This window comes from Onychomys torridus, chromosome 11 (assembly GCF_903995425.1).
Source record: "Onychomys torridus chromosome 11, mOncTor1.1, whole genome shotgun sequence".
In the NCBI taxonomy this organism is placed as follows: Eukaryota; Metazoa; Chordata; class Mammalia; order Rodentia; family Cricetidae; genus Onychomys; species Onychomys torridus.
This window is the reverse complement of record NC_050453.1, coordinates 53,637,477-53,765,495: the sequence shown is the minus strand read 5'-3', so window position 1 is coordinate 53,765,495 and position 128,019 is coordinate 53,637,477. Positions and strand designations below refer to the sequence as shown.

At 36.7% G+C, this 128,019-nt stretch overlaps 1 protein-coding gene and 1 pseudogene across 1 annotated transcript; both read right to left on the bottom strand.

The window, feature by feature from the left end:
* Positions 1 to 12,847: 12,847 nt before the first annotated feature.
* On the bottom strand, positions 12,848 to 78,797 carry LOC118593187 (annotated as a pseudogene).
* Positions 78,798 to 89,161: 10,364 nt separating this feature from the next.
* On the bottom strand, positions 89,162 to 105,610 carry LOC118592876 (complement factor H-related protein 1-like). Its single transcript, XM_036201967.1, has 7 exons — positions 105,538 to 105,610; positions 104,132 to 104,326; positions 103,179 to 103,355; positions 100,463 to 100,639; positions 93,407 to 93,412; positions 91,696 to 91,878; positions 89,162 to 89,382 (listed from the first exon to the last, which is right to left on the bottom strand). Exons 1-7 carry the CDS (start codon positions 105,608 to 105,610, stop codon positions 89,162 to 89,164), a joined length of 1,032 nt encoding a protein of 343 aa, XP_036057860.1.
* Between the last annotated feature and the right edge of the window lie 22,409 nt (positions 105,611 to 128,019).

Sequence of the window (128,019 nt, the reverse complement as noted above, 5' to 3'; positions counted from 1 at the left end):
TTGCCCTGTCAAATCATTTGTACCCTGCTATTCATCTTTCTGGTGCTCAACCACCCTACGACCTTGGCAGTGGTCGGTATTTACTGTTCTGGTTCTTGCAGTTGTTCTAGTATGTGGTCTCACCTGTGAAGGTTTAGAACTCAGAGTTTACAACAGGAGAGGACATGTGAAGTTTGTATTTCTGGGTCTGGATTACCTCACTCAATATGATATTTTTCTAGTTCACCATTTACATGAAAGTTTCATGATTTCACTTTTCCTCACAGCTAAATGGTATTACATGGTGTATATGTCAGGTGTTTTTATGATCCATTTATCAGTTGAAGGACATTTAGGTTGTTTCCATTCACTAACCATTGCAAAGAGGGTAGTAATAAACATGATTGAGCAAAAATATATAGGTTGGGATGCCAAGTGTTTTGGCATATGCCAAGGCATTTGTTTTGCTACATCATGAAGTAGATTTATTTTTTTATCATCAAGTTGGAACAGGGACTAAGTGGGAAAGCAATGAAAGAGATACCATGATAGAGAGAGAAATTGTGGGGATAAGGAGAAACTTCATGCTAGGGAAGTTTCCAGGAATCCCCAAGGATGACCTCAGCTTAGATTACTAGCAATAATGGAGAGGGTGCTTGATTTGGCTTACTGCAGTAATCAGATTGCTGAATACTCTGTCATCATAGAGCCTTCATCCAGTAACTGATGGAAGCAGATGCAGAGATTCACAGCCAAGCACCAGGTCAAGCTGCAGGAGTCCAGAAGAAGAGAAAGAAGAGGGATTCTATGAGCAAGGGACTCTACAGAGACAATCAAACCAAGCTAGTGGGAACTCATGAACTTTAGACCAACAGCTGTGGAGCCTCCATGAGACTTGACTAGGCCCTCTGCATAATCAAGACAGTTGTATATCTTGGTCTGTTTGAGGGGCTCCTGTCAGTGGGATCAGGATCTATCCCTGGTGCATGAGTTGGCTTTTTGGAGCCTGTTACCTATGGTGGGACACCTTGCTCAGCCTTGATGTATAAGGAGGGGCTTGGACCTGCCTCAACTGAATGTATCAGCCTTTGCTGGATCCCCATGGAAGGCCTTACCTTTTTGGAGCAGTGTATGATGAATGGGTTAAAAGGGGGGAAGGCTGTTGGTGGAGCAAGAGGAAGGATGAGAGGAAGATCTATGATAGGTATGTAAAATGAATAAAAAGATTCTTAATAAAGAAAAAGAAGGCTAGAGTGTCATGCAAAAGACCACTTGCCTAGCACACATGAAGACCTAAGTTGAGTCCCCAGAACTTAAACAAATGAACATAAAAAGTTTATAGTAGAATTATTTATAGTTGTCTCAAGACAGAAACAACTCAATCTTGCATTTACATAAAATGCTGAGAACAAGCAAGTCATAGAGATCAAAGGCAAATCAGTAGCAGTTCAAGGCTAGGTATGAGTGTAAGATTAACTATTTTCAAGAACTATATAAATTAGATAATGGTGAAAATGTCTAAAACCTAATTAAGATATGGTTGTACAGGTCTATCTAGTTATTAAAAAAATAATCAAATGGAAGCTGGAGAAATGGCTCAGCAGTTAAGAGCATTGATTGTTCTTCCAAAGGACCCAGGTTCAATTCCCAGCACCACATGGCAGCTCACAACTGTCTGTAACTCCAGTTCCAGGGGACTTGATGCCCCCACACAGACATACATGCAGACAAAACACCAATGCACATAAAATAAAAATAAATTAAAAATAAAAATGAAAGTCATAAAAAATTTATTCATTTTACATACCAACCACAGATCCCACTTTTATCTCTCCTCCCACTCCCCCCCCCAGGTTTCCTCTCCTGACCCACCCCCCATCCCCTCCTTCAAAAGGACTGTGGCTCCCATGGGAAATCAGCAAAGCCTGGTACATTCTGTTGAGGCAGGATTTAGCCCTGCCCCCCTGCATCAAGGCTGAGCAAGGCCATCATAGACCACCCTAGGTAATGGGCTCCAAAAAGCCAGTTCATGTACCAGGGATAGATCTTGATCCTACTGCTAGGGGCCCCTTAAGCAGATCAAGCTACACAACTGTCTTGATTATGTAGAGGGTCTAGTCTGGTCCCATGGAGGCTCCACAGTTGTTGGTCTAAAGTTCATGAGTTCCCACTCGTTTGGTTTGTTTGTCTCTGTAGGTTTCCCCATCATGATCTTCATGTCCCTTGCTCATAGAATCCCTCTTCTTCCTCTTCTACTGGCCTCCTGGAGCTTGGCCTGGTGCGTGGCTGTGGATCTCTGCATCTGCTTCAATCAGTTACTGCATGAAGGCTCTATGATTACAGTTAGGGTATTTGCCGATCTGATTACTGGGGTAAGCCAGTTCAGGCACTCTCTCCACTATTGCTAGTAGTCTAAGCTGGGGTCATGCTGTGGACTCCTGGGAACTTCCCTAGCATGCAGTTTCTCCCTATCCCCACGATGTCTCCCTCTATCATAGTGTCTCTCCCACTTAGTCCCTTTCCAGATCGACCATTCATTCCATTCCCTTTTCTTCTTAATCCCCATCTCCCACCCTCTATTCCCCACTCACCCTCAGTTTACTCATGACGATCTCACCTATTTCCCCTTCCCAATGATATCCATTCATCCCTCTTAGGGTCCTCCTTGTTAGCTAGCTTCTCTGTAGCTGTGGGTTGTAGTCTGTTATCGTTGCTTTACATCCTCTCCAACATAAGGTGTCATCAGTGTTTTTGACAGGTGTAAGATGGTATCTCAGAGTTATTTTGGTTTGCATTTCCCTGATGACTAAGGATGTTGAATGTCTTTCAGCCATTTGAGATTCTTCTGTTGAGAATTCTCTGTTTAGCTCTATAGCCCATTTTTAATTGGATTGTTTGTTATTTTGATGTCTAGGTTCTTGAGTTCTTCATATATTTTGGAGATCAGCCCTGTGTCACATATGGGGTAGGTGAAGATCTTTTCTCATTCTATAGGCTGTTGTTTTGTCTTATTTACCATGTTCGTTGCCTTACAGAAGCTTCTCAGTTTCAGGAGGTCCCATTTATTAATTGTTTCTCTTGGTGTCTGTGCTAGTGGTGTTATATTTAGGAAGTGGTCTCCTGTGCCAATGCAGTCAAGACTAGTTCCTACTTTCTCTTCTATCAGGTTCAGTGTAGCTACATTTATGTTGAGGTCATTGATCCACATGGACTTGAGTTTTATGCATGGCAATAGATATGAATCCTTTTGCAATCTTCTACTTGTTGACATCCAGTTATGCCAGCACCATTAGTTGGAGGTGCTTTTTTTGAGAAAATAGTTTGTTTTATTTTATTTTATTTTATTTTATTTTTTTACTTCTTTCTCCTTTTTTATTTATTATATTTGTGTTTTGCACAAATTTACATTTCAGCCATTGGTTCCCCTGTCCTCTCCCCTCCTACTCCCACCCCTAACTTCCCCCAGCCCCTCCCCTCCATTCCCATCTCCTCCAGGGCCAAGACTCCCCTGGGGATTCAATTCAACCTGGTGGATTCAGTACAGACAGGTCCAGTCCCCTCCTTCCAGGCAGAGCAAAGTGTCCCTGTGTAAGCCCCAGGTTCCAAACAGCCAGCTCATGTACTAAGGACAGGTCTGGGTCCCACTGCCTGGGTGCCTCCCAAATAGTTCAAGCTATTCAATTGTTTCACTTATCCAGAGGGCCTGCTCCAGCTGGGGGCTCCACAGCTTTTGGTTCATAATTCATGTGTTTCATTCATTTTGCTATTTGTCCCTGTGCTTTTCCAGTCTTGATCTCAACAATTCACAGTCTTACAGTCCCTCATCTTTCTTGACAACTGGACTCCTGGAGCTGCATCTACTTCCATCAGTTATTGATTGAGAGTTCCAGCATGACAGTTAGGGTGTTTGGCCATCTGATCACCAGGCTAGGTCTGTTCAGGCTTTCTTTCGACCATTGCCAACAGTCTACAGAGGATGTATCATTGTGGATTTCTGGGGACCTCTCCAGTACTCTGCCTATTCCTGTTCTCATGTGGTCATCATTTATCATGGTCTGTTATTCCTTGTTTTCCCTTTCTGTTCTTGATCTAGCAGGGATCTCCTGCTCCCCTAAGCTCTCTTTCCCTTGAACCTTGCCCTTCATTACTCCCACTCTCGTCCAGATTGTTCATGTAGATCTCATCCATTTCTCTGTCATTGGGTGATCCCTTTATCTTTCCTAGGGTCCTGTTTTTTAGGTAGCCTCCCTGGAGTTATGTAGCAGTCTAGTCATCTTCGTTTTACATCTAGTATCCTTCTATGAATGAGTACATACCATGTTTATCTTTCTGAGTCTGGGTTACCTCACTCAGGATAATTTTTTTCTAGATCCATCCATTTGCCTGCAATCCACATGATGTCATTGTTTTTCTCTGCTGAGTAGTACTCCATTGTGTATATGTACCATATTACTTTATCAATTCTTCAGTTGAAGGACATCTATGTTGTTTTCAGGTTCTGGCTATTACAAACAATGCTGATATGAACATAGCAGAGCAAATGCCCTTGTGGTATGATTGAGCATTCCTTGGGTATATGCCTAAGAGTGCTACAGCTGGGTCTTGGGGGAGATGGATTCCCAATTTTCTAAGTAAGAGCCATATTGATTTCCAAAATGGCTGTACAAGCTTGCATTCTCACCTACAGTGGAGGAGAGTTCCCCTTGCTGCACATCCTCTCCAGCATAAGCTGTCTTTGTGTTTTTGATCTTAGCCATTCTGACAGGTGTAAGATGGTTTCTCAGTGTCGTTTTGATTTGCATTTCCCTGATAATTAGGGATGTTGGGCAATTCCTTAAATGTCTTTCAGCCATTTGAGCTTCCTCTGTTGAGAATTTCCATTTCTTAATTGGACTTTTTTTTTTTTTACAGTTTTTGCTTCTTTGTGCAAAATCTGATGTTATTCCATTGGTCCACATGTCAGTTTTTATGCCAATACCAAGCTGTTTTTATTACTAAAGCTCTATAGTAGAACTTGAGGTCAGGGATGGTGATAATATACATAAGTGATTCAATAAAGAGGTTGCTTTATTGTACAGGGTTGTTTTAGCTATCCTGGGTCTTTTCTTTTTTCATATGAAGTTGAGTATTGTTCTTTCCAGGTCTGTGAAGAATTATGTTGGGATTTTGATGGGGATACTATTGAATCTGTAGATTGCTTTTGGTAAGACTGACATTTTTACTATGTTAATGCTACCTATCCATGATTATTGGAGATATTTGTGTTTTCTGATATCTTCTTCAATTTCTTTCTTCAGAGACTCAAAAGTTCTTATCATACTAGTCTTCCATTTGCTTAGTTACAGTTACCCCAAGATATTTTATATTATTTATGGCTGTTGTAAATGGTGATATTTCTCTGATTTCTTTCTCAGACTGTTTATCATTTATATATAGGAGAGCTACTTTTTTTGTTTTTGTTTTTTTAGTTAATCTTGTATTTTGCCATATTACTGAAGGTGTTTATCAGCTTTAGTAATTCCCTGGTAGAATTTTTGGAATCACTTATGTATACTATCATATCATCTTCCTATAGTGAAAGTTAAACTTCTTTTCCAATTTGTGTCCCCTTGATCTCCTTTTATTGTCTTATTAGTCTAGCTAGGACTTTGAGTACTATATTGAATTGATATGGGGAGAATGGAAAGCCTTGTCTTGTTCCTGATTTTAGTGGAATCACTTTGAACTTCTCTCTATTTAATGTGATGTTGGCTGTCAGCTTGCTGTAAATGGCCTTTATTATGTTATGTATGTTCCTTGTATTCCTGATCTCTCCAATACCTTTATCATGAAAGGGTTTTGAATTTTGTCAAAGTCTTTTTCAGCATCTAATGATATGATCATGCATTTTTTTATTTCAGTTTATTTATATGGTGTATTATTTTGATATATTTTTGTATGTTGTACCATCCCTGAATCACTGGAATGAAGCCTACTTGGACATAGTGGACAATTTCTTTGATGTGTTCATGGATTATTTTTCACAGCATTTTATTGGGTATTTTTGCATCAAAGTACATGAGGGATACTGGTCTGTAATTCTTCTTTGTTGCATGTTTGTGTGGTTCGGGTATCAGGATAAATGTAGCCTCGTAGAAAGAGTTTGACAGTGTTCCTTCTGTTTCCATTGTGTGGAATAATTTGACGAGTATTGGTATTAGCTCTTCTTTGTAATTCTGGTAGAATTCTGTGGTAAAACCATCTGGTCCTGGGCTTTTTGTTTCTTTTCTTTTTCTGTTTTTGTTGTTGTTGAGAGACTTTCATTGACTGCTTCTATTTCCTTAGTATTTATAGACCTATTTAAATTGTTTACCTGGAGATTAAGAGCACTAACTGCTCTTCCAGAGATCCTGAGTTCAATTCCCAGCAACCACGTGGTAGCTTACAACCATCTGTAATGAGATCTGGTGCCCTCTTCTGGCCTGCAGGCATACATGCAAACAGAACACTGTGTACATAATAAATAAATAAATCTTTTTAAAAAAGGTATTAAAAAATAAATTGTTTGCCTGGTCTTGATATAATTTCGGTATGTAGTACCTATCTAAAAAATTATACATTTCTTATAGATTTTCCAATTTTGTGGAGTACAGGTTTTTGAAGTATGACCAGATGATTCTCTGGATTTCCTCATTGTCTGTTTTGTCTCCCTTTTCATTACCGATTTTGTTAATTTGGGTGCTCTCTCTCTACCTTTTGGTTAGTTTCCATAAGAGTTTGTCTATCTTGTTGATTTTTCTCAAAGAAGCAACTCTTTATTTCATTAATTCTTTGTATTGTTCTCTTTGTATCTATTTTATTGATTTCAGCCCTCAATTTGATTATTTCCTGGCATTTATGCCTTTTGGGTGAGAGTGCTTCTTCTTGTTCTAGAGCTTTCAGATGTGCTGTTAAATCTCTTAGTATGATATTTCTCTGACTTCTTTATGTGGGCACTTAGTGCTATAAGTTTTCCTCTTAGTACTGCTTTCATAGTGTCCCATAAGCTTGGGCATGTTGTGTAGATGAATTTCTAAATGGCCTTATTAAATAAATAAACACGGAGCCAAATATAGGGGTGAAAGCCTTAGAGAGATCAGGGAAATAGGAAAAACAACCAGCCAACCTTACCTCACCAACTCTGCAGCTTCCAAATGAAAGTTACTTCCTGTCTACCCATGTCTCTATTCCTTGCTGTTCTGCCAACTCATTTGCTCTCTGTTCAGCTGCATCACTTCCTATTCCTACACAGAACTGTCACTTCCTGTTTGTCTGTCCAGAACTCCAGACCTCCATGGTTAACTAGTTTTGGAATTTAAGGCATGTGCCACCACACCTGGCTCTGTTTCCAGTGTGGCTTTGAACACACAGAGATCCTGCTGGCCAAGTGATAGGATTAAGAGCATGTTCTACTGCTGCCTGACTTCTTTGTTTAGTAATGGCTGGCCTTTTTCCTCTGATCTCCAGGAAAGCTTTATTTATTAAAGCGCAAGTAAAATATCATCAGAGTATAATAATTTTCATTGAATTGTAGGAAGTCTTTAATTTCTTTCTTTCTTTATTCCTTGACCCATTGATGATTCTGTTGAGCTTTATTTGGTTTCCATGAGATTGTAGACTTTTTGTATTTTTTGTTGTTGTTGAAATCTAATTTTAAGCCATGGTGCTCTGATAAAATGCAGGAAGTTATTCAAACTCTTTTATATCTGATGAGATTTGCTTTGTGACCGAGTATTGGTCAATTTTAGATAAGGTTCCATGGGGTGCTGAGAAGAAGGTACATTCTTTTGTGTTAGCGTGTAATGTTCTGTAGATGTCTATTAAGTCCATTGAGTCATAACATCTATTAGATCTCTTATTTCTCTGTTAAGTGTCTGTCTGGCAGATCTGTCCATTGGTGAGAATGGGGTGTTCAAGTCTCCTGCTACTAGTTTGTGGGTTTTGATGTATGATTTAAGGTTTAGTAATGTTTCTTTATATATGTGGGTGCCCTTGTATTTGGGGCATAAATGTTCAGAATTGAGGCTTCATCTTGGTGGATTTTTCCTGTGATGAATATGCCATGTCCTTCCTAATCTCTTTTGATTATTTTGGTTTAAAATTTATCTTGTTAGATATGAGGATAGCCATACCAGCTTGCTTCTTAAGTCCGTTTAATTGGAAATTCTTTTCCCAGACTTTTTCTCTGAGGTAGTGTCTATCTTTGAAGTTGAAATGTGTTTCTTGTATGCAGCAGAAAGGTGGATTCTGTTTTCATATCCATTCTGTTAGCCTTTGTCATTTTATAGGCAAATTGAGTCCATTGATATTAAGGGATATTAATGACTGTTATCTTTTGCTGGTAATATGTGTATATTTCCCATTTTTGAGATTTGCTGCCATGGGGTTATCTATTGCCTGTGTTTTTGTGGGTTGGAGTTTTCATTCTAGTGTTTTCTGTATGGCTGGATTTGTGGATAGGTATTGTTTAAATCTGGTTTTGTCTGGAATGTTTTGTCCACTTCGTCTATGATGATTGAAAGTTTTGCTGGTTATTGTAGTCTTGACTGACCTCCATGGTCTCCTAGTGTCTGCCTTACATCTGATCAGGACCTGCTTGATTTCAGAGACTCTGTTGAGAAGTCACGTATGATTCTGATGCAGCTACCTTTATAGGTCACTTGGCCTTTTTCCTTTGCTGTTCTTAATATTCTTTATTTTTCTGTATGTTTAGTTGTTTGATTATTATGTGGCAAGGGGACTTTTTTGGAGGGTCTAGTCTATTTGGTGTTATATAAGCTTCTTCTATCTTCATAGGTATTTACTTCTTTAAGTTGGGAAAGTTTTCTTCTATGATTTTGTTGAATACATTTTCTGTACCTTTGGTTGGTATTCTTCTCCTTCTTCTATCCCTATTATTCTTAGATCTGGCTATTTCATGGTATCCCAGACTTCCTGGACATTTTGTGTTGTGACTGTTTTGGCTTTAGTGTTTTCTTTGACTGACTAATCTGTTTCCTCTATTGTATCCTTCATTGTGACGGCCGGTTTCCCGAAACTCCATCCGCCATCACAAGATGGCGCTGACTTCCTCCCAGGGCGGAGCCCTGGGTTGTTTACCACGTCGGCTCTCCCGTTCAACTCCGCCCAGTAACAGCAATGCACCAATCCCAATCCGCCTAGTGTATCAGGCCAGCAGAGCACGCCCACATCCTGCATAAAAGCCCGTCAACTGCCGTGGTCGGGGCCCCTCACCTCCAGCTCTCCCTCAACCAAGCAGCGCTTCAATAAACCGTGATTGGAGAAGAATCCCTGTGTCGTGGCTTTCTTCCCCGCTGGCCGGGGCTCGCCGCACTTCATGCCAGAGATTCTTTCTTCCATCTCTTGCATTCTGTTGGTTATGCTTACATCTGTACTTCCTGTTAACTTACTCATATTTTCTACTTCCAGAATTCCCCCAGTTTGTGTCTTCATCATTGTTTCTATTTCAATTTTCAGATCTTAAACTGTTCTTTCTTTTTTCTTTTTTCTTTATCTTGATTTTCTAGGCCTCTTTTGTGGGATTTATTGATTTCTTTCAATTTTTTATTTGTCTTTTCCTCAATTTCTTTAAGGGAATTTTTTAGTTCCTCTTTAAAAGCCTCTATTATCTTCATAAAGTTATTTTAAGGACACTTTCTTCTACTTCTACTGCATTGTGATGGTCAGGTCTTGCTGTTGTAGAACTGCTAGCATCTGCCCATCTCTTCCTCTAACAGGTGCAAGAGGTGTCTGTGTCTAAGGAAGTTGTTCTTGTTCCAATCTATGATTGTTGTGTTTGTGTCTCTGGGGCCACTCTTGGTCCAGTCATAGCTCTTGGTCTAATTGGAGCTGGCAGATTCTGTGTCTCAGGGAGATACTCTTGGTCCAATCAGAGCTGGTGGATTCTGTGTCTCAGGAAGCAGCTGAGGTTGCAGAAGGATGGGTTGGTCTGGGGTAGGGAGTGGGTCTTGTGGCTTGCAAGGTCAGATGGGGGATTTTGGTTGGGAAGCCTGCTCAGAGGAGTCTTTCCTGCTGGTCTGCAACTGGGGCAGCCCACATTATGGTTTTATGGGATTTATTTTTGTGTATATGTGTATGTATGTATGTATGTATGTATGTATGTATGTATGTATGTTTCTTGTATGTTTTCTTTTTTCTGTTTTGTGTATTTGATTTTTCCCTCTTTGTTTGTTGTTTGTCCGCTTTCTAAATGCAAAGAAATAGAAGTTGCATGGAGTTAGGTGGGTAGCACTGTGTTAGGATCTGGTAGGAGTTAGGGTAGAGAAAATCATAATCAGGATAGATTTTATGAAAATACATTTTCAATTAAAATAAAATAAGGTCTCACTAAAGTTACTGAGATGCTAAGGTTGGGAGGTGAAAGAAAAAAGGAGGTGTGAGTGAGTGGGTACCCAGACTGTCAGCCAGCACAGGACTTCAGATGACATTGTTAGTGTCTCAGTAGTTAAGGGAGGGTAAGCAGAGTGCTTCTTATAGTGTACCAGGAACTTAGATGCAAGTTCTCATGCAGTCAGGGATGGAGGAGCCAGGGCTGTGAAATGCGCATATGCATGCTGATCATCATATGACAGGGGTTTGGGATTGTGAAAAGGTAGGAATGAAAATCTAATTATTTTCAAAGATGAGTTTCATTGTGTAGCATATGATCCATCCTGGAGAATGTTTTGTATACCTTTGGAAAGGGTGTGCATACCAGTCTTGTTAGGTAGTGTGCTATGCATATGTCTGACAGGTTTGATTACTTAAGTTCATTAGGAATATGATGTGTATCAGCTTGGTTTTACATGTTGGTGAAGTCATACAATTCTGAAGATCAAGACAATGTGTCTAACATGTCATTCAAGTCTAATGTTGTTGTTCTGTGTTTCTGTCTATCTGATCAATCCACAGTTAAAATAGCAGTATGAAGACCAGAGGGGTTTCTATCCCTATGTTCATTTCTTCGGTCATGCCTATATATATGTTTTTATATCAAGTTGGTTCAACACATATCCAGTTTATATTTATATATATTTAGAGAATTGGTTTTATCATTACACAATGACCTTCATTTTCCTTTATTATCTTCTTTAGTTTTAAGTTCTAATTTGTCTGCTGTTAGTCACAATCTCCTTTGCTTCCCATAGCCATGGACTGCATTTCTCATTCCTCTCTGTAGTCTTAATGTGGGTTCTCCACAACACTTACATGTGTCTTCTGTGTTGCCTTCATGATGATGAAGATAATGGTTTTACTGGAGATTGCATTAGGAGATTTTTTCCTGACTCTCAGAATTACTTCCATTACAAAGAAACCAAAGACTGTTTCCTTGCCAAGATGCCGTCAGTCCGAAGAACTCAGGAAAGAGAAGGCAATGTCAGATGCCAAATCTCATGCCATCATCTTAGATATGTCGTCCACTGGCTTCTAAAGTTTAGAACTTCATGACATGAGTGTGTTTTAAGCTGACACACGTAGTTTATGGTAAATTGTTATAGTGGTACTGACAGACAACTGTCTTCACTAGTGTTACAGTTAAACACAATGTCTCTTGTTTATTATTTTTATTAGTTTCATTTCCTTGATGTTTGAATTATTGATCTGGCAACTATCCAATTTCATATAATAGAAGGTTATAAATATTTGTTCAATTTTGACCATGTTATTTATATGTATATTTTCTTCTTAAAGATTCCATATGTGAAAAGTTAAAAATGTCTTTAGACATCCTTTTCTTAAAACAACTTGTTTTTATGGTTCAAAACCTATTATGTTCCTGGTAGAGGTACTAAAATATAAACCTAAAGATTAATACTCCTCAGTTTACACTTAATTACATCCTGGTGGCCTAGATACACTGAAAACACCCAGTTTAGATCCATTTTAAATACCCAATGTTCTATTAAGCAGAGTAAACAAATATGAGGCTTGAAATGTTGCCTGGTTACCTTGGCCAAATAGGAACTATGATGAGTTACTGCTACTTTTTCACAGTATCATATTACATATAGAAAGCCCAGAATAAAGATAAAATCTTAGCAGTATTTGCTAAATAATTATTACTTTTTCACTATCATCAAGTTAATAAGTCATGCCCATCCACTGTAAACTAGAATCTGTTTTTAATGATATTAAATAGCAACTCTTAACACTAATCCCTTTTTTATAAATTTGATTGCATTTATTGTTATTTTCCTTTATTAATTTGTGCACAAATATATGTGCTTTGCCTGTTTATCAGTTATAGTGAGTATTTCTAGGTTTATATCAGTGGCAAAGTCCTATACTGAGTTAAGTTTTAGTTGCTTTGTATAATTGCTTTAACATTTCAACGTGCCAAATTAACATATTCAGAAGTTCATCACAAAAAGTTACTTACATTTGTTTATTAACACAAAAATAGTATTTGGCAATTACTAATATTCAGTAGTAATGTTAAGCATGACAGCTTGATTATTATGTATTTGTGAGATAATACTAATTTGAAGATGAAACCATATGACTTCTGTTCACCAGGAATCAGAACCTTAGATCAAAATGTATTGAGGAAGACTGGAGAGATTTTGAAAAGTGATGGGTAGAAAAAGACACTGTGGAAGTTATATCTATTTTATTACCATTGGCTAATGTGCTAGCGCACAGCCCAATCTGCTTTAAGAGTTTTGAATGCGCTGCTTTGCATTTGTAGCAGTGGTCTCTTAGGTTCCAAATTAATCACCATGTACTACCACAAGTTTATACTTATGAGAAGAAATTAGTTAAACAATACTTCAAACTTATACTGAAACTATCATAGTAATGTGCATGCATATTTCCAAACAAAGGTTCATTCATCCTTTGAACCAATAACCTATTTTGAGGAAGTGGGATAATCAATGTGACCATCAATGCAAGTTGTACGTAATGGAGAACTTGTATTTGTCAGACTATATCCAGATTTACACTGAAATTCAGCATAGTCTCCTGATTGGATATATAGCTTTGGCTTTTCTATCCATCTGAGAACTATGTTATGTCTTTCCATAATTTCTTCTGATATTACACATGGATCTGAAAGAAAAAATACCAAAAGTTTATTAATATGTAAACATACAGCGATTCAGTTTTCAAGCATTATTTCTTAAAGTTTTTAAAAACCTGTCTGTATTAAACCTGCATATAGAATTAATTTGTATTGAATAGCAAATGCTGTCAAAAATGTTTTTAATGTGATAATTATATTTCAACAACAAGGATTCCTAAAGTCAATGAAATCAGACACTTGGATTTCAGGACATTCATGCTTATTTTCATTGATTCAGGTATTGGGCAAATGTAAAAAATTTGAACCTTGATATGAATATAATATTCAGATCTAATGTTCATTGCCATGAGTGTAATGAAAAATAATGCTCTTAGAAAGCCAAATCATAACCACCTTCATAAGATCATCATTTACTCACAAGGTTGTAACTATGGATAGTGATTAGTATACTATGAATTTGATTTTCATAGTTTTAAAAACAAATCTATCAAATTACCACACTAGATAAGTGACTAACCTGCTTGGGAAGCTGCATCTGCAACTACTGCACTGTCCCCTGTCCTTCTTTACATTGCTAGAAAACCAAGAGGACCTAATGTCCAAGTTCATGCTGTCTCCAACCAATTTTTTTGGTGCTGCCATCCTGCCCCACAACACATCTGATTATACATTGCTATAAAGGTTGGGACAAAGTGCTACAGAGTGGGGACCAAATTCGCATAACCATTTCCCATTGCAGCATCTGGTGTCATGCTACTGTCTAGTCAGAGGAGAATCCTACTGACCTCCCTCTGCTGAGGGTTCCTGGAAAAATACCCCTTGCAAGTAGCAGATCTGCCAATCACAGTTTCTGAGAAAACTTGCATCATCTTCCATGAGCTACCACACCCACTGTAGGAGTTTTGACACAACAAGCACCCTGCACCCGGAGCTGTCTCCACACCCGACCTGAATTGATAAGTGTCACAGTTTCAGTATAATTCACAGAAACAGTGGTTCACATTGTGCCCAAAGGGGTTAATTACAGGCAAATAACCATAAGTAGTACACAGAAATAACTCCTGTACTGTAGTCCAAGATACATCACCAGTAGAGAGCTTCCTACTAAGAAAGTCTCCATGTATATAGTATAGAAAAAATTCATCCAGCAGATGTGCAAAAAAGTGCAAGAAATATGTAAAAAATGGAGGGCAACAAAACTCCTCCATAGTTCCATTACTCCAATAATAAAAGACTCCAAATGTACTGAATGAATAAACAAGTCAGTTGAAAAAAATTTTAAAAACTTTTAAAAACACAATTATTTCCAAGGGAAAATAGAAAAATAATTAAAGAAGTAAAAAAAAAAATACAATGAGGAATATGGCTGAAAAAATTATGGACAGGATACAGTTTGAGACAGATTCACATCAAATATTTGGAAATTGACAGCTGTGTAAGTTAATTAAAATAGGTAAAAAATGTCATTAGGAAAAAAATCCTGACCATTCCAAATGGCAATTCTAACTGTTGAGAAGTTCATTGAGATGTATCAACTTGGAGTCAAATAACCAACCCAACCAAACAACCAATGAAAAATAAAGCCTGACAAATGAAAAACTGAATGAATGCATATCTAACAAAGCTAACTAACTAAATGTGCTCTAGAGAGAGCAACACTCAAAAATGAAATATATCTACCAACATCATATATTAAATACATATGAATCCCACTAAAATAGAAGATACAAAAAATAAGTATACAGAAGAGTCAAATAAAGGTGCAAAACTTCTCTTAAAAGTTTGTTTTAATGCCTTTAATTCTAGATTTCAGGAGGCAGAGGCTGGCATATCTCTGTGAGTACCAGGCCAATATGGTCTACAGAGTGAGTTCTAGGACAGCCAGGTCTACTCAGAGAAACCCTGTCCGGAAAACAAAACAGAACAAAGCAAAATTTGCTTCAGCTATTTCAGAATTAATGTTTTGCAAATAGATATAATATAAAAATTAATCTGCAGTTTTAATGAAAATTCTAATGTTATATTTTATAGGTTTAGAAAAAAATATTTTCTCAGCTATGTTCATATCAGCATTGTTTGTAATAGCCATAACCTGGAAACAACATAGATGCCCTTCAACTGAAGAATGGATAGAGGAAATATGGTACATATACACAACGGAGTACTACTAAGCAGAGAAAAACAATGACATCATGAGGTTTGCAGGCAAATGGATGGATCTAGAAAAAATCATCCCAGACTCAGAAGGACAAACATGGTATGTACTCACTCATAGGAGGATACTAGATGTAAAACAAAGATGACTAGACTGCTACACAACTCCAGGGAGGCTACCTAGAAAACGGGACGCTAGGAAAGACAGGGATCACCCAATGACAGAGAAATGGATGAGATCTACATGAACAACCTGGACGAGAGTGGGAGTAATGAAGGGCAAGGTTTAAGGGAAAGAAAGCTTAGGGGAGCAGGAGATCCCAGCTGGATCAAGAACAAAAAAGGGAGAACAAGGAGTAACAGACCATGATAAATGATGACCACATGAGAACAGGAATAGGCAGAGTGCTGGAGAGGTCCCCAGAAATCCACAATGATACATCCTCTGTAGACTGCTGGCAATGGTCGAGAGAAAGCGTGATCTGACCTAGCCTGGTGATCAGATGGCCAAACACCCTAACTGTCATGCTGGAACTCTCATCCAATAACTGATGGAAGTGGATGCAGCTCCAAGAGTCCAATTGTAGAGAAAGAGGAGGGACTGTAAGAGTGTGAATTGTTGAGACCAAGATTGGAAAAGCACAGGGACAAATAGCCAAACGAATGGAAGCACATGAATTATGAACCAAAGGCTTTGGAGCCCCCAGCTGGATCAGTCCCGCTGGATAAGTAAGACAATTGAATAGCTTGAACTGTTTGGGAGGCATCCAGGCTGTGGGACCCAGACCTGTCCTTAGTGCATGAGCTGGCTGTTTGGAACCTTGGGTTTACACAGGGACACATGCTCAGCCTGGAAGGAGGGGACTGGACCTGCCTGTACTGAATCCTTCAGGTTTAAATGAATCCCCAGGGGAGTCTTGGCCCTGGAGGAGATGGGAATGGAGGGGAGGGGCTGGTGGAAAGGTGGGGGTAGGAGCAGGAGGGGGGAAGGACAGGGGAACCCATGGCTGATGTATAAAATTAAAACACAAATATAAAAAATAAAATAAAATAAAATTTGAAATTTCTAAAAAAAATAGAAATCCTATATAATGACAAAAGGATAAAAACCAATGCAAAGGAGAGATCCCAATATCAGAACTCAATTTACAACCTAGATCTATAGAGATAAAGACACTGTCAATAGCATAGATATACAAAGGACAGGAATAGAAGACCAGCTATAACTACCAATTTTGGAGAAAGAATGCAAAAACATGCACAAGAAAGAGAGCCCATTGACAAATGTTGCTGGAAAAAAATGGATTTCTAATCATAAAAGAATGAAATCAGACTCATCTTTCATCTTGTATGAAAATCCATTCAGATTGAAGCAGACACCTTACATAATACATGAATCACTGAAACATTAAGAAAAAAATAGGGCATCCAATTCAAGACCCCAGGATAGACAACTCTTTGAATAGAATTCCAGAAGTATAGAAACTAACACCAATTAGTTAATTGGAACTACTTCAAAATACAGTTTCTATACAGCAAAAGAAACACTCAGCAGAGCAAATCCAGACTACAGAGTAGAAGAAAATCTTAACCACCTACACTTCAGACAAGGGACTAATACCTAGAATTTATAAAGATGTAGACAACTTTAAAACCAAGGAAATAAGACCATCACTCAACAAATGGCCAGATGAACTGTACAGGCAATTTATTTTCAAGTTTCTTACAGTTTATTTAAATTTCTAAAAATGTTTCTGTGGGAATATTTAAAGATGGTCCACCAGAATCAACTTTATGGCCTCCGAGGAAAGTAAGGATAATTCAACCCATAGATATTAATAATGTACTGCATTACATCAAAGGAATGAATGATGAGTTAAGTGATCATTCAATAGATACAGAGAAAGCACGTGATAAAACTATATGTATCTTTAGGATAAAAATGACTGAACAATTTAAGCATTAAAAAGTTGCCACAAAAGGTATGTACACGTGACACACCCAGTTCTATCTCCTTGCTGGATGTAAAAATACCCTAAAGAAATGACTATATGCATCATCAGATTGGCTTTCTCCAGCAGCAGATAGGAAAGGTGCAGAGACCCACAGCCATAGGTTATGAAGAGAAAGAATCTACATTGCAGGTCTCCATCAAATCCCTCCCCTTGGAGTTCAGCAAACAGCATAGAAAAGGCTTTGGAAAGATTGTAAGAGTCAGAGGATATGGAAGACACCAGGAGAACAAGATTCTGAGAATCAGCTAAGTAAGTCCCAAATGAGTTCACAAAGACTAAATCAGCGAGCACTGGGCCTAAACGGGTCTAAACTAGGTCCTCTGCACATATACTATACCTATTAGCTTAATGTTTTTACAGAACTCATGACTATAAGAACAAGTGGGTCTCTGATTCTTTTGCCTGCTCTTGGAACACTTTTCCTCTGGTTGGGTTGCCATGTCCAGTATCTATACAAAGTTTTTGCCTCATCTTATTTTATTTTGTCATGCTTGATTTTTTATCTCCTAGAAGCCTCTTCTTTTCTAATGAGAGACAGAAAGGGAGTAGATCTGGAGAGGAGGGAAGATAGGGAGATAATTGGGAGGAATAGAGGAATGGCAATCTCTAATCAGGATATATTGTATGGAAAGACTATCTGTTTTCAATAAATGAAAAAATGACTATAATATTAGCAATAAGTATCAGGTGTCCATTCTCTCCAATCTTTTTTACTGCAGTATCAGAATTTGAAATATAATAATTAGGAAGATAAAATATACAATTAGTGAGGATAAAGTCAAATCATTTTATTCTTATACATGGTAAATCCCAAAGACTCACCCAAAATATAAGAACTGAAAACAAAACTGATTAAGGAGTGATATGCAGTATCATTATACAAAAATCAGTTCATTGTTTCCTGAGAATTAATAGTAATCTTGTTATCAGTAACATCAAAAAATTTGGTTGGGGATTTAGCTCAGTGGTAGAGCGCTTGCCTGGCAAGCACAAGGCCCTGGGTTCAATCCTCAGCTCAAAAAAAAAAAATCAAAAAATTAATCTAGCAATAAAGTCACAGACTTCATTCATAACAATCAGTTAACCGCTGATAGAATCTGAAAAGGTAAAAATGGAGAAAATTTTTTTGAAGGCATTTTTTTTTTTTAGATTTATTTATTTATTATGTATACAATACTCTGCCTGTATGTGTCCCTGCAGGCCAGAAGAGGGCACCAGATCTTATTATAAGTGTTTGTGAGCCAGGTTGCTGGGAATTGAACTCAGAACCTCTGGAAGAGCAGGTGTTGCTCTTAACCACTGAGCCATCTCTCCAGCCCCCTCCCCCCCCATGGAGAAATTTGTATATTAATTTGTTGTAAGAATTAGTATTAATTTTTAAAAGTCCATGTTTTCCATGGCAATTAACATACTCAGTGAAATCCTAATAACATTTTTCATGCCAATATGTGGATTTACAGAATCAAACAAGATAGTGGAGTGTGCTTGTAAGCCAAAATCTTTCTGAGATTTTGTAGTAGAAGTCAGGCATTCATTCCTGACTTAGGCTGAAAAATCTGGATCCACTTCATGGGGGCAAAAGGTCACATTGTTTTAAAAGCCAGCGAGTCTTTTCCTTCTCACCAGAAGGCTGGTGCCAACATGTGTGATTCGGTTGACAGCCTGTCAGCTAATAAAGCTAAGGGATGAGCTACCTCTGCTGCATTTCTCTGTTTATATGTTCCTTCCTTGTACTCCGTCCGTCCTGCCTGGGGACCTTTGGGTATTTGAACTGATAAATGCCTGCCTGCCTTCAATCTGACCTGTGTATACAAACTAGGTGTATTTTGCTTGCTCCTTTATCTTCAAACTATATATAAACTAGCCTGATACCCCAATAAACAAGCTGCCCCAGATGCACATTTCCACGTTGTTCCTTGCACTTGTCTATTCACAGCTCTCTGACCCCCAACCTACGTTCTCCCCTGGGTCCCAAGACTGCCCAGAGTGCGTGGAGACTTGGAGCAAGGGGATGGATAACAGTACAAAGGAGGATCTAAAGATTGGTGGAAGTACAATAGAGTGAGTAAACAAATGGACCTGAACAAAAAGAATAAAGTCTGGAGACATCATAATACTGTATTTAATATACACCAGGAGCCCCACCGTAACCAGAACACCATGACACTGGGTCCAATGAATGAGAAAAGAGATTTGAAAATTGATGTATGCATCTACAGATAAATGATAGGAATAGAGTTTCCAAAACATAACAGAACTTACAGCATATTCAATAAATGATACAAGGATAATTGATATCCATGTGGACATGCTTAAAATTTGATTCCTGTCTCTCATTCTGGAAAATACTTGACTCAAATTTGATCAAAGACAAATGTAAGAACAAAAACACTGAACACACAAGGAAAAACAAGAGGGTAACACTTTACTGGTTTTGGACACTGAATGGCTAGAATCTCAAAACATAAGACATAAAAGCAAATCTTGACCAAAGGAGTAGATCACAATTAAATACTTGTGTACAGCAGAGAACATAATCAATACAATTAAGGCATGGCTGCCTGTCGACTTGGAGCAAATGGTTGTCAGGTGTTCATTGTCAGGGGTTCATATGCCATGTAAGGTGTTTTCCATGTCAAGAATAAATACAGAATTCAAAAAAACTTTTAAAAAGAAAAATAAGCCACCTAAAACTGGGTAAAATTATCAGACAATTTCCAAAAGAATAAATATATATGCCAGTGAGGGGAAAACAGATGCTTAATATCATTAGCTATTATTTCACTGCCAAAGTTCCAAGTATCACCCAGTTAGAATGGCATTACAAAGAAGAACCCTTAAAAGTCACAAATGCTCCTGATTTTATAGTAGAAAAGGAAATTGGAAGCTGTTGATGGGAACATGAGTTTGTGCAGTTACTGTGGAGAATAGTATGGAGATTTCATAACAATTTAAAAATAGATCTTCCATATATAATCTCTATATCTCTTTTTTGCTATGTACACAGAGGAAATGAAATCTAATCAATCTGGATGTATACTTTTGCACATTGATATGTCACAGAAACTAAGATAAAAAAAAAACTGTCTAGATGCCCACCAATAGATGAATGTCTAAAAACAATGTGATACATTTCATGTTAAATATTTTTCAGACATTATAGGTAATTTTTATTATTTTAGTTAGAAAAAGGCATTCAAGAACATTAAGTGAAATGAGCCAAACACAGGAAAGAACACTGTGTTCTTTCTCACACAGTGGAAAGAAAACCTGAATTTCCTCTTGAATGCCTGATGGTGATGGATACAAGCTAGAGGATTTAATGTAAGTTAAGGGAAGCTTATATGAAGGACACTGGATTTTAAAACTGCAAGGTATATACAGGTGTGGTAATGTGAATTTGGATGGCCTCTATACTGGCTGATGTTTTATGTCAACTTGACACTTGACACAAGCTGGAGTCATCAGAGTGAGTGTGTGTGTGTGTGTGTGTGTGTGTGTGTGTGTGTGAGAGAGAGAGAGAGAGAGAGAGAGAGAGAGAGAGAGAGAGAGAGAGAGAGAGAGAGAGAGAGACAGAGAGAGAGAGAGAGAGACAGAGAGAGACAGAGAGAGAGAGAGAGGAGCTCAGTTGAGGAAATGCCCCCATGACATCCAACTGTAAGGTATTTTCTCAACTAGTCATCAGTGGGAGAGGGACCATGGTGGGTGGTGCCATCCTGGGCTGACAGTCCTGAGTTCTACAAGGAAGCAGGCTTAGCAAGCCCTGAAAAACAAGCCAGTAAACAACATCCCTTTATGGCCTTTGCGTCAGTTCCTACCTCCAGGATCCTGTCTTGTTTGAGCTCCTGTGCTGACTTCCTTTAATAATAAGCAACAATATTGAAGTGTAAGCCAAATAAACCCCTTTCTCCCCAGTTTATTTTTGGTCAAGGTGTTTAGTTGAAGCAATAGAAAGCCTAACTAAGACAGCCTCCATAGGCTCATATATTACTTATTCATCAGGGAGTGGTGCTGCTTGAAAAGGATTGGGGCTGTAGCTTTGTTGGAGTAGGTGTAGCCTTGTTAGAAGTGTGTCTCTGGGGAAGGGCTTTTAAGGTTTCAAAAACCCAAGCCAGGCCCAGTGTCTATAGCTTCCTACTGCCTTCAGGGCCAAATATAGAACTCCAGGTTATTTTCCTACCACCATGTCTGCTGTGTATCACCATGCTCCCTGCCTCCCCTGCTGATAATGGACTACACCTCTGGAACTGTAAGCAATCCCCAATTAAGTACTTCCTTTTATAAGAGTTGCCAGGGCCATGGTGACTTTTCAAAGCAACAAAGCACTGACTGAGACAAGGAGTATGGAAATAACATGCTCACACCAAGTTTTACAGACATCTATACACATTAGTAAAAATTCAATAATAAAGAGTAACATGCATAATTATATTTGTCAACTATTTTTATATAAAATAAAATATAAAATCACATGCTGATATTTGTCAGTGAAGCAGTAAACAAAACAGTCCTTTAATCTGTGACTGTCATTTTTTAACAGAAAAAATGTCCATGTCATGAAACTGAATCTCCTGTGATCTATGAGAATGAGGTACTTACATAAACATTTTGGTGGCTCTGACCACTCTCCATTTCTACATGTTATCTTCTTGTTGCCCTGCAGTTGGTACAAGTACTGGCACTGATATTCAACTGAAGATAATGGTGCATATACTGACAATGGGAAGGAGGTGATGTCTCCGTTGTCAATAGGTGGAGAAGGCCCACATTTCCCTGTGGAATCTAAGAACACAACACTTGAATGTTTGAGAGATCAAATCAAAGTACAGACTTCAGCATAACCAATGAAAGTACAGTGCTAAACAAGACTTTAGTGATTTCTGGCTACAGAAATGATTACTAGAAGAAATTCCAATCATTTAAACAGAGTTCTACGTTCTTCCTTCCTTCTCATCTAAAGCACTTAACAGGAACAAGCATGTCTGCTCTGAAGCCTTCCAGTGCTAGTAACTGTCTTAACAGCTAAGCACACAGACTCCAGTGTAGACAGGCAGAATTTCTCTGTTTACAAGATACTGGAGTATTTATTGCTCTACATATTCCTGATTTTCATTATCATGTTTTAGATTCTCATGTTTTAGATGCACACATTCACTGACAAGAAATTAAAGCTTATAAAGTCACAGGAGGCGAATGAGGCTTTCTGTATTTCTGACAGGGGAAAAGTAAGTATAGGTATCTATAGATTGTACTTTTCTTAAGTACAACTGGAATTCTTGGACATAATATATTGAGTAAATAATGTAGGAAGAGGGAGGACACTGAGAATTCTAGTTAAGAAATTCAGGACTCAACTAGCTGCATAAGGCTGTGTACCATTTGTTTCTCTTTTGGACTGCTGATTGTCCTGCTGAGGCCACAGGTAAAGATAGAAATCAAATACTGATGGAATGTTTAGTTGAGTAAGATTTCAACAGGAGCATCATGAAACTGAACTGAACTCTAACACTGTTGAGAGGAAAAATGAAATGGTCAATATCCAAAGAAAATATTTTAGCATGAAGGAAAATGAAAAAAGTTGGGCATAGATGTGCATACTTAAAAGCTGAGTAAACTCAAACAGTGCAAATCCCAGGAGGTTCATTCAGATACCTGTATTAAAACTGCTTAAAGAAAACATCTTGAAAAAATCAGTATAAAATCATTACTAGTTACACTGGATCAAGATCCAAAGGAAAGTGATTTCCCATTTACCACCATGGAGGCTATAGGAAAGGAAAGAAATGAGTGTCAGCCTTAAAGTTTAGGTCCTGTGCTGTGAGCCTTTCCAGTAAAGACAGCAATGAAGACATCATCAGATAAAAGAAGATAAAGAGGATTTTTTACTAATAGAGAGTTCATCGGGAAGAATAACTGCCTGTATTCATTACATAAATAAAAATAGAAATTAAGAGTTTAGGAGAAAAATAACTAGTAAATTAAAGGGTGTGTATAGATGATCTTTCTGCTCACACAATTGTATTTATGTTTGAGGTGAAACCTAACATTTGAGAATGGTGCTCAATATATGTAACAGGAATTGCTAAAAGAATCTTCAATAAAACATGGGGAAATGGGAACTATAAATTGACTTTAAAGTTAAGAACAGTTTCCAGACTCCATTGAAGTATAAAATGTCAGCATTAGTAAAGGATGATAGACATGTACAAATACCTAAGGTGACTTCAGTAACAGGTAGTTAGGAAACTATTAGAGATTGCATAATCAAATTGTATGCTCAGAAACAATAAAAGATACATACCAAAATAAGAGTATTGAGAACTATTTCCCCCAAAGCAAAAGGAAAAAAACAAAAAAACAAAAAACAAACATAAATTAAAGAAAGAACAAATGCATGGAACACACTAGGAAGTGTTTCACTTGCAAATGATCTGCATACAGGGATTTGAGCAGTCTGATGTTTTATTGGAGACATGATGTAAATATTTCGTACATCAAATATATATAGTTCACATTCAATAGTAAATGACCAATGGAAGCAATTTGGGAAATTTCTGTGCTTATAAATTAAGTCTCAGCATGTACTCAGAAAACTCCCCTATATTTAATTCAAAATGTGAGAATTAAGGAAATCCTGTAGTGACTCTCCCCTTGCCACATGTGACAGGCAGGAGAGCTGGTCCTTGGGTCTTGAGAGTGGAAGAGCAGTTCCTGCCCCTCACAGGCTGCTGCTCCTGGGAGAGTGGACCCTGCATCTTGCCTGGGTAACACAGTAGACCTGGCCACAAAGTGTGGAGTACAAGGCTGGCTCCGAGATAGTGAGAGGAGAACTGGCCCCATCCCTTGCTGCCTGCTGAATTGGGTGAACTAGCTGAGGCAGTGCTGGAGAGCTCTCTGTGGTGGTGAGGATGAAGAGCAGACTAGTTGACCAACTTAGCTACCATCCAGGCTCAGAACAAGGGCTATGAGTTGGCCCACTGAAGCCTCTACCCCATCTATGAACTGCTGGAGCACATGAAAGGACTGGTCCTGCAGATCCAAAGCTGCAGTACCTCCATGACTCAGGGCAATGACAGAATATCTAAGAGGAGTCCCAGTGAGGGCCCAGGATCAATAATGTAGCAGAAGCCAGAGGCCTCTGACAAGACCAATGACTCATTGCAATGAGCATTTGCAAGTGAAGATATACAGACTAAAGTATTGGTGAAATTATTAAGGCCACTCCACGTAGTTAAAAGGGAGGTTTATTTTGTGGGGTAACTTACAAATGAAGGGGTAGGTCGCAGAGTCTGGCAAAAGTATAGGGTAGTTCGGCAGCGTTCTCTGGAGAACTCTGCTCGGTCCACCTCTAGCGTCCCGCGTCCCAGAACCAAGAGAGTGAGTTCTTCCCGATCCTTCGTCTTCCGCTTCCTCCTCCGCCCCGCCTTGTGGGCGTGACCATTACCAAAGCCTCAGTGGGGGTTGGAACTTCCAGGCCAATGCTGGGATGGCTACCCACTACACTAAAGGATATACTGTATGACTCACTGGGTCATGCTACAGCTTCCATAATGAGATTTTTTTTCTTTATGGCTAAGTTCTTGTTGCAGCCTCTCTGCAGCCAACTCCGTAGTTTTTTGGTCTCTAAAAACCTTAGGGGTTAGCCGCTTTGTCTGGCTTCCACTTGCAGATAACTGGCTCTTTGGCTTCTTCTCTCCTGGTGGGTTATGGGCTCTCCCTGGATCCCCATCTTGGGTGCTTCCATACTACGTAGCTGCCTTGAAACATGCTCAGGTTTCTACTGTTCTATGAAGAAGCAGTCGGCCTCAAATCTGAATCATCATTGTCAACAGATTTGGTGAGACAATTGGGATTTCTTAGGGAGAAATTAGTTAAAAGAGAATTTTTCCTCACATTAAGAAATTGGGAAATATTTTTACAATGGAGGGAATTTGTCTTTGTTTGACAATACAGTTGATGGTGTGAAAATTGAACAACTAAATGAGAGGATAATTAATGTAGATAGAATTTATATAATATCAATTATAAATATTATTTAGTTGATCAATTCTGTTTTATCATTAAAAAGTTGTTCAATGTGAGTGCCAAGATAAAAATTTTGGAAAAACTTGTTAAAACAGATCATAGAGAAATTCAGACCCTGAGAGAGAGATTTAAAGGTGAACCAATCTCAGCATTGCATTATATGGTTACAGAGAAACAGCCTAAGGCTTTCAAACAGCCAACCTTAATCTATTCAGCAACCTTACAGGAACTGCCAAATGCTCAAGGCTGTGTAAGATCTGACTGGATTCCAGTGCATGTGTTAGATTTCAGGAGATTCAAAGAAGCTATAGTGTCATATGGTATGTATTCCCCATTTGTGAGGCAGATGTCAAACTTGTGATCAACTTGTAATAGAATTATCCCTCAAGACTGGAGAGATTTGATTATAGCTGTTTTAAAAGCTGACCTCCAATTACAATGGGGGGCCTGGTGGAAGGATGAGGCCGAGACCATTGAACAATGAAGTAGAGCTAGAGGTATGGAAATTTCCCAAGACCAATTTCTTGGAGAGGGAGATTATGCTAATATAGAAAGGCAATCTCTATATGATGACTACACCCTGGCTTTATGCCAACTGGCAACCTTGAATGCTTGGGCCAGAATTGAAGAAGTAGAAAGGAAAATTGAGTCATTTACAAAAGTTATACAGGGCCCAAAAGAAACCTTCACTGATTTCTTACAAAGGCTGTCCTTAGCAGTAAATAGAATGTTACCAAATTCAGAAGCTAGACAGATAATAATTGAATCTCTGGCTTTTGAAAATTCTACTGCACAATGTAAAAGGGTAATTAGGCCATTAAAGGCAAGATCAGCACCCTTGGAGGAACAGATCCTAGATACAATGAATGTTGAATCTTGTGAACATGATGATGCTTGGATAGGAGAGGTGATTTCCAGAGGTTTGAAGAAAAATAGTAATGTCAGATGTTTTAATTGAAGTAAACAAGGTCACCTAAGAAGGGACTGTAAATAGGGCATTCCTAGAATGTTTTTTCAAGGAATAATCTCAACAGAATGCCCCTCCCTTCTGGATTATACAAAAGATATGGCAAAGGCAGACATTGGACTAAGGAATACAGATCAACAAGCAACTGACAAGGTTTTTCCTTACCTTTGCCCTCAGGAAATGCCCTGAGAGACCTCTCACAGGCCCCCATGTCAAATTCTGTTCAGCCCTTTCCTGTAATTGCAAGGAAACTCCTTCCCAGAGCAATTAAAGAAGCTAATGACTATTGTCAAAAACAAAAACAAAAAAACAAAAAACATACTACTCTGGATGATAGAACAGCTATAAAAGAGAGAACAAAAAATTCAAGTGAAACCATAAATCAAAACTGATAAAGATTAGATTTGGAAACTTCTTAAAGTTATGGTTGGGGGAGGGTTTTGTTTTTGTCATTCTAGGAAAACAAAAACAACCATCTTGAGGAATTTAAAGACCTTGGACAAATAAGTACCCAAAGAAGAAGAGAGATCTACCTGGAAAAAATTACCAAGAAAAGGAATAATCTGACCCAATTCAAGCTCTGGAGTCTCCAAAAAGATTCTGGGGTCCTACAATGATGATACCATCAGGACAATAATAACACAACTAAGCTAACAAACACCACCCAAAGATCAGCTTTTGACTACAAACAGCTCAGGACAATTTTGAGATGGCTAGCTAAGATGATCCAGCCTCATAGACTACTCGAGCAAGGACTTGAGGAAAGCCCTTCACTTCCACATTATGCAGAGACTGTAGAACAAATGATATAACTACCTCTCCCAGGACTTGACAATTATCCCCAAAACATTCTTTTCAAGATCCCCTAAAGATGCCTTCACCTCCAAACAGCAGGAAGTAATTTTAAGACCATGATACCCACATTCCCAAGAGGTGGGGTGTGTGTTTTTTGGTCTTTCAATGGGTTATGGATAATTGTCACTGTTGAGGGTGCTTGATTACAAAGGGCATTGAATTCAGGTTTCTTGTTTAAGAAAAAAAGAGGCTATAGATAAGAGGTAAATTATTGAATCTTCTCTGAAAAAAATATAGACATGATGGACAAAGGGTAGATTATTGAATCTACTCTGAAAAGAAAAAAAAAAAAAACAGAGAGTATGGATATGAAAGATAAAAGGTAGAAAGCAACTAATAATTTTAAATATTTTACATTGATTTGGACTTTGTATATTGTATACAAATTTTATATATTGATACAATTTTGAGATTAATTTTTTTAGAAAATACTGTACATATATTTCTAATCTTGTTCAAAGTATTGTACCTATGCAGCTGATTTAACAATGTAATGAAAATTACTTGTTCTTAAAAGTTATTATCAACTAATTAGGATATAAAGAAATGTAAGTTATTGTTTAGTCACCATTATAATCAAACTTGTAGTCATATTAGGTATGTTTTAAAGGTCAGACAGAAATATATTTTTGACAAATAGGTCATCATCAAACACTTCAGAGGTTTACAGATTATGGCATTTAAGATGTTTTAATAACATAGATTCTGGCAGGCAGCAGTGGCGCATGCCTTTAATCTCAGTACTCAGGAGGTAGAGCCAAGCAGATCTCTGTGAGTTCAAAGCAAGCCTGGTCTGCAGAGTTAGATCTAAGACAGGCACCAAAACTACACAGAAAAACCCCATCTTGAAAAACCAAAAACAACAAAGCCATAGTTTTTTTTTTTGACAATTAGACAGCACCAGTATACTTTAGAGTGTAGTTGAATATTTCTCTGGTCTTGCCTGGCCCCCACAGTCCTGCAGCCCACTTATAATTACTCAGAAGCTTATATTACTTTTAACTGCTTCACCATTAGGTCAGGTATATTACTGACTAGCTCTTTTATTTAAATTAACCCATAATTCTTACCTATGTTTAGTCACATGGCTTGGTACCTTTTCTCAGTTCTGTCTTGACATCTTGCTTCCTCTGTGTCTGGCTGGTGACTCCTAACTCAGCCCTTACTCTTCCCAGAATTCTCCTCATCTGCTTGCCCTGCCTATACTTTATGTCTGGCTACTGGCCAATCAGCATTTTATTTATCAAACAATCAGAGCAACACATATTCACCGTGTATAGAAAGACGTCCCACACTCGCTGTTTCTGTCATAACTCATTTTTTGGAAGTCACTTGTTTGTACTTCCTGTTTTAGTAGGTAGTATTATTTCTTTCTTGAGTCTCTGAAGGAGTTGAAGATTAGATAGTTACAGTTAAAGTTTTCCTTGTTAAGAAATTCAGAAAAGAAACTCACTAAGAGATTTTAAGTGTGTAAGTTTGGATAGTTTTATATTGGTAATACAAGATAGGATAGAAAGTGAAATAGGTATACTTTGGGATCACCAAAATAGGATAGATAATGGAATATTTTCTCTGAATTTGTCAAATGCAAATGGCCTAAGAATTATTGACGTATTTATTTCTCATATATATTGTATATAGTTATTGTACTTACTGTATATAGTTTTTCTTACATTAGTTTTAACAAATTTTTTTTTCATTTTTTATTAGACAAAAAAAAAAGGGGGAAATGTGGTGATGTATTGTGTTCCCCAATGTACTGTGTCTCCCAATAAAATTTACCTGAGGATCAGAGGAAAAAGCCAGCTACTATAGTAAACAAATGTCATGCAGTGTTAGCACATGCCTTTAATCCTATCACTTGGCAGGCAGGGATCTGTCGATCTATGTGAGTTCAAGGCTACACTGGGAACAGAGCCAGGCATGGTGGCATACATCTTAAATTTCAACACTAGTTAACCATGGAGATCTGGGGGTCTGTACAGATAGACAGGAAGTGGCAGAGCTGGGCAGGAAGAGGAAGTGATGTAGCTGGACAGAGAGAGCAATTTGGATGGCAGAACAACAAGGCATATAGGCATGGGTAGACAGGAAGTAGCTTGCTTTTGGAAGCTGTGGAGTTGGTGAGGTGAGGTTAGTTGTAGCTTTCCCTATTTCCCTGATCTCTCAGATTTTCACCCCTATATCTGGCACTATGTTTTTTCATTTATCAAGACCATTTGGAAATTCATCTACATCACAGAAGATAATGGACATTGAAAAAACTACATAGGGAGTTTACTTTCTTTGTGGCAAGTTAGCCACTGGGCAAGAAAGTGTCCTGGCCTCAACTGCTGACCAAACTGGACAAGCAGGATACAAAAGAAAGGACTTCTGAACCTTGTCAAGACAAGATAGGATAGCCCTTTAGAAAATTCTGCTCCACATATGATTCTATCAGATGTGCTAGGCCTGTAGGCCTAAGACAGATGTCTCAACATTGCAGAGAAATCTTGAGTGACCATCCAGGTACTCAGCTGTTTCTGTCATTTCACACATTTTTGGTAGTTGCTTGTTTTCACTTCCTGATTACTTATGTAATATTATTTCCTTCTCAGGTCCCTGAGAGGAAGGATAGTTATTGAAGATAGATAGTTATAGTTACAGTTTTGCTTTTTAACAAATTCAGAAAAGAATCTCACTAAAGATTTATAAAGTGTGTAAGTTTGAGAGACATGAAAAGACAGTTTTTAGTTGGTAAGACAAGTTAGGATAGAAAGTGAATTAGGTACAGCACTTCGCACTCACAAAAAGAGGATAAATAATGGAAATTTTGCTCTGAATCTATCAAATGTTAATGGACTGAACATTGTTAATGTAATTCTTTTTTTTTTAAAGATTTATTAATATGTATACAATATCCCAGTATGCCAAAAGCAAATACCAGATCTCATTATTGATGGTTGTGAGCCACCCTGTGGTTGCTGGGAATTGAACTCAGGACCTCTGGAAGAACAGCCAGTGCTCTTAACCTCTGAGCCATCTCTCCAGTCCATTAATGTAATTCTTGACTGTACATATTGTATAAACTTATTGTACTTATTGTGCATAGTTTTTCTTATATTAGTTATAACCTTTTATTATTTTAGACAAAAAAGGGGAAATGTGATGATATAATGTATACCCTAATAAACTTGCCTGAAGATTGGAGTACAGAGCCAGCCACTCGATTAGACATAGAGGTCAGGTAGTGGTGACATACACTTTTAATCCTAGTACTTGGGAGGCAGAAATTTGTCTGGATCTCTGTGAGTTCAAAGCCGCACTGGATTATGTGAGATTGACTAAGTCTAGGAGAGAAACAGAGCCAGACAGTGGTGGCACACACCTTTAAATCTAGCACTTGAGATCCCATGCCTTTTCTTGGGAATCACACCGGCCTTTAATCCCAGGAAGTAATATGACAGGGCTGAGAAAGGTATGTAAGGCGTGAGGAAAGAGTAACTAAACACTTTTCGGCAGGAGAGTCTCTTTCAGCTAGAGGCTTTGTAGGCTGGAGCCTTTTTGGCTGAGTAAGCCCATTTGGCTAGAGGCCTAGTGGGTAAGGCTTTTCAGGCTGAAGAGTTGGTGAGGTAAGAGGTGGTGGCTGTGATTTGCTCTGCTTCTTGGATATTTCAGCTTTCACCCCATTATCTGGCTCAGGGTTTTTTATTATAAGGCCATTTAAGATTTGAACAACAACAACTTGTTCTAAAACTGAAATTCAATTTTCATGTTGTTCTCACCAACACAGCGAGGTGGAGCACTCCACTTTCCCATGTCACAGGTTACCCCGTGTTCCTCAGCCATCCTAAAGCCATCATCACAAACATAGCTGAGTGAGTGTAGCGCCGTGTTCATGAATTCTGGACTCCACTCTGTCTGTCCTTTCTTCTGATGATCTGGGTAACTTAATAGATCCGTGGTCTATCTCAGGGGGCTGGGAACATGGAATTTTCACTATATGAAGAACACAAATGAAAGAGTGAAGCCTAGATAAAATTTTACATTGGAAAATGAAGACAAACTTTCCACAGTATTATGTCATGCCCTCGTTTTTCAATATCCTCCCCTACACCAGAATTATCATTGTAAAATAAGTCATAGCTATTGACCAATGCAGCGTGGTAATGACTGCCACTTTCCATCTCTGCACAGCATTGCTTCTGTGTCCTGTATTCTGTAATTGTCTCGACAAAGAACAGATACTTTTTCTCCATCCCAGTATTTTACTATGGTTTCCATCACTTGGGCATTTGGAATCTGTGGTGGAGGAGGGCAGGATTCTTCCTCTGCTCCCAAAAAATATCAGAAGTCAATGTTCTGGACCAAAGATAGAATCTTAAATTTTTGAAGTAATAATTTTCTTTAAATATTAACTTAATTATGACAATGTAATCATTATATATACTTTGTACTTTCAAAAATTTTGTCTAAGTTGCTAGAAAATCAAGACACCTCACATTAATTTTTCCAATTAATGATGTAAAAGTGTGCTTTATTAGTGATTATTAATAATCATTTTTCTATTTCTGTTTAGAGTGGAACTCTTAGAAAAAAATAACATTTGTGTCATTAATACATTTTTCCCACATTCTTTCAACACCTAGTTAGTCACACAGGAGAGAAACACAACTACCACCTTACTTCACACAATAATCAAAATGATATCAGACATGATAAAACCAGAGGCAACCATAGAATAACACGTGCACCTCATGGAAAGGAACGTAATCGGTTGATTTTTAAATCACATGGAAATACTTTCCTTGAAAGATTTTTAAGAAACAGTTTAAAACATCAAGTGAGGCATGGCATTCAAAGTGATAGTGACAAATACATATATGGAAGCAAATGTAGCTGAATGAACTTGTTGCTATTTACACAGAATTGGAAATGTCCAATGAGTCAGTTTTATACAAAAGCAGATTGATGGTTACAAGAATGAATAGATTATTAGACTGACACTACCTACATTCGTACAGAAATGCATGATGATTAAGCATAGGTATTGGGATGGCATAGAGCTTTTGTTGCAATAAAACAATTAGAAGTAATGGGAATCTGAGAGTAAAGGGCCGCTAGGACACAAAGTGAATTCATTTTCATCAAGTTTGCTTGAGTGTTTTATATTACAGATCAATAACAGATGCAATGTAGAAATTTCTAAGTCATCTTCTCTATTAAAAAGTATTTTTCCAGTATGTCTGCTATGAGACAATGTTTTCATATATGACTGGGTATTTGAACCCATGAAATCTTGAAAGCATGGTCACCTAAACAAGACCTGCATGATGACAATACCTGTTGATACATCAACATGGATAAGGAAAATCTTACAAGGCCCTTTTCCTAGATGAAGTGCTAAGGGTAATTAGTGGGCATCTAGAGAGGGATAATCAGTCTTCTTCATGGAGTAGTAAGCCAACAAACAGGTTATCAAATCCCAAGGATTTATTCCTGTACACATACACATAGAAGAAACACCAAATAGATTTATCAGGTTCAATTATATAAACACATTTGAGTGGGAAGATGGGGAGGTGAAAGTGATAACAACTCAGGATTCACATATGAAATACTCAAAAACTTCCATTGTTTTAATAACTCAAAGACACTACGATCACAGGTGAGAAAGGACTAAAAAAACCACTAGAAGACCATGCAAAGAAGAGCTTACCTCTACAGGTTGGCTCAGGATCCCATCTTCCATTGATGCAGATTGAGTGTTTATACTCCTGTTTTCCTCTACATTTGTAACTCACGCTAAAGTTATGATTAAACTCTTTCTTATCGGGTTGAATTCCATCCACACCAGTTAACTGTGGTGCTTTACACTTCTCCAGTTGATCTGTTGCTATGTGAAAATAATTGCAGGAAATATAAAAACAATTTTAAGAAGTGAGCTAGTTGTTACATTAAAAATAGCTACGTAGCCATTGTACAATGAAACTATGATATATACCTATAAATTCTGCCAACCAAAATGCAGAGGGTCACCATGGAGAAGTGGTTTATGATGTGAGAACTCAATGTCAGGTCCAGTCTAGTACATCTCAGAGAGTTTAAGTCATGAAGGGTTTTGGGTACTTAGTAACTGCAAGACATAGGAAATCACTGCCTGGATGATCTACATAGGAAATGATTATGACATGACCAGCTTGGTACCATACTTTAAAGCTGTGAAAATGTTCACATTTGTTGCGCTCCCATTATATTTTCTTTAGTCTACTGTTTAAAAATATTAAAATAAAACATGTGTGGATAGGATATAAGATGTTTCTGGTTTAAACATCCTTTTTTGATAGATGTGATATAAGAAACTAACATTTAAGATACATTTGTAGAAAACAAATATCTCAAAATATTTTCTGAGCAAGAGAATTGGTATAATAGAAGCTTGTAGTCACCATCTATCTCTTTTATATTTCCTTCATAATAATGTTTAAGAAGTTGTTATATGTGCTTGATCATCCTATAACAATATTATCTCTTAAAAATAAAACAGTTTTGTTATGTTATGAGTAAAGTAAGAACTATATAAAGACCTTTTAATATGTCATGTATTTTAACTACTCAGCAAAGATGAAAGTTGTTTTTCAAACTGACAAAACTGTCATGGATAACATTTGTTCATAATTAGAAGTGTAGGGTGAGATAAGTATAGAGAAAGCAAATGAAAGTAAGTAATATTTAATATGTTGACCAGAATAATTCAAGCACTTGAGACACTTGAGAATTAGTCCCTTCTTAAGATTGCCTCACAGAAGATAAAACTAGATGTCCTGTAAAGGTAAATGGGGAAAGACCTATAGTCAAAATACAGGGTGACTGTGTGATTGATTTGATTCTAAAAGAATCTCTTATTCATCAAGAGAAGGCAAAAGATATAAAGAATCATAAGAATGTGGCAGGATAAAAAATGTTTGTAATGTAAGGTTAACGTAGCGCAGCTTGTGATAACTGGAAAGGGTCATGAAGAAGACTATAGGCAGATTAATTATCAGTACAAAAACTCTGAAGTCTGAATGAGTGATAAAGCAGAACTTTGTAAAAAGAATGAAGAACTGAGTTCACCTGCACAACATTATGTCTGATTTCTCTCTCTCTCTCTCTTTTTTAAACATGCAGGATTTCTTTTTTTTTTTTAGATTTATTTATTTATGATGTATAATGTGCTCTGCCTGCATCTATGCCTACACACCAGAAGGGGGCACCAAATCTCATTATAGATGGTTGTGAGCCACCATGTGGTTGCTAGGAATTGAACTTAGGACCTCTGGAAGAGCAGCCAGTGTTCTTAACCTCTGAGTCATCTCTCCAGCCCCTGATTTTTCTCTTATATGAAATTTTTTGTTAAACAATTTTAAAACAGTGATGAGCATAGATATTAAGGCTTGAAGGCATTGTTTTTTCAAAACAAGTTTGTTTAGCAAAACGAGTAAGGATTAATAAACAGTAGAGGTAGTATTGTTTTACATGAAAAACTGTTATGGAGTTGGTAGGTCTGTGTACGGAGAACATATTACTGAGCAACACAGATATACATGCTCTTTCTAAGGGAGATCCACATCTCTCTGGCATTATCTAACACTTAAAACTCTGATTATTAGTAAGGACCAGACTCCAATGACCATTCTGAAGAAATGACATAGGAACACTCAGAGAAATATCACAATTTTAAGGAAAAAAATGTAGCATCAAGGTGTGTTCAGCTACTCATTAAAGACTCAATCACTAAAAGTACAGGGCAAGTCATTACAAAGTGAAGTCACCCATGGGATAATGTTGCCATCCAATCCCAGACTATTTGTACAGCTGTGTTCTATCACCATTGGGAAGTCCTAGGGTCCTACCCCCAGCACATTGACTTCAGCTTTAGCATGTAGAATAGACAGAAGCATCATAGAAGCTCTGAGAGAGGAAAGTTTATTGTGGGGGAGTAGGAAATGGGTGCTTTGAAGACTTTATTTCTTAGCTTTCCAAGACACGGAAAGAGAGTGCCATACAATAACAGCAAAGTTGTTTTTGTATAACATAGTCATGTCATCTTGGGTATTAGTATCCACATTTTAGTTACATGAAAATTTTTAATAAAAACTAGATTTTACTGAAGGTAACAGATTATATTATTAATTTGTGTTCGTCTGTAGACATGCACCAAATTATAAATAATAAAAGTTTGGATTCATATTGTTGAAGACTAGATTTTTTGAGTCAAGGTCTCCCATGGGGAGTAAAATAGTACTAACTTCACAAATACATCATAGTGAATATCTCTGCAATTAAAATATTAAAATTTGTAAAGTATCAATTTGAGGCACACAGACTTACCAACACATTTAGGAAGCTGAGTCCACCTCCCACTAATGCATGAAACTGACCTGCTTCCAATCATTGTGAATGTTTCCAAGCAGGTGAACTCCACTGAATCTCCATGATTGTAGGGAGGGATAGAGAAGTGTACAGAGCCATGCTCAAATTCAAGTATGTCTCCACATGTTCTCTTCTCCTCTGTACTTGTTTCATAAATGAGTATTTATGATTAAGACATCACATACAAAGATACAAAACAGTATGTATGTATTAATGCTTTAATTACCAACACATATTGGCAAGGTTGTCCACTTCCCATCAATGCGCTGAATTTTATTGGGTCCCTTCAGTAGAAATCTAGGATTGCAAACATATTCCACCAAGTCACCATGGCCATATTCTTCTTTGTTTGTTTCCTTAACTTCCCCATTGAGGAGTTCAGGAGGTTTGTCACATGATTCTACTCGACCTGTTGTGGAAATATCGTGTAAGTATAAATGAAAATGTCCACATTGCAGTCTAAAAATCTAATTAATGAAAAATCTTTTAAGAATTTATTCACCATATCACATTTCATGAATCTCTATTAAATAAATAGTATTTACACTAGACTGACATTTCACAGTTTGTAACATGTCTATTGAAATAGCATTGAAAGCATATTGAAGGTGGTACAATGTTTGGTAAACCTGAAACCTTGAAAATTTATGAAAACCCGTCCGCAATTGTAGTTGTGTGAATTATAGTGATTTTCACACTCTCTCAATATTTTTAACATACAGTTATTAATTTGCAAAAAAATTTGGCACTGTAGAAAGCATCTCTGATTAATGTTATGATTTTTTATAAATGCTAATGAATTTATCAAAATCTGATTTCATATAGTTTAGACATTCTCTATGCAATGTGAGAAAATGATAATGCTGTAAAAATACTAGTATAAATAATGGCAATACAGACAAAATGAGAGATATCTTTGTACTCTCAGCCATCATGTCTGTATGTTTAAACACATTGATAACATATTTTAAGCTAGCCTGGGATTAACGTTGTAAATCAGTGACTGTGCATTAGCTACACATCCTGCAGCTTCATTATGGCTGTCTATATATCTGGATATGTTTAAGATTATGGGCACAATGTAAGACTAGGGGATATTAGGAGAAGGAAAATAAACTTCTGACTTTCATTCACCAAATGTAAAACAGATACTGACCTTTACATGTTGGGAAACTAGGAGACCATCCAAAGTGGAAGCATTGCACTGAATCTGGTCCAACTCTGTGTCCTTGTCAGCAAGAAAATTTCAACAAATTTCCAACTCTATATTTGTCGTTTCTGGGATTGACGGTTAAGTGTAGCTGTAGTAAGGGGATGCTGCATTCTCTTTCTTGAAAAGTAGAATAATTAGAGAATACATTTAATCATTGAGAAGTAGTTCTGTCTCTCTCATGTGCATTCACAGGGAAGCATCAGTAACATCTTCCTTATGAAAAGTGTTGCATTTTACATTTGCTATAGCCCTAAATTCATAAGGAAGTCTGAGGAATGTATATTGATGTAATATATAAGTCATAGAATTGAAAAATGAAATTAACTTATTTTTACTGAGTCTGAATTGCAGCAGAGAGTTACTAATGTTAAATTTACAACTACCCTTTTCTTATAATATACAATTGTTCTGTCATATTTGAAATTAATGCTATACAATATGTGTATGACATTTTCAAAAAATTATTTCAGTTTAATATACTTCAGAAGGTAGAACAGGGAAAATAATTTCTAATGTATTTGAAGTTAGGAAAATAAAATTAGTTTGTTTTAAATTAAAAAAGAAATATGGACAAAAGAATAAAAGTAGTTGAGTGTTTGAATATTTACAATATACTAAGACATTCTGTTGTATTTCCAATTCTTATTAACTATTAATCAATCTGACTCAAATTAAGAATTTGTAACATTCCCCATTACAATTAATTAAAAAAAATTGGCATTTACTGGGTGGTGATGGTTTTAAGTTACAAAAAGTAAACATTTTTTTCTTGTTTGAAATCCTTTTTTTTTTTTTTTACTAATTTATAAAATTAAAGAATGCAATTTAAAAAATAGGGTTATACATATAAAATTCCAAATTTCAAGAGTCATGTGTTAGTATAGAATTAGTAACAAAAAATGAAAGATATACTTTAAAAGCAATATCTAAAGCAAATAACCACAACCTCATGTTGGGGTGGTGATAGGACACACAAGCATGGCACACATTAGAGCGTCTGGAAACAGTCCCCAAATAATTCCTGTGTTTTAATATTGAGTTTTTTAGACTCACTGGGAAAATTCAACCTTACAAGACTCAGCTATTAAAAGTCTGGGGTCCCTCATATTCACCATAACCATGAATAAATTTTAATAAGAAGAGGGTTTTTATTTAGTTAATGGTATCAGGGATGTGGCACCAGGTCTGCCAAAGTCTACTGGAATTTATTGTGTAGCAGTTTATCCAAAATTAAAATACTCCATCCTGCAGGACAGCTCCATTATAGCTTTGGGAAATCCCTGAAACTGATCAGATTCAGTAGGCACCTCACTCCCAAGTAAAAAAGCCAAGCTGATGAATCATTCTCAGAGAAGGCAAACTGCAAAGAAGATACTCAGACAAGCCTATATGCAAAATAGATTTTGAGATGACACCAGCTTCTTGGAAGAGGCTAAAACCAGCTCCCTGGAAGAGGTTTAGATCAATGGGGTCACTTGGAGAAAACACTCTCCAACCTGTTGAGGTGCCTGAATGTGCACAGGTCATACAAAGGAATAATTAATTTGATGTATTTTGTTTGTTTGTTTATGGAAACAGGAATTCATTATGTAGCCCAACATGTCCTCAAACTTAAAACCTCTTGTTCCAGGCTCATAGCGCTAGAGTCACATGATTGTGCTGTCTACACCTCATAACGATTATTTAAAAAACAGATTATCAGGTCATTGAGATGGCAGTCAGTGAGGGGGCTTGCCTCCAAGGTTGGTGACAGGAGTTCAATCCCTGGGACTCACATTATGAAAAGAGAGAGCTGATTCACCAGTTCTCTGACATCTTCATGTGTAATGTGGTGTGCACACCTCCATAGATGCACACATGTAACCATTGTATACATACAGAATAAATGAATGCATGCAATGCAATAATAAAAACAAACATGATCAGCTCTTGCCTTCAAAACAGCCCTTTCTCCCAGTTTATGTTAAATCAGAAGGAAGATCCTAGGAATTTCATATTTTCAAGTAACAGATAATTATTTATTTTTGTTTAGTGAAAAGAAAAATTTCAGAGAAAATCATAGTCACCATAGCAAGAAGGTAGATCAGACCATCCATCATATTTACATGTTATGGAGCCTTTGATATGTTTATATTTATTTTCATATCCAACATGGCATTCGTAGTCTAATTTATCATTGAGTCTAAACCATGCGCTATTATTTTTAGTTCCATCATTCTCAAATATCGGCCTATCACAAGACTCTAATGCAAAATAAAATGAAGATTTCATTTAATGTGTCAATGGACAATCTGAGCAATTCCTTTAAGAACAAAAGTAGCCACAGGTTAATATATGATAACAAATACTATATAAAAACACCCTTAGAAGACCAACAATAAATCATTTTCCTGAAACAGCTATTAAATGAAAACCACACTCCTATTAGCAATTACTGACTCAGTTAAGTTTTACAAACTTTATGGTTTTTCAGCTCATTTTCTCTCATACTGCAAATAAATAGACAAGTTCAGATGTATTTTGTTTTAGAGAAGGGTAATAAACTTTGCAAATTAATGTCCCATATTTAGTAGTTCATATACAATATAGAATATAGAAAAGTAGATTAGTTAAATTTAAAGCTGGTGAATTTATTTTATTATCAAAGGTTCTTTTCTTTCACAATAAGAAAATCTAAAAAGCTTGTAAATTATAATTTAATATAATAAATATTACATGGGAATAATTTTAATTGCTTTTTCTTTAAATAGATCCTGTAAGTATAATAAATGAAAAATAGAAACTAAGAAGGCAGTAAATATATTAAATCATCTTGTCATTTAAGTTATGTTGAATAGTTCTTGAAAAATTGCACTGGTTAGCTTTCTGATAAGTAAGACAAGCTGAACTAACTATTCTCAGAAAACTTTCATTAACTGTAGGTACTAAAACACCAAAATTTGATGATACCTGGGAACATTTCTTTCTTTCCAATATGAAAATATTTGGGAAGAATTTCTAAGAGGGAGACCTTCTGAAATGGACCTTAACTGATCATGTCAAATATGTATTATAAGGTTATCACATATTCTGGGATATAAAACATGGATATATATCTGCATCTAAAACTTTACCTTTATATTTAGGAATGAAGGCTTTTATATGCAAGGCAGAGCATCTTTTAAAAAGCAGGTAGTCAAAGAATCCTTCACTAAATTTAAAACTATAGAGTATTTTAAAGCATTGAAAGGAAAATGAACTGATATTCTACAGCATAGGAATGAGTCCAAAAGGAAAAACAAATAATGAAATATTTTTTCTTGAAGTTTAAAACTCATCTTTCAAGTGAAACAACACCAGCCACCTCAAAGGAGAATAAAGCTAAACCCTTGTACATCACCAGTATAATGGCAGGAATATCATGAAGTACTCACTGATGCATGAGGGTTGAGCTGACCATCCATTTTGGAGGCAGGTAATTGTTCCTGATGTTTCTCCATTTGCTGTTACATATCCCTGTTTGCACCTATACTGTGTTTTTCTATTTAGAACATATGTATGATCAGATTCAGAAAGAAACCCATTCTCGATCTCTACATCATCGTTTGAACAAGTCTCTAAAAGGGAAAGGAGTAAGTAAAAGATGAGTGCATGCTCAGTAGCTTAAAGATTTATAATACAAAAAGATATTAAAAATAGCTCTCAGTCACTCATACATGGAAACTTAAAATAATTGAAATCATTCACATTCCTGAAACAAGGAGATCAAATCATATGTTTAAAGATACACAGTATCTTGTTTGAATTTTTTCTAACGTAGAAAGATTTAAATCACTCATAATTACTTCTAAAATTGTGTTAAAATTTTTGTCCAAGTGAATGCACAATCCTACACAAAGTCAGCATCCTGAACAATATTTTTCTTTTTACACTTTCCTTAAACCTGAGAATAATTTGCTCTCTTAAGCACCTAGACTTATTTACTCAATTAAGTTTCCTGTGGTTGGGTGATAATCTTGGAAAAATATATGTACACAGTTGCTATAGACTCTCGTTTTAAGAATTTGAAATTCCATTGTAACTCAGTGCTGGAGGATGTCTTTCTGTATGCTATGAATATATGTTATTCTCATTGGTTAATAAATAAACTGCTTTGGCCTATGACAAGGCAGCTTAGAGGCAGGCAGGAAAGGAAACAGACAGGAGATTGTGTCTCTGGAGAGAGACACAATCCCACCATTCAGAAAGCAACATGTAATGGCACACAGGTAAAGCCATGGAACATGTGGCAATACATAGATTAATAGTTACAGATTAATTTAAGATATAAGAGCTAGCTATCAAGAGACCTTCCATAGACTAAACAGTTTGTAAATAATGTAAGCCTCTGTGTGTTTACTTGGGTCTGAGCTGCTGTCCAGGCAGGACACAGGAAAACTTCTGGCTAAATTGCAATGGATGTTCAGTGTTTAAAAAAGATAATGGAAAACAAAACAAAAAAAAAATCTTCTCCTGACAAAATGATGCCTCCTCATATCTTTAATAATAATTGAACTTGAAAGTGTAAAAGTAAATTTTTTAATTTAACTTTTTTTTTTTTTTTGGATCTGAGGATCAAACCCAGGGCCTTGTGCTTGTTAGGCAAGCGTTCTACCACTGAGCTAAATTCCCAACCCTAATTTCACTTTTCTTATCAGCTGAATAAGATTTCATTGTGAAATGTACCAGATGAAAATATATTCCATAAAAAATTAATTAAAAAAGAAAGTATAAAAGTATAATTCCAGTTATTAGATTTCTTCTCAGAACACACATTTGCTTATTTATGGCTAAGTAAGAAATCAAAGAATAAAACATTAAATATTTGATATAAATGCCAATTAAAGGATTAGATAAAATATTGGGAGGAAACACTAAGTAGTGAAGAGACAGGAACACCATCAAATGACTGGAAAAGAATAAAAATCATAAAGTCTTTCACTTTGTTAACTTGAAAAAAGAAGCAAATCCTAAGGCAAGGACAAACTGTGAGAATCTAAAATGATGACCAGAGACCAAGCAAAAGCCAAATGTGGGAAAGGTAATGAATTGTGATTTTGGTAAAGGAATGAAACAAATTGTAAAGAAAAGAAAAGAAAAAGAGAGTGCCAGCCACAAACAAGAAGTGGAATGAGAAGTTTGGGTGAAAATTACCACTGCCTGTTATTGGAAGACAAAGAGACCCAGACTAGAATTCCAGAGAGGCAAGAGACTAATGAGGTCTGTCATCAAGGAGGCTTTATTATGGAGGAATTTTCCAGAAAATAGTACACTGAGAAGAAACCTGGCCAGAAAAAAAAAATAGGTATTTTACTGAATTTAAGAAACAAAAATCACTGTTCTCAAAGAGATCAGAGTTCCTGGATCTGTGGTATAGAAAAGCAGAGCAGAAAGAAAACCTGAAGTAGAATTCTGCAGATCCCCAATGCCGTCCTCTAGCTCTCTGGCCAGATGTCAGCATACTCCAGCACAGTACACGATTCTGTGATGCAATAGAACAGAAGAAAAATGGCTGCAAATTTTAAGATCAAAGGCTCTCAAAACAGCAATGTGAGATACTCAAACAGAAAAGGTGGAACAGTTCCTTTTGATTACCCAAATCCTTTAGTAAGATCTCAGAAGAGGTTTATTGATGTTCTGAACACACTAGTTGGAAAGAAAGAGCTCCCAAACCAGTCTAAATAAATTTCAAAGGAAATAAAATTATCAAACTTGGCTTTCATTCATGCAGATATTCAATCTCAAGCACTAACAGCAAGTGTTCTAACAAGGTACTTCTTTACTCAAAAGATTGTGGTGGATGTGAAATAAAATACAGTGTGGCCACATGTTATTCTCCAAGCAAAAATTCCCAGAAAACTAATTGGTAATGTTCACCCATTGCATCCAAGTATCAATGATAAACAACATAAACATATCCATGGAAAGACAACAATAGCATGGAGGAAGCTGGCTGCACCCAACATACACATTAAAAAGACTGTAGACCCATATCAGTTACCTGAGACTCTCTTAAAACATTAGAAAAAGAAGAAATTAAAGTTAAAGTTGGTAGCTGTGTGGGGGAGGGCATGTCACATCCTGAACTAAAACAATGAAACAAAAATACAAGGAATAATGTTTGTAATATATAAATGCATTCTTAAATAAAATAAACATTCCACTTGATATTATAAAAGAGCCTTAAGTTAATAACATTTACACAAATTTAGCAGAGAAAAGTAAAACGGCACAGAATATCATCAATATCAGCAATGATGGGAAATTGTGTGTGTGTGTGTGTGTGTGTGTGTGTGTGTGTGTTTGTGGTGTGTGTGTTTGTGTGTGTGTGTGTGTGTGTGTGTGTGTGTGTGTGTGTGTGCAAATTATTTTAACAGAAACATCAGGGAATATTATGGTCATCCATATCAATTAATTTGACAAATTAAAAATTAATGGAGTTTAAAAGACATAGACTATACAACTCACTCAAGAAAATTATTTAAGATGAATATAGTTTCTTCAGTATGAAAAACATGTACTAGCTAAACATTTACAGAATAACACAGGACCTTTATGTTGTTATTGGTGCTATAAGAAACAAAAGGTCTAACTTACTACACAGTTATATCCTAATCATTAATATAAAAATTAAATTATACTATATTTGTTGTCTCTAATTTTATTCCAGAAATGCATTTTATATTTATAAGCAAGATAATTTTAAAAGACACATGACAAGTGACCATAACACCAAAATAATTCTTCATTTTAAAATGTCCCATAATCTAGATACTTTAAACTTAATGTAAACATTATAAGATATGTTAATTGATAGAAATATCACACTTCTCCACCAATAGGTTTCTACAATCTATACTTTTGTTTAACATTTGAATGTTATAAATTAAATTGTTCAGAAAGAAAAGAATCAAAGAACTAATGTTATAAGGTAATAAGTCTTATATAATGGAATAGTCACTAAAGATACTTGTGATGTTGGTGCATGTAGAAGTATACAGAGCAGTGGAAGAGAACAGTGAGTCAGTAACCACACACACATAGGACTAGTATATATTTAAGAATAATCAATACCAATTTTATAGTAAAAGATAATCTTTTATCAAATAAAACTTTAACATTTAGGCATTTAAATGCAAAATAATAAGCTTAAACTTCTTTCTCACACATATAAAATGAACACAAGTATTGATCATATTCCTAAATGTAAAATATAAACTTCTAGAAAAACAGGTGTTTTTGGCTTAGGCAATGACATTTTAGATGACAGAACAAAGAACCAATAACTGAAATTTTTTGTTATGTTGAAGAGCATCAAAACAAATGCTTGTTATCATTGACCAATAGAGCCACAGTTAGGGGTGAGACTTTGTGCCTACCTCCCCTATAGATGTTGGGTTTTGTCTGACTGCAGCTTGTGCAAATCATATGCATGCTGTCATAGGGAGAGGGCTGACAATGCTCTAGTGGATGGACACACACAGAACAGCTGAGGGGCAGCACAGATAGGACTTGATTTTATTTATTTAAGAACAAAAAAATAGGGTGGGTTGGTAGGGACAGGAGGCAGATATGGACGGAGTTTGGAGAGGAGATGAATATGATCAAAATATGTTGTGTGAAATTCTCAAAAAAAACTAATAAAAATAAGAATGGCAAAAGGCAAACATTTGTTCTTGAAAGACAGAATGTAAGCTAAACTGTAAAAGTGGGAAAATACTTGTGAAGAACACTAGCCTACAGAAGGCTAATAGCCACAACATACTAAGTAGTCTCAAAATCCACTAGAAACAAAACAAACCACAAAGAAAAAGTGGGCAACATTTTGAAGAAACATTTTCAGAAAGACGTGTAGGTAGCAGATGAGCAGGGGAAAGGATGTTCTTTGCTGTGGATGTCTCTCTGTACAAATAAAATGCTGTTTGGCCAGTGGCTAGGCAGGAAGTATAGGCGGGACAAGAGAGAAGAGGATTCTGGGAAGTAGAAGGCTGGAGAGAGACACCACCAGCCGCTGCCGCCATGAGAAGCAACATGTAAAGACACTGGTAAGCCACAAGCCATGTGGCAAAGTATAGACTAACAGAAATGGGTTAATTTAAGATAGAAAAGGTAGATAACAAGCAGCCTGCCTCGGCCATACAGTTTGTAAGCAATATAAGTTTCTGTGTGCTTTCTTAGTTGGGTCTGAGCGACTGTGGGACTGGCGGGTAAGAGAGATTTGTCCTGACTGGGCCAGGCAGGAAAACTCTAACTACAGTTCTTCAGCTTTTCCCTGAGACCTGAGATGCCACCACTAAAGTCTTATGACACCAATATATGCAGAGGCTTGTTTCACAGAGGCTGCATATGTGAATATGGAAGTCATAGTTGCAGAAAACTAACAAACATCTACAAATGATCCAGCAAATGAATCCCACAAAGGGAGAAATCCAAGTAAAGCCCTCTCCAGGCATAAAGACTACATAAGCACAACAATGATCAGCAGAGTAAGACATTCTTAATTCTGCAATAGTGATAATCAATAGCTGTATAATTTGACGCAAATCCTAATCAATAAGCAGGAATTCATGCCTGGTACAACAAATCTAGCCAAGTACCCTACAGTAGAACCTATTACTACCACCTCACTAGACCACTAATATTTTTAACAGCATTGTAAATACTTGTCCTGTATTCACAGATATGTAGTCAGCAGCTGTTCCAGCTTTGACCTGGAAGTACTACCCCCAGTGAGGATTTCTGTAACTGTTATGCCTACCTATGAGCTTGCAGAAGGACAGACAACTCCTCCAGCCTCTACTGTGTCAGGGTGCTTGACTGAGGTCCCTGCTGCATAGCATGATCTGCTTCACTAAACATTGCTTTTGCATTTCAGTGAGTTCATGTCTCTGGTGGTATCTATGGGGGTCTTGTGCCCAGGGCACAATAGTAAATGACCATCAGGAATCAGGATTTTAGGGCACAGCAAGGAAAATGCACCTATGAATTCTGAGTGGTTGTGAGAAAATGCCCAAGCCCTGCACACATGCAAGCTAGACCAGTTCCAGCATGGGGTGGGTTTGGATGGGCACAGAATCCCACCCCTAGCAGCTTCTGGCAAAGGAAGAATCAATTTTCTTTATGAGTTCACTCCTGATAATTCAGCCACTCTCCAGTGTAACTGTTGGTTATTTAGCGGCGCTCTTACCCTGCGAGAAAATGTCCTGAACACGACAAATCCACAGAAAACCTGTTAATTAATATAGGATAGAAAGAGAATGTGACAGGCCTGTGTGAAACACACATGTGAGTGAGGAGACAAAAGAGAGAGGAGAGAGAGAAGAGACGAGAGAGACCTGTGCAAAACGGCGCCGGCTTTTTAAAGAGTGGGCCGCACATGCATACAGGACCACATGTGGCTACTCCACACATGTGCGTAGATTACATGGCCATGCGCACTTTATGCAACCATGTAAAGCCATGGAGTCCTAGCCATGCGAGATGTTCTGACCTGGAAATGGCTATTTTGAACAGGAAATAATTAGGCAGACCGCAGGGCAAGCCTAACCTTGTGGACATGTAGTGATTTCCTATCAGTAACAACACACATGCAAGAATATAGAAACATCACAACTTGTACTACATAAGTTGTTAGAAGAAGGAGGAGGAGGAAGAAGAAGAGGAGGAGGAGGAGGAGGAGGAGGAGGAGGAAAAAGACGAAGAAGAAGGAGAATAATAATAATAATAATAATAATAAGAAGAAGAAGAAGAAGAAGAAGAAGAAGAAGAAGAAGAAAGAGAGGGAGGGAGGAAGGAAGGAAGGAAGGAAGGAAGGAAGGAAGGAAGGAAGGAAGGAAGGAAGGAAGGAAGGAAGCAAGGAAGAAGAGTAGGGCTGGAGAGATGGCTCAGAGGTTAAGAGAACTATCTGCTCTTCCAGAAGTTCTGAGTTCAATTCCCAGCAACCACATGGTGGCTCACAACCATCTGTAATGAGATCTGATGCCCTCTTCTGGCCTGCAGGCACATGTGCAGATAGAGCACATAGACACAAGAACATAAATAAATAAATCTTGAGGAGGAAGAAGAAGAAAAGAAAAGAGGACACCAAGATGAATGGGTAGTAGAAGGGAAACATGCCAGAGAATAGTTGGGGATAGGTGAATATAAGGAAACATATTTTATAAAATTTTGAAGAACTATAAAAAGGAAATTCTCAAAAACTTAGAATTGTTTTAAAATGTCTTACATAAGGAAAAATAATTCACAAATGTTTACTTGTGTCTCATTGAGTGTTAAAATATAGTTACTAAAAACAATTACTCAGACACTCATAAGATGAGCCATGACATACAAGAAAATATTCACAAATGTGGCCAGCCCAAGAATGTATCATAGAGATTCAGGTGTGTTTTAAATCTATATATTGACCAGCCAAGGGTCTGTCAAAAGGCAAGTCATTTATTATGAATATTTGGTGATATCCAACCTTTAATACTTCAGCTGTCTTCTACTATGAAATTCTTGCATGCCAAGTATTTCCAGACCAGCTGAACTTCTAGGTAACTAACTCCATGTCTGAGCCTAGGAGACAAGCTGGCTGGAGACACATAACTTTGCTTCTTGTGCAAATGAACCTCCAACCATCCCCCTGCCTCAAGGCCTAGTGGCTCTCCAGAGCAATTGACTGAGAACAAAAGAGATTTTTACATATCAAGATGGAAGTTAGGGTGGAGGAACATTCCCCAGGAGGCAGAGAACTGAGTGGCTAGTGAAAGAAAAGGCAGGCATGCTGTGGGATGTTCTGTATGTCTGTATGTTAAAACTGTTGCTCACATTGGTTAATAAATAAAAAACTGATTGGCCAGTAGCCAAACTGGAAGTATAGATGGGAAACAGATGCAGGAGAATTCTGGAAAGTGGAAGGCTGAGTGGTAGAAACACTGCCAGCTACCATGATGAGAACATGTTAAGATACCTGTAAGCCATGAGCCATGTGGCAACTTATAGATTAATAGAAATGGGTTGATTTAAGATACAAGAACAGTTAGCAAGAAGCCTGCCACAGCCATACAGTTTATAAGAAATGTAAGTCTCTGTGTATTTACTTGGTTAGGTTTGAACAGCTGCAGTACTGGTGGGTGAGAGAGATTTGTCCTGACCCTGGGCCAGGCAGGAAAACTCTAGCTACACAGGCATTTTCTGTAGAGCAGTCAGAATGGCATGGCAAGAGAAAAGAGAGGAAGACAGAGGTTCTATAGAGGGTAGGCAGATCTCAGGAAGAGTTTTCTGAGTGCCAGGAGTAGAGAGTAGTGGAAATGGAGAATGAGGAAATAGAGGACAAAGATGAGGCTGGAACCATGGGAGTTTAGAATCAGCAGGACTATGAGGTAGGGAACTGGACAGAACTGAAGCTATGTAGACAGGATTTGATTCCAGAGAAATACAGTAGATGATAAAGAGCCTGGTGTATCTAGACTTATTCTTGTCCTGAGTGCCTGACAGAGCTATAGCTGTATTGATAGAATTTTGTCTTAGAAGAGTAAAGTTGTTTCTTTAAGATCCTTTTGAGATGCTTGTTGAAAGAAAGCTAAAGCAAATTTACTTGGATAGAACTTAAAAAAATAAGAAGACAGAAATATGAAAAAGCAGTATGTACTTATGGATCAGCACAATTAACAAATATGAACATAACCAACATGACAGAAAGGCTATCAAATATGAACTCAGCACAAATTTTAAGCAGGTCACTAATATAAATCATATAAAAATTTGAATCTCTGAAGATATAAATTCTTAGAGATTAAATATATTATGGACAGTATGAAAATAATGCCAACAAAAATTTCTCATCAGCCAAATGATAGAACAGAAGACAATTGACAAGTATTCAAAAACAAATTAAAATTTTTAAATATACATTACATTCATAAACAGGATGACAATATGATTATGTGATTATTTCAAAATTATTCTGAAAATTCAAGATAATGTCATTCAAATCTAATCAAGGTCATTTAAAGTTGGCAATCTGAAGTAAACAAATAATACATATAACTCAGACTGATTTTTACAATTCTTTAATACTACTGTAAACTAATTATAAATGTGTGAATTAAAAATGCATTTGAAAAATTAAATTTATTGTCTGCAAGTTGATTAGGATAATACTTTTAAAACCCAAATGATAATGAAAGGAATTTTTAAATATTTATTTATATGTTATGTATATAGTGTTCTGCCTGCATGTATGCATACACACCAGAAGATGGCACCAGATCTTATTACAGGTGGTTGTGAGACACCATGTGGTTGCTGGGAATTGAACTCAGGACCTCTGGAACAACAGCCAGTGCTCTTAACCTCTGAGCCATCTCTCCAGCACAAGGAAAGGAATTTTAATCAGCACTATCATGTTGTAACATTTTATCGACATTTATTTTGAAAATAAAGTGTGGCATTGCACAGTCATTTTCAAGAACAAACAACAAGTAATCAATACAAACATATTACTACAGAGATTGGAGTAAAACATGAAAACCAGACACACAATGTCCTAGAAATCTCTTTCCAGTTACACATCACAAAGGATTCAGAGAGAATTCTCAGTACTTTAAAATGGCATGCATTTTATTACTTGAATATATGAATGATGGGTGTAGCTATTATCATATTTGTTTAATTTAAAACTATATTTTACAATTGTTTTGAGTGAAATAACAAAGTGATTTCAAAGTTTATAACTCTAAACAAACGTTTAGTCAATATTTTGTTGTAATGTCTACTACCTATGTTTACTTTTGTATATACTTACCAAGAATCCTCAGTATTCACTTATACACACTTGACAGGAAGCATTTTGCCACAGGCAATATAGATGGGATAGGGAGTCAAGAGCATCTTGTGACCTCAGAGATGGTTGCTTACTGACAGGATGCATTTGGGTTGAGGAGACCAGCCATTCTCTGTACATGTAACTGTGTCTTGACCATTTAGAAGACTGTAGCCAGGGTAACACTTGACTTTCACAGACTGGTCCTGTATATAGTTTCCTTTCCGTTGTAAATAATCCCCATTCTCCACATACTGTTCCTCACATTTCCCTAAGGACCATAAGTATACCATAAATGTTAAATTAAAACAACAACAACATACATACATTTATTTTTTAAAAAACTAAAGTTTATCTTTACATTATTTAAAAGAATAAATGTGGCATACAAAAACAAAACCTTTACTAATGTTTTAAAAAGCAGCATTTATCTTTAGTTTTTATAAATAAAATATGCAAGTGATAAAGGCTTCTCATAGTCCCTATTTTCCATGTTCATTTCATGAAGAGTTGCTCACAAAAGACAGAAACTAGTCTTTTTTGCTCACAAACTCTTCTGTTTCTTATTTTGTCATGGGAGACTCAAATATAATTATGTATGTGCTCTTCTCTTTCCACTCTTCAATAGAATTAAACATGATTTAATGCAGACATTGACTTACTGAGGCACGGAACTGCAGGCTCCCACCCTCGTACAGTGCAGTGAATGTAGTCCCAGTAGTGCCCCGAAGGAGCCACAAAACCTCTGTGGCAGTAATATTCATACTTATTTCCTATAGGTCCTGGGAAGTAGGGTTTGTATCTCCTTTCATCATATAGACCTCCATTTTTGATTTGTGGAAAATCACAAGGTTTCACTTGCAATAAAAAAATAAAACAGTCAGAAAAACACTCCTATCAGAGATAAACCACTTGATCAATGAATTGCTTTCCATTAATTACAATACCATGTCTAAAGAATGTCTACAAAAGGAGACAAATAGGATTCGGACTGCTGAGGTATGTGAGATAGTTTTTTCTCATGAAAACAAGTTATACCTATAGGTCACCAGAGTTTAGGTCAGGGTTTTTGTTAATATCTAAAATGATAAATGCCTTATAATTTGAATCAGAATTGAAATATAATGTGATTACATAATAGTGAACTATTTTTATAACTTCACATTGAAATGCTTTATTGTTCATTATATTAATAACTTTATATTAAATATTTCATTAAATGTTTCCTCTTCACATCTTTTGTAAAATTAATAAATTCTTTTAATATCAGAATAGTATTAATTTTTCTATGAAGTATAATTCTAGTTCAGGGACCCTCATGAAGTATGTTAAAAGAATTCCAATACATGCCCAAATACTCAAATCTCATAGCTTCCTTATTTATGCACACACACATTTGTTACATGGTTAATAAATTTAAATTATTTTTGTCTTGAGTGTTCTTTAAAATTTGAGAATTTTACTTTTCATAGGACATCAAGAAATTAAATATGTTAGAATCCATCCCTGGTGCATGAGTGGGCTCTTTGGAGCCTACTACCATCATGAGGCAGGGGGAGGGGCTTGGACTGCCTCTACTGGATGGGTCTCCTCATGGGAGGCCTTGCCATCTTGTGTGGGGAAGAGAGGTGGGTTCAGAGTGGGAGGTTGGGGGAGCAGGAGGAGGGAAGAGGTGGATCTTTGGTGTGTAAAATGAATGGAAACATTTTCTTAATAAAAAATTTAAATTAGCACACTGAGATTTCTTTTTAAATGGTAACAAAAGGACACATGATATAAATTAGGGATATTATAGTCTTATAAACATATTCCTCTGCCTCTTAGCTGATCTTCCTTCTCATGTGGACACAGATGAATTTGTCTTTGTGTCTTCTATAGGTGATTCATCAAAACAGGATAATATTCCTTAAAGTGCATGATCAGCAAAGGTGGTCAGTACATAAAACAGCCCTATTTGAATCTCATACGTTTCCAGATGTAGGTCTTGGCCAATCAGCAGTGATGGTTGGCTCATTACAGTGTTGATTCAGGATATTCACAACATTGATTAATATATTTACTAATTTTCAAAGCTTTAAATAAGGAACAGCACAGGTAATTATTACTTATAAGTAATATAGATTCAATATGGCATAAAAATCAATTTGTAGACTCTCTTCTAGTCAAGATTCATGATCATCATCCCCTGTATTGTTCCAGTTGTGAATTTATACACATTTTTCCCAAAATAGCAAATCATTTGATGAAAGAAATGAATAATTGAAGAGGCCTGCCTGAGAAGAGAGTACTACACATTTTAAATAGAAAAGGTATTTCATGAAATTAGTCATCTTTATCTTATTCAGGAAAATACCATAAATTCTGCTGTGAAAAATCTCATATTCAGATATATTCATGCCATGGTCCAGATATCTTCGGGCTGATCTACAATGTAGAAACTCCACTATACAGACTCCACACCTGTAATTGTAAACCTACTCAAAAGCCTATGGCAGGGGTTTCATAAGATCTAAGGGGGAAATAATTCCATTAGTAAGATAAATTGACATAACACTGAAGAATCTTCTAACTATATATGTTCGTATTTTAGATAATCATAATTGTCAGCATTAATCAGAGATGAGTCTCTTTTGCAGTAAACTATGATGAATGTAGAGACTTCCCACAAGGCACTGGGAGTAGTGAGAGTGTGCTCATCATTCAACAAGACATTTACACCATCCCTCAAAAGGGATGAAAGGGCACAAAGATTCTAAGAGCTGAAATATAGTAATCATGGCTGTGAAATATCTGCCAGCCTATTCAGAGCCATTATAATCACAAACTATCAACATCTACAGATGTCTGCACTGAGTCTATCAAGAATGGGCCATCAACATCCAGGCATGAATGGAGTAACCTCTCAGGGAACTGTGGCCCTCATCTCTGAACTATTTCATCTGACTGATTTAGAAAAATAATGGGAGTCAGTGATTTTAGGTTTTTACCCACAAGTGAATAAACTAGATTCTAAAAGACAGTACCAATCCAAGTGTTGCACATATGCCCTTTGTTAAACTACGTGTACCATTCATGAAACTCAAACTTGAGAATCTGGGAAAAAGACAGGCAAGTATGAAGTGTTATTGGTAGAGTTGGGGTGTGAGAAAAAGTTATGGAGATAGACTATTTAGAATGTTTTATGTACATGCAAAAATTGTCAAATAATTTTTTAAAAAATTATAGAAAAATCATTTTTCCTTACAATTCTCATAAAGTAATAATATTTCTTACTGAAAATTGCTTTTCTTTCTTAGGATTTGGACCTCATATATTTCCTGAATTCTCACTTTAATGGAAACTTGCTTTCTCATTACTGGTGCTATCGGGAGAGGGTATAAAGTTCAGAAGTTGCTAGCTTGGTTGAAATAAGTCAGATCATTGGGGCTATGCATTTGAAGATGTAGTGGGACCTTGGCCATTCTTTTATAGGTATGTTTCCTGGTGGGAAGGAGGCAAGCAGCTTTGCTTTAGCACTCACTCCTTGACATAATGCTCTGCCTCTCACAGGCTTAAAGTGATGAGACTAGTTGACAGTGAAATCAAGTCACCAAAACTGTAAACAAATACTTCTAAGTTATTTCTTCAGCTTAAGGGATACATATATACACACAGCTTAAGGGATACAAGGCTTCAGTATGATATGCATTTACCATGAATGTCTAGACAGGAAGAAAGGAATATGGATGTAGATTGGCAAAAACCTGAAAAGTATAAAAGAAGTATATCAGAAATAAAATACTCTTAATTCAAATGATGCTGTGTGTGTGTTAAGAAGCTATGTAAGTCCTCCAAAGCAACTCCCTCCAACAAAGATAACATAATTTCCCTCTTCGTGTGTGAGTTGGACTCAGAACATGAAGAACTGCAATGCCAGAAACAATTGTTTTTTAGTAGATCACAGACAGTTTCTGGGCCCCCATTGCCTCTGATCAGTAATTCTAGAGCAAGTAAGCTGTCATCAGGCAATCTATGCAGAGACTTATCTGATAAGGAATTGAGGGCTCTTATCAAAGCCCTATGAGTATGACATGTGGGACATAGGACCTAATGTTTAGTAAAGGCTCCTGATGACTGACAGCCATGGCAGTCTCTGAGAGCACCCCACTGATGCTGAGACAGTAGCCAAGTCATCCTCAAATCTGGACCACTGATATGGGAAGATAATAAAAGTTTGTTATGAAGGAAATATTTTTATTGATATTTGTTACGACACAAACAAATAACTAAAATTAAATCTTATATGTCATCCTTTCCCAGTAATTTGCTAACAATCTTGAAAATGCTTCTTAATTTGAAAATTTTGCATATGCACATGCACTTAAATTTGAGTAGCAGTAAGTTATGAATTTAAGTTTTCTAAAATTTATTTTTAATATTACTTAAAATCTTAAGTTTTAATATTACTTAAAACTTAAATGTTCCTAAAAAAAAAAAAAAAAAAAAAAACACTAAACAAAAAACAAAAACCAGGTAGGCTGCCTGCAGATCTTCTCTTTCTCTGTGTTCCCCCAGATCCAAACCCCTGGCCTCATTCCCAGTTCTTCAGCACAACACCTGTGGCAACCATTTCCCCCTCCCTTCCATTTCCTGTAGATCCCACAGATTTCCCCTTCTAATTTCCCTCTCCTCACTCATGGCTATGTTCCAGCCGCCAACCCCAAGGCATCCAACCCAAAAGAACACTATTTTCATCCTTCCTTCTGCACTGCCCACATCTCCTGTGGATCCTAAATACCATCCTCTCCTAACCTCCCTCTCCCTACTTGTTGCTTTATCTCAAGCCCCAATAAGGCAAGCACCCTCTGTTATCCCACAGGCCTTGCTTGCCAGAAAACCAGGAAGGCTGCCTGCATACTTTGTCTTCTCCCTCTGCTCCCCAAGATGCAATCCCCCAGTCTCAAGCCCAGCTCTGCAGTTCAACACCTGAGGCAGCCTTCTGTGTCCTCCCTCAGCTCTAATCTCCTGTGCATCCCACAGATCTTACACTTCTTCCTCCCTCCCACACTCTTTGCTTTGTCCCAGCCTCCAAACCCAGAAGGCACCCCCCTGCTAAACCAAATTCCCTGTGAATATACCAGCTGACCAGACCAGGAAAATAAGTAAAACACAGCCACCACACTCTCCCAAACTCCATTGAGGAAGCAGAAACCAAGGAACAAAACACCCACTCAATAAAGACAAATATAAAAATCAGCACCTTGACCTATAATCACCCCAAAATCAGATACATAGATGCACATGTAAAAATACAATTAATTACAGAGCAGTAAGTCTCCACCAGAGCATAGCTGTCTTACCACAGGAGGCCCTGATTATTCCACTATAGCTGAAACACAAGAAAAAGTCTTTTAAAATGGGAACTATGGAGGAAAGCTTTACCACCAGAATACAAGAGATATTAAAGAAGAAAAATCTCAGCTCAAAGGCCTAGAAAATATTTTCAAAAAATCATAGAGGAAAATTTTTTCTGACAGGAATGAGATGCCTATAAATTTACAGGAAGTATACAGATCACTAAATTTATTGGACAGAAAAGAAAGTCCTCTCACCACATAATAATCAAAGCATCAAACAGAGAAAAAAGAAAAAAAATATTAAAAGCTGCAAAGGAAAAACATCAAGTAATATATAAAGACAGACCTATTAGAAATACATCTGACTTAGCAATGGAGGCTCTAAAACCCAGAAGAGCTGGGACATATGTGCTACAGGCTCTAAGAAACCATAGATGCCTGTCCAGATTACTCTTCCCAGCAATACCTTCAATCACCATAGATAGAAAAAATAAGATAATCTGAGATAAAATCAAATTTAAACAATATCTATAAAGGAATCCAGCCCTACAGAAGGTGCTAGAAGAACTCCAACCCAAGAGATTAATTACACCCATGAAAACACAGAAAATAAATAATCTCATACAAGGAAAACCTAGAGAATGGAAAATGCACACAAACATGCACACACATGTGAACATATCACATCATCAGCAACAATGACATAAAAATAACAAAGCAAGTCTCAATAGACAAAAGAAAATTAAAGTACCTCACTGCATTCTATTATAGATTGAAGCTATATTTAACAACAGCAGAAACAACAGAAAGCTTACAAGCTAGAGGAAACTGAACAACTCTCCACTGAATGGCTACTGGGCCAAGGAAGAAATAAAGAAAGGAAGCCTGGTAGCTGTGGAGCAAACCTTTAATCTCAGCACACCAGAGGCAGAGCCAGGCAGATCTCTGTGAGTTCAAGGCCAGCCTGATCTGCAGAGCAAAATCCAGGACAGGCACCAAAACATCACAGAGAAACCCTGTCTCGAAAAAAATCCTAATTAATTAATTAAAAATGAAATAAAGAGAAATAAAGAAGGGATTAAAGACAACCTAGAATTCATGAAAATGAATATACAATATACTCAAACTTATGGGACACACAATGAAATCAATGCAAACAGGAAAGTACATAGCACTAAGTGCTTGTATAAAAAAAAGGAAGACCTCATACTGGCAACTTAACAGCACACCTGAAACCTCTAGAACAAAAAGAAGTTAGCAAGAGGATTAAACAGCAAAAAATAATCAAAACTAGGGCTGAAATTTTAAAAAATGGAAACAAAAAAGGACATTACAAAGAATTAATAAAAAAAAATTGGATCATTGAGAAAATCAACAAGATAGAGGAATCCTTATCCAACCTAACTGCAAAGCAGAGAGAAAATATCCAAATTTAAAAAGTCAGAAACGAAAAGGGAATTTATCAATAGACACCAAGAAAATCCACAGAATTATACAGACAAATTTTTGTTTTGTTTTTTGAGACACGTTTTCTCTGTGTAGCGTTGGAGCTTGTCCTGGAACTCGCTCTGTAGCTCAGGCTGGCCTCGAACTCACAGAGATCCCCATGTCCCTGCTTCCAGAGTGCTGGGATTAAAGGCATGCACCGCCACCACCAGGCTTATAGACACATTTTTTTTTTAAAGCCCAAACTTTACAAAATTAGAAAATATAAAAGAGATGGATAATTTTCTCAATAGGTACCACTTACTAAAATTAAATCACAATCAAATAAACAGATTTAAATGCCCAGGGCCAGGTGGATTTAGCCCAGAATTCTACTAGACTTTCAGTGAGTTAAGACCAGTACTCCTCAAATTATTCCACAAATAGAAACAAAACAAACATTGCTTGATTCATTTTATGAGGCTACAGGTATCCTGATACCCCAAACACATGAAGACTCAACAAAGGAAGGGAATTTCAGACCAAGTTTCCTTATTAACACAGATGCAAAAATACTGGATAAAATAGTTTCAGAAAGGATCCAAGAACATAGAAAATTCATCCTGTATGATCAAGTAGGCTATATCCCAGAGGTACAGGGATGGTTCAACATACTAAAATCAGTAAATGTAATCCACCATATAAATAAACTAAAAGGAAAAAATACCCACATGGTCATCTTACTAAATGCTTAAAAAGCCTTTGACAAAATCAAATGCCCTTCATGATACAAGAGGCATATTTGAGCACAATAAAGGCAATATACTGCAAGCCTATAGCCAAAATCAAATTAAATAGAGAGAAAGTCAAAGCAATTACACAGAAATCAGGAATAAGACAAAGATGTCAACTCTCTCCATATCTATTCAATATATTAGTTGAAGGTTTAGCTAGAGCCATAACACATATGAAGGAGATCAAGGGGATACAAATTGGACAGGAAAAATTCAAAATATTTTTATTTCTAGGCAATATGATAGTATAAATAAGCAGCCCCCAAAATTCCACTAGGGAACACCTACAGCTAATAAACATTTTCAGCAAGTGACTGAATAAAAGATAACTAAAAAAAAAAAAAAATCTTAGCAGTCCTCCTATATAAAAATGACAAATAGACTGAGAAAGAAATCATGGAAACAACACCTTTCAAAATAGCCTAAAAAAAATACAATTAAATATCTTATAGTGATAGTAACAAAGCAATTAAAAGACCTATATGACAAAAACTTCAAGTCTTTGAGGAAAGTATTGAAGAAGATAGCAGAAGATGGAAAGATCTTCTATGCTCATGGATTGGTAAGATTAGCATAGTAAAAATGGCCATCTTACCAAAGCAGGCTACAGATTCAATGTAATCGCTATTAAAATTACAACACAATTCTTACAGACCTAAAAAGGATAAATCCAAACTTAATATGGAAAAAAAAAAAAAAAAACAAGAACAATCTAGGAGAGCTAAAACAATCCTGAAAAATAAATGACTACTGGATACCTCACCATTCCTGATTTCAAGTTGTACTACAGATCTATAGTAATAAAAACCCTGTGGTATTGAGGTATTGGTGTAAAAACAGACATATTGATCAATGGAATCAAGTCAAAGACCCAGACATAAATCCATACACCTTTGGATGCCTGAATTTGAAAGAGAAACTAGAATGTGAAGGGGTAGGGGAGACAGGGTAGAGGGAGAGAATCGGGGAGAGACAATTGGAATTAAGGGGTATTTGAGGGATGATAATGGAAAACTAGGGCAGTGGAAACTGTCTAAAACTTATGAGTATGATCCCAACAAAGTCTCCTAATAATGGGGGATACAGAATCTCAACTGGCCATCTCTTGACACCAAACAAGGATCCCAGCAGTGGAAATGGGTTGCATTCAGTTGAGTTGTTGAGACAATCACATAGAAATCCCCCAATGAACCAGAGTGTTGCTACAAAATGAGTTGTTTTTACAAACTGAGAGTGGGGCCCCATGGCAGATCATGTTTCCACACAGCTCGTTGAATATGGAGAAGTAGAGCTGGTGTCTACATAGAGCCTTCACCCCTAGATTCTAGTGCCTTTGGTGCTGGGAGGTACTTGCCAGGCTATCAAAAATATAAACACTGCCTCGGTCCTAAATCCTACAATCTTTCTTCCCTGTCTAATATGCTAAGGCAACAGTGGCACTGAACTTGTGAGAATAGCCAACCAATGTCTGATTTGACCTAAAGCACTCTGCATGAGAAGGAACACACACTCAACACTGCACGAGTAACCAAGAACTAGAGACTAAAAACCACAGACCTAGGATAAAAACTGAATACTACCAATAATAAAATAATAAATCAATCAATAATTAAATAAATGGATTCCTAATGATGTTCTGCTATACTTGTAGACTAAATAAATAAATGAATGAATGAATGAATAAACAAACAAACAAATAAATAAATAATTCCTAATGATATTCTGCTGTACTTGTAGACCAGTACCTTATCCAATCATTATCAGAGAGGCTATCTCTGTCAGCAAATGAGAACAGATGCAGAGACTCACAGCCAGACATTAGATGGAGAGTCTAAATTGGAGGTCTCTATCAAATCCCTCTTTACAGAGCCCAGGGAATCTCATGGGAGAGGAAGACTCCAGGAGAACAAGGCCCTGTCCACCAACTAAGCAAGGTGCATATGAGCTCACACAGAGACTGAAACAGCAAGCACAGGGTCTTCAGAGGTCTACATCAGATCTTCTGTGAATGTATTACAGCTATTAGCTTTGCATTATTATGGGACTCCTGACTGTGACAAGTTGGTCTCTGACTCTTGTGCCTGTTCTTCAGTTCCAACTTTGAGATGATAGTTTTTACTTCATTTTAATTATAATACATTGTGTTATGTTTGGTTGTTATCTCTTAAAAGACATTTCTTTTCTAATGAGAGACAGAAAGGGAGTGGATCTGGGGATGAGGGGAATTGGGGAGAAAGTATGAGGATGAGAGGGAGAGAAGACTATAATTAGAATATGTTGTATGAGAAAAGAATCTATTTTCAAAAGGAAAATTACTATTATTACTTAAAATATTACTTACTTTAAAAAGCAAAGTGTTTCTAAAAGTTGAATGCAAACAAAAAAGTCAAATATTTGCTACTTATCTCCATTTGTCCATGTTTAAAAGTGTGATTTCAGGATTATGAGGATTATAGGTGTGAATAAAGCTTACAGCCACATCTTGGAGCAGGAACCCAGCCAGTACTTGTACACTTTACAACCGTTTCCCGGGATGCAGGATAGAAGCCCTCTTTACATCCATATGTGATTTCATCATCAGTTCTGTGTTTGATCCTCTGAGGTGAGAAGCTACCATTTGGAATATAAGGAGGTTTGCATGTCATTTCTGAAAAGAAACATATACAAATAATGAGGAATATTTTCATTCTCATTACATTTACGAATATGAAAATTAGCCCACCCAATTCCTCTCCAGTTGCTGATCAGCAGGGAAAACTCCCCACAGGCAAGCTCACTCACTAACAGCCCCCATCAGATGCTGCAATCTACAAGACTCATGTCCTACCCCAATACTCATCTGCTTGTGACCCCAGTAAATTCCCATGATAAGGAACCCACCAACACTCGTTGGACCAAGAGATGAGTGACTTCTCTTCTTCCCAGAGAGTCCCTGGGAACCCCCTCCCCCAGCTCTTCCCAGTTGCTTCCCAGCAGAAAAAACTCACCAAAGTCATACAATCCCACCAAACCCCCCATTGGACCCTGCAATCTACAAGACCGAAGCCCTACCCCAAAAACCATCTGTCTTCGACTCTTGTAACTTCCTGAGTCAAGGAATCTGCCATCACTCATTGGACCAAGAGTGGCTTCCTGACCCACAGAATCCACCAGCTCAGGTTGGACCAAGAGTCCTGATAAGACCAAGGGTGACTCCTTGAGTCATAGAATCAGCTGGCTTGGATTGGGCTAAGTGCAGCTCTCTGAGATTCAGAATCTGCCAGTTCCAATTAGACCAAGAACTAAGACTGGACCCTAAGGATCCCCTGAGACACAGACACAACAAGCACAGAATTGACCAATAGCAGCTTGTTCAGGCAATGCACCTTTTGCACCTATAGGAGAAAAGAGATGGGCAGACATCAATGCAAAAATACATACAAAAAACATAAAGAGCAATATGGCATCACCAGAACCCTGCCCTCCTCCAAAAGTAAGACTTGACAACCACAATGTAGATGAAGCACAAGAAAGTGACCTTAAAAATAGCTTCATAAAGATGTTACAGGCCTTTAAAGAAAAAATGAAAAATTCCCTTAAAGAAATTGAGGAAAAGACAAACAAAAAATTGGAAGAAATCAATAAATACCTTAAAGAAAGCCAAGAAAACCATGAAAAAGTGATTAAACATGTGAAGGAAACAGTACAAGATCTGAAAATTGAAATAGAAAACATGAAAAAGGCACAAACAGAGGGAATATAGGAAATAGAAAATCTGAGTAAACAACCAGAAAAAACTGATGCAAGCATACCCAACAGAATACAAGAGAGGGAACACAGAATTTCTAATGTAGAGGATACAATAGAGAAAATAGATTCATCAGTCAAAGAAATCAACAAAGTCAAAAAAGTCATTACCCAAAATGTCCAGAAAATTATGGGACACCATGAAAAGGCAAAACCTAAGAATAACAGAGATAGAAGGAGAATAATACAAACTCAAAGGCACAGAAAATATATTAAACAAAATCATGGAAGAAAACTTTCCCAACTTAAAGAAGGAAATACCTATGAAGATACAAGAAGATTATAGAACACCAAATAGACTAGACCCACCAAAAAGTCCCCTCACCATATAATAATTAAACCACTAAGCATAAAGAATAAAGAAATAATGTTATGAGCAGCTAAGGAAAATGACCAAGTGACCTATAAATGCAGACCCATAACAATAACACCTGACTTCAAAATGGAGACTTTGAAAGCTAGAAGGTCCTGAACAGATGTAATGCAGACACTAAGAGACCATGGATGCCAGCCTAGACAATATACCCAGCAAAACTTTCAATCACCATAGACAGAGTGAAAAAAACATTCCAAGACAAAAGCAGATTTAAACAATACCTATCCACAAATCCAGCTCTACAGAAAGCACTAGAAGGAAAATTCAAACCTAAGGAGGTCAGATATACCACAAACACACAGGCAATAGATAACCCCACATCAGTTAATCCCAAAGAAGAGAAATACACACATTGCAACCAAAAGATAACAGGAATTAACAATCACCAGTCATTAATATCCCATAATATCAATGGACTTAATTCACCTATAAAAAGACATAGGCTAACAGTATGGATATGAAAGTAGGACCCATCTTTCAGCTGCATACAAGAAACACACCTCAACTTCAAAGACAGACACTGCCTCAGAATAAAAAGCTGGGAATAGTCTTTCTGCTGAGGATATCACTCTATATGCTGTGAATGTGTTGCTCTGATTGGTTAATAAATAAAATGCTGATTGGCCAGTAGCCAGGGAGGAAGTTTAGTCAGGATAATCAAAGAGGAGAATCCTTGGAACAGAAAGGCTGAGTCAGGAGTCACCAGCCAGACCAAGAGGAAGCAAGATGTGAAGGCAGAACTGGGAAAAGTTACCAAGCCATGTGGCTAAACATAAATAAAAATTATGGTTTAGTTTAAATGAAAGAGCTAGTCAGTGGTAGGCCTGAGCTAATGGATGAGCAGTTTAATTAATATAAACCTCTGTGTGTTTACTTGTGGGAAGCTAGTGCGAAAAAAATTTTCCCAACTGCTGGCATTCCAGGGCACAGGAAATCTTCTAGGTACATCTTTCCAATCAAATGGACTTAAGAAGCAAACTGGTGTAGCCATCCCAATATCTAACAAAATAGACTTCAAACTAAAATCAATCAAAAGATATCAAGAAGGACATTACATACTAATTACAGGAAAGATCCACCATGATGAAGTTTCAGTTCTGAACATGTATGCCCCAGATACAAGGGCACCCACATATGTAAAAGAAACATTACTAAAGCATAAATCACATATCAAACCCCATACATTAATAGTGGGGGACTTCAATACCCCACTCTCACCACTGGACAGATCTGCCAGATCAAAACTTAACAGAGAAATAAGGGACCTAACTGATACAATGACACAAATGGACCTAATCAATATCTATAGAACATTTCACCCTAACAAAAAAGAATATACCTTCTTCTCAGCACCCCATGGAACTTTCTCTAAAATTGACTACAGAGGTGGTTCAAAGCAAAACTCAATAAATAAATAAAACATTGGAATAATCTCCTGTATTCTATTGGACCACCATAACTTAAAGTTAGTTTTCAACAACAACAAAAATTGCATAAAGCCTACAATCTCACACAAACTGAATAATGGTCAACTGAATCACCAATGGGTCAAGGAAGAAATAAAAAAGAAATTAAAGATTTCCTAAAATTCAATGAAAATGAAAGAATTACATCCCTAAACTTAAGGGGCACTATGAATGCAGTGCTAAGAGAAAAATCCATAGCACTGAAAGCTCACATAAAGAAGTTGGAAAAATCTTACACTAGTGACTTAACAGCACACATAAAAGTCCAAGAACAAGAAGAAGCAAAGTCATCCAGGAAGAATAGATGCCAAGAAATAATCAAATTGAGGGCTGAAATAATAATATAGAAAGAAATCAACAATACAAAGAATCAATGGAGCAAAGTGTTGGTTCTTTGAGAAAATCAACAAGATAGACAAACTCTTATCCAAACTAACCAAAAAGCAGAGAAAGCATCTAAATTTTCAAAATCAGAAATGAAAAGGGAGACATAACAACTAACAATGAGGAAATCCAGAGAATCATCAGGTCATACTTCAAAAACCTGTACTCCACAAAACTTGAAAATCTGAAAGAAATGGACAATTTTCTAGAGAGCTTCCACATATCAAAGTTAAATCAAGACCAGACAAAGACAAAAAAAAAAGGCAGGAAAACACTTATATCAACCATTTGATCAGTGAATTGCTTTCTACTAATTAAAATAACTATGTCTAGAGAGTTCTGGGAGAAGGAGGCAAATGGTATTCAGACAACTGAGGTATATGAGAATGTCTTTCCTCATGAAATCAAGTTGTCCCTTAGAGCGCACCAGAGAAAATAGATCAGCGATATTTAATATCCAATGTGATAGCTGCTTATTTATAACTTGAATTTGAAGAGAAATATATATGACTACATCACGGTGAGCTATTGTAACTTCATTTTGAAGTGCTATACTGTTCATTGTATTAACAAGTTTATATGACATGTTTCATTAAAATTTTTCTTTTTCATGTTCTTACTTATAAATAATTAGTGCATTATCAGACTAGTATTAATTTTTCCTTGAACGATAATTCTACCTCAGGGAACCTCATCCAATATGTTAAAAGAATTTCAACAAATACTAACAAGAGCACACAAATTTCCTATTATTTCTCATTCATTTTTTTGTTGTTTTAAAAGAGAAAGTTTTCAAGAATATTCTCTAAATTTGGTAGATGGTTAATAAATTTAACTACTTTTTATCCTAAGTGTTCTTCTTTGACAAATTTAAGAATTATCCATTTCATAGAACATCAATAAATTGAATCAGCTCACATAGATTTCCTTTTAAAGGGTACCAACTGGAGGCAAAAGCAGGAATATCATTACCATACTCCTGAGACTCATACCTAATCTTCATTTGTAGTGGGTAGCCATTCCAGCTTTGACCTGGAAGTTCCAACCCCAATTGAGGCTTCAGTAAATGTCACTCCTACAAGGCAGGGCTGAGAGAGAATGCTGAAGACCTGGGGTCTGGATGTGGGGGCTCTCTTGGTTCCTGAACTCTGGGCGCTGGAGGTAGACCAAGCAGAGTTCTCCAGAGAGCACCACTGGAAGTTGCCACACCTTTCTCAGATCCTGTTACCTATCCCTTCACTTGTAAGTTACCCCACAAAATAAACCTCCCTTTTAACTATGTGGAGTGGCCTTAATAATTTCACCAATATTCATTCTTATGTGGGCACAGATTAATCTTTGTCTTTTTTTTCATATGTGATTCCTGAAATATATCTAATATTCTATGAAGTGAATGACCAGCAGAGGTGGTCAGTACTTGAAGCAGCCCCATTTGAATTTTCCATTTTTCCAGATGATGGTTGGTCCATTACAATGTTGATTCAGGCTACTCACAACATTGATTAATATATTTGCTAATTTTACAGCTTTCCTAAAGCCTAAATTATGGATGAATGTGAAAATATTGGTGGGTGGTTCTTTCCAAGAGAAGGCTGTAATGGTTTTTTGACATAAAATTGTATTAAAGGATTGTAAAAATAATAAATATTTCACTTGATAAGTTACCACTATGCAGATAAAATACCATACTGGCCATACTCTTAAAGCATCTCGCCATCCTTCCACTTTGCTCTATTCAACTATCTAAATGTCACAATTAAGCCTCATTTAGTCAGTCTTGTGATACTGTGTGTGCGCAATAGTATGTGTGTGTGCATATGTGCGTGCTATGTGCAAATGAGTGTTTTCAATTTTCCTGTGCACATAAAATGCCAATGAGGAAAATCAGATGTTTCCTCTGTCACTCTTGTTATTGCCTTGAGACAGGATCTCTAACTGAACCAGAAGATTGTCATTTCAGGAGAGGTGGCTGCCCACTGATGGTTTGGGTATCTACCTGTCTCCATCTCGTGATAAGATTATGAGAATACGCAGCCATTTTTAGTTTTATTTATATTTTTTTAAGAGTGCTGGGGTTTCAAATGTAGGTCCTCATGCTTACACAGGAAATGCTTTCACCTGTTGAACCATCTACTCAGTCCTCCTGTGATACGTTTTTAACTCTAAATTTTTATATCTGTGGCTGTCAGTCGTGTTTCTGTGGCTAGCTGAATTTCCTCATATTTATTATATTAATATAACACATTTTATTTAAGTCTACATTTTGACAACCATCTAACAGTACCATTCAATGGTACATTCCCATAGCTTCATATTCTATTATGATTACTGAATCTTCAAAAATGTCTCTAATTTTACATTTCTTTCCTCAGATGTCAAACATTTTGAAAATTATTATTCCATACATCATTCATTTTTCTTTTCTATCCTATAAAATATATCATAATTCATTAAAAGTGTATAATGTTTGTTTTAAGAATTTCACTAAGTGAGAATATTTTTGGAATTTGAAGAGGAACTACAGAGGCAAGTTCCACCAATACAATCCAAAAGACGGAAGGAAGAAGGCTTTGAAGACAGACTGAAAGAAATTGATACAACAGTGAAATCTAAAAAATTCCTGACACAAAACATTGAGGGAAGCTAGGACACTATAAAAAGACAAAATCTAAGAATAATAAGAATAAAGGAAGAAGAAGGCACAGGTCAAAGGCACAGAAAATATTTTCAACAAAAATCATAGAAGAAAATTGTCCTAATTTAAAGATGCAGATGAATCTTAAAGTACAAGAATCATACAGAAAACTAAAAAGGTTAGACCAATATAAGAAAGTCCACTTTGCACGTAATAACCCAAACACTAGACATATGGAACAAGGGAGAATATTAAAATCTGCAAGGGAGAAAGAACACATAACATATGAAGTCAGACTTAATAGAATTAACTTAACTCAGTGGAGACTCTAAAAGCCAAAGGGTAGGACAGATGTGCTGCAGACTTGAAGAGACAACAGATGAGAGTTCACACTACTATCCCCAGCAATTCTTTCAATCACCATGGAGGGAAAACACAAGACATTCTAAGACAAACCAAATTTAAGTAATATCTATCTATCTACAAATACAGTCCAACAGAAGGTTTTATAAGGAAAACTACAACTTAAAGAGGTGATTTACAATCATGAAACCAGGAAATTTTCTGGACAAAGTCCAGGAATAGATTCCTATGAAAAGAATTCTGAGTGCTTGTGAGAACACCCCAAGCAAATAAGACAAGAGACTTGAGAGCTCAATTTCTTCAAAACATAGAATTGTTCTTGGAATGTCTTTTCATGCTCTTTCAAAGTGTAGCAGAGAGGGTGAGCTTACTTCAGATTACATATTACTGCTTGCTGCTGTTATTCAATTAAATGTATAAATTATCCTCTATATGCCTCTATGGAAAAACATGTGTTTTCTTTTTTTCATCCTTTTTATTATTATTATTATTATTATTATTATTATTATTATTATTATAATATTTGTGTTTTAATTTTACACATAAGCCATGGGATCCCCTGTCCTCCCCACTGCCACCCCCACCTTCCACTCATTCCCTCCCCTCCATTCCCATCTCCTCCAGGGCCCAGATTCCCCTGGGGATTCAGTTAAACCTGGTGGATTCAGGATAAGCAACTCCAATCCCCTCCTTCCAGGCTGAACAAAGTGTCCCTGTGTAAGCCCAAGGTTCCAAAGAGCCAGCTCATGCACTAAGGACAGGTCCCGGTCCCACAGCCTGGATGTCTCCCAAGCAGTTGAAGCTATTCATTTATCTCACATATCCAGAGGGCCTGATCCAGCTGGGGGCTCCACAGCCTTTGGTTCATAATTCATGTGATTCCATTTGTTTGGCTATTTGTCCCTGTGCTTTTTCCAATCTTGGGCTCAACAATTCACACTATTACATTCCCTCCTCTTTCTCGACAGTTGGACTCCTGGGGTTCCACCTGGGGCCTGGCTGAGGATCTCTGCATCCCTCCATCAGTTATTGGATGAGAGCTCCAGCACAACTGGTAGGGTGTTTGGCCATCTGATCACCAGACTAGGTCAGTTCAGGCTTTCTCTCGACCATTGCCAGCAGTCTACAGAGGATGTATCATTGTGGATTTATGGGGACCTCTCCAGCGCTCTGCCTATTCCTGTTCTCATGTGGTCTTCATTTATCATGGTCTGTTATTCCTTGTTCTCCCTTTCTGTTCTTGATGCAGCTGGGATCTCCTGCTCCCCTAAGCTTTCTTTCCCTCAAACATTGCCCTTCATTACTCCCACTGTTGTCCAGGTTGTTCATGTAGATCTCATCCATTTCTCTGTCATTGTGTGCTTCTTGTGTCTTCCCTAGGGTCCCGTTTTCTAGGTAGCCTCCCTGGAGTTGTGTAGCAGTCTAGTCATTTTTGTTTTACATCTAGTATCCTCCTATGAGTGAGTACATACCATGTTTTTCCTTCTGAGTCTGGGTTACCTCAGTCAGGATGATTTTTTTCTAGATTCATCCATTTGCCTGCAAACCTCATGATGCCATTGTTTTTCTCTGCTGAGTAGTACTCCATTGTGTATATGTACCATATTTTCTTTATCCATTCTTCAGTTGAAGGGCATCTAGCTTGTTTCCAGGTTCTGGCTATTACAAGCAATGCTGATATGAACATAGCTGAGCAAATGCCCTTGTGGTATGATTGAGCATTCCTTGGGTATATGCCCAAGATTGCTATAGCTGGGTCTTGGGGGAGATGGATTCCCAATTTTCTAAGGAAGTGCCATATTGATTTTCAAAGTGGCTGTACATTGCATTCCCACCAGCAGTGGAGGAGAGTTCCCCTTGCTCCACATCCTCTCCAGTATAAGCTGTCTTCTGTGTTTTTGATCTTAGCCATTCTGAAAGGTGTAAGTTGGTATCTCAGAGTAGTTTTGATTTGCATTTCCCAGATAACTAGGGATGTTGAGCTATTCCTTAAATGTCTTTCAGCCATGTGAGCTTCCTCTGCTGAGAAGTATCTGTTTAGTTCTATAGCCCATTTCTTAATTGGACTGTTGGGCATTTTGTTGTCTAAATTCTTGAGTTCTTTATATATTCTGGATATCAGCCCTTTGTCAGATGTGGGGTTGGTGAAGACCTTTTCCCATTCTGTAGGCTGTAGCTTTGTCTTGTTGACTGCGTCCTTTGCTCTACAAAAGCTTCTCAGTTTCAACAGGTCTCATTGATTGATTGTTTCTCTCAGTGTCTGTGCTACTGGTGTTATATTTAGAAAGTGATCTGCGGTGCCAATGTGTTCAAGAGTACTTCCTACTTTCTCTTCTATCAAGTTCAGAGTAACTGGATTTATGTTGTTGAGGTCTTTGATCTTCTTGGACTTAAGTTTTGTGCATGGTGACAGATATGGATCTATTTGCAGCCTTCTACACATTGACATCCAGTTATGCCAGCACTTTTGGTGAAGATGCTTTCTTTTTTCCATTGTACATTTTTGACTTCTTTGTCAAAAATTATATGTTCATAGGTGTGCGGGTTAATGTCAGGGTCTTCAATTCGATTCCATTGGTCCACATGTCGGTTTTTATGCCAGTACCAAGCTGTTTTTATTAGGTAGCACTATAGTAGAGCTTGAGGTCAGAGATCACGATGCCTCTGGAGGTTGTTTTATTGTACAGGACTCTTTTGGCTATCCTGGGTTTTTTTTTTTTTTTTCCATATGAAGTTGAGTATGATTCTTTCCAGATCTGTGAAGAATTGTGTTGGTAATTTGATGGGGATTGTGTTGAATCTGTAGATTGCTTTTGGTAAGATTGCCATTTTTACTATGCTAATCCTGCCTATCCATGAGCATGGGAGATCTTTCCATTTTCTGACATCATCATCTTCTTCAATTTCTTTTTTCAGAGACTTAAAGTTCTTGTCCTATAGGTCTTCACATGCTTAGTTAGAATAACCCCAAGATATTTTATATCATTTGTAGGTACTGTAAAGGTTTGGGAATCAGGGTATTTGTAGCCTCATAGAAGGAGTTTGGTAATATACCATCTGCTTCTATTATGTGGAACAATTTAAAGAGTATTGGTATTAAGTCTTCTTTGAAGATCTGGTAGAATTCTGCAGTGAAACCATCTGGTCCTGGGCTTTTTTGGTTGGGAGACATTTAATGACTAATTCTATTTCCTTAGGGGTTATTGGAGGATTTAAATGGTTTATCTGGTCTTGATTTAACTTAAGTATGTGGTACCTCTCCAGAAAATTATCCATTTCTTTTAGATTTTCCAGTTTTGTGGAGTAGAGGTTTTTGAAGTATGTCCTGATGATTCTCTGGATTTCCTCATTGTCTGTTGTAATGTCCCCCTTTTCATTTCTGATTTTGTTAATTTGGATGCTCTCTCTGTGTCTTTTGGTTAGTTTGGATACAGGCTTGTCTATCTTGTTGATCTTCTCAAAGAACCAACTCTTTGCTTCATTAATCCTTTGTATTGTTCTCTTTATTTCTATGTTACTGATTTCAGCTCTCAATTTGATAATTTCCTGGCATCTGTTCCTCCTGGGAGACTTTGCTTCTTCCTGTTCAAGGGCTTTCAGGTGTGCTGTCAAGTCACTAGCGTGAGATTTCTCCAGCTTCTTTATGTGTGCATTTAGTGCTATGAATTTCCCTCTTAGCACTGCTTTCATAGTGTCCCATAAGTTTGGGTATGTGGTATATTCATTTTCATTGATCTATAGGAAGTCTTTAATTTCTTTCTTTCTTTCTTCCTTTAACCCATTGGTGATTCAGTTGAGCATTATTCAGTTTCTATCAGATTGTAGGATTTCTGCAGTATTTTTTGTTGTTGAAATCTAACTTTAAACCATGGTGGTCCAATAGAACACAGGAGGTTTTTCCAGTTGTGTTGTATCTGTTGAGATTTGCTTTGTGGCCAAGTATGTGGTCGATTTTAGAGAAGGACCATGGGGTGCTGAGAAGAAGGTATATTCTTTTTTGTTTGTGTGGAATGTTCTGTAGATATCAATTAAGTCCATTTGAGCCATAACATCATTTAAGACCATTATGTCTCTGTTAACTTTCTGTCTGGCCGATCTGTCCAGAGGTGAATGTGGGGTGGTGAAGTCTCCCACTATTAATGTGTGGGTGTTTTATATGTGATTTAAGCTTTAGTAATGTTTCTTTTACATATGTGGGTGCCCTTGTGTTTGGGGCATAAATATTCAGAATTGAGACTTCATCTTGGTGGATCTTTCTTGCAATGAGTATGTAATGACCTTCATCATCTCTTTTTATTGATTTTAGTTTGAGGTCTATTTTGCTGGATATTAAGATGGCTACACCAGTTTGCTTCTTAAGACCATTTAATTGGAAAGTCTTTTCCCAGCCTTTTATTCTTAGGAGGTGTCTGTCTTTGAATTTGAGGAGTGTTTCTTGTATACAGCAGAAAGATGGGTCCTGTTTTCGTATCCATTCTGTTAGTCTGTGTCTTTTTATAGGTGAAATCAGTCCATTGATATTAAGTGATATTAATGGCCAGTGATTATTTGTTCCTGTTATTATTTTTATTTTTTGGTGGTAGTGTGTGTGTACTTCTCTTCTTTGGGGTTTGCTGCTGTGATGATATCTATTCCCTGTGTTTTCATGGGTGTATCTGCCTTCCTTAGGTTTGAATTTTCCTTTCTGTAGGGGTGGGTTTGTGGATAAGCATTGTTTAAATCTGTTTTTTTCTTGGAAGCTCTTGTTCATTCCATCTGTGATGATTGAAATTTTGCTGGGTATATTAGTCTAGGCTGGCATCCATGGTCTCTTAGTGTCTGCATTATATCTGTCCAGGTCCTTCTGGCTTTCAAATTCTCCATTGAGAAATCAGGTGTTATTCTGATGGCTTTGCCTTTATAAGTAAGTCACTTGGCCTTTTTCCTTTGCTGCCCTTAATATTCTTTCTTTATTCTGTACGTTTAGTTGTTTAATTATTATGTGGCGAAGGGGACTTTGTTTGGGGGTCTAGTCTGTTTGGTGTTCTATAGGCTTCTTGTATCTTCATACGCATTTCCTTCTTTAAGTTGGGAAAGTTTTCTTCTATGATCTTGTTAAATATATTTTCTGTGCCTTTGAGTTGCTATTCTTCTCCTTCTTCTATTCCTATTATTTGTAGGTTTTGTCTTTTCATGGTGTCCCAAATTTCTTGGACATTTTGGGTCAAGACTTTGTTGCTTTTACTGTTTTCTTTGACTGATGAATCTATTTCTTCTACTGTATCTTCAACACCAGAGATCCTCTCTTCCATCTCTTGCATTCTGTTGGTTATACTTGCATCAGAAGTTTCTGATTGTTTACTCAGATTTTCTATTTCTAGCATTCCTTCTGCTAGTGTCTTCTTCATTTTTTTCTATTTCCCCCTTCAGGTCTTGGACTGTTTCCCTTGCTTTTTCATGATTTTCTTCAGGGACTTATTGTTTTCTTCTGCTTTAATTGTCCTTTCCTCTAGTTTTTTTTTATAGCGTTCTTCCCATTTTTTGTTTGTCTTTTCCTCCACTTTATTTTTGATTTCTTCTATATAAGGCTCTAGCCTCCTCATGATGTTACTTATAAGGTTGTTTTCTTCTTTTTCTTCCATTCCGTGATGTTCAGGTCTAGCTGTTGGAGAAGTGCTAGGTTCTGGTGATGCTATATTGCTCTTTATTTTGTTGTATGTATTCTGCCTTGACATCTGCCCATCTCCTATTGTGTTCGTTCTTGGTCTTACAAGTTTACTTGGTCCAGACAGAGCTGACAGATTTAGGGAGCCTCTCTCTGGTCCAGATGGAAGCTCTGGGCAGAATGGGAGCTCTGGTCCAGATGAGAGTGCTGGCCAGATAGGAGCTGGGGGGATGGACTCTGAGTCTCAGGAAGTCCCTGGGGTCACCTTATCTTGTCCAGATGGGAGCTACTCTTGTCCCGATGGGGGTTCCGGGACAGGATGGAAGCTCTGATCCTGATGGGCATTCTGGGGCTGATGGTAGCTGGGGGCTCTCTGGTCCAGATGGGAGTTCCGTGGCATGTTTTCTTTCTTTCTTTTTTTTTTTTAATGTGGGACTTGACCTGAGGTTGTATCCAGATTGATCTCATGGTAATGTTAACATGTGACCATTCTTCACTTTGAGAGTCTAAGTTGTCTGGATCCTGAATAAAGTTGGCTATTGCATGATGCTGTATTCTGCCTCATTTTTCAGTTCGATTCTCCTAGTTTCCACTGCATCCAGCAATATGACAGGGAGTAAATAATCTCAGCCCAGCAAAATCAAAACCTTTGGTCATTGATATCTCTCAACTACCATGGTCTCCCTTGATCAATAAATGATACAGAGTAACTGAAAGAATGAGAAAACAGGATCCATACTTCTGGTGCAACCAAGAAATGTACCTCAATATCAAGAATAGACATTACCTCAAGGTCAAGGGTAGGAAAAAGTTATTTTAAGCAAATGGACTTCAGAAGCAAGCTATTGTAGCAAGTTTAATATCTAAAAAAAAAATAGACTTCCAAACAAAACTAATCATAAGAGATATGTAAGGCTACTCCAAAGCTATCAAAGGAAATCTCAATCAAGATGTCACTTCAATTCTTAATGTTTATGCCACAAGCAAAAGGGTACTAGAGTTTAGAAAAAAATAATGCTACAGCTTAAATCATGTAATACACTGATAGCAGGAGACTTAAGAACCCCATTCTCAGCAATAGACAGGTGATGCAGATAAAACCTAAACAGAAAAATGCTGGAGCTAACAGATGTTTTAAACAAAATGGATCTAACATTTCAACTAAACTTAAGTGAACATACATTTTTCTCTTCAACTCAAGGAATGTTCTCTAAAATGGACCATGTATATTGACACAAACCAAGTCTCAACAGATACAAGAAAATTGAAATCACCCCCTAGATCCTATCAAAACACCATGGGTTAAAACTGGATTTCAACAGCAGAAACAACAGAAAGATTATAAACACATTGAAACTGAACAACTGCCTACTGAAGGAAAAATCGGTCAGGACAGAAATTGAGAATGAATTTAATTACTTTCTAGAATACAAAGGAAATGGATACACAGCATACCCAAACTTATGGGACATAATGAGAGCAATGCTAAGAGGAAAGAGGAAAGTTCATAGTACTACGTAACTACATTAAAAAAAAACATACATACAAAAAACCCTCAGGAAAATATCATAATAGCAATTTAATAATACAACTAAAAGCTCCAGATGAAAAAGGAAATAAAATCACAATAAAATATTATTTCTTGCCATCCAGTCAAGGGTGAAATCAATGAAATAGAAACAAAGAAATCAATATAAAGCATCAATCAAACAAAAGTTTCTTCTTTTAGAAAATCAAAGATAGACAAAACCTGTGCCAAATTAATTAAAAAGCAGTGAAAATATATAAAAATAACAAAATTTTAATTTTAAAGGTGGACAGAACAATAGACACAAAGAATCCAGATAATCATGAGGACAAACTTTAAAAACCTATACTCTAACAAATTAGAAAATCTAAAAGTTTTGATACCAAAGTTAAACCAAGATCAGCTAAACAATATAAATAGTCGTATAACATGAAAGGAAATAGACGCAGTCATTAAAATCTCCAAACCAAAAAAAGCCCAGAGCCAGACAGTTTTATCACAGAATTCTACCAGACTTTCAAAGATGAGTTAATGCCTATACTCCTCTGCTGTGGATATCACTCTGTATAAATAAAATGCTGATTGGCCAGTAGGCAGGCAGGAAATATAGGCAGGACAAGCAGAAAAGAAAATTGTGGGAGGCAGAAAGCTGGGGAGGAGACACTGCCAGCTGCCGCCATGAGAAGCAGCATGTAAAGACACCGGTAAGCCACAAGCCACGTGGCAAAATATAGACTAACAGAAATGAGCTAAATATAAGAGTAAGAGCTAGACAATGATAGGCCGGAGCTAATGGCCAAGGAGTTCAAATAATATAAATGTCTGTATGATTATTTTGTACGTAGGCTGTGGGACTGTGGGTGCTTGTTGGAACCTGGAGAGAAGCTCTCCAACTACACTCCTCAAATTATTTTACAAAATAGAGGCATAAGGAACATTACATAATTCATCTGATGAGACCACAGTTACACTGATACCCAATCCATACAAAAAATCAACAAGGAAAGAGAATTATGGTCCAATTTCCCTTATTAATATAGAGGCAAAAATACTCAATAAAATACTACCAAACTGAATCCAAAGACACATCAAAAAAATCATCCACCATAATGAAGTAGAATTTTTCCATGAGAGACAGAAATGGTGCAACATATGTAAATCAATAACTATAATCCACTATATAAACAAACTGAAAGAAACCACACAACCATCTCTTTAAATGGAAAAGAGGTCTTTGACAAGATTCCAACATCTCTTCAACACCTTATCTTTCCTGGAGAGATAAGGAATTAAAGGGACATAATTCAACATAATAAAGGCAATTTACAGCACACCTCTAGCCAGCATCAACTTAAATGGATCAGCAATTCTACTAAAATGAGGAACAAGCCAAGGCAATGCACAGTCCCTATACCTATTCAATATAGTATTTCAAGTCTTAGACAGAGCAATAAGACAACCAGATGAAGGGGATTCAAACTGGAAAGGAAGAAGTGAAAGTAACTTCCTTTGCAGGTGGTCTCATAGTTTGCATAAGTTACCAAAAAATTCCAGTGGGGAACTCTTACAGCTGTTAAACACTTTCAGTAAAGAAGCTGGACAGCAAATTAACTAAAAAGAGTTAGAGTTTTTACTTTATACAAACGATAAATCGACAGAGAAAGAATTTATGGAAAAATACCAATTACAACAGCTTCAAATAATACAAAATATCCTAGAACAACTAACCAAACAAGTGAAAGACTTGTAGGATAAAATCTTCAAGTCTTTGATTAAAAAAATTGAAAAAGATATCAAAACATGGGACGGGGATGATCTCCCATGCTCATGAATCAGTAGGTTTAATATTCTACCAAACTCAATTTACAGTTTGAAGGAAATCTCCATCAAAATTCCAACACATATTTTTCACAGACCAGAAAGCTAAATATGGTATCTATTCACTTATATGTGGATGATAGTCACAAGGTTAATGATAATCAAGCCATAATCCACAGATCCACAGAGATTAGGCATAGAGGAAAGGATTTTGAGGGGGGAGGGCAGATGGATCTCTATGGGAGAGGAAATAGAATAGATTTTACTGGGGGATTTGGGGGCAGGGTCAACTAGAACTGGAGAATCAGGTGGGGAGTGGGAGGGAAGGCAGGGAGAGACAGCAGGACATGAGGAGCATTTGAGAGTTGGCACACATATTTCACATAGTTCAATCTTTCTAAAATATATGAAGCGATTCTAATGAAGTCTCCAAATAATACTGGAGATGGAGTCTTCTCTCTTGTCAGCAATGAAGCTTCTAGTCATGGAATTGGTTTACATCCAATTGAGTTATTGGACATGTGGGATCCCTTGAAAGTCTGTAACAACCCAAGCTGTTGCCAAGGCAATTGGTTCCCATCCACTAATTGATGGCCAGGCTCCATTGGTGAAGGCAGCATCCACACAAGTCATTGAACATGGAGATGACAAGCTGGTGGCTACTTAAAACATTCATCCCTATGTTCTAGAGACTTTGGTAGAGGAAGATAGATTGAAAGCTATCAAAAAAGAAACATATAAACTAACCCAGCCACAAAACCTTTGATTTTCAATGCTGTCCTGCCTATAAAATATGCCTGAGCAACAGTGACATGCCACTTTTAAGAGTAACCAAACAATGATTTGACTTAAAGCCCATTCCATGAGATGGAACACAAATACAATACTGCTTGGGTATCAAGAACCAGAATCTAGGTAGCCCAAGACCTAGGATAAAACCAAATACTATTGATCTTAAATAAAAAGACTAATAAAATTATGCCTAATGATATTTGCTGTATTTGTAGATTAGTGTGTTATTCAGAAATCATCAGAGAAGCCTCCTCCTGTAGCAGACGTGAACAATTAAAGAAATATACAGCCAGACATTTTATACACTGAGATGGGGAAGGGATAGAGGGAGAGATCTTGGAACACTCACTTCTAAATGGGATAGCTCCATCAAATACCTTCCCATTAAACTCAGGATACCTCACAGAAGAGGAGGCAGAAAGAACTTAAGATCCAGAGGTGATGGAGGACACCAGAAGAAGAAGGCCCTCCAAATCCACTGAGTAAACTCCTATGAACTCACAGAGACTGAAGCACCAAACACAGACCCTGGAGTTGTCTGCACCAGGTCCTCTGTGTGTATTTTATAGTTTCTAGTTTGGTGATTTGGGGATTCCTAAGTATGTGAACAAGTGGTTCTCTGATTCTTGTGCTTGACTTGAGCTCTTATTCTTTTGTTGCTTTGCATTGTCCAAATTCAATGTGATAATTGTTCTTTTTGTGTATTATATTATATTGGGTTATGTTTTGTTGTTGTCTCCTAGAATATTACTCTTTTTTTCTAATAAGATACAGAAAGGTTGTGGATTTGGAGGGGAGAAGAAGTGGGGAAGATATTGGGAGAAGTAGAGGCAGAGGAAATTTGTAATCAGGATATATTCCATGAGAAAAGAACCTATTTTCCATAAAAGAAAGAAGAATCAATCACATGATTAGATAGTTAGATGATAGACAGAAGGCCTGACAGACAGGCGGGCAGACGGATGAGAAGACTCCTGATAAAAGATCATCAAATTGGCTGCAGAGAAAAACCTGAAGAAATAGATGAGGCAAGCTCTTATATTGCAGCCAGCTGGAATTCCAAAGGGCAGAGCAGTGTTGCATGAGGCCTCCAAGTAAAAAACAAAACTAACAGAAAGGTAACATCATCAAATTTGCTTACAGATACCCAGCAGAAACTGAAGAAGCATGTCTATCTTAGCCAGGTGGAGTCCCCATCTGGGTTCCCAGGAAAAGCAGAGAAAACATCTGAAAGATTGGCCAAAGCAAGTTTATCTGGGGCTGGCCTGAGGACAGTTGAAAACTCCAGTTTACTGTGTCAACTTTTCCAGTCAGTTTCTGCTGGAAGTTGTTTGCACCTCATTTGATCATGTGATCACTAGCTCTTTGTTCTATTATGTATAAGCCTAATCCAAAGGGTCTATCAAAGTCCAGATATCTATGTGCCTTAAATTATTTTCTTTAAAGGATTAACACTGGACATCTTGAGGGCCTGCAATAATGATTCCCTGTCTGTGAGTCTGTCTGTTATCTATTTATCTATCTCTTACTTGCTATTTATTCTTTTTCTATTTCTTGCTGTATACTTTGAAAACTCATTCATTCAAAAGGAAAAGTGTGTCTATTGTAGGTCATTCTCCAGACTATACTGAATACCAGACACACAGTATTTACAATCAATTTGAATGGATTGAGCAGGGTGTATTTAATGTGTGTGTGTGTGTGTGTGTGTGTGTGTGTGTGTGTGTGTGTGTGTACACATACATGCAATAACAATTAGTGATAAAAGAGGTTAAGTATGAGAAAAGAAGGAGGGGAATATGGAATGATTTGGAAGAAAGAATGGACAGGAGAGATGTAAATATAGTATAATCTCAAAAATTAAAAAGTGCAAAAAAAGGAAAGGGAACTTTTTTTCATTTGGCAGGATGGAGTTACTCTTTATGTAACTGCTATGCCACAATTACAACTCAAAGTGAAATGCGGTCACACAATAAAATGAGTTTAAATCTCTGAAACAATGTTATAAATTGAAAGGCTGGATTTTACACAAATGTAATGTGAGGACTGGGGAGTTCCATGAATACCCCTAACATAAACATTAGCAAACAACAGATGGAAAAGTAAAGACTTCCTGAAAGCAGGGTCAAGGACAAGGACTAAATTCCAGAATCCTACACCTTGTTGAAATCATTATTTGAAATTCTGTGAGTGCAGTGGCTTCATTTGGTGGCTTTAAGAAAACCCGAGTGACAGAAGTGAAATCTCCTTTAGAGTCAATGCTAATACAGAGGTGTTGTGATCTCCTACTTTCTACACACAAACATTGGAGAGATCAGAAAAGAGCAAAATGTTGGCATTTTCATGGTTTACAACTGAAATTCTTCATTGTCTTCTTAAAGACATTTCCATTAGATGAATGATAATTTAATAGACATGGAGTAAGCTGTGCATTTTAATGGCTAAGAAGTTAAAATATCCAATCTGTGAAGATGAGATCAACCTCACAGAGACCCAGAGATATTTAGAGTGTGTTGGAGCTTTGTCCTGGTCAGAGGCTTTGTTTAAATTAAATTGAATTTCATGTGGAAAATTCATCTTATTTCATTTATAATTTATGCATTTTAAAAATAAATCTTTTTTCCCTGTAAATTATATTTAGGGGCTCTTCACACTTAGCGGTTTAGAGAACAAAGAGAATCCCCTTTTCATTCAATTTTTCTCTTTTTGATTATCAGAAACTATTTCCATAAGTAGGTTGTATTTTTCATTTAAAATGTTTTCTGTCTTCACTTAAAATATTCTCATAGTTTATTTTCTATGTGTAATGTTTTATTAGAAATTAAAATGAATTAAAATTATTGACATATACATACAGCAGATAAATACATTTGTGTCGGAAGGGCATTTTTCAAATCTGTCTCCACTTACCTTCTCCTTTGGCAGCAGAAAGCAATACGATTAGAACATTGGCAAAGAGCAACAGGATAGACCACCCCATCTTCTAAAACCCAAAGCTCTTCAGCAATGGTGGGGTTTCTGGGAATCCTGTCATTAACAGTACTGTGCGTGACTTTGAATTTCACTGCATTACTGGCAGCTAGTTTGTTAAATATCAAAGGTCACAGAAGGAGGGACAAAATAAACAATAATTAATCTGTGTTTTCACATTAATATTCTAACCATTTTATACTTATTAAAAATAAAGTATCATTCAGTTTCTTGGTGCAAGTTTCCTAGACAATCTAATTAGATATTCAGAAAGGAAGATAAGAGATTAATTTTTTTTGTCTTATAATAGGCATCATAGCTGGGTAGGAGTGTTAGTTGATTTTCTTCTTTGAGTCTTGCATGGTGACTTCTGGTACCATGAATGCTGGTCTTCATTGAGGAAGCTTTCAGGAGAGTTCAGACTCAGGGTCCTTTGGGTTCTATGATGAACTACATTGCATCTTCAGAAATATGGACTTTTCTTCCACCTCTTGGGGACAACCAAGTGCTATAGCAATAGTCTATAATATTTTGAATTCAGTAAGATAAACCTGACCAAAAACTCAAAAGACTGTGTGTCTTTTACCAATGATTGGTGTTTTTGTTAGATAGTTTTAGTTCTTGGAGGGAACATTGTCTGTCAACCTTGAAGAAAAATTCTATGTACAATATGTACTTATAATGATACATAGAAGACTTGTCAATTATAGTTTATTTTGGGTGGTGGGTTGTTAGTAGTATGATTCCTTATGACTTTCCCATGCATTCTTACTGTTATTCCAATCTCCTTTGTGCATATATCACCTTCCACTTTCCCTAAATAAGGTCCCCTCCATTTTTTCCCGTTGCCCTGTCAAAACATTTGTACCCTGCTGTTCATCTTTCTGGTGCTCTACCATGCTACTACTTTGGCAGTGGTCACTATTTTTGTTTCTATTTCCTGAAGTTGTTCTAGTATGTGGTCTCACCTGTGAAGGTTTAGAACTCAGAGATTACAATGGGAGAGTACATTTGAAGTTTGTCTTTCTAGGTCTGAGTTACCTCACTCAATATGATATTTTTTTTCTAGTTTATCATTTACCTTGAAGTTTTATGATTTTACTTTTATTTACAGCTAAATGTTATTACATGGTATACATGTCAGGCATTTTTATGGTCCATTTATCAGTTGAAGGACATTTAGGTTGCTTCCATTCACTAACTATTACAAAGAGTATAGTAATAAACATAGTTGAGCAAAAATATATGGGTTAGGATGTCAATTGTTTTTGGCATAGGCCAAGACTTTGTTTTGCTGCATCCTGAAGTAGATTTACTTTTTATTTTTTTATCATCAAGCTGGAACAGGGACTAAGTGGGAAAGCAATGAAAGAGATACCATGATAGATGGAGACATCATGGGGATAGGGAGAAACTGTGTGCTAGGGAAGTTCCCAGGAATTCCCAAAGATGACCTCAGCTTAGACTACTAGCAATAGTGAAGAGGGTACCTGACCTAGACTAGGCCCTCTGCATTAGCAAGACAGTTGTACAGCTTGGTCGGTTTGAGGAGCTCCAATCCCTGGGATCAGGATCTAACCCTGGTGCATGAGCTGACTTTTTGGAGCCTATTACCTATGGTAGGATGCCTTGCTCAGCCTTGATGTATGAGGAGGGGCTTGGACCTGCCTCAACTGAATGTATCAGGCATTGCTGGCTCCCCATGGGAGGCCTTACCTTTTTGGAGTAGTGTATGATGAGTGGGTTAAGAAGGGGGGTGGGAGGGACACGCTGTTGGTGGAGCAGGAGGAAGGAAGAGAGGAGGATCTGTGATAGGTATGTAAAGTGAATAAAAAGATTCTTAATAAAGAAAAAGAAGGCTAGAGTGTCATGCAAAAGACCACTTGCCTAGCACACATGAAGACCCCAGAACTTAAAAAAAATGTACATAAAAAGTTTATAGTAGCATTATTTATAGTTGTCACAAGACAGAAACAGCTCAATCTCCCATTTACATGAAATACTGACAACAAGCAAATCATAGAGATCAAAGGCAAATCAATAGCTGTTCAAGGCCAGGTACGAGTGTAAGATTAACTGTTTTCAAGAACTATATAATATAGAAGCTTCTCAGTTCAGGAGGTCCCATTTATTAAATGTTGCTCTTAATATCTGTTTAGTGGTGTTATATTTAGAAATGGTCTCCTGTTCCAATGCAGTCAAGACTACTTCTTACTCTCTCTTCTATCAGGTCAGTGTAACTGGATTTATATTGAGGTCTTTGATCCACTTGGACTCAAGTTTTACGCATGGCCATAGATATGAATTTTTTTGCAATCCTCTACATGTTGATATCCAGTTATGCCAGCACTCTTTGTTAAAGGTGATTTCTTTTTTTTTTTAGAGTTTTTGCTTCTTTGTCAAAAATCAGAAGTTCATAGGTATGTGGATTAATGTCAGGGTCTTCAATTTGATTCCATTGTTCCACATGTCAGTTTTTATACCAATACCAAGCTTGAGGTCAGGGATGGTGATGCTTTATTAAAGAGGTTGCTTTATTGTACAGGATTGTTTTAGCTATCCTATGTTTTTTTGTTTTTTTCATATACAGTTTAATATTGTTCTTTCCAGGTTTGTGAAGAATTATGTTGGGATTTTGATGGGGATGCTATTGAATCTGTAGATTGCTTTTTGTAAGACTGCAGTTTGTCTATGTTAATGCTACTTATCCATGATCATTGGAGATCTTTGTTTTCTGATATCTTCGATTTCTTTCTTTAGAGACTTAAAGTTTTTATCATACTGGTCTTCCATTTGCTTAGTTATAGTTACCCGAAGGTATTTTATATTATGTGTGGCTATTTTAAATGGTGATGTTTCTCTGATTTCTTTCTCAGTCTGTTTATCATTTGTATATAGGAGAGCTCCTTTTTTATCTTTAGTTAATCTGGTATCCTGCCATATTACTGAAGGTGTTTATCAGCTGTAGGAGTTCCCTGGTAGAATTTTTGGGATCACTTATGTATACTATCATATCATCTGCCAATAGTGTAAGTTTAACTTCTTCCTTCCCGATTTGTATCCCCTTAATCTCTTTTTATTGTCTAATTGTTCTAGCTAGGACTTTGAGTACTATATTGAATAGATATGGGGAGAGTGAGTTCTGTGTTAAAATCATCTGGTCCTCTGGTTTTTGGTTTTTTTTTTTTTGCGGGGTGGGGGGTGGTTGGGGAGACTTTTAATGACTGCTTCTATTTCCTTAGGGTTTATAGACCTATTTTAAATTGTTTACCTGGTCTTGATTTATTTTTTTTTATTTTATGTTTTATGGTACAATGTTTCTCTGTGTAGCTTTGCGCCTGTCCTTGAACTTTCTTTGAAGACCAGTCTGGCCTTGAAGATTTAATTTTGGTATGTGGTACCTATCCAAAAAATTGTACATTTCTTTAATATTTTCCAATTTTGTGGAGTACAAGTTTTTGAAGTATGACCTGATGATTCTATGGATTTCCTCATTGTCTGTTTTCTCTCCCTTTTCATTACTGATTTTGTTAATTTGATGTTCTCTCACTACCTTTTGGTTAGTTTGTCTATCTTGTTGATTTTCTCAAAGAATCAACTCTTTGTTTCATGAATTATTTATATTGTTCTCTTTGTATCTATTTTCAGCCCTCAAACTGATTATTTCCTGGCATGTATCCCTTTTGCGTGAGAGTGATTCTTCTTGTTCTAGAGCTTTCATTTGTGCTGTTAAAAACTGTGAGATTTCTCCAATTTCTTTATGTGGGCATTTAGTTCTATGAATTTTCCTCTTAACACTGATATCATAGTGTCCCATAATTTTGGGTATGTTGTATAGATGAACTTCTAAATGATCTTATTAAATAAAAAACAAAGAGCCAAATATAGGGGTTAAAGCCTTAGAGATTGGGGAAATAGGGAAAGCCACCAGACAACCTTACCTCACCAACTCTGCAGCTTCCAAATGCAAGTGACTTCCTGTCTACCCATGTCTATATGCCTTGCTGTTCCGCCATCTCTTTTGCTCTCTCTGTTCTGCAATATCACTTCCTCTTCCTGCCCAGCTCTGTCACTTTCTGTCTGTCTGTCCACTGTTAACTAGTTTTGAGTTTAAGGTGTGGGTCACCACACTGGCTCTGCTTCCAGTGTGGCTTTGAACACACAGAGATCCTGCCTGCCAAGTGATAGGATTAGGAGCTTGTGCTACCACTGCCTGACTTCTTTGTTTAGTAATGGCTGGCCTTTTTCCTCTGATCTCCAGGCAATCTTTATTTATTAAAGCAAAAATAAAATATCACCACAATGTTGTATTATAATTTTCATTGAATTCTAGGAAGTCTTTAATGTCTTTCTTATTTCTTCCTTGACTCATTAGTGATTCTGTTGAGCATTATTCAGTTTCCATGAGATTGTAGGCTTTCTATACTTTTTGTTGTTGAAATCTAACTTTAAACCATGATGGTCTGATAAAATACAGGAAGTTATTCAAACTTTTTTGTATCTGATGAGATTTGCTTTGTGACTGAGTATGTGGTCAGTTTTAGATAAGGTTCTGTGGGGGTGCTGAGAAGAAGGTATATTGTTTTGTGTTAGTGTGTAATGTTCTCTGGATGTCTATTAAGTCCATTGAGTCATAACATCTATTAGATCTCTTATTTCTCTGTTAAGTGTCTGTCTGGCAGATCTGTCCATTGGTGAGAGTGGGGTGTTCAAGTATCCTGCTACTAGTTTGTGGGGTTTGATGTGTGATTTAAGGTTTAGTAATGTGTCTTTATATATGTGGGTGCCCTTGTATTTGGGGCATAAATGTTCAGAATTGAGGCTTCATCTTGGTGGATTTTTCCTGTGATGAATATGCCATGTCCTTCCTAATCTCTTTTGATTGTTTTTAGTTTAAAATCTATTTTGTTATATATGAGGATAGCCATACCAGCTTGCTCCTTAAGTCCATTTGATTGGAAATTTTTTTCCCATACTTTTTCTCTGAGGTAGTGTCTTTGAAGTTGAAGTGTTTCCTGTATGCAGCAGAAAGGTGGATTCTGTTTTCATATCCATTCTGTTAGCCTTTGTCATTTTATAGGCAAATTGAGTCCATTGATATTAAGGGATATTAAGGACTGTTATCTTTTCCTGGTAGTATGTGTATATTTCCCATCTTTGAGATTTGCTGCCATGGGGTTATCTATTGCCTGTGTTTTTGTGGGTTGGAGGTTTCCTTCTAGTGTTTTCTGTATGGCTGGATTTTTGGATAGGTATTGTTTAAATCTGGTTTTGTATTAGAATATCTTCTGCACTCCATCTATGATGATTGAAAGTTTTGCTGGTTATAGTAGTCTAGACTGGCCTCCATGGTCTCTTAGTGTATGCCTTACATCTGTCCAGGACCTGCTTGATTTCAGAGTCTCAACTGATAAGTAAGGTGTTATTCTGATGGTGTTATTCTGATGGTGTGTTGGTATTGTGTTCCCCCAAATATTGTGCACCTTAATAAATTTAATTTTGGGTCAGAAAACAGACAGCCACTAACTACAGAGCCAAAAATGGAGGCTAGAAAATAGGTCAGAGCAAGCCATAAAAGAAGCTGGGTGGTGATGGTACACGCCTTTAATCGCAGCACTTGGGAGGCAGAGCTAGGCAGAACTCTGTGTGTTCAAGAATACAGCCAGCATGGAGACACTCGCCTTTAATCCCAGAAAGCAAGCCTTTAATCCCAGGGAGTGACGGCAGAAAGTAGAAAGGTATATAAGGCGTAAAGACCAGAAACTAGAAGCATTTGGCTGGTTAAGCATTTGGCTGGTTAAGATTTTAGGCTTTGGAGCAGCAGTTCAGCTGAGATTCATGTGGATGAGAACTCAGAAGCTTTCAATATGAGGAAATAAGACCAGCTGAGGAACTGGAGAGGTGAGGAGGCTATGGCTTGTTCTGCTTTTCTGCTCTTCCAGCATTCACCCCAGTAACTGGCCTCAGGTTTGATTTTATTAATAAGAACTTTTTAAGATTCATGCTACAGGTCTGCCTTTATAGGTCACTTGGCCTTTTTCCTTTGCTGCTCTTAATATTCTTTCTTTTTTCTGTATGTTTAGTGGTTTGATTATTATGTGGTAAGGGGATTCTTTTGGGAGTTCTAGTCTATTTGGTGCTTTATAAGCTTCTTCTGTCTTCATAGGTACTTCCTTTATGTTGGGAAAGTTTTCTTCTATGATTTTTTTTAATACACTTTCCATGCCTTTGGTTGGTATTTTTCTCTTTTTATCCCTATTATTCTTAGGTCAGGCTATTTCATGGTGTCCCAGATTTCCTGGACATTTTGTGTTATGACTTTATTGGCTTTAGTGTTTTCTTTGACTGACTAATATGTTTCCTCTATTGTATCCTTGACACTAGTGATTCTTTCTTCCATCTCTGGCATTCTGTTGGTTATGCTAGCTTCTGTGTTTCCTGTTCATTTACTCATATTTTCTACTTCCAGAATTCCCTCAGTTTGTGTCTTTGTCATTTTTTCTATTTCGATTATCAGGTCCTAAACTCTTTCCTTCCCCTGTTTTTTGCTTTTTCTTGATTTTCTTGGTTTTCTTTAAGGGATTTATTGATTTCTTTCAATGTTTTGTTTGCCTTTCCCTCAATTTCTTTAAGGGAATTTTTCAGTTCCTCTTTAAAAGCCTCTATTATCTTCATAAAGTTATTTTGAGGTACCTTTCTTCTGCTTCTACTACATTGTGATAGTCAGGTCTTGCTGTTGTAGAACTGCTAGCATCTGCCCATCTCTTCCTCTAACAGATGCAAGAGGTGTCTGTGTCTAAGGAAGTTGTTCTTGTTCCAATCTGTGATTGCTGTGTTTGTGTCTCCGGGGCCACTCTTGGTCCAGTTGTAGCTCTTGGTCTAATTGGAGCTAGCAGATTCTGTGTCTCAGGGAGATACTCTTGGTCGAATCAGAGCTGTGGATTCTGTGTCTCAGGAAGCAGCTGAGGTTGCAGAAGGATGGGTTGGTTTGGGGTAGTGGCTTGCAAAGTCATATGGGGGATTTTGGTTGGGAAGCCTGCTTAGAGGAGTCTTTCCTGCTGGTCTGCAACTGGGGCAGCCCACATTATGGTTTTATGGGTTTTACTTTTGTGTATATGTGTATGTATGTATTTACGTATGCATGTATGTATTTTTCTTGTATGTTTTTTTTCTGTTTTGTGTATTTTATTTTTCCCTCTTTGTTTGTTGTTTGTTTGCTTTCTAAATGCAAAGAAATAGAAGTTGCATGGAGTTTGGTGGGTAGAGTTGTGTGAGGATCTGGTAGGAATTAGGGTAGAGAAAAATCATGATCAGGATAGATTTTATAAAAATATATTTTCAATTAAAATAAAATAAGGCTCTCACTACAGTTACTGAGAAGCTAAGGTTGGAAGGTAAAAGAAAGAAGGAGGTGTAAGTGAGTGGGCACCCAGACTGTCAACCAGCACAGGACTTCAGATGACACTGTTAGTGTCTCAGTAGTTAAGGGAGGGTGAGCAGAGTGCTTCTTGTAGTGTACCAGGAACTTAGATGCAAGTCCTCATGCAGTCAGGGATGGAGGATCCAGGGCTGTGAAATGCGCATATGCATGCTGATCATCATATGACAGGGGTTTGGGATTGTGAAATCAAAATCTAATTATTTTCAAAGATGATTTTCATTGTGTAGCATATGATCCATCCAGGAGAATGTTTTGTATACCTTTGGAAAGGATGTGCATCCTACTCTTGTTACGTATTGTGCTATGCATGTGTCTGACAGGTTTGATTACTAACTTTCATTAGGAATGTGATGTGTGTCAGATTGGTTTTACATGTTGGTGAAGTCATACAATTCTGAAGATCAAGACAATGTGTCTAACATGTCATTCAAGTCTAATGTTGTTGTTCTGTGTTTCTGTCTATCTGATCAATCCACAGTTAAAGCAGTAGTATGAAGACCACGGGGGTTTCTATGCCTATGTTTATTTCTACTTTAATGCCTATACATATGTTTTTATATCAAGTTGGTTCAACACATATCCACTTTTGTATATATATTTAGAGAATTGGTTTTATCATTACACAATGACCTTCATTTTCCTTTATTATCTTCTTTAGTTTTAAGTTCTAATTTGTCTGATGTTAGTCACAATCTCCTTTGCTTCCCATAGCCATAGACTGTATTTCTCATTCCTCTGTTGTAGTCTTTTTTTTTCTTATCTTACCCCCCTTTTTATTTTATTTGTGTTTTAATTTTACACATCAGCCATGGGTTCCCCTGTCCTCCCCCTCCTGCCCCAACACCCACCTTCCCCCCAGTCCCTCCCCTCAATTCCCTTCTCCTCCAGGGACAAGACTCCCCAGGGGATTCATTTAAACTTGGTGGATTCAGTACAGGCAGGTCCAGTCCCCTCCTTCCAGGCTGAGCAAAGTGTCCCTGTGTAAGCCCCAGGCTCCAAACAGCCAGCTCATGCACTAAGGACAGGACCAGGTCCCATAGCCTGGATGCCTCCTAAACAGTCCAAGCCACTAAACTGTCTCACTTATCCAGAGGGCCTGATCCAGTTGGAGGCTCCATAGCCTTTGGTTCATAATTCAAGTGCTTCCATTCATCTGACCTTTCATCCTCATGCTTTTTCCAATCCTGGGCTCAACAATTCACGCTCCCACAGTCCCTCCTCCTTCTTGACAACTAGACACACAGAGCTCCACCTGGGGCCTGGCAGGCACTGAATGAGAGATCCAGCCCTACAGTCGGGTGTTTGGCCATCTGATCACCAGACTAGGTCAGATCAGGCTTTCTCTCAACCACTGCCAGCAGTCTACAGAGGATGTATCACTGTGGACCTCAGGGATGACTCTGAGATACCACCTTACACCTGTCAGAATGGCTAAGATCAAAAACACAGGAGACAGCTTATGCTGGAGAGGATGTGGAGCAAGGGGAACTCTCCTCCACTGCTGGTGGGAATGCAAGCTTGTACAGGCACTTTGGAAATCAATATGGCACTTCCTTAGAAAATTGGGAATCCATCTCCCCCAAGACCCAGCTGTAGCTCTCATGGGCATATACCCCAATGCTCAGTCATACCACAAGGGAATTTGCTCAGCTATATTCATATCAGCATTGTTTGTAGTAGCCAGAACCTGGAAACAACCTAGATGCCCTTCAACTGAAGAATGGATAAAGAAAATATGGTACATATACACAATGGAGTACTACTCAGCAGAGAAAAACAATGGCATCATGAGGTTTGCAGGCAAATGGATGGATCTAGAAAAAATCATCCTGAGTGAGGTACCCCAGACTCAGAAGGACAAACATGGTATGTACTCACTCATAGTAGGACACTAGATGTAAAACAGATGACGAGATTGCTATACAACTCCAAGGACATTACCTAGAAAATGGGACCCTAGGATCACCCCATAACAGAGAAATGGATGAGATCTACATGAACAACCTGGATGAGAGTGGGAGAAATGAAGGGCAAGTTTTGAGGGAAGGGAGGCTTGGATCAGGAACAGAAATGGAGAACAAGGAATGGTAGATGGATGGATGGATGGGGACCACATGAGAACAGGAGTGGGCAGAGTGTTGGAGAGGTCCTCTGCTGTAGTCTTAATGTGGATTTTCCATAACACTTACATGTGTTTTCTATGTCGCCTTCATAATAATGAAGATAATGGTTTTACTGGAGATTAGATTAGGAGGTATTTTTCTGATTCTCAGAATTACTTCCATTGCAAAGAAACCAAAGACTGTTTCCTTGCCAAGATGCCGCCAGTCTGAAGAACTCAGGAAAGAGAAGGCAATGTCAGATGCCAAATCTTATGCCATCATCTTAGATATGTCATCCATTGGCTTCTAAAGTTTAGAACTTCATGAGAAGAGTGTGTTTTAAGCTGACACATGCAGTTTATGGTAAATTGTTATAGTGGTGCTGACAGACAACTGTCTTCACTAGTGTTACAGTTAAACACAATGACTCTTGTTTGTTATTATTATTAGTTTCATATCCTTGATGTTTGAATTATTGATCTGGCAACTATCCAATTTCATATAATAGAAGATTATAAATATTTGTTCAATTTTGACCTTGTTATTTATACCTATATTTCCTTCTTCACTAGTGTTAGAGTTAAACACAATTACTCCTGTTTATTATTTTTATTAGTAACATTGGTTACTGTGCTAGCACACAGCACATTCTGCTTTAGGAGTTCTGAATGCACTATTTTGCATTTGAGGCAGTGGTCTCTCAGGCTCCAAATTAATCACTGTACATCATCACAAGTTTAAACTTATGAGAAGAAATGAGTTAAACAATACTTTAAACTTAACTGAAACTATCTTAGTAACATGCATGCATATTTCCAAACAAAGGTTCATTCATCCGTGGTACCAATAACGTATTTTTGAGCAACTGGGATAACTGATGCGACCATCAATGCACCTTGCACGTAATGGAAGTGATGTTTCTGTCAGTTTGTATCCAGATTTACACTTAAATTCAACATTATCCCCTGATTGAGAATATAGATTTGGGTCTTCTCTCCATCTAAAAGTTACGTTATGTCTTTCCATGATTTCTTCTGATATTACACATACAGCTGAAAGAAAAATTACCAAACTTTTATTGATACATAAACCTACAGAGACTCAGTTTTCAAATGTTATTTCTCAAAGTTTTTAAAAACATATATTAAACCAGAACATATCATTAATTTATATTGAATACCAAATGCTGTCAATAACGGTTTTAATGTGATAAAATAGATTTCATCAACAAGAATTCCTAATGTCAATGAAATAAGTCACTTGGGTTTCAGGACATTTGTGGTTGTTTGCATTGATTTAGATATTGGGCAAAAGTAAAAAATTTGAACCTTGACATGAATATGATATTCAGATCTAATGTACAGTGAGATGAGTATATTGAAAAATACTTCTCTTAGCCAAATTTTATCTACCTTCATAATGTTCATCATTCACTCAAAATTTCTAACTATAAATAGTGATTATTGTATTATGAATTTGATTTTTATGGTTTTAAAAATAAATCTATCAAATTACCACACTGGATAAGTGACTAACCTTGGAAAGCAGCTTCATCAACTACTACACTGTCCCCTAGCCTTTCTTAAATTGCTAGGAAAGCAAGAGGACATAATGTCCAAGTTCATGCTGTCTCCTACCAATTCACTTAGTGTTGCCGTCCTGCCCCACAGCACATCTGATCACACACTGCTCTAAAGGTTGGGACAAAGTGCTACAGAGTGGGTGGCAAATTCCTATAACCGCATCTCCCATTGCAGCATCTGGTGTCACGCCACTGTCTAGTCAGAGGAGAATCCTACTGACCTCCCTGTGCTGAATAACTCTTGAAAGTAGCAGATCTGCCAATTACAATTTCTGAGAAAACCTGCATCATCTTCTATAAGCTACCAGCCACAGTAGGCATCTTGACACAGTGAGCACCCTGCACCCTGAGCTGTCTCTATCACCCCACCTAGGCTGATAAGTGTCCCAATTTCAGTATAAATCACAGAAACAGTGGTTCTTTACATCTCCAGTAAAGAGCTTCCTACTAAGGAAGTCTCCATGAATATAATGTATAGAAAATTGATCCAGCAGATATGCAAAAAGCACAAGAAATGGAAAAATGGAAGACAAAAAGATTCTTCCAAAGTTGTATTACTCCTCCAGTAATAGTCTCCAAATGTACTGATATGAATAAAAGATGAGTTGGAGAGTTTTTTAAAAATCAAATTTAAAACAATTATTTCCAGGTAAACACAGACAAATAATTAACAAAGTAAAAAAACACAATGAGGAATATGAGGGGAAATGTACTGTACTGGAAAAATGTGCTCTGTACTGTCTGGTTTTTATGTCAACTTGACACTTGACAGTAGCTGGAGTCAGCAGAGAGGGAAGAACCTCAGTTGAGGAAATGTCTCCATGAGATCCAGCTAGAAGGCATGTCCTCAACTAGTCATCAGTGATGGAGGGACCATGATAGATGCTGCCATCCCGGGCTGCCAGTCCTGGGTTCCATAAAAAAGCAGGCTCAGCAAGCCAAGAAAAACAAGGCAGTAAGCAGCACCCCTCCATGGCCTCTAAATCAGTTCCTGACTCTAGGATCCTGTCCTGTTTGTGTTCCTGTGCTGACTTCTTTGATAATGAGCAACAATATGGAAGTGAAAGCCAAATAAACCCTTTACTCCCCAAACTGTTTTTGGTCATGGTGTTTGGTCACAGCAATAGAAACACTAACTAAGGCAGACTCCATAGGCATGTAGATTGCTTTTTTTTTTTTTTTTTAAATCAGGCAGTGGTTCTACTTAAATAGATTGGGGCTGTAGCTTTGTTGGAGTAGGTGTAGCCCAGTTAAAAGTGTGTCTCTGGGGAATGGCTTTAAGGTTTCAAAAGTCCAAGCCAGGACCAGTGTCTATAGCTTCCCACTGCCTTCAGGGCCAGATATAGACCTCTAGGCTATTTCGCTAGGCTGTGTATCACCATGCTCCCTGCCCCTCATGCTGATAATGGACTACACATCTGGAACTGTAAACAATCCCCAATTAGTGCTTCCTTTTATAAGAGTGACCAGGGTCATGGTGTCTTTTCAAAGCAACAAAGCACTGACTGAGACAAAGGGTATGGAAATATTATGTTCACACCAAGTTTTATGGACATCTATACATGTTAGAAAAAATCAATAATAAAGAATAACAGGAATAATTTTATGAACAATTTTTATATAAAAAGGAAACTAATAATCTTGCTTTACTCACATACTGATATTTGGCAGTGAAGCAGTAGGCAAAATCGCTTTTAATATGTGAATGTTTTAATTATTAAGAGAAAAATATCAAGTATCATTAAACTGAATCTCCTGTGATCTATGAGAATGAGGTACTTACATAAACATTTTGGTGGCTCTGACCACTCTCCATTTCTACATGTTATTTTCTTGTTGCCCTGCAGTTGGTACAAGTACTGGCACTGATATTCAACTGATGATAATGGTGCATATACTGACAATGGGAAGGAGGTGATGTCTCCATTGTCAATAGGTGGAGGAGGCCCACATTTCCCTGTTGAATCTAAGAGCACAACATTTGAATGTTTGAGAGATCAAATCAAAGTACAGGTTTAAACAGAACCAATAAAAGTACAGTGTTAAACACAATATCAAGACTTCAGTGATTTCTGGGTGCAGAAATGTTTACTAGAAGAAATTCCAATCATTTACACTGAAAGTTACAAGTTCTTCCTTCCTTCTCACCTAAAGAACTTACTGAAATGGAATAAGAAGGTCTGCTCTGAAGCCTTCTAGTGCTAGTAAAGTCTTAACAGTTTCTGAGCACAGAGTCTCCAATACAGACAGAGTTTCTTAATTCTCAAGGCACTGGAATATTTATTGCTGTATATGTTCCTGATCTTTATTATCATGTTTCAGAAACACACATTTATAGAGAAGAAATTAAAGCTTATAAAGGCACAAAAGGCAAATGAGGCTTTCTGGGTTTTTGAAAGGGGCAAAGTAAGTATAGGTATCTATAGATTATACTTTTGCTAAGTACAAATAGAATTCTTGGTAATAATATATTTAGTAAACAATACAGGAAGAGGGAAGACACTGAGAATTCTAGTTAAGAAATTCAGGACTCAACTAGCTGCATAAGGCTGTGTACCATTTGTTTCTCTTTGGACTGCTGATTTCCTGGTGAGGCCACAGGTAAAGACAGAAATCAAATATCAATATGTTCTGTTGAGTAAGATTTCAACAGGAGCATCATGAAACTGAACTGAACTCCACCACTGTTGAGAGGAAAAATGAAATGTCCAATATCCAAATGAAATATTTTAGCATGAAGGAAAATAAAAAAGTTGGACATAAGGCATGGATATGTATATTTAAATACTAAGTAAACTCAAACAGGACAAGTCCCAGGAGGTTCATTTTTTGTTTTTGTTTTTGTTTTTGTTTTTGTTTTGTTTTTTCAAGACAGGGTTTCTCTGTGTAGCTTTGCACCTTTCCTGGATCTCACTTGGTAGACAGATTCATTTAGATGCATGTATTGAAACCGCCTAAAGAAAACATCTAAAAAAAATCAGTGTGAAGTCATCTCTAGCCACAGTGGATCAAGTTCCAAAAGAAAGTGACTTCCCATTAACCACCATGGAGGCCACAGGAAATGAATGGAATGGGTTTCAGCCTTGCATTATAGGTCCTTTGGTGTTAGCCTTTCCAATAAAGAGAGTCATGAAGACATCCCCAGATAAAAGAAGACAAAGAGAATTTATCTGCAACAGGTAGTTCATCAGAAAGAATAAGCACCTGTATTCATTACAAAAATAAAAATAGAAAATAAGACTTTAGGAAAGTAACTAGTAAAATGAGGGTTTTATATTAAATGATCTCTCTGCTCATATAATTATGTTTATGTTGGAGGTGAAACCTAACATTTGAGAATGGTGCATAATATATATGTAACAGGGATTGTTAAAGAAATTTGTAAGTAAAACATGGGAAGTGGGAAGTATAAGTGGATTTTAAAGATAAGAACATTTTCCAGATTCCATTGAAGACTAAAATGTCAGCATCAGTAGGGGGTGACACACAAGCACAAATACCTAGAGAGACTTCAGTAACAGGTGGTTAAGAAGCTATTGGAGATAGTATACTCAAATTGTGTACTTGGAAACAATAAAAGATACACACCGAAATAAGAGTATTGACATCCATTTCCCCAAAGCAAAAGAAAAAATAAGACTGATAGAGAAGGGCAACACAAATGTAAAAAAATGCACAGATACATGGAACATACAAGTAATTGTTTCACGTGCTAATAATCTGCATACAGAGATTTGAGCAGAGGACTTGGCAGTTGATGTTTCATTAGAGATATGACGTGAACTTGTGTGTCAAAAATACATAGTTCCCATTCAATAATAAATGACCAATGGAAGTAATTTGAGGAATTTCTGTGCTTATAAACTAAGTCTCAGCATGTATTCAGGAAACTCCCACATTTTTAATTCAACATAAGAGAAATAAGGAAATCCCGTAGCGACTCTCCCCTTGACACCTGTGACAGGCAGAAGAGCTGGTCCTTGGGTCTTGAGAGTGGAAGAGCAGTTCCTGCCCCTCACAGGTTGATGCTCTTGGGAGAGTGGACCCTGTACTGTGCCTGAGCAACACAGCAGACCCTGCTGTAGCTGGAAGTTTTCCTGTGTCCTGCCTGGTCCTGCAGCTGTTCACACCCAAGGAAACACACAGAGGCTTATGAACTGGATGACCTATCACTCATGCTTCTTGCTAGCTATCTCTTATGTCTTAAATTAATCCATTACTATTAATCTATAAGTTGCCACATGGCTGTGGCTTACTGGTATTTTCACATCTTGCTTCTCACAGCCTCTCCTTCCTCCCCTTTCTCCTCCCACTGTCTCTCTTAGATTTTCCTGCCTGGCTCCATCCTGCCCTGCCATAGGCCAAGGCAGCTTTATTTATCAAACCAATCAGAGCAACACATATCTACAGCATGCAGAAAGATATCCTATAGCACCTGGCCATGGTGGTGTGGAATACAAATAAGCTGACTCTGAAGTAGTGAGAGAACTGGCCCCATCCCTTGCTGCCTGCTGAATTGGGTGAGTTAGCTGTGGCAGTGCTGGAGAGTTCTCTGTGGTGGTGAGAATGAAGAAGAGCAGGCTGGTTGACCAACCTTGCTACCTCTCAGGCCTAGAACAAGGGCTATGTGTTGGCCCAACAAAATCTCCACCTCATCTATGAACTGCTGGAGCACATGAAAGCACCAGTCCTGTTTATCCAAAGCTGCAGTACCTCTATGACACAGGTAACAACAGAACATCTAAGAGGAGTCCAAATGAAGACCAGACCAATGATTCATTGCAATGAGCACTTGCAAGTGAAGATATACAAATTAAAAGGTGTATACTGTGTGACTCACTAGGTCATTCTACAGCTTCCATGATGAGATTTTTTCTTTCTTTTAAATTTTATTTTATTTTATTTTATTTGGTGGGTGTTTACAAGGGCAGGTGACAGATAAGAAGGGACAGAGAGATTGGTAGCATTTGGATGCGTGGAAAAGCCACAAAAAAGCAGTAAAGTCTTAAGAAAGAGAGAAAGAAAGAAAGAAACAAACAAAGAAACAAAGGAACAAAGAAAGAAAGAATGAACGAAAATGGAACTCCTCCACATTTCTTGGCCTGGCAGGCCCCAGAGGACAGGCACAAGTTTGCCCAGGTCTTCCATGTTGAGATTTTTCTTTCTTTCTTTTTATTCTTTTTCTCCTTAAAATTTTATTTTATTTTATTTTGAGGTATTTGTAAGAGCAAGGGGCAAATAAGAAGGGACAGGGACATGGGTGGAATCTGGATTTATGATGTGAAATTCACAAGGAATCAATATAATGTTTGAAAAAAGAAGTAAGGGAATGTAACAATGAAGATATATTTTATTATAAGTAGATATTCTATAACACCACTCACATTTCAAAGTGAATATTTTGAAAATCTTTTCTCAAGCCTCATATAAATATACCTTATGCATTTAATATTCAATAAATAAATATGTGACTTAAGATTTAAAGTGATGAATTTTTCTTTTGTGGCAATTGTTCTGCTTATCTGATAGAATATTGGTTGAAAAATTCCCACCATATTTCTTCAGTAATTTTCCAAAAGTATTAAAACTGTCTTTACATTATTTTATTTTCAATTTCTTATTATGTTGTTTGTGACCCTACCATTTAATGGCTAAGCTATATCTAGGGACCCTATGCCCTACATTGCCTGAACTGCTAGGAACTGAACACTGGACAGCCCAGAGGAATAGAATCAGTGCCTTGTTCAGATGTCATCAGAGAGGCTTTCTCTAGGAACAGATGGGATAGGTACACAGACTCACAGTCAGACATTATGAGGAGATAGTCTAAACTGGAGGTCTCCATTGGGTCTCACCCTTGGTGATTGGGGAACCCCACACAGACACGGAGGAAGATTGTAGCAGTCAGAGTAAACAAAGGACACCAGGAGGACATGGTGTTCCAAATCAACTAAGCAGGGCTCACATGGGCTCGCACAGAGGGACTGAAGGAGCAAACAGGAGGCCTACATGGCTCTTCACCAGGTTCTCTGTGTATATGTTATGGCTTTTAGCTTGATTTTTTTTTTTTTTGTGGGACTCAAACAGTACAAGTGAGTGTGTCTCTGACTCTTTTGCCTTCTCTTGGGACTCTCTTCATCCAGGCAGCTTGCCTTGTGCAGCTAGATGTGAAGGCTTTTAAAAGCCTTGTCTACTCCATTGTGCTGTAAGCCTGTATTTTCAGTCTCCTACCTCCTTCAATAAACAGCATTAAGCATTCTGCTGGGGCGAGAAAAAAAAAAAGCCTTGTCCCTTGTCTTGTTGTACTTTGTTTTGTCTGTTATACTTTTGTCTCATGGAGGCCTGTTCCTTTCTGTAGGGAGAAGGTGTGGGGATGCCTCTAGGGTAGAGGGGAGAATGGGGAAGTGGGGGACTAAACAAGGAAAAACTGTTGTCTGGGTGTATGGTATGAGAGAATAATTTTCAATTAAATAAAAAGAAAACTGAAAAATCATGCTTCTCACGAGAATTACTTCACTTTATTTTCTCTAATGTACAGAAACCAAAATAAAATGTCAAAGAAACATTGGCAGATATGAGGGCTTACCTTTGCATTTTGGTGGTTCTGTCCAAACCCCACTTTGACACATCACTTCTTCTTCCCCAAATAGTTCATAAGGTTTATTACATTCATAACGTACTCTCTCACCAGATGGATATTTATCCATGGGCCTTGTTACTATAACAGCATTTTCCACATATGGTGGATTCACACAGGAAATAACTAAAGAGCAAAAGAAAGTATCATTAGCTACTTGTTCATCTTGAATGTTCAATTAACACATAAGATTACAGGTATATTTCTTAACCCATGAATGGATAAAGAAAATGTGGTATATTTACACACACATACAAACACATACACACACACACACACACACACACACACACACACACACACACACACAAAGAAATCATAAAATTAATTGGTAAATGGTTAGAACTAGAAAAAATCATTATGAGTGAGATAACCCAGACCCAGAAAGTCATATATGGTTTGTATTTTCATGTATAAATATTAGCTGTTAAGTCAATGGTCATTAAGATACAATCCATAGAACAACAGATGTTAGGTGTAGACCAGGGCAGGGAGTAGTCTCTACTGGAGGATGGAGAAATAGTTTAGACAGTTATAGATGAAGATGAAGAGACAAGGAACAGAATACAGGGAAGGATAACTAAAATTAAGCATCATTTGACCAGTATTATGAATACAACACAGTAGAACCTCTCTTCATATATACATATATGAAGGAAATGAAAAGGAAATCACCAAAAATGTGGGGAGACAGAGCACCAATGGATATCTCTTCTCACAAACGTAGCTTCTAGTATTGGGATTAAGTAACATGTAATTGAACAGGTGACCAAAGATGTCACATGTGAATTCCAGCACACTCAGGCTGTTGACAAGACTATCAGTTGTTTTCCACAAACTGGAGGCAAGGACACATTGTGAAGACAATACCTACACAACCTACTGATCATAACAAAGTTGAGATGGTGCCTAAATAGAGCCTTCAGCCCTACGGGCTAGCATCTTTGGTGCAGGAAGGTATTTTGCATGCTACCAAAGTAGAAATATATTCACCAATGCAGACACAAACTCTTGATCTATAATGGTATTTTGCCTGCAACTTACAATATGAAAATGGTGCACAAAGCTTGTTGGAGAGACCAAGGACTATTTAATGTAAATTAAGAGCTCCTCCATGAGATGTAACCTATATCTGACACTGCTTGGGTGACCAATAACCTGAGACTAGATAGATAGCCAGGGACCTGATGCTAATGTGAAACCAAATGCTACTTTTGTGAAAAAACAAACCAAACTAAACATAACCCATAGAGATAAAAGGACTCCACATGACATTCTTCTGTACTCATAGATCAGTGCCTTGCTCAATTGTCATCAGAGAAGCTTAGTCCTGGTGCAGACAGGAACAAGTACAGAGATCCAGTGACAGATAATATGTCAAGAACTTGGATTATTTAGCCCTAAATGGAATATCTCCATCAGATCCCCCTGACATGGCTCAAAGAATCATGCAGAAGAGGAGAGGACTGAAAGCATGTAAGAACCAGAAGGGACAGAGGACACCAAAACAAGGCCCCTAAATCAACAAAATTGATGCACATATGAACTCACAGAGACTGAGGAAGCATGCACAGGGCCTGGATTGGTCTGTACCAGATAGGGCCATAGAGGTGAAAGGATAAGTTACCACACATCCACATCCTTAACCCAGAAGCAATCTCCAATGATAACCACTTGCAGATGAAAATTTTAGAATTCTCCAAGGAAGTATCACATGAGAAACAAACTGCTCTTATGTGTAGGCTGAATAAAACAACTCAAAGGCATATCTGTAAATTCCTTATCTCATAATGTCCTGTCATGGCTTTTCTTTTTTTCCTGTCTTCCTTTTTTTAATTTAATTCCATCTTTTTCTTTTATTTTGTTTTCGATTTTATTTTGTTTATATTTTTTCCTTCCCTCTTTTTACCCTATATGTCCTTTGCATATATATTATGGTTTCTAGTTTAGTACTTTTATGGGATCCATGAGTGTACAAATTAGTGGGGCTTTGTGTCTACATCTCTTTATTGTGTCTTCTCTTCAGCTATATCCCTCAGACTGTTTGCTTTGTCTCACTCCAACGTGCCTGCTTCATTATGTTTTATTATTATTCCTTGGAAGGCTGGTTCTTTTCCAATGAGAGACAGTAAGGGGATGTGTACAGATGGGACAGGATGTGGAGAAGAAATGAGAGGAGTAGAGGAAAACAAAAAAAAATAATCTGGATATATCATGTTAGGAAAAAAAACTATTTTCAATAAAAGGGGGAGACATTGTTTCAAGAAAACAAAAGTTATAAGGAAATGGTGATCAAATAAAAATCCTAACATTCTAATTGGTTAGAAGAACAAGTCATAATTGCCCTGATAACATTCATATGATAATATATCTATGTGTATATTATCACTATTTATAGTGATTATTATATCATGGGTTTTTTGATAGCCTTTAAAAATGAAATCTCCTAAGACTAACAAGACTCCTCCAAAGGTCTCTTGCTTCTCCAGTAAAAAACTCCAAATAGACTGACATGGATAAACGTCAGATGAAGGATTTAAATGAACCATTTTATTTACAACCAATGATTTCCAAGAGAACACAAAAAATAATGAAAGGAAATAAGGTAATGGAAAAAAGAATGAAAAATGTGTAGACAGGATAGAGCTTGAACAGAGTGAAACTGGAGAATTTGAAAAGAAAAGTTGGGCAAGTTAAATAAAAATAAGACCGAAAATGTCAATACCAGCAAAACCCTGACCATTCTGAATGGCAAATCCACCTGCTTAGAAGTCCACTGAGACGTGTCAGCTTTGAGACTTCTTTATTTTAATGCATGATGGTGTTTTTATTTGCAATTTGTTTGTAATAAAGTTCATATAATTAAAGAACTGAAGAATTTAATACAATAAATCTGACCCCAAATAGCAAATAAACAGTTGACCCAAAATGCCTCAAGGAAATTAAAAACTGAAGGGATGCACCTCTAACATAGCTTCCAATACAAAATATTCTGTAGTTACAGTAGTATTCAAAAATGAAAAAAAAAATAGCTACCAATATCAAACACTAAGTACAGGTAAGTTGTACCTGCTTAATAGCAGAAGATATATAAAGTAAGTGTGAGACAGAAGCAAATATTGGTGCAAACATTCTCATAAAAATCCATTTCAGATATTTCAGAAATAGCTATGTCATGAAAATAGCTAAGATGGGAAAACTGTTTGATTACCATCAATTAATGAATGCATGAAGACAGGGTCATATGTTTGTTTATACAATGAAATATTGTTCAGACATCATAGATAATTTTTATTATTTGAGGGAGAAAATGGCTGTGGAGGACATTAAGTGTAATGAGCCAAAGAGAGGAAGATGAGTCTCATGCATTCTCTTTTACAGTGAAAATTAGAAAGGAAAAGTCCTCCTGATCATGTGACAGTGAGTGGCAGAGTGTGAGTGTCATGAGTGGGAAGGCACATTGATAGAGGTTGGAGGACATAACTGAAATGAATCAAACATGGGAAGACAAGTCCTTTGTGTCCTTTCTCACACAGTGAGAAGAAAAGCTAAAGTTCCTCTTGACTGCCTAACAGTGATTAGTAGAATTAGGTGACATGTCTAAAGGAAGAGGAGGGTGTATGAGAGATGCTGGCTTTAGTTATAGCAAAGTATATACAGGTATGGGTATAGTATGCTGGCACCCAGGTTTATGCACACTAATACATGTTAATAAAAACTTAATAATGAATAATGTGTGTAATTTTATGTAAAAATTTAATAATTTTGCTGTTTTCACATGTTAACATTTGGCAATCACACACTCAATAAAATAGTAATTATAATATGTGAGTGTGTTATTATAAAGATAAAAATATTCCAATTATGAAACTGACTTTCCCACTATGTATAAGAATGAGGTACTTATGTAAACACTTTGGTGGCTCAGACCATTTTCCATTTCTACATGTTATTTTCTTATTGCACTGCAGTTGGTACAAGAACTGGCACTGGTATTCTACTGATGATGAAGGTGGGTATTCTGGCAATGGGAAGGAGGTGATGTCTCCATTGTCAATAGGTGGAGGAGGTCCACATTTCCCTGTAGAATCTAAAAATACCACATAAGAATGTTTGAGAGGTCAATCAAAGTACACACTTCAGCAGCACCAATGAAAATACAATGTTAAACAAGACTTTAGTGATTTCTGGCTACAGAAATGACTGCTTAAGAAAGTTCAATCATATAAACTGGGAAAAAATGCTATACTTATTTATGAAGAACTTCTGAGAAGAACTGAGAGAAAAGATAAAATTAGTTAAGTGGAATCTTACCTTAAGTGAGGAGCACAGAGTGTATTAATAACTGATATTATGACTATGACAGAACACCTGGCAAAAGGAACTCATGAAAGGAAATGTTTTCGGCTCTTTAATTTTGGCTCACAATCTGGGGCACAGTCATTATACTCTGGAAGTCATGTGGTGAGAGTGCGAAGCAGCTGGTCAGCTGTGTTTGCAGTCAGGAGGCAGAGAGACATCACTGTTGATGCTCACTCCCTTCCTGTGTGTCAGAGTTCCCAGCCCATGGAATGGTGTTGCCCAGTGTAGAGTGTCTACTTAACCCAGTATAGTTAAGTCAGTCTAGTAGATACTCACGGACATACCCAGAAGCCTGTCAATTGGGTGATTCCTGCTGACAATCAGTATCCACCATCACATGAGATGACAAGTGCGTGGTGCAGATTGGAGGAAATCCTTAATGGAGGAAAAGAATTCTCCCTGTTTAACTAAATGTCAAGGTTACTTTTCCTCCCGTTCCATTTAAATAAATTTCCTTACATCATACAAGATACAGTATTTTTCCTGATATTATAAAATCAGACACCAATTGCTATTCTTTTGTTTCCTAAAAGCAAAGCCCACCACCTCAGCTATTTCTCACATCTATGTATGAATCATGATGACCTATACTTGTTTATTCTCTATATCATAAAATGTGGACTAAAGTATTAGTTTTAGGGTGTTCTCTCAAACTACAGTTTGGGTTTGTTTACCACACCCAGTTTTATGAAGAATATATAAACAAGCTGTAGAACACAGATAATTTAAATGGCAAAGAAAACTGTGCAAGCATCTTTTTTATAACATGGAGCTGAAGACACCTCTCTAGCTTCTTTTCACCCTTTACCCTTCCTTCTTTTATTATTCCTTCTTTATCTAATCCTTACTTTAAGGAAAGAGAGTCATATCAGAGGAGAAATTATCTCTTTGAAGTAGCAAAAAGATACAACTGAATAGGTTAAAACAGCTTCATGTAGGTATGCATATTTATTAACAGATTTTGTTTTTAAATAGGTTTCACTTATTTTATTCACTTTACATAGTGTCATATAATTCTGTAAAAAATTATAGATAAAATGCATGATTCTGTTGCAGCATATACACTAGTTATCAGTTCATTTACTAAATCACACAGGTTGACTAGTTGAACTATCTTCCCTTGCCAGACCAGGCTGAAATACTGTAAGAGCCATAGAAGATGAAGGACACCAGGGGAACAAGGACTTCTAAATGCATCAGGCACATGTGAACTCATAGGGCTTGTTACATTATGTGCAGAGAATGCACAGGTCTAAGCTAGATGTGGTCTGGCCCAGGAAGGGAAGTAGGCACAAATCCAGTAGCTATCTCCAATTGATTCCAGCACAGAACAACAGAAAGGAAAATTAATTTTCTACAAGGTAGTCTCTCTGGGTATACAAATGACCCATAATGACGTGTCCCATGCCTAGCAGTAGACAACTAGCATAAAACAAACTCAACGGCATTCTTGCAGCTTTATAAAAAATAAAATTTACAAGTCCTTTGCATGTTGTGTTATGGTTTGTATGTGGCAAGTCCTTTGTATGTTATGATTTCGAATTTTGTGTTCATGAGATTTCTCTGTATGTGAACTTGTGTGTTTCTATGTCCAGCTGTGTTTCTTTTACTTTTTTTTCCTTCCCTCTTTTTCTTTTATTAGCTTGTTGGTTTTGTCCTATTCTACAGTGTTTTTATTTTATCTTATTCAAATTTTTAGATGCCTGTTTGTTTGAGAGAGAGAGAATAATGTTTGCAGGTCCACATAGAAACTTTAATACAAAATACTACCTTTGATTGGTGGCAAGACATTAACATTCATTGTCTAAAATATGTGATTTATAATGCTGTTAATAGTGCTAGGAAACTCAAGACAATGTAGTGATCAGTTTTAAAGATAACACTTTCATTAGCTTTCCAAAAACCTTTTGGAATTAAAAATGTGCAAGTTAGAGCTTATGATTGTAACTCATTTTAGGACTATTTAAAAATCTCTTTAACTATTTTTTTATTCCCATGAATCATGGTTTTGCAGACAGAAAATGGTTTGACTTTATCGTGAGTCTGTCTTCAGAATGTACTCATAAAATATTTCCACCTATGAAATCGACTTGAATTAGACACATAAACCAGTACATTTGGATACCACTTTAGACACAGCTGTGACCCAACTATAAATGGCAAATGGCAAAAGTCAGTAGAAAGACCTGTATTTAACCTGTAACAGTATTCTTGACTTTAAACATCGCAGATCATGGCAGGATCTGAGAGCACAGTGTTGTACTTACCGGTGGATACACATTTGGGAGGAATGGACCAGCCCTCTTCAGTACACTGGATGGTGTTCTTATTATTTTGAAGGCTGTAGCCTTCATTGCAAACAACTTGGACAATATCACCTTGTAAGTGTGTCTGTCCTGAAGATGTAGAATTACCATTTTCCACAAAAGGAAAGAAACAGAGCCCTTCAGAAGAAAAAAAAATCCACAATATGAAAGAAGTCAGTAGAAGGTTAGATTGCATATTAAAACATTTTATAAAGAACTACACACCTGAAACAAACTATACAAATAGTTTCTGAAGCTTGTCATCTCCTGCTGTCTAGGATGTGAGTTTTCCCCAGGGATTTCATGTCTCCACTTCGGAAATAGTTTTTCCAAGTGAATATTTTTCCAGTTACATACTTCTCTATATAAAATAGTATTTTTGATATATATTTTTTAATCTCTGATCTTTCATCAACAAGGGATGATTCTTACTACCTGCTTCACTGATTTATCAATCCTGTTTCCTATCATTTTCTGTTAATACACCTGTCATCCTGGGGTTTGTGGCATACATTCACTGAAGGGTCAATGTATGATAGACAAACAAGTCTAAGGAGGCAGTGAATTTTGGAAAATATAAAACATATTTCCATGAATAGTTGAGGGAAAAAATAATTCAAATACAATGGATATACAAAGTGATTTTTTGTATTCAAAAAGCATAGCTAAAATGCTATTAATTAGATGTTTGACAAGATCTGTAGTCAAATATAGTCATTATTGGCCTTCAGTAGTGATTTTCTTTTGTAGATCACATGTTGACTATATCATTGGATTTTCATAAGAAAAATAGCTCATAAAATAAAGATTGTATCTGCCCCTTCCAAGCCCAACTCTGTTACTTTCCAGAGCCCATGAGCCCCTCTTACTGGGGCTTTTATCCAATGCTCATCAAAGGATGGTCATTTACTCACTGAGACACTTTGGTGTTGGTGACCATCCTGCTTCTGTGCACATTATGCGGGTCCAGATTGAATTTGAAGGAGACACAAAATTATATTCACATGAGTAGTAGAAAACCTTCCCACTAAGAACGGGGGAAAATGCTTCATGTTTCTTTTCATCATATAGTATTCCATGGCTTATTTTTGGATAATCACAAAGTCTCACTTGGAAAAATAAAACAAAGATAAAGAAGTAAATACTAATCACCACTGATGAATCATCAATTATATAAGAGAAAGAAGACATATAATCTATTATAAATCATTTTTAAAGTAAAAAAATGAAAGAAAAATTTTCTATCATTTGGCTGGATGGAATGCTTCTCTCTTAGGTAACTCCTTTCCCAAGATTACAAATCAACGTGAAATGTGGTAACAAATAAAATGATTTTAAGTCTCAGAAATAATGTTACAAAATTTGTAAGAACGGATCTTAAAAATCCTTTTTTAAGGATTTCTTTTTCACTTATGTGAGAAATGAAGAACTATATAAATTAGACTTTATCATATGTGAAGATAAATAAAAATTATAAATATAAATTTGCCTTAATCATATGTAAAGATTGAGAAAACACAAATTATTGGAAAAAAACTTTCTGAGGCCAGATTTGAGCACAGTGACTAAATTTTAGAATCCAAGTCCTTCTTTAAGGCATTGTTTTGGTTCTGTGGCTGTGGTGGAGTTGTGGAACCCTGAGGGATCCTCTTCATACACAGTGTTAATACAGAGGCATTATAATCTCTTTATGCTTTTGACATTCACTGGACAGATCAGAAAACAGCAAAGTGTTGGCATTTTGATGGTTTACAACAAAATAATAGTTCTTCATTGTCTTATTATAGATATTTCTATTAGATGAATGATTATTTGATTGAAATGCAAAAATTTATTCATTTTAAAAACTATGAGGTTAAAATATCCAATCTGTGAAGACAAAAAAAATCAACCTCACAGAGACCTAGGGATATTGAGAGTCTAATGGATCTTTGTCTTGGTGAGTGCTTTGGATAATTTAAGTTGAAATTCATTTTGAAAGTTTATCTTGTTACTTTTGTTATTTCTGCATTTAAAAAATAAGTTTTTGTTCTCTCCAAATCATATTTAGAGGCTATTCTCACTATGAAGTTTAGAAAGCAGAGAAAACCCCTTTGATGTGATTTTCCCTTGCATTGCTTACCAGAACTATATCCATAAATAGATTGGTTTTTACCATTCAGTATGCTTCCCATTTCTTTAATTAAAATATTTTCACAATTTATTTTTATTGCCAGTGTCTTTAAATAGAATTGTAAATAAATGAAAATGTTCTCAGACACACACAGCAGATAAATACATTTGTGTAGGGAGTACATGTTTCAAATCTGTTTCCACTTACCTTCGCCTTTGGCAGTAGAAAGCCATAGGGTTAGAAAGACATTGGCTGAGAGTAACCTGCTAGACCACCCCATCTTCTAAAACCTAAAGCTCTCCAGCAGTGGTGGTGCCTCTGGGAATCCTGTCATTAACAGTCTGTGTGTGACTTTGAATTTCAGTGTGTTACTGGCAGCTAGTTTGGTAAATATCAAAGGTCACAGAAGAAGGGACAAAATAAACAATGTTCAATTGGTGTTTTCACATTAATACTCTAAGTTAATCATTTCACATTTATTAGACAATAAAATATCATTCAATTTCTTTGTGCTAGTCTCTTAGACAATCAAACTAAAGTATTCAGGAAGGAGGATGAGAAATTTCTTTTTGCCCTTGTATGGGCATCATAGCTGGATAGGACTGTTGATTGATTCTCTTTCTTGGAAGCTTGCCTGGCAACTTCTGGTACCACGAGTGCTAGTCCTCAGTAAGGAACCTTTCAGGAAAGCTCTATCACTGGGTCCTTTGGACTCTGTGGTGAAGTACATGGCATCTCCCTTCAGCAGTAGAGATTTTATCTTCTACCTGTTAAGGGCAACCAACTCTAATTAACAATAGTCTGTAATGTTTTGGGTCTGACAACTCAGAAGAGTGTTTCTCTTGCCTAGTATTAGTGTGCTCCTTAGATGGTTTTGACTTTTAGAGGAAGCATTGTCAGCCTATTAGAGAAAATTTCATTTATATATATATATATATATATATATATATATTCATAGATGAATTCTATTAATTATAGAACACTTACATGATTATGGTTTTAGGAATTGGGTACTTCATAGTATTCTCATACATTCTTATTGTTATTTTAATCTCCCTCTTGTAATTATGTCTTTTAGTTCTATGTAATTAGGATCCCACCCCCATTTTTGACATTTTCTCTATCAGATCATCTGGTCACCCACCTTACTTCTCTGCCAATAGTTTATATTTACTTTCCTGGATTCTGCAGTAATTCCAAGATTTGGAGATAGGAGTCTCTAATGAGAGAAATTTGTGACATTTGTCTTTCTGGGTCTGGGTTACATTGTTCATTATGATCTTTCTTAGTATATGTAGCTGGAAGCTTCTGTGTGTTTCATCTACCCCTGGGGTCTGGATGAATCTGTCCCACTCTTGGTCCCACAGCCACTTATAAAATAATTACTCAGAGGCTTATATCAATTACAAAGTATTTGGTGTATGACTCAGGTTCATGATTAACTAGCTCTTACAACTTAATCCATCTCTATTAATCTATGTATTGCCACATGTTCCATGGCTTTACCTGTGTCACATTACATCTTGCTTCCTAGGCAGGGTCTCAGAATCTCATCTCACTCCACCTTTCTTCTCCTTCTAACTTTGTTTGAATTTCCCACCAGGCTCTATTCTGCCTTGCTGTAGGCCACAGCAGCTTCTGTATTAGACAATGGTAGCAACACATATTCTCAAGTTACAGAAAGACCATCCCAAAGCCCTTCCTTTTTCTCTCAGATCAAAAAGGAAGGTTTTCATTTTGACATAGTAAAATTACACATATCAGAAAAGTTATCAAGTAAGAATTGCAGTGACAATGTCTAGTCTATTTGTATTTAGCAAAAATTAAAGAAAATACTCTGTCATCTATTCTCTTTTTGTGAGTCTAAAGTTTTATATCCAATTTACCTTGTTATCATGATTTAGGAAAACTATAATTATGACTATCTAACCTTCAACTCTAACAAAGACACTAGCTAGAAGCATATACTATTACCTGAGTAAACAGGAAGTGCTTTGTAAGCAACTTGTAAAACTCTAGAAATGACAGAGACAACTGGCTGCCTGGACAAACACCCACAGTTCCTGTATGCTGCTGGAGCACCTAATTCAACCTACAGGCCTAAAGTCTCTGACATACTTTTCAGAGAAGCAGAAAATTTGAAGGACTGTTCTATATAATGGCAAAGTTCATCGGTTGCTTTCTTCTGTGTCCTGCAGAATGTCTGACAGTTTCTTCTGTGAAGCAGGAACCTGAAGGACCATCTCGCCTTGTTTTGGGAAAGTTCAATGGTCACTTTCCTATGTGTCCTGCATGTTATATAACATACTGTCAAGCAGTCCAAGCAAGAGAAGTTTTTGCCCAGACGGCTAGCCTTTTCAACATTGTAAGTAAATGTATAAAGAATTTCTTTAATGCCCATCATCTTCTTTGAGGTAATTGGTGCTACCAGAGCAGATGTATCTCATTGTCTGGAAAAGTCTAAGTTCTTAAAGTATTTTAAATGCCATATTCTGTAGGTTTTTGAAGTATTTGAAGATTACCTACCTAATTGAAATATGTCTTTGTATACCTAGAAAACCTAGTGAACATGACTATAAGTTTGATTATTATAGATGACTGTTCTGTATTTCTTAATGATATATTGCAACTTTTAATGAGTGACATAAACATAATACCTTAAATAAGAGTAGAAATATATATATATAGTATAACAAAATTAACTTTAAATTTGTACCAGTAAACTAAAAACCATACCAATGTAAAATATGTAAGATTAATAGTTGCTTTTTTGAATTAGATTTAATAATCTACCTTTCTTTTACCATTTCCATATCATGTCCCCCATTTTTCTTTAGAGAGAGAGATTGATTATAACCATTAACCATTTATAATCAACACCCTTTAAATAAAAACAAACATTTATAAACAATATTTTGGAAATTTGGGCCTAGCTTTTTATACTACTTCCTGCCTATTGGGGGTGCTGGCAATCTTATGGGATCCTGAGAAAATTCAGAATTATGGTTACATCTTGGCTGTAGTAGTCTGTGAGGCTGCATTGTCTCAGCCAGTTTCCTTGAAGCTGTTCTGAATGTTGCATTATCTGGACTATTACATCTATTGGAGACCTCTCAGGGGGTCTTCCTTGATGGAAACCTATTAACTTGGAAGGAATCCACAGCTTCTCATCCTCTGAGGAAACAAAAGCAGAACCCTTTTTCCAAAGCAACATAGTCTTCGACCCAAATTTTGAAGTCGAGATCCCTTTAAAATATATTTGTTGGCTTAACTCAGCAGCCTTTACAATCAAATGCCTTTTTGCATTAAGCTCGTTAACAGTCAAAAAAAATCAAAGAAAACACAATGTTTTCCATCTTTACATGACTTATTTCTTTTATATTACTCTTACAGTCTCTTTAAAGACTTTACTTTTTAAAACTATTTATTTCTTTATATAACTGCCTATACTCCTTTTCCTCTCTCTCCCATGCCTATGTACATTTTTAAACACACAGTAAATCATTTAGAGGTGTTATTCATCTGAATCTGTTGTATTGTGTATCTATAATCTGTTTTTGACAAGGAGAGATTTTAAACTGTTACACTATGCAGCTAGGACCAAGTTTGCAGCTTTGGCTGCTGGATCTGCGCCCTCAACTTCCCAACATGGTGGAGATACAATTACTGCCAGCTCTGGGAGCCATGCTCAACACCAACTCTAGGAAGTAGTGGGTCTATGCCTCAATCAAGCAATATGTAACCCAGAACCTTTTTGTCTGTACTAGCAAAAACTAAATCTGCCAAGCAGTGCACTGAGGCTTGGAGACACCTCTGTGTACTTCAGTGGATCTATGCCATGCTGTGTTCAAGCTTGAATGCTGCAGCATCTCTGTGCCACAGCCTGCATGACTAACACAAACTAGAAAACTGCTTTTGCTTCTGTTTCTGTGCGTTCAGAATCTTTTTTAAGTTTTTTCAGGCCTATGTGGATTAATGACCCATGGTGGGCACCAATTGTAGCCAGAAGCTTTTCTGTCCTGCCTAGCTCCATTGTCTAGACTTATCTCATCCACCTGTTTTCCTACAGCCACTTATAAAATAATTAATCAGAGGCTCATATCAATTACAAATTGGTCTATGGCTCAGGCTCTTACTACTTAACTAGCTCTGAGAACTTAACTCAACCTATTTCTATTAATCTACATATGGCCACGTTTTCTGTGGCTTTACCTGTGTCCCATTACAGCTTGCTTCCCAGGCAGCAGCTCAGCATTTCTTCTGACTATGATGTTCTTTTCCCTGTCTCTTTGCTTGGATTTCCTGCCTGCCTCTATTCTGCCTTGCCATAGGCCATAGTAGCTTCTTTATTAACCAATTGTAGCAACACATATTCACAGCATAACAGAAAGACCACCCAACAGCAATTATATATGTATATATATATATATATATATATATATATATATATATATATATAAAATATACAATACAATATGTAAGTATATTAATTAATGTCTATTAAATATTATATATTAAAATATATAAGTAGAAGGGATATTGACAAATTACATATGTCAACTGTTACCCTTAATTCTTCTGCTAATGGAGTCCTATTCAAAAAGACTTTCCCTATACCTACATCATGTAGGATATTGCCTATGTTTTCTTTCTAGTAGTTTCAGTGTTTCAGATTCTAGGTTTATTCTTTTATGCATGATAGTTTTTGAGCAAGGTGGTAGATACAGGTATAATTTTATTCTTCTGCCTGTGGATATCTGGTTTTCTTAGTACCATTTGTTAAAGATGCTTTTTTTTGGCCAGGATATGTTTTTCACATCTTTGTCAAACATCAAGTGGTTGATGTTAAGTGTCCTTATGTTTTGGTCTTTGATTTTCTACATGTCTGTTTTTGCGCTGATAGCATATTGTTTTTATTATAATGCTTGTAATATATCTTAAAATCTGGAGTGGTATTCCCTGCAGAACTGTTCTTTTTTCTCCAAGACTTTTGGGTATCTATGTTTTGTTTTTTTTTTTTAATTTAAATATGTAAGTAGATTTTGGCAGAATGATCACTTTCAAAGTATTAATTCTACCAATCCATGATTAAGAAGTCTTTCACTTTCCTACTGTATTTCTCTGTCTCATTTTTTCAGAGTTTCAACAGGTTTGTAGTAAACGTTCTACACTTCACAGCTTAGGTTTATTCCCAGATTTTTTTTTTTTTTAAGTTTTTATAGTTGGGAGTATACCAATGACCTCTTTCTCCATATGCTCATTATTTCATATTCTATTTTAATTTTTTCCCATTCTTACACCTGTCACTTTGCTTGGATGACTGTATCCATTGCTACAGAAAAGACCTTCAGCTTTAAGGGATCCCAGTTTTCTAACTGGTGTTATTGACCATGGTAATGGTATCTTGTTTAAAGAATTCACTACTGTGTCAATGAGTTCAAGTGAATTACCCACATTTTCTTATATAACAATATCCAGACTAATGTTGAGGCCCTTGATCCATCAGGAGCTTTCATTTTTAGAAGGATGGCAGATATAGTTCTATTTGAATTGTTCTACATAGAGGTATCCAGTTTGAACAGCGTCTTTTGCTAAAGATGCTGTGTTTTTTTCCAGTGTGTATTTTGTCTCCATGGGTGTGTGAAATTATATCTGAGTTTTCAATTGTAATCCATTGATCAGTGTGTCTGTCTATGGTTATGTCAAATGCTAATATCATGCAAATTTGTTGCTAACACCCTGTAATACAACTTTAAGTCTGGGATGGTGAGAGCTCCAGCAATTCTTTTATCATTCAGGATTGTTTTAGTTATCTTGAGATTTTTAGATTTTACACAGGTAGTAGAAGGCTGATTTTTCAAATTCTATGAAGAATTGTGCTGGAATGTTGGTGGGGATTGTACTGAATTTGTTGAATGTGTATTGCAGTATTTGTCATTTTCCCAATGTTAATCCTAACAATCAATGAGTGCTGGATATCTTTCCATGTTCTGATGTCTTCTTTACTTACTTTCTTCAGTGTCTTTATGTTCTGATTGTTCAAGTCTCACTTGCTTGTTTAGAGTCATCCCAAGAAATTTCATTGTTTTGGTTACTGCAAAAAAAAAAAAAAAGTTTCCATGATTTCTTTCTCAGTATGTTTCTAATTTGTATATAGGAAGAGTACTTATTTTTGTGAATTAATTTTGTCTCCTATTACATTGCTGTAATATTTATCAAATGTAGAATTTTTCTAGTGGAGTTTTTAGAGTCTTATTTAAATAAAATCATTTCATCTACAAATAAAGATATTTTGACTTTTTTACTGTATTTGTATTCACTTTATATCCTTTGGTTTTCTTACTGCTGTAGCTAAGACTTCAAGTATTATATTCAGTATATATCAAAAGTTGTACACCATTGCCTTGTTCCTGCTAATAGTGAAAATTCTCTGAGTTTCTGCTTCTGTTTGGTATAAATTGCCTTTATTATGTTGATGTTCAGCCAATGTTTGAATATTTGTATGGTTTTGGTATCAAAATAGTAGTGGCTTCATAAGAAGAATATGGAAATGTTCTTTCTATTTTTATTCGGAGAAATAATTGAGGAATATTGATGTTATCTTTTTTTATTTTAAATCTGGTACAAATCTCTTCTCAGTCATATTTGGTCCAGACTTTCCTTGGGCCGGCTGAACTTTTTATTACTATTTATGTTCTGTTATGGAAATGTTTAAAAAGATTATTTATATTGATTTAACTTTGGCAGGATCAAGAATTTCATCCATTTCTTTAAGTTTCTTCTTTTCTTTCTTTCTTACTTTTTTCAGTTTTGTGGAATACGATCTTTTCAAGTATGTCCTCATGAGTCTCTGAATTTTCTTGATATCTGTTTTAATTGCACCCTTTATCTCCAATTTTATCACCTTGAATCATCTCTCTCTATCTTTTGATTAATTAGCTGAATGATTTGTCAGACTTTCTGGTTTGTCCCTATTTTCAGTTTCCACTAGTTTCTGTATTTTCTGTTGATATCTAGGTGTTAATGCAGAGTAGTCACATAAGATGCACATTGTTATTTTAATTTTCCTATGTCTTTTGAGACTTGCTTTCTATCCTAATATGCTATCTACTTGACATAACATTTCATGTGTTGGTGAGAAGAAAGGTTTTCTTCACTGTTCAAGAAGAATGTCTGTAGATATCTGTTACATGTATTTGATTTATGATGCTACAGAACCCTAACTATTCTGTTTTGTTTTGTCTGGATGACCCTTCTGTTGGGAAAGTAGGATAACTGAATTCAGTACCTCTTATTATGTTAGGTTCAATCTGTAATTTTATCTGTCATAGTATTTCTTTTATGAATTTGGATGCCCTCACCTTTAGAATTGCAATATTCTCTTATTGGATTTTCCCATTGAAGAGAGTGTAGCTTCCTTTCCTATTTCTTCTTATTAGTCTTGGTTTGAAGTCTATTTTGTCAGGTATTAAATTGGCTTGCTTCTTAGTTCTGTTCATTTGAGAAATCTTTCTCTATCCTTTTACTGGAGATGATGTCTATCCTTGATGTAAAGGTGTGTTTCTTGGATTCAGCAGACGGATGGGTCATGTTTTCATTATTAAATTATGTATAAATAAAAATATGTAAATAATTTCATATCCATTCTGTTATTGTGTGCCTTCTTATTAGGAAATTGAGACCATATTGATGTTGAGAGTTATCAAAAAAAGCAGTGTTTGTTGGTTCCCATCCTTTTTTAGGGGTGGGGTATTTCCACATATTTTGATTTGATGGTCTTAGATTACTTATTCTCTGTGTTTTCTGGGGTATAGTTAGCCTCTTGAGGAATGAAGTTTTCATCCAGAACCATTGGTACAGCAGGATCTGCAGATAGATAATCTTGAAATGATTTTCTTTCTTCTTGTATGGTGATTGAAAATTTTGCTGGGTATAGAAGTCTGGGTCGTTATCTGTGGTCTCTTGTAGTTTTGGTACAATTTCTGTCCAGGCCCTTTTGATTTTTAGAGTCTCTACTGAAAAATCAGGCATTATTCAATGGGTCTGCCTCTATATGCTATTTGTTTTTCCCTATTGACTTTTGATATTCTTTGTTGGTTTCTACACCTTTAGTGTTGTGATCATTTTCTGTCATGGGGAATTTACTTTCTATTGGAGTCATTTGATGTTCTGTATGCTTTGGTACCTTAGTAGGCATCTACTACTTCAGGCTAGGAATTTTTTCTTTATGATATGGTTAAAAATCTTCTCTGTGCCTTTACCTGTTTTTTCCCTCCACCTATTTCTATTGTTTGGAGATAATGGTCTTTTCACAGTGTCCCAGATTTCATAGTTGATCTGTGTCTTCCCCTTTTTAAGATTTAACATTTTCTTTGATTAAGCTATTCATTTCTTCTGTCTTGTTTTCAATGCCTGAGATTCTCTCTTTTATCCTTTGTATTCTGTTGATGAGGCACTTACCTCTGACATTTTGTTTCACTTCCTAAAATTTTCACTTTTAGTTTTACCTTGGTTTGAGTTTTCTCTAGAGATTTTTTTAACTGTCATGTCTTAAACTGTTTTTATCATTTCATTCTACTGTTTGTGCTTTCACAGATTTTGCTATTCATTCGTATCCCCTTTAATATTCCTGAACATAGCCATAATAGTTATTTTGAAGTCCTTGTCTTGTGTTATATTCCTAAATGCTATATTGCATTTTTTCAGGGCCACTGGTAGTCAGGTTTCTGGGTTCTGGTGGAGACACTGTCTTGGGTGTTAATTACTGTCTTTTGTGCTGGTGTCAAGCCCTCTTTGTTTGGGTTGATTGTTATTTTAGGTGTTAGTATTTTGTCTTGTCTTATTGTATGGGTGTTATAGTTTTGCTTCCTGTTACCTTTTCTACATCTTAATAACATGTGATGGCTTGTCTTGTTGTCTTCCCAGGAAGGAAGTGATTCTGAGTAGTCTGCACTGACAGGGCGGAATAATGATGTTAGTAAGGGGAAGGGCTGAAAGTGTCCACTCTGGGAGGAAAGATGGTTCTTTCATGAGGTTCAGTGAGGTCTCTAGGGATCAGAGTCAGAGAGGGAGGACAGGTTCATGGAAGTGGTCTGCTACAGGGCTACAGATGAGGCTGTAGGTCCTATGATACTATCACATTGACTATTCTGCATCTATTGATTGAAGAATCGAGACCACTAGTATTGTGAGTATTATTGAGCAGTGTTTATTGACTCCTGTTATTTGTTTGTGTTGGTGGGAGAATCCCCATATTTTTTATTTACTGTTCTGGAATTATTCATATTTGTGCTTATTGGTGTAGTTAACCTCCTCAGACTGAATTTCCTTCTAGTTGGTTCTGTAGAGCTGGGCTTCTGGACAGTAATTGCAAATATTAGTACAACGTCCCATGTAATGTAAATATTTTGCAGCTTTTAACTATTCCCTATTTGTTCTATCCATTTTTTTCTTGACATGTATAAAAACATGGGATGTCATTTCTGGTCTTGTCTATTTGTTGTTCTTTATGCCTCCTCACCTGATATGAATGTCTTTCCCTATGTTTGGGTAATTTTCTTCTGGTTTTGGTTGAAAATATTTTATGTCTTTGATCTGGATTTATTCTGTTGTATCTTTGTTGCAGAGGTTATTTCTTTTCACAGAGTCCCAAAGTTCTAGAATTTTTTTGCGTATTATTTTTATTGATTTTTTGAATTTCACATCATGCATCCCAATCCCACTCACTTCCCAATCTCCTGTGTCTGCTCCTCCAAAACTCCCCCCCCACTAAAAAAGAAGAAATAAATAGAAAAAGAAACAAGTCCAATTTGTGATAAGCAATGTCCTTCTAACCTCAAGGCTTCCTACATTCTAAGGACAATGCAAGTGCAATCAGATTTGCATGTTTAATATTTTTGTCAAATACACTTATCTCTTATGTATGTATAAGGATATTTTAAGTGAAAATATAGATAACAGTTTGAATAAGTGATAAAATTAGAAGCTATTTATGAAAATATTTCCTGACAAGAAATTAAATAAAAAATTGCATGAAATGGCATTGTCTCTGTTCCATGTTTTATCTGCAGATGTGTGCCAGAGAAAGGTATCAGGTATCCTGGAGCAAGGAGTACAGGTGGTTTTATGTAGAGAACTGCTGGTAGCAATGGCTTTACTAGAGACCATGGGAGTATGAAGCAGGTGACAACTAGTGTTCAGCAGATCAACCCACCAGAGGAATAACTGTATGATGGGGAGTCCCACTTGGTAAGTCCATGGGGTCGCTGACTGTAAATGATCAGTTACTCCTGTCTATAATTCCCATGTACAGACAAAGCTGTAGTATCTCCCAAATGCCAGCACTTATTTCACATGACATGTGTATGTATTTTAATGATGACCTCTCAACCTTATGAGCACATATATTTGTGAATGATTAGGAAGATGAGTTCTCATTAACCTAGTTCTATTGTTCTATGTGGACTATAAGTCACTCAGAAGCCTATTTTGTTCCATTAAGTCAGAATAACATAAGAAAACAACAATTTCTCCCCCATATATAGGTAATCTATATACATTTTGCTGATTTGAAAACTCAGAACAGTTTCAAACTAGACTGAATGTTTCTGTAAATGGATAATAAGTTGAAAACTTTACAGATATGCACAAAGTCAGAATTATTAATTAATAAGAAAACTTATTAACATAAAAACACCTAAGATACAATGCTAATTCTCTGCTTGCTAATCTGCAGCTTGTCTCACCAGGTGCTATGTCTCTGGGAAGACCTATAGTCAAGATACACATGGTAACTGAGTGATTGATTTGTTTCTGAAAGAATCTCTTATTCATCAAGAGAAAACAAAGATATGAAAATCATAAGAATGTGCAGGATAAAAAATGTTTGTAATGTAAAGTTAACAGAGAACAACATGTGATATTTGGAGAGTGTGGTGCTATTTTATTTGTGCTGGAATGTGATATTTGATTTGTGCTTTGATAAATGAAGCTTAACTGGAGACCTGGGGGTGGGGGAAGAAGGCCAGCCATTTTAAGTAAACAAGAAGTCAGGCAGCACATACCCTTAATCCCATCACTTAGCAGGCAGGGTCTCTGTGTGTTCAAGGCCATACTAGGGAACAGAGCCAAGTGTGGTAACATAGGCCTTTAATCCCAGTACCAATCATAGGGACCTGAAAGTCTGTACAGACAAACAGTAACAAGGAAGTGAGGTAGCTGGACTAAAAGGCTATGAGAGGGTAGAAAAGCAAGGCATATAAAGGCATGGGTAGACAAGAAGTAGCTCACATTTGGAAGCTGCAGAGTAGGTGAGGTAAGGTTGTCTGGTGGCTCTCCCTATTTTCCTGATCTCTAAGGCTTTCAATCCTATATTTGGCTCCATGTTTCTTATTTAATAAGACCATTTAGAAATTCCTCTACATTTCGTAACCAATGTGGGGCAGGAATTCACAGAAAAAGCCACTTGGCTGTGGCCCTCTGCCAGAGCTGCTAGTGGCTGGATCTACATATGGCTAGACTGCTTGTGGGCTTATAGGGCTCCTGGCTCCCAGTTGCATGGCTCAGACAGGAACAAAAGGTCAGAATTTCTTTAGGTTTATTTTCTCCTGGTGGGTAGTAGGCTCTCTCTCTCTCTCTCTCTCTCTCTCTCTCTCTCTCTCTTCTCTCTCTCCCTGGGTGCCCATTTTGGACTGTCACCTCACTAGGTAGCTGCTTTCAAATTCCCTCAGACTTGTACTGTTGTATGCAGTCGACATATTTGGCAAGTCAATTAAGATATTTTAAAGGGGGAAGTTAGTTAAAAAGGGAATTTTATCACGTTAAAAAAAAGAAATATTTTTATAATGGAAGAATTTTGGTCTCTGTTTGAAAACATATTAGGCAGTCTGAAAACGAAACCATTAAATGAGAGGATACTTAAGGTTGATGGGATGTACATAACATCAATTATGAATATTATTTGTTTAATCACTTATATTTTAGTATTAAATAGGTTGGTTGATTTAAGTGACAATATAAAAGGTTTAGAAAAACTTGTTAAAATGACTTTTAGAGTAATTCACACCCAGACAGAAGAATTTAAAAGTGAAATTATTTTAGGATTGAATTATACAGTTATAGAGAGACAGTCTGTTTTCAAAACCAAACTTAATCTTCCTGGTAACCTTATTGAAACTACCTGCTAACGTGCATGTACCAGCTAATTGGACTCCAGTGGAAATGTTAGATTGACAGAGATTTAAAGACGTAAAAGTATCATATGCCAGGCATTCTCCATTTGTAAAGCAGATGTTAAACTTGTGGTCAACTAGTAATAGAATTGTCCCTCAGGACTGGAAAGAATTAGATACAACTGTCCTAGAAGTTGGGGCACAATTACAATGACCAACTTGGTTCAAAGAGGAAGCTAAAACAATAGAGCAACAATGTAGGACTAGAGATATCGAAATTTCCTGGGATCAGTTTCTTGGAGAAGGCAAATATGCTAATATAGAAAGACAATGTTTATAAGATAACCAAATTTTAATTCTATGCTGCATGGCACCCATGAATGCTCGGGAAGAATTGAGGAAGCAGGAAAGAAAATTGAATCATTTACAAAAGTTATACAGACCCTAGAGAATCTGATCATGGATTTCATACAAAGGCTATCTTCAGCAGTAAATAGAATGATACCAAATTTGGGAGCTAGACAGATAATATTTGAATATTTGGCTTTTGAGAATACAAACTTACCATACAAAAAAGATAAACAGGCTCTTATATGCAAGATCAGCACCCTTAGAGGATTGGATCAGGGACACAATTAATATTGAGTCTCATGACACAATGCAGATGTTACAATAATTGCAACAGAATTTTGGCATCCAACTTGGCCTCTTCAGGAGGTAAATATTCAACTGTTAGTGACGGAACATTATCTCAAGTGAAACAGAGCATAAGATGGCTCAAATGTATAGGGCTGGAAGGACATAGAGGAAAATTAAAGGCCTATGTGGCTAATATAGCTATGAATTTATGGGGCTGTGATCTTATTACAATGGAATACTCATATTAACATTCCTCCAACCTTAGAAACAAACCATATACTAACACATGTTTCTGAGAGAAATATTAGGAATTATTATTATAAAGAGTGGTCACTGGACATCCAGATTGTACAAGAACAAGTCACAACAACTGCTGATCTTTCAAAGATACCAACAGCTCTACCTTTAAAATGCTTAACAGACAAGCCCATATGGGTTCAGCACCGACCTTTTACAACAGAGAAACTGCAGGCTTTAGAAGAGCTGGTACAAGAGCAATTAAATGCTCAGCATATTGAAGAATCAACCAGCCCTTGGAATTCTCCTTTGTTTGTTATTAAAAAGAAATCTGGTAAGTGAAGAATGCTAACAGACCTAAGAGCAATTAACAAAGTAATTGAGCCAATGGGCTCTCTACCATCTGCAATTCTATTGCCCACTCAGTTACATAAGTGATGGCCTCTTACAGTTATCAATATAAAAGACTGTTTCTTTTCAATATCCTTATAAGGAAATGGCAAAGATTTGCCTTCATGGTGCCTACTTATAATAATTCCCAGCCTGTCAAGAGATGTTAATAGAGGGTTCTCACACTGGGAATGTTAAATAGCCCAACCCAGTACCAATATTTTGTACAACATTCATTGGAAGTAATACATAAACAGTTTCCTAAATCAATAATTTATCATTACGTGGACAATAATTTAATAGCTGATTAAAACGCAGATAATATAGAAAGAATGTTTGAAGAAGTAAAGAAAATTTTGCCTTATTGGGGATTAGAAATTGTTCCTGAAAAGATACAAAGAGGAGAGTCTATTAATTATTTAGGATATAAATTATGTCTACTAAAAATTAGACCGCAAAAGGTGCAAATTAGCAGAGATCAATTATGGATTCTTAATGACTTTCAAAGATTATTCTGACACATTTCCAATCTATGAACTATTGTTGGGGTGAAAAATGATGTTGGGGTAAACAAATGAACTAAAGAATTTGTTCAAAATTTTAGAAGGTGACTTAAATAGTCGAAAAGAAATATCTGCTGAAGCTGAGAGTGAATTGGCCTTGGTGGAGAAGAAAGTACAGGAAGGACATATGGATCAGGTAGATCCCAAGCTTGATTGTATTTTGGTTATTTTACCCTCTAAGCATTCTCATACAGGAATTTTAATGCAGAGGGAAGATATTATATTGGAATGGATATTTCTACCAAATAAACAGAGTAAAAAATTAAAAACTTACGTGGAAAAACTCTCTGACTTGATTTTAAAAGGAAAACTGAGACTTTGTCAATTAGCAGAAATAGACCCAGCAGAAATTGTTGTACCTTTAACTAAAGAGGACATTGAAAAATTATGGACACAAAGTGAACCTTGGCAAAGAAGTTGCAGTCATTTTTTTTTTTGGAGCAATTAATAGCAAATATCCCAAATGTGATAGAATTCAACTTATAAAGAGAGCTGATTGGATTCTATGTCAATTGTATGGGAAACACCCATATGTGGAGCTCATACATTTTATACAGATGCAAACAAACCTGTAAAGGCTGAAAACTTAAGTAAAGACATTCAAAGTCCTTATAATTCTGTTAAAAAATTGGAATTGTATCCTCTTCTGATGATATTAATGGCTTTATTGGAACATCTCAACATAGTGACTGACTCTCATTATGCTGAAAGAGTTGTATTATATATTGAGACTGTAGGATTTATCTCTGATGAGTTAGAAGTAACTTTGTTTTTTATTCAGTTACAAGATTCAGGAGGAATAGGAAACATCCCTTATATAGAATCCACATCCGATCCCATAATGGTCTGCCAGGCCCTCTAGCACAGGTAATGATGAGATTGATAAATTATTGATAGGAAATGTGTTGGAGGCCTCAAAATTTAATAAAAACAGCATGTCAGCAGTAAAGGTTTAAAAAGCAATTTTTCCATAACCTGGTAACAAGCCAAGGAAATTGCAAGGAAATGTCCTACTTGTTCTTTTTACAATAAGACCCCCCCCTACCTGCAGGATTTAAACCAAAGTGTACTGGGAGGAATGAAATCTGGCAGATAAATGTGTTTCATATTCCAGAATTTGGAAAACTGAAATATGTACACCATACAATTGATACCTTTCCAGGATTTCAATGGCCAACTGCTTTGAATTCAGAAAAGGCTGATTCATTAGGAAGCTATTTTAAGAACATGACTCCCCACATTCCCAAGATGTGGGGTGGGTGGTTTTTGGTCTTTCAGTGGGTTTTGGATAATTTTCATTGTTTAGGATAGTTAGTTACAAGTTGTTACTGTTAGTGGTCAAGAAAAAGGCTAAACAAAGGAAATTAGATTTAAGGTTCTTCTTGGGGGAAAAAAAGAGGATATAGAGAAAAGGAAGGATATTGAATCTACTCTGAAAAAAAGACATAGATATGATAGAATAAAGGGTAGATTATTGAATCTAGAGTTGATATAGATAAAAAAGGTAGATTATTGAATCTAATCTGAAAAGAAAAAAGAGAGGAAATAGAGTTGGTATAGATAAAAAGGTAGATTATTGAGTCTACTTTTAGAAAGCAACTACATGTTTTAAATATTTTACATTGTGCTGGGCGGTGATGGTGCAAGCCTTTAATCCCAGCACTTGGGAGACAGAGGTAGGTGGATCTCTGTGAGATTGAGGCCAGTCTGGTCTACAAAGTGAGTTCCAGGAGAGGCATAAAGCTACACAGAGAAACCCTGTCTTGAAAAACCAATATATATATATATTACATTGGATTGGATTTTTGCATATTTTATACAAATTATGTATATTCATATAAATTTGAGATTGATTTTGTTATAAAATACTGTATATATATATATATATATATATATATATATATATATATATATATATTTCTAATCTTGTTAAATGTATTGTACCTATACAATTCATTTAACAATGTAATGCAATTGGCTAATCATTGAATGTTATTATTACCAACTATTAGGATGTAAAGAAATGTAAGTTAGCAGTTAGTCATTATAATTGAACTTGTAGTCATATTAGGTATGTTCTCAAGGTCAAGCATAGATATATTTTAGATAGACAGTTCATCTTCAAACCCTTCAGATATCTATAAATATGCCATTGAAGATGTTTTAATAACATAGATTTGTTTCTTTTTTTATGACTATGAGACATATCTGCTCCTATCAGCATCAATCTACTACAGAGAAGATATGAGCATTGAAGAAACTGCATATGGAGTTTACTTTCACTGTGGCAATAGTTAGCAAGTGGGCAACAAAGTGCCCTCAAATGGACTATTGACAGTACACTATCCAAAATGGACAAACAGGACAAAAACAAAGGACTACTGATACTTGTCAAGACAAGTATGGTTGCATCCTTGCCAATGAGCATCCTCTGAAGCCAGGGAAATATGGCACCATTACTGAAGGTGCTTTGCAGTCTGGAAAAGGTACAGTTCCCCTTCCTTCAAAGGCAGCAGAACAAGCAGTGGACTGATGGCTCCTGATATGCAGTGGAACAGTAGTTGGAACAATTATTCTTGGAGGAATAACTAGGCTGATTGAGTCTAACCTCTCAATGTTAAACCAGCATTTACTAAAGAAGCTGAAGCGACCTATAAGCCAAGAAGAATGGGAAGCCGAATTCCTAAAATACCAGCAATTTCCAGAATTTAAAATCCTGAATCATGACAGGACAATGGCAGAATTCAAGTTTATCTGGTACATGGAATACTTGCACAAAATATGGGGTCAGGCTTTAGGCTCTGTATACATCCTGCTTCACATATGAATCTGTCAGGTATGCTAACCCTTAGGCTGAAGATGATGCCCCAATGTTGCAGAAAAACCTCTGATGACTGTTTAGGCAGGTGACTGTTTCTGTCAACTCATATTTTTTGGAAGGCACTTGTTTGCACATCCTGTTTTACTAGGGAATATTATTTCTTTCTCAGGTCTCTGAGGGATTTGAAGATTAAATAGTTGTATTTACAGTTTTCCTTCTTAAGAAATTTCAGAAAAGAAACTCACTAATAAGGTGTAAAGTATATAGATCATAAGAGGGTTTTCTGTTAGTAATACAAGATAGGATAGAAAGTGAATCAGGTACAATTTGGACTCCCCAAAATAGGATAGATAATAAAGCGTTCTCTCTGAATTTGTCAAATGCAAATGGACTAGACATTGTTGATATATTTATTGCTTGTATGTATTGCATATATAATAATTATACTTACATATAGTTTTTCTTATATTAGATATAACTTTTTTATTTTTTATTAAAGACAAAAGAAGGGAAATGTGGTGATATTTTATTTGTGCTCTAATAAATAAAGATCCTGTCAATCAGGAGAAAGTCAGCCACTATATTAGACATAGAGGTCAGGTAATGGTAGCACATGCCTTTAATCCTAACACTTGGCAGGCAGGGATCTGTCTAGATCTCTGAGTTCAAGTCCACATTGTGGGACAGAGCTAGGCATGATGACATATGCCTTTAATTCCAGCACCAACCATAGAGGTCTTGATGTCTGTACAGACAAAGGGATGTAACAGAGCTGGGCAGAAAGAGGAAGTGATGTAGCTGGGCTGAGAGAGCCAATGAGAGAACAGAACAGAAAGGGTGTGGGTAGACAGAAAGTAGGTCTCTCTTTGGAAGCTACAGAGTTGGTGAGGTGAGGTTATCTGTATCTCTTCCTATTCCTCTGATCTCTCTCAGGCTTTAACCCCAATTTCTGGTTACATATTTTTACTTACTAAGATCATTTAGCAGTTCATATACAGAATAGATTTTATGGGTGGAATTGGGGGCAGGGCCAACTGGAACTGGAGAATCAGGTGGGGAGGGGGAGGGAATGCATGGTGAGACAGCTGTAATTGAGGAGCATTTAAAGGGTGGGGTGGATTTTTAGTGCAGTTCAATCTTCCTAAAATATGTGAAAGTGATCCTAATGAAGTATCCTAATAATATAAGAGATGGAGTCTCATCTCCCCATTGTTGAAGATACTCACACTACACATTGAACATGGATACAACAAGCTAATGCCTACATAATCCCTCATCCTTTATGTTTTAGCAACTTAGGTAGAAAAAGTTACTCTGCAGGTTATCAAATGAGAAACATACACTAATCCAAACACACAATCTTTGATCTACAATGGTGTCCTACCTTCAAAATATGCCAAGGCAAGAGTGACATGCTGATTTTCGGAGTAACCACACCAAACAATATCTGATTTGACTTAAAGTCCAATCCATGAGATGGAACCTATACTCAATACTGCTTGGGTGACCAAGAACCAGAGACTAGATAGCCCAGAGACCTATGATAAAACTAGATATTACTGATATTAAATAAAAGGAATAATAAAATTAGTCCTAAAGACATTCTTCTATATTGGTAGATCAGTGTTTTTATCAGCAGTCAACAGAGAGGCTTCCTCCTGCAGCAGATAGGAACAAATGCAGAGACCCACAATCAGACATTTACACACACACACACACACACACACACATACACACACTCACACACACACATACACACACACACAGACACCCAGCGGCGGGGGGTGGGGGGGTAAGTGAGAGGAGGTTGGGAGAAAGAGGTAGAAGGAGAGACTTTTGAACTCTGCTTTAAATGGGATGTCTCCATCAAATCCCTTCCCTCAAACCTCAGGATACCTTATAGAAGAAGTAAAAGGAGTGTAAGAGCCAGAGGTGATGGAGGATACCAGGTGAACAATGCCCCCCAAGTCAACTGAGGAAATCTCCTATGAACTCACAGAGACTGAAACATCAAACACAGGCCGTGCAGGGGTCTGTGCCAGATCCGCTTTGTAGGTTTTATAGTTTTGTTTTTTGGGAATTCCTAAGTATGTGAATGAGTGGTTCTCTGATTCTTTTGGCTTCTCTTGGGCTCTTATTCTTCTGTCACTTTGCCTTTTCCTAATTCAATGTGTGGTTTTGTTTTACTGTATTGTATTTTATTTGGTTATGTTTTGTTGTTATCTCTTCGAATCCTGCTCTTTTTTAATGATAGAAAGGGAGTAGATTTGGAGGGGAGGGGATTTACTGAGGAACTGGGAATAGTAGAGGCAGAGGAAATTTGTAATCGGGATATATTGCATGAGAACAGTATCTCTTTTCTATGAAAGTGAAAAAATCAATTGCAAGATTAGATAATTGATAGATGATAGATTAGATAACTGATAGATGATGAAGATGATGAAAATAAATAGGATGATGAAAATAGATAGATGAGAGGGAGAGAGAGATGAGAGGGAGAGAGACAGACAGACAGTCAGACAGACAGAAGTTGAGAAGACAAACAGCAAAACGTCATCAAATTAGCTGCAGAAAAAACCTGAAGAAATAGAAGAGGCAAGCTGGTATTGCAGCCTGCTGGAATTCCAAAGGGCAGAGCAGTGTCCGATCGCATGAGGCTTCCAAGTAAAAAACAAAAATAACAGGAGGTTAACATCATCAAATTTGCTTGCATATATCCAGCAGAAATTGAGGAAGCATGTCTAAGGCAAACAGTTGGAATTCCACATCTGGGTTCCCAGGAAGAGGTGAACAAACAAATGAATGATTGGCCAAAGCAAATTTATCTGGGGCTTGGGGTCAGGGTAACTGGAAACTCCAGCTTACTGTGTCAACTTTTCTAGTCAGTTTCTGCTGAGAGCTGTGAGTAGCTCATTTGATCATGTGATCTCTTCTGTTGCTATTTGTTTTGTTACTTCTAAGCCTCATCAAAGGGGACTCATCATATATGCATATATATATATATATATATATATATATATATATATATATATATATAACTATAAATATACATATGTATATAAATATACATACATGCATCCAGGCACAGTGCAAAAAGAGGCTAAGACTGAGAACAAGGAGGGGAATATGGGAAGATTTGGAAGGAAGAAGGGACAGGAGAGATGTAATTATGTCATAATCTCAAAAATTAAAAAGTACAAAAAATGAGTGCAAATGTTTTTTGTCATATGGCAGGAATGATTTTTCTTTTTAGGTGACTGCTTTCCCATGATCACAACTCAAAGTAAAAAGCCATAGCACAACAAAATGAGTTTAAATATCGGAAGTAATGTTACAAAATTTGAAAGGGTGGACTTTAAAACAAATGCAATGTGAGTTCTGAAGAGTTACATAATTCACCCCTAATTATATGTAAACATTATCAAACAACAAATAACAAAATAAAGAATTCCTGAAAACACAGTCAAGCATAATGACTAAATTCCAGAAAATTACACCTTTTTTTAAATCATTATTTGTGATTCCATGGGTGCAGTGGCTTCATGTGGTGACTTTATGAAACACTCATGGACAGCAGTGAAATCCCTCTTAGACTCAATGTTAATTCAGAGGTATTAGGATCTCCTACTTTCTACACACATACATAGGCGAGATCAGAAAAAAGCAAAGTGTTGGCATTTTGGTGGTTTGCAACAAAGGTAAGTGTTCTTCATTGTCTTATTGGAGGCATTTCCGTTTGATGAAAGATGAGTTGATGACATGGAAAAAGTTACTCATTGTAATGCTATGAAGTTAAAACTTATCCAATCTGTGAAGATGAAATCAACCTCACAGAGACCCAGAGATATTCAGAGTCTGTCTGGAACTTTGTCTTGGTCAGTGGCTTGGTTTAAGTTAAATTTCATTTTGAAAATTCATCCTGTTACAGTTATAATTTACACATTTTAAAATGAATTTTTTTCTCTCTAAATTGTACTTAGAGGCTCCTCACACTTTTAGTTTAGGGAACAGAGAAAACCCCTTTTCATTCAATTTTTCTCTTATTGATTATCAGAAACTATTTCTACAAATAGGTTGTATTTTATCATTCAAAACGTTTTCTGTCTTCACTCAAAACATTTTTATAGTTTATTTTATATTTGTAAAGTTTCATTAAGAATTAAAATGAATTAAAATTATTCTCAGGTACATACAGCAGATAAATACATTTGACTAAGGACTACAGGAACCAATGTTCATTCTATTTACCTTCTCCTTTGGCAGTAGAAAGCCATAGGGTTAGAACATTGACTAAGAGCAACATGTTAGACCACCCCATCTTCTATAATCCAAAGCTCTCCTGCAGTGGTGGGGTTTCTGGGAATCCGGTCATGAACAGTACTGTGTGCAACATTGAATTTCAGTGTATTACTGGCAGCTAGTTTGGTAAATATCAAAGGTCGCAGAAGGAGGGACAAAATAAACACAGTTCTCTCTGTGTTTTCACACTAATACTCTAAGTTAATCATTTCACATTTATTAAACAATAAAATACCACTCAGATTTTTCATCAGTCTCTTCCTCAATCAAATTGGATATTCAGAATGGAAGATGAAAGATTAAAATTATTTTTTAGCCTCTTATAGGCATCATCGTTGGGTAGGACTGTTGGCTGATTTCTTCTTGGAGACTTGCATGGTGTCTTCTGGTACCATGAATACTGGTCCTCAGGGAGGAGGCTTTCAGAACAGTTCCTGCCTAGGTCCTTTGGGTCCTATGATGAAGTACATTGTATCTTCAGCAATATGGACTTTTCTTCCACCTCCTGTGGACAACTAAGTGCAATAGCAATAGTCTATAATAGTTTGAATTCAGTAAGACAAGCCTGACCAAAAACTCAAAAGAGTGTGCGTCTCTTTGCTATTATTGGTATGTTTCTTCAATGATTTTAGTTGTTGGGGAGAACATGGTCAGCCTAGAAGAAAAATTCCATGTATCACATATATTTACATTGACTCATAGAAGATGCATATGAATTATAGTTTATTTTGGATGGGGTGTAAAGAGTATGACTCCTTATAACTTTCCCATGCATCCTTACTGTTATTCTGATCTCCCTCTTGTATTTATCACCTTCCACTTTCCCTAAATAAGGCCCCCTCCATTTTTTCAAATTCCCTTGTCAAACCATTTGTACCCTGCTATTTACCTTTCCATTGCTACCTGCTCTGCTACTCTAGCAGTGGTCAGTATTTACCTTTCTGGTTCCTGCAGTTGTTCCAGTACATGGTCTCCCCCATGAAGATTTCTACCTAGAAGTCTACAATGAGAGATGACATGTGATATTAGTCTTTCTGGGTCTGGGTTAACTCACTCAAATGGTTTTTTTTTTTTTTTCTAGTTCACAATTTACCAGAAAATTTCATGATTTCTCCTTTTTTTTTTTTTTTTTTAAACAGCTGAATGGTATTATGTGGTATATACATCAGGCATTTTCATGATCTATTCATCAGTTGAAGGCCATTTAGGTTGTTTCCATTCACTAACCATTGCAAATGGAGCAGCAATGAATATGGCCGAGCAATAACATGTGGGTTCAGATGCCAAGACACTTTGGCATAAGCTAAGGCATTGTTTCACTCCTTCATGCAGTATATTTATTTTAGATGTATTGGGAATTCTCCACCGTGATTTCCATTATGGCTGCATCAATTTATCATATTGATTTAAAAAAGGGAAGTTTCTCTTTTCTCATACCCCTCCAGCATCTGTTTTCTGATTTTTATTGTTGTTGTTACTGTGGTTGTTAATCTTTGCTGTTCTGATGGAGTAAGATAAAATTTCAAAGTTGTTTTGACTTACATTTCCTTAACTGCTAGCATTTCAGATC

Coding starts and splice junctions, on each gene's coding strand:
- LOC118592876 (XM_036201967.1), bottom strand. CDS start 105,610: ATGGGGTGGTCTAGCAGGTTACTCTCAGCCAATGTCTTTCTAACCCTA. Junction 103,356..104,131: donor ACCAACACCAAAGTGTCTCA/GTGAGTAAATGA, acceptor TTTCTTCTGAAG/GGCTCTGTTTCTTTCCTTTT. Junction 100,640..103,178: donor TCCCAAATGTGTATCCACCG/GTAAGTACAACA, acceptor TGGTATTTTTAG/ATTCTACAGGGAAATGTGGA.